Raw genomic sequence first — 144,179 nt, forward strand, 5'->3', positions numbered from 1 at the left:
TTCTGCTCCATTCTGGAGCTCTCCAATAAAAACTAATTTCCCGCCGGGCGGTGGTGGCGCACGCCTTTAATCCCAGCACTCGGGAGGCAGAGCCAGGCAGATCTCTGTGAGTTCGAGGCCAGCCTGGTCTCCAAAGCGAGTTCCAGGAAAGGCGCAAAGCTACATAAGAGAAACCCTGTCTCGAAAAAACCAAAAAAAAAAAAAAAAAAAAAAAAAAAAAAAAAAAAAACTAATTTCCCGGGAACATTTGATCTTTTTCTTTGTCTCCATGCAGAGTATGGCTATAGATAGAAAGATATAGACATATATAGATATATAGATATAAAACATAGCTATTCATATTTACATACAGGCATTAATAAAGTGCAAATGTTATTGGCTGTTGTAAAAATCAATCTCATTTCCTGAGGAGGTGCTAATACAGCTTATGCCATGACAAAGTCCAAGGCATAGAATGCTCTCTGTCACTTAGCCCCTGCTGCTGCTGCTGCTGCTGCTGCTGCTGCTGCTGTTGCTGCGGTTGTTTCTGAACATGGAGCAGCTATCAGGGAAGAAGGGAGCAAGTCCTTGGTTTCCCAGAAGCATCAGTCAGGACAGCATCCCACTGCCTCTGGTCTTTGGTGAGAGGGCAGCTTCTGGAGGGTTGGACCAGCCTGCCCAGAAAAAGCTATTTGGTAGTGTTCAGCGAGCCATCTTCTGGAATCTTCTCCTGGGAGCAGCTCCTCCCAGAGAGTCTATCCGGATGCTCCAGCTCACTAAAGCGCTCTGCCACACACTGGGCTGTGAGGCGAGCCTCAGGATCGTGGTCCCAGCACTCTGTCAGTGTCTCACACACGATCTGGATGCCCTGCAGAGGAAGGGAGGGGTCCCAAGGGCGTCATCAGTGAGTGGTCTCCATGGAATTAGCATCAATACATCATTATCAAATGATGTCCTATCAGAGTAGGACTCAGTCTAAGTGGTCATGCGTTTGCAGATGTGTGTCCAAGGGTAATATCACTCTCCACCTTAGTTTTTGAGGCAGGGTTTCTCAGTGAACCTAGAGCTAGCTGATCTCTGAACCCAGAGCTCACTAATCACAGGGTTTCTCACTGAATCCAGAGCCCACTGACTTGGGATCCTTCTGTTATGTCTTCCTCCACACTTGTCTTATAGGTGCACACCATGGCACCCAGCTCTTTACATGGGTACCAGGGATCCAAACTCAGGTTTGCATGCTCATTTGCAAACCCTTTACTAACTGTGCCATCTCTCCAGTACCTAGGATCCACCCTTGGCGGCACATATTGTATAGATTGTAAGAAATATATCTATTATAGGCTCTAAAAGACCCTTGTTTCCCACCTTAGGCTGGATTCTCTCTTTCCCTTGCCTTTCTTGGCCTTTGGAGTTTTATTCTTTCAGAATGTAACATGGCTAGATCATAGGTACTCTTCTGTTTGAGCAGGGTTGAACACCGAAGCCCAGAGTGGGACAGGCATTAGCCTGGGTTCACTTTGTAAAGTCCATAGCTCATAGAATGACTCAGAAGTTGCTCCCAGGACTGCCAAGGGTGACCCCAAGATGCCCCAGTCATCTCCAGTGACATTAAGCTAGGCCCTTTGACATGGATGTCTTTGTATGCCAAATATACCTGACTGTAAGATATTTTATAGCCTGTCCTCCCCCAGACAGCTCCATCCACTTAGCGTCACTCCCACGTAGGAAAGGTTGTCCAGATAGCAAAGTGCTCTTCCACAGGCTGGATTTCATTTTGCATCAAAATTTCTCTTACTATTTTAAGTGCTTTCAGAAAATCAGAAGGTAAGTAAATAGTCTGAGAGGTGGAAATAAGATCAGCTCCTTCCATGTAGAGGCCAGCATTGCCCCTGGTGACCTCCATACATGCAGGACAGATACATCTAACACTCTTGTGGAGAGTTGGCACTTGCCTGCCAATACCAGCAACTTTTACAACATCTGGGGAGTTCCCCCACCCCCAGTTCTTGATGTGGAATTAATTGCATAATTCACCTAACTGATGGTATTGATTGATGGCCCTGTTAAGAGTAGAGTGTTATTGTTGCTATACCAGAAACATTTATTTTGTTTTGACACAGTAATTACAGGCAGTAAATTAAATTAAATATTAAGCATTACCTTGAAATCAATAGGGCAACAAATCTCATTAAGAGGAAAAAAAATGTATTATGCAAATTCTTTTCAGAATTTTATCATAATGAATAACGGCTTCATTATAAGAACTTCACAGGAGAGACCTCAAGAGATGGTGACTGAGTTTCAGCAGAACACACCATTCCTGCACCTTCTAATTCCTGAGTTTTTTCAAACAGCCTTGCATTTTTAGAACCAAAGACAATTTGTCTGAGAGTCTGGTGAAGACCTTGACCCTGGGAAGCCTGGCTCACCTACTCCTTGATCACAGAGCTGGCTCTGGGCCAGGACTGGTTTCCGAGCAGGCTTCCTGCCCTATTTGTCTTCCTGATTGAGCCTGGCTTGCTGTTTCTGGTTCTCACTTGAATTCCCTGTGCCTTTAGGCAAACCTGTGCACCCATGGCCAGCAAGGATGAAGGACTTCATCCAAGAGAGCGGTAAATGGCTTTGCTGGGTGGAAAAGAATCATTCTTCCAGAGAGACAGAAAAACGCTCTTTCTTCACTGAGGCTCTTCCTTGAGTATATCACACATGTGGTCAACTGTCTCTCATTCACAACCTATTTTTATTTCGCCTCTCTTCCAACCTCTGTTATGAGCAGCCTTAACTTCCAATTGTTTGGAAGGAATGTCAGAGAGTGGTGTGGATGTCTCTCAACAGGCTGGCCTCCTCCTCCTTCACCAGCAAGCTCTTCTTCATTGATTTTCTGGCCTCCCACGCATGCTCATACGGGCTTCCCTCTCATCTCCGTGCACAGCCAGAAGATACAAGCACATCAGATACCCGACAACCATGCTTGTTTCCAACTGCAAAGCATTTCTTTGTGAAGTTGAAGAACCCCAGCAGAATAAAGTCAGAGCCCAGAGGGAATGAGATATAGGCTCCTGATGTGAAGGCACAGGAGTCCACAGCAGACAAGCTAGCAAAGTATCTTAACACTGAAACAAGAGGGCTTGGGAACAGTGGCCAGTGTCTTACAGTAGTCATCTGAAAGCTCTCTGTGTATGCTGTATAAGCCTGGTGAGGGCAACTTACGAGAACAGGGTCATCCACTTATATTGAAATTTTCCTTAGGGACACAAACCTGACAGGGTTACGGAGAACCAGGTACCCTGTACTCAGAGTTAAGCTCCATCTCCCAGAATCTCTATGGCCCACAAGCAGACTTCTCTGCATGTGCCTTCTGACCTTTCACAGCCAGCACTCCTTACCTGGTGGTTGAGCCAGAAGCTGGGGATTTCAGGCCGCCCTCGGTCTCTCAGGACATTGTCCTTCATGCTCTCCACACAGGGGTGCTCCCTCACCTTGGAACCAAACGGGGGTTCATAATCTTTCACTTCTGTGAAGAAAACAGGAAGACACAGGCCAGTTGAGCATAGGGCAGCACACAGCTGAGAGACATGTGCTTGGTGAGTGCCTGGCTGGATAATGTGAGGAAATAATGGCAGGATGAATCTGTCATTGCTAAAATACTTTTAACAATAGTGGATAAAATGAGAAGGAAGGGGTGGTGGTGGAAGAATGCTGGGAAATATTCCACTGGTGATGGTTCAGTCCTTCTAGGCATCATGCTAATAGCTGATACCTAGGGAATAAGGCAGACAGGGACCCAGCTTTCCCATCAATGCAGGCATGCTCAATGAGGGGATACTATTTCTAAGGAAGGAAACAGGTTCTTTGGTGGTGGGAAAACCTTACATATTGTGGGATGGAAAGAGAGCTCAGCAGTAAGCATGTGCACCTCTAGGAGACCAGAGTTTGGCTCCCAGCACCCAAGTTGGGGGGGGGTCTCACTTACTTCAGCTCCAGGGGATCTGATGCCCTCTTCTGGCCTTTATAGGCACTGCATTCATGTGCATACCTTTATAGGCACACATTCATATACAGTTATACATAATTAAAAAATAAAAAATAAAATCTTTTTTAAAAGCCACATGTATTACAAATCTTCTGGTCCTCCATAGGCCCATGGTATACAAACAGATTCAACAAAATGTGTTCAATTTCATGGGAACATCAGCCCTACAGAGTCAAAATTCTGAAAGAAGCTACAACCTGTATGGTTCCTGAAGACATTGCTAAAGGAAGTAAGTCAGATACTAAAGGGCAAATATTATGTGGTTCCACATAATGTCTCCCCAGAACTCACTGGAGATTCAGCACCATCATGAGGTACTAATAGGGAGGGCCAGGTGGGACCTTCCTAGTTGGCTGAGGGAAGTTCTTCCCTAATAAATCTCCTCATGGATTTTAACAGGCTGATGCCTCCACGGGTTATTTGGAGAGTGCATCTTTTATTATAGCCAGTTTAAAGCTGCTGTGGCAGTACAAGGTCTCATCCAGCACTTGGGATGCTGAGGCATGAGGGTCATGAGTTCAGGGCTAGCCTGGGATACATAGGGAGAACCCATCTAGACGAAACCAGCCAGTCGCCTCACCCTGTGGTGGGGAGCAGAGCGGCACCAGGCTACATTGCTGGATTTCCTTGTCTCCAGAATCCTGAGTCGAAAGAAAGCTTTTTCCTTTATCAATACTGACTCAGCGGCAAGTATCGCATTATGGCAGTAAGAAGGGGCTAAATCTCCTTAGAGACAAATTCACAGAGATGAATTTGTGTCTATCTAGGGGTTAGGAGATGAACATCAGGGAGAGGGGATAGAAATGTGGGGTTAGTCCTTATAGTCAGTATACAACTTCAGAGGGGGAAGATGAGAAAGTTCTGGGGCTGGGATGTAGCTCAGTGGTAGAGTACTTGCCTAGCATGCACAAGGTCCTGGGTTCAAGTTCAATCACCAATACCATTGAAGGAAAGTGTGTGTGTGTGTGTGTGTGTGTGTGTGTGTGAGAGAGAGAGAGAGAGAGAGAGAGAGAGAGAGAGAGAGAGAGAGAGAGAATGAAGGAATGAAGAGTACTGAAGGGCAAGGCTGGGCTACATTCCACATTTTCCCCAAAAGTATGCAGGATCTTTGGCCTTTAACTTCAAGATAATTTTCCTTAATGAGTAAAAATGTCAGTACTTTGCCTTCTGTGCTAAGAATGGAAGATGCTTCCACGATCAAATGGAATTGAAAGAGCACTAGCCTGTTTTATTTTTCTCCTTCTTTTTCCCAGGAGTTGTGTCTGCCTTTTTCAGCCTCACCCCGGTAGAAAAGCTGTCAGGATCTTATTTTATCATTCTATTTGCTGGCTGATTTTTAAAAATAGTATTCTTATTTATTCTTTGAGGTTTTCATAGATTTATGCATTATATTTTGATTATATCCATCCACCACCACCTCTCTAACTCTCCCCAGTGACCCCTCCCCTGTTCCTAACTTTATGTTCTCCTTCTTTGTTATCAATACCCACAGGGTATTTTTAGTAGCTTATTTTTCATAGATTTTTAATTTTCTCTTATTATACTTTAGAATGCAATTGCATTTATGACATTGAGATGAACACAAACCCTCTTTGTCCCCTTTTGATTTCAAACTTCCCAAGAAATTCATCTACACTGGTCTTAGGGTAAATTCTGAAATCTGACTTGTGGGGTACGTAAATACCACTTCTTCTCCCATTCCCTATCCGCCATCAGACTGTTGATCCTGAGGCTGAAGACTGAGGTGGGATTTTGTGTCTTTCTCTGCTTGGTCCTTTCAACTTTGCTTTATACACAGACAGCACCCAGTAAATACAAACTGGGATGATTTCAAGCAAGAGGGCAAGCTAGGGGGGTCAGAGCCGGCTCCAGAGGAGACACCATGCTCATCACCTTCTTCTTCCTCTGGAGTGAATGGAGTGACCCAAGGGACCACCATCGTCCCTTCCAGATCATCTCGTGGTCCAATCCAACCCAACAGCACGTTTTCTTGTTGCACTATACCTGGACAGAAAAGTCAAGATGGCATGGGGTTTGTGTGACATAAAAATTGCTCGTTCTATGCTGCATTGGGCCACAGACCCTCCGTTTCTAACTCTCTCGCTGCTGTTGCGGCTGTGTTTCTTGCCTGACTAGACACCCTTTACCAAGCCAAGTCCTCTAGAGCAGAGCAGGTGTTTGCCACGGGCCTCAAGCCTTCCCTTCTCTGCAGAATTGCACTGGGCTGATGGAAATACCCCAGCCTGGGGATGCCTGGACATGACACCCACCCGCCATCGGCAGCCATATCTCAAGGTGACATGTGTGTTGACTAGGCCAATCTTCTTCTTGCCTCTGCAAGCCATTCTAAGAGCTTCTGTGAGACAAGGCTGAGGCCAGGCTCTCTGAATGGTGTAGAAATCACAGCTCAGCTCCTTCTCCCTGACTGTCCCTGCTTCCCATGAGACCTGCTCCTCAATAAACAATGGCCCGCAATCTTCACTTGGGTCCTACTTCTGGCAATGCTGGTCCATGAAGAGCTTCCTTGTTTCTTTTTTGGTTTCTGTCTGCTTAGCTTCCTATATGAAGATAACTCTGCCACTCCACCATGAGGGAGCTTGCAAAGCCCTTCCTTGAGTAGTAGAAAGGATGCTCAGAACCACACAGCATTATGGGGGTCTGATGAGGTGCCTTTGCCTGTCCAGAAGGCTTCCTTGCTTTCTTCTTCCCAGGGAACACTTTAGAGAGTGTTCCAGAAGCCACAGTCTCATGCCCATGCTCAGAAATGACAGGCAGGCCATTGCAACAAACGAGAGGAAAGTATCAGGATGACACTCTGGCCCGCTGTCCACCTCATGGCCGACAGGCCCAAAGAGCAAAGCAAACACTTCCATGATTGAATCATTGACTCGGGCTGGCTTATTCCACTCCAAGTTCTAACCCTCAAAGTCATTCGCGATAGCTCCTCTTCATTGTCACCTTGACTGACTTGGAATCATCTTGGAGAATCACCTCTGGGTGTGTCCCTGAGGTTCAGGGAGGAGAGAGGACCCTGCTCTTATGTGTGCAACACCATCCAATGGGCTCCATTCCTAAACTAAATCAAAAGGCACAAAGGAGAAATCCAGTTGAATCCATACATTCCCTCCCTGCTTCATGACGATGGACACACAACGCAACCACCAGTCACCTCATGTTCCTGTGTCCATGATGGACTGGCCCCTCAAGCTATGAGTCTACATAAACCTTTCGCTTCTTAAGTTGCTTTGGCCACAGCTGTCAATCACAGCACTTATTTTAATGTTTAAGTTCAGTGTGGGCCAAAGGAGGCTTCTGTGGAGCGTGGGAGAAGGTGGCTGCAGAGATGATGTAATAGATGCTCAGGCAGAAACAGAGATAAGGCATACATTTTTTTCCCAAAGCAAGGGGAAGCTTAACCGAGTTTCCCCTATTTTTCCTGAGATCTGGGGAACTGTGAGACTTCCTGTGCTCTAAAGTCCTACTTCCTCTCTTCGGCTAAAATGGGGAAGGGAGGTCAGGGGTCATTCATCTGCAAGGCGCTGGCAGAGACAACTGTCTGTGCCACACTGGGAGGATCTGAAGGTGATGCTGCCTTCTAAGTTTAAAATGGAAAAATGGAGCGGGGTTAGTGTGTGTGTGTGTGTGTGTGTGTGTGTGTGTGTGTGTGTCAAAGAAGATCATATGCCCCAAACTGGTGGGTGCCTGTCCTTTGAAAGCGACCTTTCAGAGGCTACAGTGGTGCACGCCTGTCATCTCAGCACTGGGGAGGCTGAGGCAGAGGGATATTGTAAATCTGAAGCCAGCTAGGGCTACACAGTGACCTCTAGGCAAACAGTCTGGGCTACAAGTGAGACCCTTTCAAAAATTAGTCAATCAATCATCACGCAGTAATGGCTCAGGTTAGGAGTGGGGGCAGGATTTGAAGTGAGCACATCACATTTGTTTATTTATTCATCTGCGCACAAGCTCTGGTGCACTTCTTGAGGTCAGAGGTCAGAGGACAACTTGTGGGAGTTGTTCGTTCTCTCCTTCCACCACATGAGTCCTGGGACTTGAACTCAAGAGCTCAGGCGTGGCGGCTGGTGCCTCCACTGTTGGAGCCATGTTGTATCGTTGTGCACACATTTCAAACTGACCTTTTTTTTAACCCCTGAAATGCCAACTTTGCACACTGTATGCTTCCCTGGCAGATAACAACACATGCTAGACTTTTTTTTCTTATCATGGGTTTTGTTGATTCTTCTTTCTGGGGTCTTTCCCCTCATTTTGAACACCCTAGTGCTGATCTTGCTTTCTTCTCTCGTGTCCCACAAGTGTGCCGAGATGACTCGAATCTGGCTGTGTGGATACCTGCCACCAGCCGATGTCTCTAGCATCGGCTCTGGGCACCAAAGCAGAGGTTCTGCTTACTACTTTTGTGGCTATTCAGGCAATCCCGTCTGCTGTTCTCTGAACCTGGGGACATGAATGGTGCATGGAAGGCCATTCCCTCCTGGGGAGATTTTCTAAATGCTCCTTGGTTCTAAATTTGCTTCAAGTTTTGTCAGAGGTCCACCCTTGGCTCTGAACAAGGAAGCAGATCCCTGAGTTAAAATCTGAACTCTGAGAAACAAGGTCAGAGGTCAGACCTCTGAGGGAGAAGTTTTTCAGGCAGGGATCCTGTGCTTGGTGCGTGGGCACTGACGTCATCGGCGGACTCTCATACTCTGTACCATACATGAAATAGTCCTAGGAACGGAGCAGCATGGAGGACTGACAGCATACTGGTGGCCTGAACTGCTTTAGCTCCTGGTATCTCCAGCCTGGAAGACTGCAGTCCACCCGTTCAGTGAAAGCTAAACCCACATGGACTCTGCCCATCTACTTATCTTTCATATCGGTGCTTAAAATATTTTAGAAAAAGCACTTGTTTAAACCCATAAAATCACTAAATGAAAGTTTCTAGAAAAACCCAATCTCCTCTCATCACTTTCACAAGGGTGGCTTTGGTGAGATTAGAGGGTGTTTAAACCATTGCTCATTGGTTATAAGTGAGCACTTCTCAATTTACTTTTCATAAAAGATCAGGTGAGTTACCCTCAGTTCAATGGAGAGAGGCTTCAGCAAAGCGCAGCAGAAATGAATTGTAGGACAAATGAGGCCAGCTGGACATCTCTAGCTATACCGCGTTGCTATTGAGGTCGCCTGGTCCAGCCGTGAGATGGCTCGGTGTGTAAGGGCCTCTGCTGCCAAGCCTGAAGACCCGAGATTCATCCCGAGAGCCGCATGGTGGAAGGCGAGAGCCAACTCCTACAACCTGTCCTCTGATCTGTACAAGCACCCCATGGCACACGTGTGCCTCCTCGATAAATAATTTCATAAAAATGTAAAGTCACTTAGACCCATTCTGAGTTCCTTCCTTATCCTATAGCAGGTCTGAAACAAGCACTTTTGGCACATTGGCTTTAAATGTGCCAGGGGAGTGGGAGCTGGGTCATGGTAAAGGAAAATGAATGGAGGTGACTGAGCATGTTTTAAGAGTGTCAAAGAGCCAGGCGGAGGATGCTGAGGAGCAGTCTGGAGAGATGTGACCCCACACCTGCACTTCACTGTTAAGAAAAGGGAGGCTCAGCTGGGCTGCGGTGGGGCAGGCCTTTAGTCCTAGCACTCCTGGGGGGGGTGGGGAGGCAGGGACAGGGGCAGTACTCTGTAAGTTCGAGGCCAGCCTGGTCTACAGATCTAGTACCAGGGCTACACAGAGAAACCCTGTCTTGAAAACAAAACACAGAGAGAGAGAGAGACAGAGACAGAGAAAGTGACAGAGAAAGACAGAGAGAGACAGAAAGAGAGAGAGAGACAGAGGCAGAGACAAAGAAAGTGACAGAGAAAGACAGAGAGAGAAACAGAAAGAGAGAGAGAGACAGAGAGAGAGAGAGAGACAGAGACAGAGAAAGACAGAGAGAGACAGAAAGAGAGAGAGACAGAGACAGAGACAAAGAAAGTGACAGAGAAAGACAGAGAGAGAAACAGAGAGAGAGAGAGAGACAGAGAGAGAGAGACAGAGACAGAGAGAGACAGAGAAGAAAAGAAAAGTGAGGCTGGAAAACAAAAGATTCCAAGCTGCTCCTGGAGTCTCAGGGACCCTGCAGACTGGCTTTGTCTTGCTAAGAAGTTGTTATACTTTCTTCTCTCCTCCTAGCATTTCAGAAAGTGCTCCTCCAATCCTGCCCAGAGCAAGCACCAGGGAATACCCCACCCACTGAGAACCTGACAAATGTCTCCCTCCCTGCCAACCTTGGTGAGGTCCTCTCTGGCATAGGCCCTCAGGAAGGGCTCTTTAGGGTCTGCGAGATGGAGACAGTTGGTAATTTCTAAACAAGCTATGTAAAAACTACTAATTAAAACGAAATCCCCTTACCTGGTATGACTTCCCTGCAGTGCACCCAAACACTTGTGTGTTCTGGCTTTGGGGAAGGTGGGGCAGTGGTAGGGCTGGGGGTGGAGAAAGAACAAGACAGTCCCATTCTTTAACCACAGACAGCAGGGGAGGATGGGGTTGGCATGGCACCAGTGCAGTGTTTACTCAGGTTCCTCTTTGCGGGATCCAGGGTGCTCAGACTACAGCAGATGTCTCCACCACAGCTAAACCAGCCCATCCCGAGAGTTCTCGGACTGAATGCCCCGTGTCCCCACACTGTTCAAAACACACCTTCTCTAACAGACCTTTGTTTTACTGCTGCCTGGAACTTTCTCTTCCTCCCCTTCCCCCACTGCCGAGGCTGAGGACCTGCCGCTGCTGCTCTTCCTTGCTCTCAGGAAGTCCCCCAGCTCCTCTGAAAGGAAACAGCCTGCCCTTCTCTGCATCACCACAGACCTGTCCCCCGAGACAGCACTGGTACGGCTTTGGCCATCAGCATCTGTCCCACAGCTGTTGTGGCTGTACTTGGACAGTGTCCCCTAAGGCAGCGCTCCTCTGATTTTATATTTTCTTTCCAAATGGTGCTGCCTTGGAGTCCAGTCAAAGCAAATGGTTTCCATCCCGGTCTTCCTGAAGCTTCTCCAAGCCTCCTTCCCTTTTCCTTTCAGCTTGGCCCATTGTTCTTTCGATACTTCTTCAAGAAGGAGCTGTCTGTGTCAAACCCTTGCTCACTGACCACTGTGTGTCAGCTTCTGTGCTGAGGTCCAGGTGGCCAGGGTTTGGGTCGGTCTGCATGTGGGCCAGTGCTGGCTGGGGATGAATACACGCGGTGCCTGCTGTATTCCCCAGAGGGGGCCTTAGACACCTCCCTCATCCGCCTCCCACACACTACTGTGCAAACGCTTGCCCAGACCCCAGGCCAACCGCCTGGCCTGGGACAGAGGTTCTTTGTAGAAGAAAGCCAGTCTCAGTTCTCCCCTTGCCCAGTTGAGATCTCCTGTCTTCTCTCCATTAGAAAGCAGAGGCACACCAACCACCCTTCCATCTTGTTCTCCTTGAACAACTCAGTTTGCTCTCTTATGCATCTTTTGAGATGCTCAAAGTGTCTGAAGTCTGCTGTAATTTCCTTCCTAAAATGATCACATCCACCCATCCCTTGCTGGACACCAGATCTGCTGCTGACCTATCCCAGCTTCACTCCTCACTAGACCTGCTCGCCTGGGGAGAGGGAGCCTTTGGACCTCTGCTCTTGCCAGGTGTAGTGCTCTTCCCCACATTCCAGTACCAGGAGGCTGAGCTGAGGCAGTTGTGAGGGTGACGCCTCTGTGAGCTTCCTAGAAAGACCATGCCTCAAAAACAAAAACGGACTCCTGTTCCTCAGCAGGGAGCAGAGTGCCTGGACACAGAGTCATTCATTAGATGTCACCTGAGTGAGTGAACGAATGGATGAGTGGAGGAATGTATGAAGGACTACATCCTTGGAGAAAGCAGGAGAAAACAGTCAGATTTTAAGGCATCCATGCACAGAGGCTAAGAGTCTTGGCTCTGGTAACTGGGATCTGGGGGCTGGGAAGAGGACTGTCGTTAAAATGCTTGCCTAGCAAATACCGGGGCCTGGATTTCATCAGAAGAAACCAAAATTAAAAATCCCAGGTGTGGCAGCACATGCCTATCATTCCAGAGGAGGTAGAGGCAGGTGCATACCTGGGGCTGGCTGACCAGTCAGTCTGGCCTACTTGGCAAGTTCTAAGGAAATGAGACATTCTGTCTCAAAAAAAAAAAAAAAAAAAAAAAAGTGGGCATTGCCTGAGAACAATACCAGAGGTTGACCTCTGGTCTTCCCTCTCTCTCTCTCTCTCTCTCTCTCTCTCTCTCTCTCTCTCTCTCCCTCCCTCTCTCTCTCTCTCTCTCTCTCTCTCTCTCTCTCTCTCTCTCTCACACACACACACACACACACACACACACATACACACACACACACAAACACACTCTCACACACACACACACACACGTATGCATACACAGATACGAATGCACACAAGCTCACACACACAGACATAGACGCGCATGCACACACACGTACACAGACACACATGCATACAAGATCTCTCACACACAGAGAGACCCAGACATGAATTCATCAAGGGAGACAGGAAAATTCAGGGATGCAGAGTTTCAGAAATGGGGTCCCTAAGGAGTACCGCCTCATCCAGTACTTCTCAAGAGCTATGTCTCCAGTGCAGGATGCACAGAGGGGCTCTGACCCCCACACACCACTCTGGGTATTCATTCTCCCTGTTCTCCACCAATCAGGCTGACTCTGTCCCAGGAAGGGAAGGCCTGTGGCTACAGGGCTCCTGGCTCCGTGGTTGTCCCACCCCTGGACACTGGTTTTCTCATCTGCGTCAGGAGGCTGACTGCGCATGCCCCAAGTGCGGTTCTGGCGGATTCAGTTCACTGATGAAGTGATTGCCTTGGCGATGGTGTCTGTGATTCCCCGGGGGCTTTCTTAACCTGGACCAAACCTTCCTCCTCTTCACACCACTCTCCCCTTACTGTGATCGTCTGTGCAGCTTTGTGGTGAACTGCACGCAAAAGGAAGCTTAGATTCGGCTTCAGACTTAACTCTTTATCATCTGTTTACACTGTCTTCCTGGTAATGCTGAGGGGAACACCCCCAGGGCTGTGCTGTGCACTTCTCCCTCCCTTGGGCTGCTCTGCACGGAGTCCAGGCTGACACCTGAGCCACACTGCTCCTCGCAGGCCTTCCTACCTGGGCATCCACTGATTTAGGCTGGCCTGGACGCTAGCTCCCTGTCTCCTTCTGCTGTACCTTTAACAGCTGTTGTATAACTGACAGCCCCTAACTGCAGGGAAGTTCATGCCACAGTGTTAGTCCCAGGAAACTGCTTGAAACAGAGTCAAGAGACAGGTCCTGAAAGGAGTTGATGGTAAGATCCTCAGTGAGGAGGAAGCATGGGGCAGGGGCCAGAGAAGGGAGGAGGAGCCTAAGGTGATGAAGGGGCTGGGCTTGGCATTCACAGGAAAGTCACACTCACCATCACCACAGAATCCTAAAGTAAGGCAGGAAGGACTTAATTGTCCTGAGACATCTGTCACATAATGCCAAATGTCCTGCTTCATGTAGATGGGATATTAGCTGACCCAATTGTGGGGTAAAATAGAAATCTTTGATTGCCATACTAAGGAAATATATTCTGCATTGTTATTTTAATTAATTAATTAATTATTATTGTGGGAGGGTGTGGGTGCATGAGCCACGGCTTGTATGTAGAGGTCAGAACTCTGTAATGTCAGTTCCCTCCTCCCACCTTTACATAGGCTCCAAGGATTGAACTCAGATCATCAGTAAGCACCTCTGCCCTGAGCCATCTCAAAGGGCCTGCATTTACTACTGCTACTACTGCTTACTATTATTGTAATTATATTATTATTATTATTATTATTATTATTATTATTATTACCCTTTCTCTTTGGAATTCAACAGCTGATGAAAAGAATAATCATACATCATCATGTCAGTAAAGGTCACACTTTAGAAGGATCAGCTACAGTTCCCCTCTTACACTTACACATCAAAGTCCCCTAGCAAATAGAGTAACTTGTTATCTATTGTATTAGAAAGGTGATAAATATAACATATATGTGTACATGTTTAAAAAGCATGTGCTTTTTTTTTTTTTAAAGTGCAAGTCTTTCTAGCAGACTCCAAGCTTCTGGGGTGACAATTGGACTTGCCTGTCCACTTGTGATTCTGGAGAGACAAGGATGCAGAAGCCTGTGCCTGTAGGGGACACATTTCATGTTTCATGTGCTTTCCATGTATAAAAATCACATGAAAATAAATGTTTCTGACATAAATTCTGGGTTAACCAAGTTATCTTTAAGGTCTTTAAATTGTCTTAAAAGACATTTTAAAAATGACGTAAGGGTCTGAGGAGATACCTCAGTTGCCGTGAGTACTTGAGTTTGGATTCCCAGCACCAAAGTTAAAAAAGCTGGACGTGGTGGCATGCACTTGTAATCTCAGTCCTGGGAAGGCAGGGCCAGGTGGGTCCCTGGAGCTCACTGGCCACCCAGCCTAGCCAAATCAGACAGGCCCAAGTTCAGTGAGACTCTCTCTCAAAAAACAAAGTGGAGAAGTACCATGGAAGACACTAGAGGTTGGCTTCCTGCCTCCACGGGTGCGCACACACACATGCACACATACACACACAAATCTGATACTTTTAGAAGAGGCTGATGTGTTCTCAGGGACGTGCCACATGATGTCACATGCTTCAATCTAGGGATGTCCATGAGGGTGGATGTGGTCAGAGTGGAGACTGGAGAATCAGGGGTGGGGAGTTACCAACAAACAAAGGAACGCCAGGAGGGTTTCCATTCAATTCCTGCCTGTTTTTTACCACAGAAGGTTGTAAAGGGTTTTTCTGAGATGAACTAAAGAAAATAGATCCTGGTTCCTTCCACAGGGAAACTTGTTTATCCCATAGCTTTTTTTTTAGAAACCATCAAAGCTGGCGAGCTTGGCTCTACCTCATGTGTGCCTCATTTCTTCCTCACTCAGCAAATATCAACAGGAAAGGGCTCTTGTCAGTGACAACAATGAACGCAGAATGCACCAGAGCCTTGGGCTGACTACCTTGTTAGAACTGGAGACCAGACATGATCTCAGGGGCTGTTTACAGAAGCACGGCGGCTCCCAGAGCACGGGAGAAGATACTGCTAGCCAGGTAAATTGATTCTGTCGGGGACAGCGTTATCTTTGACTCCACTCCTATCAGTCTACAGAGTCATTTTGGAGCTGTCAAAGCTTCCAAGCAGAAAATCATTTACGATGGCTAGTAGTTGATTAAACAAATTTAACTATGAGGAAAACACACACACACACACACACACACACACACACACACACACACACAGAGCTACTTTTAGGAGTGTAGAAGAAGACCTCTTAGGAAGGAAACCAGGAGAGAATTGTGAATTGTGCCAGCCAGATAGGAATCACCATCTCCACAGAAGCCAGAGATATAGAGGACAGTGGTTCAATAAGGGATGAGGAAAAGGTGACCTAGATCCTCCTTGGGGTTATGGAGAGCCAAACATATTCTGCAAGGGATGAGGACTCAGAACCAGTAATGGGTCCAGTTGGAATGGCAAGTTTGGGTTAGTAACCAGAGAGACCACTATTTAAGCAAGAAAATAAGTAATAACATTATTGGACATCTATAGAATGAAAGAAATACCCATTGCTCCCAGATGACAGAACTGCACAAATAATGGATAAGTACCAAGGGATAGTGAGAGGAAGAGCAGAGATTCCCTCAGAGTAATACACCTACTAATTAAGAAGGGGTAAAAAATAAACAAAAACATTTTCATGAGGAAACACCACAGTGATAATCCTTTAAAGTGGGAATTCTCAGTAGACCCCCAAATTTACAGGTGAGGCCAGAGACAAGCCAGAGTCTTCCCTTGTGTGGCAGTCAGACCTCTTAGCTGACACCAGCAGCCCTGGCCTGGGTTCCATGTGCAGAGAAGTCACCACAGTGTCTGTGGTGTACTTGTTCCAGACATGTCATCTCCATCTAATGAGAAAACACCAGCAGAACCCAAAGTAGGTGCAGGCTCTGAGGTGCTGGTTCCAATTTCACAAGTATTAAGGTCATAGAAGACTCCAGAAACAGCTGAGTGAGATCCATGCGAATCCTAACCTGAGTCCTCTTCCTGGAAAGCACATTCCTGGTGATTCTGGAGTGTAAGCGAGGTCTAGGGGTCAGCACAGAGCACTGCACCAATGTTAATGTCATGGCTTTAATGCAGTTAGACCGTCTCTTCTCTTTTGAATGTAGGCTAAGTTTTAAACTGGACTAAAGGTGGGTGGGTGGGCTGGAGTGTCTGCATTGTTGTTGTTGTTACAGTTGTTTATTGGTTTGTGTGTTTAGGACAGGATCTTCTCTGCAGTCCAGGCTGGCCTGTAAGTTACGATATAGCCTAGGCTGACCCACAACTTGCTTCAATCCTCCTGCCTTAGTATCTTGAGTGCTGGAATTACACACCTAGATCTCTGTTAAAATTTTTTGTTTGATTGTTTAATTGTGAGTATATGTATGTGGACATGTTTGTGAGGGGATGTGTGTGTGTAGTCTAGAGGCTGACACTGTTCTTCATGTTTTTAGACAGGGTTTCTCTCACTCGTCCCGAAGCAAACTGATTTGGGTCAATTGCCTAGCCATCCTGAATCTGCCTCTCTAGCACTAGGAGTACAGGTACCCTCCACAAAACCCTCCTTTTACATGGGTGCTAAGGATCTGAACCCATGTCCTCAAGCTTGTGTGGTAAGACTTTAGTGATTGAGCCACCTCCTTAGCTCTCTGTGTTCTTCTTGATGCTGTTTTGTAAGTCTAATATTATTATAAAACAAAAAGTCAACAAGAATGATGGCCAAGCTTGACTTCATCTGGACAAGGCTGGATGCACTCATTCTCCAGGTGAGACCTGATGGAAACCATTGAGTGGAGAATGGGTGATGGAGACAGAATGTAGAGAACCACCAGTCTTTCTTTCTGGTCATCTGAGAACAATACCCCCAAGACAAAGTATGAGTAGAACACTCAAAGAATGTCCATTGTTATCTATAATCAAGACAATGGCAGCCTCTGTGCTGGCTAGTTTTATGTTGACTTGACACAAGCTGAAGTCCTTTTGGAAAAGGGGACCTCACTTGAGAAAATTCCCCCAGCAGACTGATTTGTGGAGTCATCTTTTTGATTGATGATTCATCTGGGAGGGTCCAGATCTCTGGGGGCAGTACCACTCCTGGGCAGGTGGTCCTTGGAGCTCTAAGAATGCAGGCTAAGTGAGCCATGAAGAGCAAGCCAGTAAGCAGCATTGCTCCACGGTCTTCACATCAGCACCCACCTCAGGTTCCTGCCCTGTTTGAGGAGCTGCCTGACTTCCCTGGACAATGGACTGTTCACTGAACAATGGACTGAACCTGTAAGATGAAATAAAGCCTTTCCTCCCCAGTTTGCTTCTGGTCAGTACCTTCTCATAGTGATGGAAACCCTAAGGCAGTCTGTCACAGTGGGAAGGACTTGATGGACAGCATGCAGAGATGAGAACTAGGGAACCTGGGAGAGCTGTGGTACTCTACTTGGGGAGAATGCTCAAAGAAAGAGAAGGAAAGGTGATAGTTGACTGTGGGGTTTCCAGAGGAAAGGGAAAGGAGTCTTAGGGGCTAGCCATCATCTTCAATAAATGTTCCCAGAGTTTTAAAATCCAAATAGACATATCCTGTTTAGTTTTGAGGAAAAGAAGTCATATCTACAAGAGTAAATGTTTAGTCAAGTATTTTTTCAGTCCTTTAAATCCAAATGAGAAGAAACCAAAGGCAGATGCTCCTCTGACTATTATCTTTTAGGTAAATAGAAATCGTTCTTATTCCTGCTGCTAGTGACCACCTCCTGCAAGATATTAAGATATCTGGGGAGAGAAAAGTAATTCTAAATAGCTGTATGAAAGGAGATATAAAGCCTTATGTTCCCAATGTGGGTTTTCACTTAGAAACCTTGGCTGTTCAGAGTAATCCTGGAAGAGCTATGCAGTACACGGTCTCAACTGCCTCCCAGCGTGGCGTTCACTGCTCTGTGCCGAACCCTGGAACCATGCCTGAGACAGACACCTTTACATCATCTGGAGTGGGGACCCACCTCTGACTGCACTGTCACCAAGTACGTACCTCCCACCGCATTGCAACGGGATGTCATTTCCCAGAGTACCAGAGCCATGGAGTAGACATCTGTCTGCTTGAAGGACTCCACGTTCTCCAAATTCATCCTGGATTCTAGAACTTCGGGGGCCATGTATCTTGCAGTTCCCACCTTAAAACAAAACAAAACAAAACACAGAATGAAGCGCATAATTTAATTCTGAGGGAACTTGTTAAAGGGACTTAAGCTTGAGGTTTCTCATACATGGAGGATGTTTTGTTTATTTCTGGGAGTTTCTTCTTTTATTCCTAGGTAAGTTCATACATGTATATGATTTACTTTGATCATATTCACCCTCACTCTCCTCTCTTATTTCCTGCCTGTTTCTTGAACCTTTTCTTGCTAACAAGTCCCCTACCTACTTCCTTGTCTTTTTAAAATGATCCATTGCATTTGATTAGTGTTGCTCATAAAAGCGTTGGTGGGTCCTTTCCAGGACCAGGGTAACTAACAGTGGCTATACCACTGAAGGAGCGTGAGTCCTCTCCCTTCTCCCCCAGCAGCCAGCAACTGGTAGCAGCTCTTCAGCCTGAGATGTGATACTTTGTATCTTCTTAACCCGCCCTTTCTTCCTTCCTTTCCCTCCCTCCTTCCCTCCCTCCCTTCCTTCCTTCCTTCTTTTTTTTTTTTGACACAGTTTCATGTATCCCGAGCTGGCCTCATACTCTGTAGCTAGTGATTACCTTGAACCACTGATCCTCCCACCTCCGTTTCCAGAGTGCTGGAACTATAGGCGTGTACTACCACGCCCACTTTATATGATAGGAGGAGTCAAACTCAGGGCTTCATGCACACTAAGCAAGCACTCTGCTGACTGAGCTACATCCGCAGCCCTGTGCAGATGCTCTCTTAAAAAATCATAGTGCTGTTTTAAATGATGAGAATTACACAGGCAGACACAACACATACTGTTATTTCCTCTCTTTGAGAACTCTTCAAAGACTCTAAAAACACGCTCAAACAAGGGTCCCAGTCCAGAGCCACTAATCTGGCTGCATATGCCATCCTATTATTCAATATTCTTATAGATAACCTCAAGGGCCACATCTATGATATTTTAGATGCTTATATTTTTTAATAATTTATTTAGTTTTATTTCATGTGATGAGTATTTTGCATGCACCACATGTGTGACTGGTGCCTGCAGAGGCCAGAAGAGGGCATCAGAGCCCCTGGAACTGGAGTTATAGACAATCGTGAGCTGCCATGTGGGTGCTGGGAACAAAACCCAGGTCCTCTGGAGGGACTAACAATCAGACAGACTCCATGAAAGACAGACAGACGGTGAGAGGGGCCATGGCTCAGTGACAAAGATGGCGAACTTCCAAAATGACTGCCTTCTTCCTCAACCCGTTGACCTGATACAAGATCCTGGCAGCTTAAAACAAAGGCCTCATAACTTTTCTTCTCCCAACAGTAGGCCTCCGAATGGAGAGGGTCACCAAGTTCAAGGCCCAGTCAGGACATGTTATGTAACAGTTGAGCCTATCAGCCCTTCTATCATTCTTCAAACTGACCAACCCTAAATTAGGGGAGGAAGACCCTTCAGAGAAGACAAACCCCAGCCCTCAAGAAAAGCCTTGATTTTTAGTTTCCACATCCCCTCTATGCTCTGCAGGCCTTTTTGCTGTGTGTCTGCTACAGGTCTGTGTCTTTTCAGTCCAATAAACACCTTTCTTCAACTGTTGATTCTTCCCATTCCTGTTTGTTGTTGTTCAATTTCTCCACTCCTATCCTTCACCCTCAAGGCTTTTTCCTATCTTTTCATTCTTTAACTGGCAGAGAAAAGGAACCTGGTCAAAACCCCTAGTCTAACACTCTGTAAGAGCGGCAAGTGCCCTTAGCTGCTAAGTCATCTCCCCATCCCCTTGCCTGTTTATTTTTGGTTTTGCAAATCAGATTTTTTTTTCTTCATTCATGAAACTCTAAGACTCATGATGAAAATAATTGCCACCCATCTGGGTCACTTAACGACCATTTAATTTTAATTTACCCTGTGACCCATATGACATAATTTCATAAATCTCTGCTAAATTAAAGTCATATGAAAAGACCAAATCATATAATGGATTCCATGAATGTGATGTGTGGCTGTATTCTGGTTATTTAGGCTTGTGATCAATTTTATGATTGACATTAAACAAACACAAGGCCCGCAGGGAAAAGGGAAAGCTATTTCTAAGGGAAGTTTTTCAAACGGAAATGTCTGATACTGCAGCATAGATGAGTTCATCCAGTGTCAATCACTGTTCTGTCATACAGAGGTCAAATAATTTGATGCCATTGTTCCAAAGAATAGTTCTTATTGGCATGTCTTAGAAGACATTTTTCCTTTTAACAGAGCACTCTGTGAGTCACTGACCTGACATATTAACTTGTTTGTGTCTCTGCAAGATGACCTCCACACTGCGTGTGCTGCTATGGGCAGAGTGCTGACAAGGCAGAAACTTCACAAATTCAGTTCATTTCCAGGAGGGTTTTAGAGTGTGCCCTGTTTGCCAGCTATGGAAAATAGCAACGCTCCTGATGGGCCTGCTGTGACAGTCATCAGCTGTCACCTGGGAAGGAAATCCTCCAGTGCACCTTAGTCAAAGGGTTTCCATGTGGATCTTGGACAATGCTTCAAAAATGGAATCACTGGAGTAGGAAGATGGCTGAGCCAGCAAAGAGCTTACCACACAAGCAAGAAGATAGCACTTCAGTTCCCAGGATCTATGCTAAAGGTGGTTGTGGTGGCACACCCTTCTAATTCCACCACTGTGTAGAGAGGGGCAGAGACAGGAGGATCCCTGGAGCTATCTATCCAGCCAGCCTAGCCAAATTGGCGAGCTCCGGTTTAAGCAAGTGGCCTTGTCTCACAAAACAAGGTGAGTAGCAATGGAGGAATATATTTGGGCTCCAAACATATACATCCAAATACACACACACACACACACACACACACACACACACACACACACACGTCTCTAATTGAAAATTTTCAGAAAGAAAATAAAAGAAAGGAGTAGAGGTGAGGCCAGGTGTGAGGTCAGGGTCAGGAGCACCAGCTCTCACTTACCTGTCCACTGTTGGCCAAGTCATCCACAGACAGAGTAGGGTCCAGGCGCAAGGACAGCCCGAAGTCACACAGGCAGCAGGTCAAATCATTCTTCACGAGGATGTTAGAGCTCTTGAGGTCCCTGTGAACGATGGGCATCTTGGGTCTTCCACAAGGCGTGTGGTCACTGTGGAGATGAGCGATGCCCCTGGCCAGGGAGCTGCCCAGCTTCCGCAGGTCCTCCCAGCTGATGACATGCCTTGTGAGGTATTCCTGCAGATTACCCTTGGCGTGGAAAGCTGTGATCAGCCAGTACTGCTTGCCCAGCTCTGTCTTCCGCTCCTCAGCAGTGAGGAACTGCAGGATATTCTCATGTTTCAGGTTGATGTCTGAGAAGATGTCCTTCTCCGTTTTCCATGATGTGTACTCCTCATAGGGGAAGATCTTGACGGCCACAGTCTCAAACTGCTCTGAAGTGTTCTGCTTCAGCTTAGCCTTGTAGACCTCAGCAAAGCGGCCCTTTCCCACCAGGGTGTCCAGCTCAATGGGCAGCAGTTCCGTATTGTGGTTGATGTTGTTGGCGCACGTAGAGCTGATATCTGAACGATCATCCTCCAGGATGATGGCACAGTTGTCACTGAACTCCATGAGTTTCCGGGGCTTGCTGCTTTCCCAGGATGGGCTCAGCTTCTGCTGCCGATGGACACGATAGCAGTAGAAAATGATGATCACAGCTATGGCAATCCCCAGAGGAGGCAGGAGGCTGACACCGGTCACTTGGATAATGACCAGAAACAGGTCAGGACTGCTGGTGGTGTATTCTGATGTGGAGATAAAGCAGGAGAGAAGGATTAGGTTTGGGAGGTGTGAGCCACCAGGAAGCAAGTCTACAATCACACATTTACACACGGTAGCATCTGAACTGTGTCCATGGACACTAGATAGTGATTTTTTCCAGGGATGCTACACACTAGCACACCATCCATGTCCTTCACAAGGTAAAACCAAATCAGATACGACCAAGGATAACGTATCAACCAAAGTTCGATACATAGGACGTTGTTAGATACTGGTTCTAAGTCTCTTCCTCATCAGCCATCACGTACATGAAGGGGGAGCTGGGGAGACAGCTAAGTTAGTAAGGCACATGCCTTGCAAGCATGAGGACTTGTGCGAAACCTCCAGAACCCATGTCAAAATGCACACATTTGTAATTCCAGGTTCGGGGAAATGGAGGCAGGTGGCTCTCTGAGGCTCACTTGTCAGCCAGTCCAGCCAAATCAGTGAGTCTCAGGTCAAATGAGAGACCTTGTCCTAAAAAGGGTCATTCCTAAGAAATCCACTAGCATCCACATGCATACATGTGCACACTTGTGTACCTTGCAGACACAAACACATATATATGGCCTGGATGTGCAACAGAGCAGGTACCTGGGAACGTGGGAAGGAGCGCAGATAATCCTGGTCTGAGATCATCCACTCAAGTATCTCCTACTCTTCAAAGTTTACTTAAACGCAACTCTCTAAGAAAAGCCGAGAAAACTTAGTAAAATGCCTCGTGTTATATTATCTCACGGTTTCTATGCTTTTCCTGTGTGGCTGTGTTTTCGTGCCTGTCGGCAGAGTCAGCACTGAGTAACTACAATGTTCTGAACAATGACTAAGGTTGAGGATCGGGGATAGAGATTAAGTGACATGACTCCTGCTTTTAAATGGTTGCTTACATAGCCATGTGATTTAGCGTTAAATGGCCCCCTTCTGAGCCTTGCCAGGGTCACGTGCTTGAAAACTTGATTCTCAACTGCTGGTGATGCTCTGGAAGCTTATAGAAACTTCACCAAGTGGAACCTCACTCCCTAGAGGAAGTGGGTCTTTTAGAGCGCGTCTTGAGATGTGTAACCTCGTTTTCAGTGTGCTCTCTGTTTCCTATGAATGCACTGTGGTCAGGTCCTGCCAGCCCGCTTTCACCCCGTGACTGACTGTATCCATTCAAACTGCAAGACGGTATAATCTCTTCCTTCCTTAATTCTTGTCGAGTCATTTGGTCGTAGCAATACAAAAGTAATCTAACCAGATAGAACCTGATAAAACTGTAGAGCAGTGGTTCTCAACCTGTGGGTCTCAACTGCTTCAAGGGTTGAATGACCCCTTCACAGGGTTTCCCTAAGACCATCAGAAAACACAGATATTTACATTACAATTCATAACAGTAGTAAAATTGCAGTTATGAAGTAGCAACAAAAATAATTTTGTGGTTGGGGGTCACCACAACATGAGGAACTGTATTAAAGGGTCACAGCATTAGGGTGGTTGGGAACTACTGCTGCAGAGACTGCCACGGTCCTGTTGTTTCTATTGACCCTAACCTCCAATTCCCTCTGCTCACTCTGACTCCCTCTCAGACTACTCTGAAACACCAGCTCTGGGCCTGGAAGTAGTCTCTGGAAGTCTCCTGGCCACTCAATGTCCCTCTTTTTGCCATGCATTTGGTTGCTTGTGGTGGAGACAACACACCCGAGACCTAACAATGTCTTTATATGCAACTTTAGTTCATCTGCCAGCTTTGATCATGTGTTATTAGTTCTCTTGGGAAAAGGACATGATTAGTTATCTATAATGGGCAGAGGATAGTTGAAGACATCCACATGAATGCCAGTATTCTAGGCATGTGTTGTTCACCTGGACTTGAGGTACTCCTTAATGAGCAGGCCTTAGGTTCTGACTCTATAGTCACAGCATTCCTGAATGTCTACTATTTGCATGCCACTGTCCTCACACTACCCAGTGGAAGAGTTAGGGCATGCACACAAATGCTGAGCAAAATATATGACATTCCAGAAGGGAGCCAAGTACATGGTACAATGTGTGAGTTGATGGGGCATGAGGAAGCTCAGAGAAACATGGGAGGTACAGGTGCACGGACCATCTTTGAGTTGTTCTCTGACAGATGAGAACCACCCATGAGGCACAGAAAGAATGCCATGGGAGGGAGAAAGAATACATGATATCTGAGGACCCTTTCCAGAATGTCTCTGTAAGGGGACAGAGAGGGAAGCAGTTGGTAGAGGGTATTGAGATAGATTTGATGTCAGACATAGGATTTGTAATTATTCAATTGATAATACTCAGCTACTTCAGTTATTGGGGTTAGGGGAGTGGTGAGTATTCAAACCAGATGGCTAGGAAGATGACTAAGGTGTCTAGAGGGAACTTGGTCCCTAACTGGCATGTGACACAGTCACTCCAGAGACATTGAACGAAGCAAAAGGAGGAGAATGTGGAGACATGAAATGATCAGCTCCCGTGTGACTCCAGTTTTCAAGTGAAATGTTTGTGCATCCACTGACTGAACTCCAAGGCCAGAATTCTGCCACTCAAAATCAAATCAACTCTGAAACTTTAGAATTCCAGGAACTGGGTGGGAAAAGCATAGTTCTCTGAAGAGATACATCAATGCACTTTAGAAACAGGAAAAAGAGGGCTGGAGAGATGGTTCCGAAGTTAAGAGCATCTGCTGTTCTTGCAGAGGACCTGGATTCAATTCCCAACACCCACATGGTAATTTACAATTTAACTCTAGTTTTAGGGGGTCTAGCACCCTCTTCTGTCCTTCATGGGCACCATGCAGTGCACATATATACATGCAAGCAAAACACTCACATACACAAAAGAAAAGTAAAATAAATCTCTAAAAAAATAGGAAAAGATATATAATTGGGTAATGGAGCCTTCAAAACATAAATCCTTTAAGATTTATTTTATCTTTTTATTATGTGCAAGTGTGTGTGTGTGTGTGTGTGTGTGTGTGTGTGTGTGTGTGTGTGTGTGTGTAGGTGCCCTCAGAGGCCAAAGAAGCTATCAGATCTCTTGGAGCTGGAGTTATAGGGTAATTCTGAGCTACCCAATGTGGGTGTTGGGACAGGGATTGAGGGGCAGTGGTAACTACATGACAGTTAGCACACATAATCCTAGATGGCAAAATTAAAGTCACAGATGAAATACTATTTAGGTGCCACAGCAAATGACAGCCTGTATGTATCCCTACTGCCTGTGGACCTGTCCACAAGGGAAGGCTTGCTTCTCTCAGCTCTCCAGAGACACCTTGCATAAAACTGGTTTGGTTAACTGACTGAACATTCCTCTCAGGACAATGGGAGCTCTGTAGGGGCAATGGTCAGGTCATCTGGTACCACGAAGATATCCTGGCCACTGGCACAGGCTAGACCACTTCCATGATTTCCTGTTTGTGCTGCCAGATGAACATTGCCTTATATTCTAAAGCAGGCAGATTTAGTCAGTTTTCATACAGCCTTGTGATGAAGACACCCCCACACTTTCAACGGTTGTTAAACAGAGGGACTGGGGGAGGGAGAGAGAGACCGTCTGTGGATTCTCTTAATAGAGACCTTCCTGCTATAAAGATCAGCTCTGCTCCGTAAAACCAAAAGGATTTACTATCTGGTACTGTTTTTATAGAAAAAAAACAGCACCCCCATCCCATAAATGTTATTTTCAATACCCTGTAATACACTGGAAGAATTTGGAGAGACTACTTTTGGTCCATTGTGAATATTCCTTTCCACATATAAGGAAATACAATTCAGACTTTCAATTATTACCTGCCTCTCCAATGCATTAAAACATCTGCACCAACTGTTCATTTGCTACTGATCAGTGTCTAATTCCTAGCTACTTACAGAAAAGGTTTCCTCACTCATTTCCATTTCTTCTAAGTCACAGGCAAGCACCCAACCTGTAATTAACATGTGACATTGACTGCAGAAGTTTCTATAAACCCCCTGGTTTAAGGTCAGAAACCAAGCATCACTTTCCCCTCCAATTTCCTGTGACCTTTTTCTTTTCTTTTTTAAACCTACATGTAAAGCTGCACATGTGTGGAGTGACTGAGTAGCATCTGTCAATCTAGAAACTCCAAAGAGGAGGCGAAGGGAGTCACAATAACAACTCAGGCCGGAAGGAAGCTTGCAATGTGGCTGGACCTAAACAAGGGCCACCCAGGCATGCCCCGTGTTGGCCTCTGGGCTTCTCTGTCAGACACAGAGCTGTAGATGTGGCCACACAGGGGTCTCCTGGGCCCAGAAGTCACAGAAAGTGTTTCTTCCTGCCAACCCCCAAAGAAGAGAGACTCCCAAACTGAGCACATACCATGTGTTGGCTGGGTTCACAGAACTTACATAATTCTTGTATTTAATTGCTGAGGAAACTCCGCGGGGTAGAAACTGTTAGTATTTTAAGACCCATGTCCCAGAGAGGAAAGCTGAAGTTCAGACTGTTTAATTTCCCAAGACTGACTCAGGCGATAAGCAATGTTTGCCACAAGCTCTATTGGAACAGAGCTTAGCCGTATGGCATAGTGTCTGAATGTCCCACCGGTGACACTGGTGGGAGCTGATGAAGACTGGCTTTAAGTAACCTTTCAATTGAATACAGTGTGTGTCTTTATTGGAGGCTACACCAAGATTTTCGGTGGCCATCTGCTCAGTGATACGATCAATTATTTTTCTCTGTATGTGTATGAGTGTTTGCCTGCATGAATATATGTGCATCCACATTCATGCCTGCTACCCATGGAAGCCAGAAGGGGGTGTTAGATCCCCTGGAACTGGAGTTTAGATAGTTGTGAGCCCTCATGTGGGTGCTGGGAATTGAACCCGGGTCCTCTGTCAGAGCAGCCAGTGCTCTAAACAGCTGAGCCATACTGTTCGTTCTCGGGTGGGGCAACTAAAGGGCCATGCCACAGGCACAGAGACCATTTCTCATTTTCAATTCTGAACCACAGTGGGGTACTGCCCTTATGTAGGCATTTTTTTCCTGCGAGGAGAAAAAGCTCTAACATGAGAGAGGAACTCAGGAGCCTGCTACAGGGCCTCATACATACAGGGCCTCAAGTCACACTGTGGAACTAGTAGGACTAGTTCCCATGCAAAGTTTTTATGTAACATAAAATTAGGGAGAGATCTGAGGGGAATTTTTTGAAGGTTCATTTTTGTTTTGTTTTTGTTTTTGTTTTTTTGTTTTGTTTTGTTTTTAAATGAGGCTCTATGTTTATAACAGCAAATGTTCTTAGCCTGGGTTTTATGAGTGGAATCCAGTGGTTCTGTGAACTTAATGAGCCAAAGGCCTCAGCTTCCCTCACCTTCAACTAAAATGTGTCATTTATTATTTTTAAAGATGAGTATTATTTCATGTGTATGTGTGTGCGTGAATATACATACACTGTGTGTGTACAGTGCCCTCAGAGGTCAGAAAAAAGCACTGAATACCCTGGAATTGGAGTTACAAATGGTTGTGAGCTGCTGTGTGGGTGCTGAGAAATGAACCTAGGTCCTCTGCAAGAGCAGTAAGTGCTCTTAGCTGCTGAGCCATCACTCCTGGCCCCAAAAGTACTTTGAATCATTTCTAAGTGTTTGGTGTACTCACGATTATGTACTCACCAGTAGAAATCATAGACATGTTCATATCACAGTATATCTGAAGAGACGCCTTGACAAATGTATGCTTTACTTATCACTTAGACACCTCGGCTTTTCTTTCTTTTCAGATCTGGTGTTAGAGCCTGCCCATGTATTATTATAGAAATACATACTCATCTATAAAAATATGAGATCATTGCATTTGAGTATGGTAATATTTCACACGTGTTTACAAGTCTCTCTGAGCAATTCTACAGGCTTCATCTGACTTCAATTATTCCAGAGTGCACATGCACAAAAAACAAAGTGCCCTTGGAAAAGGGAAGGTATCCGAGTGCTGGCCTTTCTGACAGCGTTCCCACAGCAGGTTTAAGGCTGATCCGTCACCCTGGCATGTGGGTAGCACATGCCACAGGTAGATCTGCCTGGGTGGTGCATGGCTTTCCACATAAGCAACTGGGGTTTCTGCTCATAGCTTTCTTAGTCTGGGAGGAGCTCCATGCTGCAGTGGGAAGCCCTCTGTGATTCTCTTCTCAGGAAAGACAGGCAGCATACAGTGAGCTTTGGCAGGTGGGTACTAAATGACTCATCCACAAACATCGTATGCTTTACTTACGGCAGTCCTGAGTCAGGTTGTTTCCTACAATATGGAGGTAGGTATTGGCCTGCTCATGACATGCTTACTTAGCAAAGATCCCTACAGCGCTTTCCTCCAGTAGGTGCTGGTGAATAAATGAACGTTGTCAATTTTAAAGTCCTAATTAAGGTAGTGACTTGGGACAGGATGCCCTTCCTTCCCACAGTGTATCTCATTCTAGCTCCACTTCCTTCCTGGACAGTTGCATACATATCCTGTGGCTCCAGATGATCATGGTGACATGTGGACATCTTTGCACTTAGAGACTCAGGGACATCTCTCTAAGGATCTCTCTAGATGTCATGTAATTTCCATTAACATACACACCAGATCACCAAGGTGAGCAGAAAACTGCCACCCACATCCCTTCCTAGTGTACAGTTACACCAATGAATTTACACTCCAAATGCCTTTCTTAGAATTGCTCAACGACTTTAAATATTAACATAGGAGCCCATCTCTTAAATTCATCTATGTTCACCAGGTTTTTATCAAGACGTAATCCATTTAGAATTTTTGTTTGTTTTAGTTTTTGCTTTAGTTTTTGAGACAGAATCTCACATAGCTCAGGTTAGCCTCAAATTCTATATATAGCTGGAGATGACCTTGAACTTCTGATCCTCCGGCCTCACCTCCAGAGTGCATTACAGGCGTGAACCACAATACCCAATTTTGGGGGTGCTAGAGGTTGAACCTAGGGCCTTAGGACATGCTAAACAAGCCCTATACGAACTGAGCAACACCCCCAGGCCTCCGTTCAGAGTGTTCTTGTCACCGTGGTGACCTCCTTATTTGTTTGTACTAAGTCATTTTGACTCAAAACAATCAGAGTTTCAGTTTTAAGTTCTTTTTCGCCATTAGCACCAGATGTAGGCATGACAGAGGACATAAGGAGCCTGGGAGTCACTTGTTTCTATCGTGTGTGTGTGTGTGTGTGTGTGTGTGTGTGTGTGTGTGTATGTGTGTGTGTGTGTGTGTGTGTGTGTGTGTGTGTGTGTGTGTGTACACAAGGCTTTATTTGGAAAATAAGTTGTTTACTTTTCAATCATTATACATAAGAGTATACCATGGCATTCTCCCCTGACTTTTTCTGTCAGTTTGAGTAATTTTATGGCATATTAATCTTTGTCTTTTAAGGCAAAAACCAAAGAAAATGAAAAAAAAATCTTTCAAAACTATTTAATTTTTTGGACTCTGAAATTGGCAAATTATTTCTCATTTTCAGCTAGATCTGGCCTTTCTTGTGGGACACATACAGAGCAAATATTTATAGATGATCTCGAAGGTTCAGTGCTAGGTACGCTGAGAGGTGGGACAGAGGAACAAAGACTGTGCAGCCATTCAGACCCGGAGTCGCTTATCCCAGACACATCACCCATATCTTAATTTCTTATCCCTAAAATGAGACAATAGCGTGAAAAGAGGGCTCAGAGTGTCAAGTTGAATTTCCTATTAGACACTTCCTAGCAAGTAATAGGGGCCAAAAAACGAAACCAAACCGAATTTAAAATGTTCCATCTCAAGGTGTGAAGGTCAGCATTCACTGTCAACTTGACGGAAACTACAATTACCTGGGAAGTGATTTCAATGAGGGATCGTCTACAGAGGCTTGATCTGCAAGCATGCCTGTAGCGGATTGTCTTAACTAAGCTAACTGTTGTGGGAAGACCCAGCCCTCTATGGGTGGCATCATTCCCTAGGCAGGTGGTCCTGAACTGTATGAGAGTGGAGGGAGGGAGCTGAGCACAAGTAACCGAGCAATGGGCACACAGGCATTCATTCCTCTCCCTCTTGACTGTAGACATGATGCGGCCAGCTGTCTCAAGCTCCTTAGCTGATTCCCCTCCATGATTGGCTGTAACCTGGAATTATGAGCTAAATAAAAGGTTTCTCCCACAAACTGCCTTTTGTTAGGCATTTTATCACTGCCACAGAAATGAAACTAGAACATAAGGGTGGCCCAAACAACACTCTTAGCCCAGGAATGAGACTTGTCCTCTGAAAATTACTATTCTGATTGTTCTCTGTCCCCTCATTTCAGTCCAATGAGACACAAATGCAAAAAAGCACATAAAACAGGTGTCAGGATCAGCGAACTACTGTAAGGCAAACGATCTTCAAACCACCAGTCTGATAATAAAGTATGTTTTCCAGGCACCCCACAAGCCTCTTAATGATCCCCAACTTGCCTTTAGACAGCTGCCTCCCTTTTCTCTCAAAAAGCAACTCTTCTTCCTCATGCTTAGAGCTAGAACTCGTTTGAGGTTTTTGTTTGTTTGTTTGTTATTTTGTTTTGTTTTATGATTTCACCATCAAAGTGTGCATGTACAGTTCTCACAGTGCTAACAGGACTGAGTGAATGTTGCAGAATTTCTATTCTTCAGGAATTCTAAAAACGCTCCTACAATTTTAGAAAAAACCTGTCCGAGCCTTACAGAACATCTGATCACATATAATTGAGAAGAAACTATAAGATAAATTCTGAAAGTATCTTTATTTTTTAAATTTTCACTTATTTATATATTTATTTTGAGACAGAGTTGCTCTGTATAGTCCTGACTGTCCTGGAACTAGCTCTGTAGACCAGGCTGGCCTCGAACTCACAGAGATCCACTTGTCTCTGCCTCCCGAGTACTGGGATTAGAGGTGTGCACCACCATGCCCGGCTGACAGTGTCTTTACAAAAGAAATGCTCTGGCCTTGTCTTGGTCAGTTTTATTGTCAATTTGACACAATCTATTATCACCTGGGAAGAAGAAACTCAATCGAGGAACTTCCCAGATCAGTTTGCCCTGTGGCAATGTCTGTAAGCCATTGTCTTGGTTGATGATAGATGTGGGAGGGTCCAGCCCACTGTGGGCAGCACCATCCCTAGGCAGGTGGGGCTGGCTGCATGAGACAGCTAGATAAGCATGACCCAGAGAACTAGCAAGTAAGCAACACCACTCCATGGTCTCTGCTTAGTTCCTGCTTGGGCTCCTGCACTGACTTCTCTTAGTGGTGAACCATGACCTGGAAGTATAAGCCAAATAAAGCCTTTCCTCCCCAAGTTGCTTCAGCTATGGTATTTATCATACATTAGAAATCAAACCAGAACAGTTCTGCTCAATTTACTAATGTATCTCTGTCTAAGTATCTCTATGTATATATATCCATGTATGTATGTATATATATACTCATACTCATAGATGTGTTTTGCCCATGTGTATACATTTGTGTGAGGGTGTGTGTGTAAGTAGGTAGCTAAGTAGGCAGGTAGGTAGGTAGATAGAAAGACAGATAGACAGACAAGGAGAGAGATAGGTAGAGGGAAAGAGAGAGCGAGTTCAGCAATGGTGCTGTATATATTTGACAGTTCTAGAGTTCATATATCTTGCTGCCATCACCTGGATCTTTAAGCATCTTGTTGTCATGGTGCCGAATCTTTTGGTACCTTACCATTCAAAGTGAGGTCCCCAGACCAGCAGCATGAGCGCACATCACCTAAGAGCTCACTGGGAAGCAGAGTCTTTGCCCCAGTTCTAAATTTTCATTACATCAGAGTGTGTATTGGAATATTCCCTGGGTGGCTCATTCATGCCTTAAAGTTTCAGAAGTATGTCTCACAAAGCTAGAGCAGGTTTTCTGGCATTCTGCCAGAGACGATGCATTCCTAAAACTAAGTCTCCTAGTAGCATCACTGGCAGAGTGCTGGCACAATTGTGTTCAGACTGGCCAACAAGAAAACAATCCACAAGCCCATTCCAGTCAATTAACCAGCAGAGGAGTGTGGAGTGAGATAGGATTCCCCATTCATCGTCTCCAGGAAAAGCAAACAAATGCAAGCAAGCAATTAAAGATGATTTTAATTAAACAACAGGAGAGTAAGCTGGCTGGAGATACAGGACAACTTTAACTGGCACCATGGTGACAATGCTGCTAAGCACTCTGGGTAGATTTTGAGAATATTTCTTTTCCTGTAATGAGGGAAGAGGATATCTCTCTGTGTGCTTTGTTTTAATTCCTACTGCGAATTTCTCAAAGCTAAGCCATCCCCCCAGCTCCCCTCACTACCCAACAGTCTCCTCTGCATGGGTTTCTTCTTGACTTTACTTTGAATAAAGTTCAGTTCAATGCAACCGCCTCTTCTGGTTTACTCCTGAGAGGTGAGGGTAAAACCTCAAGTTGAGAGCTACAATAGAGAGGTCCACCATTTTAGCCCCAATTGGCACAAAGTTCAAATACTGGGATTGTGGGAGCCCATTTTCAGGTTCCTCGTGGCTTTACCCAGCAGGTCCTCATAGAGAGGATGATTAGGACCATGGGCCTGAGTGCAGGTGTCTGAGATGGTCTGCACTTGGCTGTGCTGAGGGGGGGAGGTCTTTTGCTCCACCCCCTTGGTGTCTCTATAAATACCCTGGGACAGAGACAGTCGGGGGCTGTTGGAAAAGGTTCCAGGCCCTCTCGAGGCTATCCTTTATTTTCTATCTGTTTATCTCCACAATATAAATCCTTCTATCTAATATTTCCTGCTGCTCACACTCAAAGAAACTCTGGGGAGCTATGGGGTTGGTGGGTAAACGCCCCACATGGGATATTTCAAAGTCACTATGGGTGCTGGGGAGGTACCTTACTCGGTAAAGTGCTCGCCTTATAAGCTGGAAGACCTGACTTCAACCTTCAGAACCCACGTTTAAAAAGCTGGGAATGGTGGTCTGTGCTTCCAATCCCGGCACTAGGGAGACAGCAGCACTCGGGCCCCTGGGGTTCACTGACCAGCCAGCCTAGTTTACTTGGTGAGCTGCAGGCCAGTAAGAGAGCTGAGTTCAAAAAGAAAAGATGGACAATGTATGAAAATATCTGATATTGTCCTTTGACCTCCATTCATACATGCAGCAATGCATGTACGTGCACGTGCACACACACACACACATACACTCACATTCACACACCATTCTTTACGTTGAGTTCAATATGGCCTCTGCTCTGCAGCATGATCTTTGGTGTTGGAGGAGCAAGAAGTTAGGAAATTGAGAAAAGAGGCAGATTCTCCAGGGCACAGCTTAAAACTTTGAACTGTTAGCCTTTCGGCCAGAGAACCTCAAACAGCTTGTCACTGTGAAGTTAAAATCTGAGCAAGAACAGCTTGAGGACCAGAGCCATAAGGTTTAAGCTGACCCCATGGAAGGGCAGCTGATCACTGGCTTGAAGCTAAAAGGCTACCTGAAAACAAGAGCTGTTCCCCACTACCTACAGCACACACGCCCAGGTTAGGAGTCACACAGAAAATCCTTGAACTAACCACACAGTTAATTCCAACAGGGATAGAGTATGGCTACTTCTTCACTGGCTAGTCCACGGTATTTATGCCAAGAAGCCTGCACTATCCTGTCTCTATGGGACCCCTTGTGATGGTTAATGCTGTCAGCTTGGCAGGCTCTACTACTACCTGCTGTGGGATGGTCTGTATGTCAAGTGTGTTGCTGATTGGTCAATAAATAAATCACTGGTTGGCCAGTGGCTAGGCAGGAAGTATAGGCGGGACAAGGAGGAGAATAAAGCTGGGAAGTGGAAGGCTGAGGCAGAGAGACACTGCCAGCCGCCACGATGACAAACAGCATGTGAAGATGCCGGTAAGCCACAAGCCATGTGGCAAGGTATAGATTAATAATAGAAATGGATTAATTTAAGCTGTAAGAAAAGTTAGCAAGAAGCCTGCTACAGCCATACAGTTTGTAACCAATATAAGTCTCTGTGTTTACTTGGTCGGGTCTGAGCGGCTGTGGGACTGGCAGGTGAGAGAGATTTGTCCTGACTGTGGGCCAGGCAGGAAAACTCTAGCTACAACTACCTACAAGACAAACCACTGGGCATATCTGTGAGGTGGTTTCTGGACTGGATTAACTGAGGTGGGCAGAACCATCTTGACTGTAGGAGCCATGCTCTACGGGCTAATGGAAAGGAGAAAGTGAGCTGAGAACTGGTGGTCATCTCCCTCTGCTTCCTGACCCACGATGTACTGTGACCCAGCTGCCTTGAGCTCTGGCCCTTCTGTTATTTTCCCTGCCTGTGCTCGGGAATCCTAAAAGCAGAGATGCACTGGCCTAATGCATCATGCTGTAAACCAGTGGTTCTCAACATGGGGGTCAAATGACTCTTTCACAGAGGTCACATATCAGATATTCTACATATCAGATATTTACGTTATGATTCATAACAGTAGAAGAACTACAGTTATGAAGTAGCAATGAAAATGATTTTATGGTTGGAGGTCGCCACAACATGAGGAACTGTATTAAAGGATGGCAGTGTTAGGAAGGTTGAGAACCACCACCATAAACTGTGCACCCTGCCTCCTGGGTCCTCGTCATCCTACCTCTCATTTACACTCTTAAGGTTTGTTCTAATGCCACAGATGCGTGTTTTCCACAGACCCAGAGGCCTCAATGAACTAACTTTTTACAGCTAATTGAAAACATCATCCTGTTCCTCTCGAGATTATGAGGCTTGTTTTCTTTCTCCTTAGTCTCCGCTGTGGGGATGCTCTTGGTCCACCAATGTCTCTATCCAGGCAACGCAGGGAGCGCAAAGAGAGACACAGAGTCTAGCAGAACAACCGTTCTGGAGTCCAGTGGTTCCTGGTGTTGGCTACACACTGGGCTGTCTCGGGGGATTAGAAAACATTCCTGCTACCTGGTCCTGGAGCAGTTAAGCCAGACCCTGAAGGAAGGAAGCGCAGCTAAGGCAGAACTTAGAGAGCACCTGGGAGCTGTGCATGGCTGCCGAGGCAGTTATGTCAGCCTGGCCTGGAAAAACAGGAGAAATTTAACACCTAAATTTGACATCCACGGTGTATGAAATGATATGTTAGATTTGTCTGGAGTTGGAGTTACAGGCAGGTGTGAGCCACTTGATATGGATTCTGGGAACCGAACCTGAAACCTCTCCAAGAGCAGCAAGTGTTCAGAATCACTGAGCCATCCTTCCAGCCCCATATATAGCTTTCCTTAAATCAGAAGGACAAACACAAATTGTTTCATTAAAAGTCAACATTTCTGGAGTATGTATATGAGTGTGGGCAGTATGTGCGTATTTGTGTGGGGGCCAGGATCATGCATAAATGTCCATGTGTGTGTGGATGTAAGAACCCATCTCAGGTGTTCACTGAGAGCTGCCCACCTTGTTTTTGAGACAGTGTCTCTCCCTGGCCTGAGCTTGGGAAATAAGCTGGGCTAGCTGGTAAGTGAGCCTCAGGGACCTTCCTGTCTCTGCTCCCCAGTGCTGGGATTGCAAGAAAATGCTACCATACTCGGCTTTTGAAGGTGGATTCCAGGGTCCCAACCAACTCAGGTCCTTACGTTTGCAAGGCAAGCACTCGACTGACCCAGCTACCTTCCCCAGCCTGTTATCATCATTTATAACAGACACAATGAACGACATGACAAGGAAAGAAGGGGGTTATACAACAGTAGGCAGGAGTAGCGGCTCACTCTCAGAAAAGACTTTCAAGAGCCAGGTGGCTGTATGGAGAGAAGTTCGGATGTACAGTCTCTGGAAGTTAGCCTGGTTAGAAACAAACGTCAGCCCACAAAGTTTGCCAGCTTCTTGGAGTATTTTTTTTAAGCCTATTATACAATGGGACTCTCTGAAAGTAGCAAACATGGTCTTACACCAACCATTTGCTATCGCCTGTGTGTGTGGAGTTTGTGAAACACACATGGGCAAGTTGGGTGGGACATAGATCTGCAGCCAGTGCTGTACCAGCCCCAGGGTCCGGTTGTTGCAGGAACCACTCATATCCAGCGTATGAATCCAGGGCAGGCGGTGCACACACTAGACACCCTCTGCAGTTATTCATTGAGAATGGGGTTCTACAAGTACACGCTAGCAACCTCCCACCATGTCTAGCTTCAGAACACCTGCTAAGGGAAAAGATAATTTACAAAAGAGAGCTGCTTTACCTTAAGTTACTTCAAATACTTCCTATGCTAGGCCTGACTGAGTTGAAACGCAGTTCAGATTCTTCTTTGTCCAGACTCAGGTTGTGCTGAAGGATTTGGAATATGCTCTCAAGTCAAAGTTTATATAGAACCAGAGGCTCCTTCAGTGCTGAGTCACCACTCAGATGACGGAGTGGTCTTCTGGGAGACAGCTCTACCAATTTTAATCCATAATCTTCTTATTGTAACAATTTTTCTCAACCATATTTCTACACCTATTTCTTTTCTTTTTTTAAAATTCTATATTTAGTCTAGAAAGCAAACCTGCCTTGTTTCCTCTCAAAACAGATATGCACAGCTGGAAAGCAGCTATTCTGAGGGCTGAGTGCACAATCCGCAGGCAACATGTGAGCAGGGTCTTCAGGGTTGCTGCGGGGCCACTTGTTCTTCTCATTGCTGGCATGCAAGATCTAGAAGGACCAGGATGCAGCTCAGGTGCTTGCTTGTCCTGCATGCAGGAAGCCCTGAGTTGATCCCCAGAACCCCAACACTGGGCTTAGTGGAGCACATCAGTTGTCTCTGCACTTGAGAAGCAGAGGCAGGAGAAGCAGAAAGGTCAAGGTCAGGACTGGGAGGACTTGCCTAGCATTCGTGAGGCTCTGGGCTGGCTCCTGAGCAGGTCATAAACTGGGCATGGTGGTGCAGGCCTGCAATCTAAGCATGCATGAAGCAGAGGCAAGAGGATAAGGGCTTCAAGGTCATCCTCAACCGTGTAAAAGACTCAAAGCCAGCCTGGGTTATATGAGAATCTGTCTCAAAAGAAAACAAACAAAACAAAACTCAAACACAAAACCCTGAATTTCTTCTAAGAAGCCAGTTGCCCAGTGCTGGGGTTGGAGAGCCTCAGCATGAGCTTGGTGTTCCGGAGGGTGAGGGGGGCAGGACTTCTAAACCTTTCTCACTGGAAAGGCACTGGAACACAGTCAAGTGTGCAAGGCATCTGGTACACTCAGAACAGACTGACTGGATGGCGGGCAGCACCACCGTTAAGGGTGCAAAGGGCCCAGAGGGAACCAGCTGGCTGAGATGTACTGCTAGCAAAGTTAAACATAGACAGGAAACCACATGTCTGATACTGTTTAAAAAAAAAGAAAGAAAAGAAAAAAAATCATTTGTCTTCCTGCTAGAGCAAGGCTCACAAACCAAAAGGCTGTTTTAGTTTAAAAAGAAATTCTACCACGAGAGAGGAAGGAATGAAGCATTGTGGTTAGGAGTCCTTGCTCTCCACCCTTCTCTCAGCATCTCAGGTTAGCCCATGTGTGTCTCCCTGCTAACTACTAAAGCCTGCAGGCAGCTTGAGGTCAGCAGTACACAGAGCTGGGTCACGAAATGGTCCGCTTCTCTACAGAGTCGTGAAAGGCTGTACTTGGAGTCAGAAGTGGTTTGGAAAGTCCTGGTTTCTTTCTTTAAAAATAATTATTTATTTTGTATGTCCATGTGCCCCTGTGTGTGCACATGCTCCAGTAAGAACAACAATTAAATTAAAGAAGAGGAATTTGAAATTTGAGCAAGAGAGCAAGAGGGTACATAGGAGATTTTGGAGAGTAGAAAGAGAAAGGAAGAAATGATGTAATTATATTGTAATTTCAAAAAATAAATTATTATTTAAAAAGAGGAACAATTATTCCTAGGTAGAGAGTATGTGGAACTTCTCCTGGCTTCCGTCAGGAGAAGCATCCAGCCTTCAGTCGTGCCCTGGGTATGACCACATGCAGCCAAGAGGAGCCATTACAAGCATCCCAACACTGAATTATACACTTACAGTTTTTTTGAGACAAAGTCTCATGTAGCCCAAGCTGGTGTTGAACTCTGATTCTGATCCTCCCGTCTCTACCTCCTGAGTGTTGGGATTACAGGTGAGTGCCAGCATCCTTGAGTTTAGGTCATGTTGGGGATTGAACTCAGGGCCTCATGCATGCTGGATAAGCACTCTCCAAATTGAGTTATGTCCCCAGCCCCCATCACAAAATTTTATTTTTTGAAATTTAATTTTGTAACTCCACAGTAATGTTCTCATCCATGAACTCTATAAATGGCAATGCCATTCTGCAATGTCAAAACAAACAAACAAACAAACAAACAAACAAACAAAAAGACAAAAAACAAACCAAAACTGACATTAACAGAAGTAAGTATCTTGCAGGGAACAGCATCCTCTACAGCCTTCTCTGGAACATCAAACCATTGCTAAGACTATCTGTGATGCCCGCCCTGCTTTTCACCTTAGCACAGCTTAGATGGGAAAACATCAGGGCTGGGGAGAACATATGACCTGTGATGGCCTGCAGTCACCTGCTAGCACCCCCAAGTGCCCCAATGGGAACCGTACATAGCTCCAGGTACGCTTGTTCTGCTGTGGGACATTCTCAAAGTCCACAGCTTATTTATCCTCACAGCACCCCGTTCAAGCTCACCATTCTTGTCTCTCTGTGTGTGTGCGCGCGCGTGCATGTGTGTGTGTGCATGTATGTATCCATGTTTGCATGTGAGGTGGGGCATGTGTGAGGGTGTCCGTGCATGTGAAGGTCCAAGGTAGATGTTTGCAAGTATGTGGAGGGGTACATATGTGTGAATGCCTGCACATGTGAAGGCCCAAGGTGGATGTCAGGAACCATCCTCCATCACTTGTCTACCTTATGCGGTAGGGTCTCTCAATCTAATCCAGAGTTTGCCAACATAGCTAGTCTCAAATGGCTGATTCATTAGAGAATTAAAGAGAAAGGATTATTTTTCCAGTAATGGCGCTTTTAAAACATGCTTTTGATTTCAGCACTCTAGAAACAAAGGCAAATGGATCTCTGTGATTTTTCAGACCAGCCTGGCCTACATGGTGAGTTCCAGACCAGCCAGGGCTACATAAGGAGACCTTGTCTCCAAAAGAAGAGTCACTACTGGAAAACAAGGTAAGTCTGAAAGGATCTGGCCCCCTGAACACCTGAATGGGAGGCTCCAACCTGGCAAAGCCCTCATCACCATGATGGTCCTGCACATTCTTAGTCTGGGCCTTGGGAATGGTTCCGTCCTGTCTGCACAGAGGAGCTCACCTTATACCCAGTCTGTTGGATGTCTAGGATTCACCTCCAATGTTAACCCCCTTTCCTACATGCCCACAGTGCCTCTAACGTTTCAGAATAATGAGCTGTTTTTCTCCATGTGGGAAGCAAATGTAGGATGATCAGGAATAGTCACTGGGATCTGGAAGCTTCTAGAAGCCACCTCATTTTCTTCCTTGTGGTTCATTTTCTTGCTCTCCACATTCCAAGCCCCAGCAGCATACATCACAAACCACTGGAAAGCCACACAATTCAGGCAAACTCAATTCAGTGCCACAGTGTCATCCCCAGAGATTCCTGGGCCAACGAACATCTCTCTTGCAGACCCAAGTGTGCAGAGCAGCTTGTAAAAGGCAACCCAAAAACATGCCTAGATGTCCTCTGTTATTAGAAAATAGAAGAAGCATTCTCACAGGTAAAGGAACACAAACAAGGACTCAAAAGTTGCTTTTGCTGAATTTGAAAATGCTCATTATCACTCATCATTGGAGAAATGAAAATCGAAAGCACAGGAAAATACCATCTCATCCCACACAAGCACTGGGAGCTGTACTTGCTGCCAAGCCGAACAACCTGAGTTCCATCCCCAGGGCTCTCCTGGTAGAAGGGGAGAAGCTACTCCTGAAAACTGTCCTCTGATTTCCACATGCATACAGTGGCAGTGAACATCTCGCCACACAAATACATAACTGTCATTTAAAAAGAAACAAAACTAGTATTTGCTAAACTGGGAGAAAGGAGAATTGTCATACACTTCTGGTAGGAAAGGAAATTGGTATAGGCATCATGAAAAGCAGCATGGTGGTCATCATAAAACTAGAAATAGAATTTCCGTATGTTCCATTAGTCCGGAGGTAGCAAAACCAATATATCTAGAGAGACTTTGAGAGCATGCATGCCCATCTTCATTGCAACATCATGGACAATGCCCAAGACACAGAAACTAAGAGTCTCTTGATGGATGAATGGATGAGCAAAATGTGAATGTGTATATTCCTATGTTGTGGAATGCTAGCCTTTAAGCCCATCAGTCATCCCTACATTCAACAGACAAGCTGTGATGACCTAAGAGGCTCTCAAGATGGAGCCTGTTGACTTCCATCATAGAAGGAGGAAATGGGAATGGTCCTTGAACCCTCGAATGAGGTCTCAGCCACTTCTTTCTATATGTCCTTCCACTCCAATTGCACAGGGTCTCAGTGTTTGGAGTCACTAAAGTCTATGCTATATATAAAATGTGGTTGGGGATGTGGTGATATTGTGTTCCCCAAAATATTGTGTACCCTAATAAACTTATCTGGGGTCAGAGAACAGAACAGCCACTAGATATAGAGGCCAGAAAATGGTGGTACACATGCCTTTAATCCTAGCATTCCAGAGGCAGAAATCCATTTGGATGTCTGTGAGTTCAAGGCCACATTGGAAACAGCCAGGCATGGTGACACACGCCTTTAATCCCAGAAAGTGAGCCTTTAATCCCAGGAAGTGAGAGCAGAAAGCAGAAAGGTATATAAGGAGTGAAAATCAGGAACTAGGCTGGTTAAGCATTCAGGCTTTCGAGAAGCAGTTCAGCTGAGATTCATTTGGATGAGGACTCAGAGGCTTCCAGTCTGAGGAAACATGATCGGCTGAGGAACTGGCAAGATGAGGTGGCTGTGGCTTGTTCTGCTTCTCTGATCTTCCAGCATTCACCCTAATAACTGGCCTCAGGTTTGATTTTTATTAATAAGACCATTTAAGATTCCTGCTACATGGGGGTGTCCATCTTTTCCCATCTTGGGAAGTTGTCATCCATGCTGGGGAGAGATTTGGGGGTTACACTTTTGTTTTGGAGGTCACCCTTGATCCTGTAAGTTCCTCCTCACTAGTGCTCTGTAGGCAAGCCTGATACACTCATGACTTTGCCAAAATGGACTTTGGTAGAATCATACTTTGGTCTGTAGTTGATGCCTTTTCCTCTTATCGGGAAAAGTTATGCAACAATATGCACACACACACACTCTGGGCGGAACATCATTCAGTGATTAAAAATGAAATTTTCCCATTTTCAGTAGTGTGCATGGTGCTAAAAATATGGTAAGTGAAATAAGGCAGACACAGAAGGACAAATGTGTGCATTCTTCCACCTGGAAACTAAAAGGTTAACTTCTCAGCAGTAGAGAACGGAGTAGTAGATTCTGGAGCTTGGGAAGGGTATGGTGAGAGACCAGCCAATTGCACAGGAGAGCAGTGGGTGGGAAGAATGGTATCTAATGTTCTATACACAGTAGAGGCACTGGGTTGAAAAAAGGAATTGAATATTTCAAAATAGTTACTAAAGAGGGCTTTGGAAGTTTTCACACAATGAAATGGTAAATGTTTGTAGTAAGTGACACACCAATTGTACTGAAGATGGTTATACATGTACTTAAGTTATATATTGTAATCTAAATGTCACATCGTACACAAAGCATCACATTGCTCCCCAAATATATATAATTCCCATGTCTATTAAAATATTTTAAGGTAGGGTTGAGAAAATGGATGAGTGGGTAAACTGCTTGCTATGTAATCATGAGGACCCAAGTTTGGATCTACACAGAACCTAGGTGTGGAGGTGTGCATCTATGACCCCAGAATGGGGGGGAGTGGATCTACACAGAACCTAGGTGTGGAGGAGTGAGTGCATCTATGACCCCAGCGTTGGGGCGGGGGTACAGGTTGAAGCTGAGTGTGGAGGTGTGCACTTATGACCCCAGCACAGGGTCATGGGATCAGAGCACTCCTTGAACTTGCTGGCTGACAAGCCTCACTGAGACAGTGAGCCCCAGGTTCAATATCAGAGACCTTGTCTCAAAAATAAGGAGGGAAGTGACAGAGGAAGACATCGAACATTAACCTCCAGGTTCCACGTGTACACACACAATGCCTATCCCTCCACACACATGGTCCACATGCATATATCACACACATCATACATGCCATAAACACATACATTTTCTAGGAAATACTGAAGTGCTTGTGGAAACGCTTACTGCAAAGACATCCCAATTTCTTCACATGTTTACAGTTGAAGAGTTTATCCACAGGATGCTCCCTTTAGTCTATTACCAGACTGGACCAAATAAATGGGTATTTTTTGTTCTGTTTTTGGCCAAAATGACTGCTCTGGGTCCTGCTACCTTAGTGAGCATGAAGTTAGTAAAGCCCTCTCTGGTTCTACCTTCCGGGGCGAGTCCCCCTACTGCTTCTTTTATCTTAAGATCTTGTTTTCATTTATGTGTGTATGTGTATGTGCACATGGCTGTAGGTATTTCAGAGGCCAGAGGTGGCCGCTCCCTCCCCCAGAACTGTAATTACAGATGGTTGTGAGCCACCAGGGCTGGGGACTGGGAACAGAACTCCAGTCCTCTGGATCAGCAGCACTCTTAACCGCTGAGTTATCATTTCAGTGACCACCCTCACCCCTACCTCTAGGTGTTTCTGACATTTCAGTGTCCCCGAGGCCCTGTGACGCTGCAGATGCTGGAGGCACACAGCTTGTCTGTCCTATTTAGAAGCATGCTCTTACCAAGCATGGGTAAGGCCGGCATGTTAGCTGGAGTTTTCTTTTTCTTTTTTCTTTTTTGGTTTTTCGAGACAGTGTTTCTCTGTGTAGCTTTGGTGCCTTTCCTGGAACTCACTCTGTAGCCCAGGCTGGCCTCAAAGTCATGGAGATCCGCCTGCCTCTGCTTCCCATGTGCTGGGATTAAAGATGTGTGCCACCACTGCCCAGCTAAGTTGGAGTTTTCTAGAAAAGCTACCCTTGTGCTGCAGATCAGAAGGGCCACTGACTGGTCCATCAGATCTTGCTCATGGTGGAGTTAAAATGCTGCAGATGCAAACTGACAATTATCTCGGGCTATCTTTACTCCCCTTTAATCACTGTTTGCCACCCACCTGAGAGTCTGACCCAGCATCTTTTGAGGATCAGGTGAAGCCTTTGGAATGAGCTCAGCAGCTAGCAGGCCCCTGGGTTCCGCTAGGCCAGAAGGTAAGAATGGCATCACATAGAGCATGAAATAACCTGGAGAGGTTTCTCTGCTGTGTCAGAACCAGCCAGCTTGGTGTCCCCCAACAATGTATTTACTAAGTCTCGATATTTAACTACCTTTTGTACTACCACTATAAAAGGCTAATGTAACCATTTCCACCATGGAGCATTTTCTCCAGGCCGACCTGAATCTGGTTCCAGATCATGCCCATTCCTACTTGCCTCAGAACAAACAGTCTCATTCCCCTTGGACCAAGAGATGTTATGTTGTGTAGTTTTTTTTTGTTTGTTTGTTTGTTTTTTTTTTTTGTTTTTTTGTCAGCTTAACACATGCAAGAGGCATCTGGGAAGAAGAGACTTTAACTGAGGAATTACCTCCATCAGACTGACCTGTGGGCATGTCTTGATTAATTATTGATGTGCAGTATATATAAAAAGCAGGCTGAGTATAAAGAACAAGCCAAACAGAAGCATTCCTTCATGGCTTCTACTTCAGTTCCTGCCTTGAGGTTCCTGCCATGAGTTCCTGCCCTGGCTTCCCTCAGTGATGAATTAGTGATGAGAAATGTATGACAAACAAAACCCTTTCCTCCGTAAGTTGCTTTTGGTCATGGTCCTTGTCACAGCAACAGAAACCTAACTAGGACAGCTATGTTTTACACAAATGGGCTCTGTGGCAGCTGCTGGGGACTCTGGAGATGCCATCACAACACTAATTCAAAAGCATGGCATGGCCACACTGAGAGAAGGCCATGGAGCTCTGAGCAAGCTTTTTGTGGCAGTAAGGAAGCAGGAAGGCCTGGTCCAGAGCATGATTGCTCCAGTCACTGATCTGAAAGGCCCTGCAAGCCCTTCCACTCTTATTTAACAGTTTCCTGCTGTGATCCTGAGTCAAACCGGGGAACAGCGTGCCTAGTTTGTAATATTATCCAGCAACATAAGGGCTGTGGTTAGCTTTGATTAGAAACCCTAGACTCAGCATGCTCCCTTTGACTGGGGAAGGTATGTGGGGAGAAAAGAGAAGACTGAGAGAAGCACATATTAAAACAAAGCAAGCCTTCCCAGTGTGCTGTGGTGTGGTACCCAGACATCTGGATGCTCTGTTGGCAGGGCCTGGCCAGAACTTAGCTGTAGAACCAGATGCCAGAATAGACCTGAAGCCAGACAACACTCTTAGAATTCTAGCATCAGGGAAGCAAAGACAGAAGGATCCCTGGGGCTCACTGCAGCCTAACCTCCTTGGCAAGTTCTGGGCCATCAAGAGACCTTGTCTCAAATAGCAAGGCTGGCCTGGGGGGTGGCTTGGCAGATAAAGTGCTTAAACTTAAGGACTGGAGTTCAGGTCACGAATAGACTCATAAAAGCTGGGTAGGTTTGGTGCCCACCTGTAATCCTGGCACTTGAGAGGTGGAGCAAGGGGACCAGGAGTTCAAAGTCATTTTCTGCTATATAGTGAGTTCAAAACCAGCCTGGGATACATAAGATTTTATCTAGATAGAAAGGAAGGAAGGAAGAGAGGGATGGGATAAGAAAGGAACTAACAAACTCAACCAAGAGATGATCAGTAGGTGTCTTGCAGGGGGCATGGAGAGATGTCTCAGCAGGCTAAGTGCTTGCTGCACTCAAAGCATGAGGATCCGAGTTTAGATCCCCGAACCCACACAAAAGTCCGCTGCTGTGGCTGTGCCAACCCTCTTGGAATCCTAGTGCTCTAGAAGCGAAGATAGAAGTCCTCAGAGTGAGATGGCTAGCCAGATGAGCCCAGAGGTGAGTTCTGAGTTCAGGGAGAGTCTGCCTGAACATACACAGTAGAAAGTGATAGAGGAAAACAACCAGTGTAAACCTTGGGCCTCTGAATGCAGGTGCACACACAAGTGCACACACGTGTGTAGATATGCATAAACACACACACACACACACACACACACACACGTACCACATACACACATAGAAAAAAACAAAAAAATGAAATAGATAAATGTCTTGCAAAGTTGGCATGCCATCTCCCAGGCACCAGGCCGCTGCTCTTGAAAACATTTTCCTTTCCTACACCGTAGTCAGCACTTCTGTCCCGACACCCACCACATCTTGCCTGATGGATGGCTGTCACCTGGCCATCATAACGCTCCCTCTTCTAATTTGCATTCTGAAGTTAGATGAGTATTGGGTAGGTTCTCAGATCTTGCAGCTAAAGAGATCTTCCGAGCTGGGAAGGAGATGTGCTGAGCGGCAGCTGTGAGAACTGGGCAGTTTCAGGGTATTGCTCCCTATGCTTTAAAGACTTTCTCATCCTCCTCCTCCTTGGCCAGTGCGGAATGCACTGAAGCCCCCAGGCATCTCACAAAGCCTGGCCTTATGGCTGATGGCAGCGTAAGCAAAGATATTAGCTTTTCAACATTTCCAGGCATACCTAGCCTTTTGACATGCTGTCATCTACACAACAAAGCTCACACTGGAGAGCCACACGATCAATCACACACAAAGTAAAATACTAAACAAATTGCAAAAAAAAACCACATTGCACAAAGTTTTATGTAAGTTTATGATATTGCTTTGGTCTGTATTCATAGCTGGATGGATTTCTGACTAGATGACAAAGTCTCTCTGTAATCTGTCCCTTCTTCTGGAGGGTCCAGCATGCATCAGGTAGACAGGTGAAAAGGACCTGCCAATCTTTCTGTCTGTCTGTCTGTCCATTCATCATCCATCCATCCATCCAACCAACCATCCATCCAGAGGTTGGGGCATCTGGAGGTTGAATAATGCAGTAACACCATGCCCTCAGACACTGAAGGCACCCAATATCTATTCTTTAAAGGATTTGTGTCAAGGCCATGGCTATTGATCTTAACCAGAAGACAGAAAACACAAGAGGAAAATAAAAACATTTTAAAAAGCAAAAATAAGAGCCCCAGCAGGAACTCAGTGCCAAAGGCCATGAGGGACTTACTGGGAGTTGCAGAGAGGTACTTTCTGGACTGTGGAGCTGCCGATCCATGGTACACAGTCATCAGGCTCCAGCAACTGGGCTTTTTAAAGGGAGTTTTATTTTATAGAAATAGTAAATGAATAAAAGGAATGTTTTGAAACATCTTGATGTCAAGAGTAATCATTCCTGTAGTCTTGACACTCAGGAGGCTAAGGCAGGAGGATTCCGTATTTGAGGCCAACCTGGGTTGTACATAGTGAATTACAGGCTGACTTGAGCAGCATAGTGACTGTCTAAAGTGAATAAAAGTGAATATAAGTGAATAAATATTCAGATTAATTAATTCATTAATTAAAAATATCTCAGTAGCATACTTGGCTACACTCATTATTTATCTATAATTCCATATAGAACAATATCTTTGTCCAGTCAGCCCAGCCTAATCATGCCCCAAGTAAAAGACCCTGCTTCAAACAGCAAGGTGGATAGCTGCTGAGGAACAATGTCCAAGGTTGGCTTCTGGCACACACACACACACACACACACACACACACACACACACACACTGTGCATATACTTACATGTCTATGCACACACAGAGAGAAAATAAATTTTAAATAATAATAATAATTTGCATTTCTAACAAATGCTCAGTTGCTGTTGCTGCTGCTCTGAGAACAGACCTGGGGAGCCATTGCTCTAGGAGAAAGAAACTACTCTTTCTTTCTCCTAGAGCAGATATCGAGATGAAGCCCAGGGAATTAAATTTGAGAGCTCTATCCCCCGGAGGAAAGGACACACCTCCCAGCATGCTCCAGAGCTCTGCAGCAGGCTCTCCTGGAGGACTCAACCTGAGAGGAGAGCTCACCTTCTGAAAAGATGATGTGGTCATTGCACTCCTCCACGTTGCAGGCACACATGAAGAAAGTCTCACCGGGCCTTTTCTTCTCCTTCATGATACACTTGGGAGAAGCGGAGTCTTCCACCACAAACCCGTGGTAGGTGAGCTTGGGGTCGTGACAAACGGTCTCCAGTGTAATGTTTTCATCATTCTTCCTCCTGGGGTGCAGAGGGTCATTGGGGGAAGAGAGAAGAACAGAAAGAGAGAACGAATGGAGAATCTCTGGATAGAACAGTCAAGTCTGTCCATTCCTCAGGAAGTAGTTTCCACTAACAGCAGTCACTTCCTGTTCTTCAATGTTCTTAAACTGTCCCATACTCTCCTGCATCAACTTTGCTTATCTCCCTTCACGTTTTGCTCATCTCAGAGCCTACTTATGATTATAAATGAGATAGCTCTCCTTGGGGTATCTCTACCTGAAAACTTAAGCATTATCCTTACTGGAATCTTTACACAAAAAAGGTGTGGAAAAGTGGGTTCCTGAGGGCCTGGTTCATTTAAATCTCCCACTCCTGGGGTACTACAGGCTCACATTGTGCCTTCTGCCTCTAGCATATGTGGCAGAGTTGGTGTCCTGTCTAACCAGAGAGTTCGTAAAGAGGAACATGGTGGTAGATTTTTTTTTAATCTTTAGTGTGCATGTGTGTGTGCATATATGTGTATCTGTACACATGTACACATGGGGCCAGAGGTCAACCTCAAGTGCTGTTCTTCAGGAGATGTCCACCTTGATTATTAAGACAGCATCTCTCTGGCCTGGGACTTGCCAATTCAGGGAGGCTGGCTGGCCAGCAAGCCCCGGGCATGCTCTTGTCTCTGCCTCCAGAGTACTGGGATTACAAGTGCATGTCACCACATCTGGCTGTTTCAGGGAATCAAACTTAGATCTTCATGCTTGTATAGCAGGCGCTTTATTGACTAAGCCATTTCTAAAGCCCATGATCTGTTTTCATGTGCTTGCTGGCCACAAGTCACTCTGTGGGGGGGGGGGGGGGACTGGGGGGAGGAGGAGGGGGAGAGAAACAGGGGCACTTCATGCCAATAGCTGGTTCCAAAAACAACATGGGAAGAAAGATCTTAATTGAAATGTAAGTTCCTGAAATTTGAGAAAGGGGCAGGGACAGAAAACAAATAATTAAAATAGTTGAGAGAATGACCTTTCCAGAACAGAAAAGTAGAAATAATTTATGGTATTGGAAACGGATTATCTTTTTGCCATGTATATGTTTGGAGACTAATTTGGCCTAGAGATCAAATGATAAATGGCATGGTGTACATTTTGAGAAATGCACAGGTGATTGGCTCTCCATGTGCATTGTATTTGTTTAAAAATGAATTGATTTAATTTTGTGTGTACCTGTGGGTGTCTGTATGTGCACCATGTGTGTGCTTACTGCAGAGGCCAGAAGAGGGCATCAGAATCCTTAGAAGTGGAATTACAGGAGGTTATGAGCTGCCATGTGGGTGCTGAGAAGTGAACTGAACCACCTGGGAGTTAAGTATTCAAATGCACCAGCCTCTGTGGGGTGGGGGAGCACTTCATATTCAAACCATAATAATAAGGTAAGTATTCTAGAAATCAGATGGGGGGGCATAAATATTGGTATCCACATTTGAGGGACACAAACAGTGACTCTTGCCACGAGCATACATGACTTACAAAGATGGAAAACAAAGTTTATGATTGGAATGTGAAATGTGCCCAATAGGCTCAGGTGTCTGAACACTCGATTTCCAGCTGGTTCATTCTCTGCTCCCTAAATGCTGACACCATGTGACTGTCAGCCATGGCTTCTCTGCCACGATGGACTAGCTCCCCCTTGAGCTGTTAGCCAGAACGGACCCTTCATCCCAAAGCCGCTTTGGTCAGGTGTTTGGTCACAGGGTCATGTAAAGTAATACAAAAGCAAGACTCCCTCTCCCCGAAGGCCCTCTTACCACACAGCCACGCAGACTTCGTGTGGCTTCTCACAGATGGCCGTGATGCTGCAGTTGCTCATGCAGGACTTCTGGTTGTCACAAGTGGATGATCTCACGTCACAAAACTTACACAGTTGCGGAAGCTTGACTGCTCCCCCGTTGTCACTGGTCATCACGTCACTGTTAACTGAGGACAGAGAAAGGAAGAGCAAAGGGTTATCCCTCTCCACACACACCTGATGGCCCGAGCTAGGTCCCAGGGTCCCATGTGAGAAAGCGCAAAGCAACTCCTGAACTGTGCCCTCTGACCTCCACACAAGGGACATGCCATGTGTATGCACCCTCCATAATAAATAAGTAAAAGAAAGAATGTGGAGGAAGGTAATAAAAAAGAAATCCCGTATCAGAATAAAATTCTAAGATTCATACAAGAAGTAATGTGCATTGCATGGGAATGGTGCTAGGGATGCATAGTGGCTTCGGGCTTTGCCCATGATGGACATAAAGCACAAATTCTACAAAAACCTTATCAATGAAGACACAGATTGGCCCACTGCCCTGGTATTCCAAGTTCTTCTGAAGAAAGTTTGTTCTACTGAGATTGGATATGTTGCTCAGTTCCTGGAGTATTTACCTGACTATCAAGAAACTCAGAGTTCCATCCTCAGCACTGTGTAAGCTGGGCATGGAGGTGCTCACCCATGATCAAAGCACTTAGGAAGTAGAGGACAGAAGGTCATAAGTTCAAGGTTATCCTCTGCTGTATAGTGAGGTTGAAGCCAGTCCAGGCTACATGAGACCCTGTCTAAACTAACTAACTAACTAACTAACTAACTAAATAAATAAATAAATAAATAAATAAATAAATAAATACATAAATACATAAAACAGACCAGGGTGAGGGGAACAAAATGGAGGTGGGCATAAGACAGAGGCACTAGAAAAGGGTCATCACCCCAGTGGGCAGAGAGGTCACCACCAAAGTGAAACACCAAGTGGTAGAAGCTGAAGGAAGGATTGAACTGATGGCTCCCATCCTGCCACATCCTCCAAGGTGAGGAATGAAGGGTGAGTGAACTGGGGTGACTGCAGTGGGGGCCTGTGGTCACAGAGGTGGCAGGCCACTAGCAGGTCCTTGAGGTGGAGTCAGTTGTCCACCTAGAGGCAGTGGAGCAGGGGCGGAAGGCACTGGTGGACCCATCCCTTGTGCAAAGGCCCTGACAGTTCTCGAGGTGTAGGCTAGGAACAAGATGGACGGGCTTATGTCTTCCCAGATTCTCACTCCCCACACTTGGCCCGCTCTCTCATGTTCCACCACTGCCCTCTGCCCCTCTCCACTGCCCCTACCCTACGTGGAAAACTGATTGCACCTTAAGGATCCACTAGTGGCCCAGCACCTCTCTGACCACATCTCCTCACACTGTCGCTTGCTCATCCCTTACTCCTTACATTGGAGGCTATGGTAGCCTGTAGGAAAACATTAGTTTAACTTTTAGTCTCTATTTCTACATCTTTGTCACCCTTTTTGGTCTCTGATTAAATGACACCCTTCATCCTAAAATGACCACTAGTGACTACCACAGGATTCTGTTTTACTGTTGGCCAAGCTCTTGGGTCACACACTTCCCTCTAACCTGTCCACCAACGCGGAAGTTCCAGGAGTCTCAGTCTGCCTTGTTTAAACACAGCGTCTCCAGTGCATGATGAGGCACCTGCCGTATAGACAGCATCTACTTCAGTTCCTTTTCTCGCTGCTGGCCAGACACCTGGCAAGCAGCAACTTAAGGAAGGAGGGTTTATTCGGGCTCACATTTTGAGGGGACAGTCCACCACGGTGAGGAAGCACGGCAGCAGACATGGGAGGCGGCTGGTCAGGTTTGTATGCAGTCGGTAAGCAGAGAGGAATGGAGCTTATTAGAAACATGGCTCAGAGTTGATGGAGTAAGACAAACCTGTTACGGATTCAACCAAACAGAGGAGAATCGACTAGTGTTCTCTGTTGCACTGAGATTAGACCCTTGGATTGCAAGTGGCTGTAGGACAGATGCTAGCCCCAGGAACTGGGAAGGGCTTCTCCAAGAGGTCCTCTGGGAGAGGCCTGAGAAGGGCGCCGTGTACTCTCCCTGTGCTCGCTTGTCCTGCCCAGAGGGTACCAGCTTCAGTGCCCCCCAGTCACTCTCCCTGATGTGAGTTTTAGATTTCTGTCCTCAACGTTTCACCCTGTGACCTTTTTTGTTGCTTGGGCACAACACCTGCTTCCTGGGTCTCTAAAAATACAAGCTTATGTTGTTAAGATCTGCTTTCTTGTGGTGACAGTAAACACAGAAGGGAAGAAAGCGAGCCCATTCATCCCTCTCGGTCTCTAGTTCATTTCAGGAAGTATATTTTTAGGTAAGCAGCTATTTTGAAATCCTCAATGTCTCCCAGCCTGTTCTGCTTAGCTAAAAATATAGGCATCAAGAGCCCGGAGCCTTGTTTAAATTTGGTACCAACACAACAATGGATATACTTTTTTCAGCAATGGTTATGTTTGGATCCACTTGTGAAACAATTCATTTGATCCTTTAGATTTCCCTATAAGATAATAAAATAAAGAAACAGAAGACTGAATTTTCTACAGTCAGGTTTATTTTTTTTTTCTTTTCTTGGTATTGGCTCTGTTCTAAAAACACATTATTTGCTGGTTAGGGGGCTCTGGTGGTCTCCTCAACAGATAATCAAATCTTTAGGAGACGGAATCCAGCCTAGCATTTTAAGATCTTAGGGTGTTATCAGCTTTCTCTTTGTGGACAGGGCAGTGTCAACACAGATGGAGAAACAGCAAAGACTTGAGTGGCTTTCGGGTGTCCTGACTGAATGGCTCTGGAGGCTAGCCTGGCCACTGGGTTTCAGATTTTTAGGTTTTTTTTTTCTTGAAGATTGATTTTATTTTTGTGTTAGGTGTGGTGGGCTGAATGAGAATGACCCCCACAGGGTTTTATACTGAAATCCTTGGTTTCCACTGGGTGAAACTGGACCAGTTAGGAGGTTCAGTTCAGTCTGGAGAAACTGGATTAGGAGGTTCACTTCAGTCTGGAGAAACTGGATTAGGAGGTTCACTTCAGTCTGGAGAAACGGGGGGCAGTGGAGGTTTGAAAACTAGCTCATTCCCAGTGTGCTTTCTGGGCCTCCTACTTGTGGATCAAGATGTGAGCTCTCTGCTGTTCCTGCACCATGTCTTTGTTCACCGCCGTGGACTCCGACCCTCTAAAACCATAAGCCGGATTAAACTCTTTCTTTTATAAGTTGCCATGGTCATGTTTTGTCACAGCAACAGAAAAGTCTCTGTGCTCATGTGGCTGTGGGTTACCTTTGGGAGAGTGAGTTGGAGCCCCTCTGGGAATGGAGTTACAGGTGGTTGTGAGATCCCAGGTATGAGTTCTGGGAACTGAACTCCAGCCCTTGCAATTGAACTGTGCACTCCTGACCACTAACCATCTCTCTAGCCCTAGGTCTTGGGAGATTTTGAAGCTACCCAGTTGATTCTGATGAGCAGCGGAGACTAAGATCACCGAGACAGAATTAATGGAAATGGGGGAGTGCACAACAAATGCCGAACAAGCGACTGAGTCTGTGACTCGACCCGGCTGGTAGCCAGCTCAAGTTCTGCTTCCCCCAACACCACATAAACAGAACACATGGGTACATGCCTTTCATCCCAGCACCCTGGAGGTGGAGGCAGGAGGGTCAGAAGTTCAGGATCATCCTTGGTCACACAGGGAGGTTAAGACCAGCATGGGCTCCATTGAGACCCTGTCTCAAAACCAAACCAAAAGCAAAACCTACAAACAGTTACACAATGTATGTGGTGCTGAAGGAAAGCCTCTCAACAACACTGGGAAGAGTTCCCCTGGGAAAACAGCCTGCAAAGACAGGGTTAGCTCATGCTCATCTCCTTTCCCAGGTTGGCCAGTTCTTGGCTAGCAAAGCCTACATGTGGGAGAGAAGTGACAAAAGTCGGGAGTGACACAGTGGCAAGAAAAGCAGATGAGAATGAGGACAGCAGCCCTGCCAGGCGGGTGTGTTGACGGGGGAAGTGCCTGGGTCTGGGGCCTGGAAAACATACCTAACAGGGAAGAAACAGAAGGGGCCATGGAAATACAGAAAAGAATGAAAAGGAAGAAAGAAGGAAGGGAGAGAGGGGAGGAAAATGGGAAGGGAAGGGGAAAGGAGGAGAGAGAGAGAAGGACAGGGAAGGGGAGGGAGAGGAGGGCAAAGAAGGAGAGGGAGAGGAGGATAGAGAAGGGGAGGGAGAGTAAGGCAGGGGAGGGGAGGGGAGGGAGAGGAAGGCAGAGAAGGGGAGGAGCCTAGGACAGCAATGCACACCACTCTTGGTGTATCCCTCTCTCTGCAGCAGTCTGAGCTGACAAGGGCCTAGACATGCACAGATGCAGAATGCATGCTGCCCTCCGAGGAGGCCCAAGGGACAGTATCTCAGTTGAATTTGGGGGGAAGGCAAACAGCACCCCACACCTCACATTTGGAAGCACGGGCATTTGGAGGAGGAGGGCAGTGGGTAAGGGGAATGTGTGCTTGCTCAGTGCACTGTGTGTACTAAAAAATAGGCTGGAGTTACAGCACACCATCTCAATATCTGGCTGGGGGCATGCTTTTTTTTTTTTTTTTTTTTTTTTTACTTTATCCCACCATTACAACAAAGCAAAAGCTACCACTGTCAAGGTTTGCCCAGGATATTTTCTTTCCTCCTCCTTCTCCTTTACTACCTCCTTGGCTTCCTTTTGTAAACTTAACTTGAGGCACGTCTGCTACAACTCACCCCACCCAGTAATAGCTGTTATAGCTGAGAGAGGACATGCCCACTTTAACAATAACATCAGTCCCCAGAAGCCCATAAACCTCAGACTTTTCTTTAGGCCAACATCCTCTTTCCTCTATGTGACAGCAGCCCTCGGGGCCTTTGTGAAACTGTGTAGTCAGACAGATATGTTCAGACTACAACACTGTTCACCATCTGTGTGGGGCTCAAGTTCTGATAAAAGCTTTATGAACTCACTCTGGGATAGGGAGCAGAGAAACATCAGCTTTGACTCATGTTTCAAGAGGTCCACAGATGCCTGGCAGCCTGTAAGCAACAAGTGAAGCATCCCAAGCCTCTCTCTGTGTCCTCAAGTATCCCGAAAGACCTGGTAAGCTCATGAGGATGGGTGGAGACAGTCATACTGGCCATCTCAGTCCATAGGAAGAAACTACACCAGCCACGCCCTTTAGCATCAGGCAGTAATTCCTTATGTTTAATCTGTGATATGTCAGGAGCCAAATGGATTATAATGCAAGGAAATGCATCTAGAGAAACAGCTCAGAACAAAGATATAATTCTAAAACCCCCAAGAAACTTCTGGCCTGAGGAGATCAAATGTCAGTCCCCAGGCCCTGTGTAAAAACACAAAACAATACAACAACAACAAAAACTATGCATGGTGGCATACAGCTGTCATTCTGGTGCTGGAAGGCAGTGACAGGTGGAATCCTGGGGCTCCCTGGCCAACCAACTTAGCCTAATTGGCGAGATCCAGAAAGATGAGAGACCTCACTTCTTAAATAAAGCAAACTGGGCCTGAATAACAATACTCAGGGTTATCCTCTGGCCTGAACACGCGCGCACACACACACACACACACACAAACACACACTACATGTGTCTACCTACATATGCCTATATACCTCCTATGTGCACACACTAAAAAAAAAAAAAAAAAAACCACCATCACCAAGACAACGTAACTTACTCTTCAACAACCTCTAACCAAAATTCAAAATGCCTTCCAATCCGATAGCTGAATTACTCTCCGGTGTTTAGTTAAACAGTCTAATATTAAGGCAACACATTTTAATTGCTACAGATCCACTTATTAGCAGCTGGCCATCCTTAGGGAGTTTTCTACCCTTAGCAGTCAAATTAATTATTCAAAATTTTCTCGAAAAAAGAAGTTCCAGTAAGAGGCTCTCTCACCTAGAAAGCCTCACTCTGGCCTGCAAACAGGGACAGCTGTCACAGCATGTGACAGACTCACAAGGCCCACCACATTTCACTTCTCTTCCAACAAGCCCTTGAGTAATAGCAAAACCTTCACCCAAGGTTACACCATCATACTCTCATATTTTCCCCAAACTCGTTGCCTGAGGCACTAGGTTCTGACCCTGAATGGCGGCATTGACTTCTAGAATAGTCCTGTTGTCTAAGAGTCTATGGTGAGCAGCCTAAGAAGGAGTCAGATTTTTCAGTTAGGAGTAAGATTTCTTGGTCCATGTCTTTGAAATGGTGTCTACCAGTGGCCTGAAAGGCTGGGGGAAATCAGGATTTCACCAAGACTGCTTAACATTTTGCCAGACATGTGTTCATGTAACTGAACTTGGTTCTCTTTATTTATTATAATTGTGTATGTGAGGGGGGGCACAGCATGTCCTAGCATGGGCACAGGATAACTTTGTAGACTTAGTTCTCTCTTCCAGTTCTTCACGGGTCTCCAGGATCCAGCTATGATCTTCGGGTTTGTACAAGGACTTATATCCGATGATCCATTTCAACAGCCCTATTCATTCATATAACTCTGAATTCATGCACTCCCCTACTATGGGCCCAGTTTGGGGAGAACCTGACAGCTCATTTACTCCAAAGACGCCTGTGATCTCTGGCTCAGTGCTGTATATTTCAGAATATCATTGCCATTGATGCAGTTAAAGAAAGGCGAAGCGTCTCAAAGAATAACTCGCACCAAGCCATGAATAGAATTCACTATGCCTTGAAGCTGTGCTTGTCAAATATTAATATGCATAGGAAGCCCTCCAGGGAAATATTGAATCTGCAGGTGTAGGGAGTGCACCCGCTCACAGAGCTGTAGGAGCTGGTGCATCAGACATTTTTAGGGTAGACTGGAGGGATGGAAACCAGACAGGAGCTCATGCTCAAGTTTCTGGGCAGAGTTCTTCCCCAGGAAACCACAGTGTTCACTCTTCTAGTGTGTAACCGAGTCACATGATGGAGGGCAAGCTCCTGTAGTTAAAACCAACTGACTCCAGCTGCCAATCGCATCTGCAAAATAGCCTCATGACAGCACCAAGACTAAGGTTTCATTTAAAGCTGAATGGGAAATGGGGGACTAAAGCTTGGTCATTAAAGGGCTTGACTAGCAAGCATAGGACTTAAAGTTAGTCCCCAGACCCCATGATTTAAACAAAACAACAACAACAACAAACCCAAAAAAAACAACAAAGAAAGAAAGAAAGAAAGAAAGGAAGGGAGGAAGGGAGGAAGGAAAGAAGAAGGAAAGGGAAGGAAGGAAGGAAGGAAGGAAGGAAGGAAGGAAGGAAGGAAGGAAGGAAGGAAGGAAGAAAAACGTGGGCAGGGCAGTGCACTGGGGAGGTGGAGGCAGGCATATTCATGGAGCCTGCTAGCCAGTCAGTCTGGCTTATTTGGCAAGCTCCAAACTAGTGAGGGGTGAGGGACCCTATCTCAAACAATAATTTTTTTTAATGTCGGTCTGTCATCTGAGGAATGACACCTTAAGTTGTGTTCTGGCTTACACACACACACACACACACACACACAGGAAGTTCTCCTCTGGGGTAGAAGATCATTGTAGGCAGCATGGAGACTCGCCATTTTCCCCTTTCTCTGTGGATTTTAGAGCTGACAAAATGGAAGGCTGATTCCTTGCATTTCACAGGCGTGTCTCCTCTCACAGATCTTTCCATCTGCTTTTCTCTTGAGCTCGGCCTCTTTAAGTGATCCCAGGCCCAGAGGCCAGCTCACCATCTGGCCCCACACTGAAAGACTCACTCTTCGGATGGATTTTAATTGCAGCTGGCACTTCAGAGTCAGACACCCAGGCCACCATCCGGCAGACAGCGATGTGGTTTGCAATGCAGGCAGCTAACACCCACGGCTCAGGAGACCAGGTGGGACCAGGCCACTGGCCAGTCACATGACCTCGCACTCAGAGCAAAGAAGCAAGTCAGTGGGAATCAAAAACTCCCTTTTCTACCCACTATGGTGGCCAGTTACTGCAGTCCATCCAACAAATGCAAAAATGCTTCCTCATTGAGTTTTAGGGTTTTTTTTTGTTTGTTTGTTTTTAAATGTGTTTGACTCCATTTCCCTGTGTAATTAAAATAGTTTGATGTGGGAGAGTGGAGCATGTTTCTTCAGGTGGCAGTGTCCTGTGATTATTAGGCAGCTATTACTTAGCTTACTGGGAAACCATGGAGGCGGCAGGAAGGTACCAGTGGCCAGAGGTATCCGTTCACCTTCTTGCACAACTGATTTGTAGTCATAGTAGTTTATTAAGAAGGCCGGGTCATAGCACTTTATTAAGTAACAGCTCAGTGAGTAAAGTGTTTGCTTTGCAAAACATGGGGACCTGAGTTCAACCTCAAGTCCCATGTAAAAAGGCAGAGCATAACAGCACACTTCTGATCCCAGTGCTGGGAGGCAAAGGCAGGAAGACGCCTGGGACTTGCTGGCAGCCAGCAAAGCCTACTGGGTGATCTGCAGCCAGCAAAGCCTACTGGGTGATCTGCAGCCAGCAAAGCCTACTGGGTGATCTGCAGCCAGCAAAGCCTACTGGGTGATCTGCAGCCAGCATAGCCAGCCTAGTGGGTGATCTGCAGGCCAATGAGAGACCCTGTCTTAAAAAAAGCTGAATGGCGTTCTTTCAGAATGTGGCCCAGAGTTATCTTCTGCTCCCAATATACATACATGAACATGTATGTATACACATGCAAAATACTTTATTAACACTTTGTTAAACCCTTTCAAGGATGACAGTTAATGCTCTAAAATCTATTTGAAATGCTAGTGCCTTATGTTTCCAGCGTTGTAAGTGAAACAATCTCAATGAATAATGCAAGAATCAAGGGTCATTAAAAACGAGTGGCCCAGCCCCCTGGGGCTGCTCCTCTCTCCTGTTGCTGTGAAAGGGAAAGGTTTTAGTAGCAGCTCATGTTCCTGCCATCAGAGAGGAAGGACTTAAAGCCTCGGAACTACATAACTAAGAGAGAAACTCAGGCTACAGTGGGCACTGACCTCACTTGCCCTGTTTTGGCAAAGATCATCCAAGTCTGGCATGGTGTGGCTCATGCTTATGTTACCAACTTAAGAGGTTGAAGTAGGAGGATTGCTGTGAACTTGAAGACAGCCTGAGCTACATAGTAAGTTCCAGGCTAGCCTGGGCTATAGGTTGAGACCTTATTTCAATTTTTTTTTTTTTTTTTAAGGAGAGTGAGAGAAAGAGAGAGGGGAGCAGAAGGAAGGAAATGGAAGATGGGGAGGAAAATTGGAAGGGGGCATTGAAGGAATGGAGGGAGAAAGAAAGAGAGAGAGAGAAAGAGAAAGAGGGAGGGAACGAGGGAGGGAGGGAGGGAGGGAGGGAGACAGAAAGAGAAAGAATAAGCAAGAAAGAGGGAAAGCAAGATGAAGAAAGAAAAGATGAGCAAGTCACATCCCACAATGAGCTGGCCAAGGTGTGGGGCAGAAACACCCTCACAGAGTGGGTGTAGGCCTGTACTCCTGGCGAGTTGACAGTATCTATGAAAAGAGCAAATGCAAATAGCCTCTCACCTGGCTCTTTCACTTCTAGGCATGTGTTCCACTCACTGACAGTTTCAATGCAACATCAGCATGTACAAGGCCCCCACAAACAACACAGTAGAGTGGACCAAAAGCAGGAGACAGCTCTGTCTTTGTAAGTTGGCACTGCCCAAGCTACAGCACTCAGGGAAAGAAGCAAGATGCAGACAGGGGGACAGAGTGGACACCTGGGCTGGACAGCTTCTGCTGCCCTGGGGATGTGCTCTCCACCCCCACTTCCTGCCTCTCTGCTGCAGGAGGCTGCTCTTCATTGGACTATGCTCACTTGTTGGGTATCCTCAAGCTTTCTGGAAGTTTGGCCAATGAGGAGACCCAGTAACTTTACCCAGAGGCAAAGGCAAGTTCTTTTGGAGCATCCTTGCCTAGCTCCATCCCTGGGCAATGGTCCCCAGGTGGCTGAGTCTCTCACCTGAAGGTCATACTGATACTTTAGGGTTGTCCACTACTCACAGTATTGACTGTGGGCAAAAATCAGAGTTACAGAATGCAAGAAGACTGGAAGGGAAAAGGGAAAAGCCCCAATAGAAGTGGACTAACAAAAGCAGACGCCCAGATCGTATCCATCTCAAAAGCACAGTTCATTAGTTGTCTGTAGAGAAATTTGTATAAACTCTATGCCTGGTTTAAAATGTCCAAGTTCAAGGCTGATGAATACATCACTTGTAAACCATCTTCCTGTGGCTCCAGCTAAAATACACTACAATACAGGCTACTGGAAAGGGGCTCAGTAGAGGGGCAGTTGCTTCTGCATGTGCACCCAGGCTTATGGGACTGCTTCTACCAAGAGAATTTGGCTGGGAGGGTTTCAGGAACTTCCATTAATAGCTCATGAATTTAATAGTCTCTGCAGCTCTTTCAAGAAAAGCACATAAACACAAATTTGTATTCACCAAGCAAGTAAATTTAGGGATTAAGGAATAATTATCTGTATTTCAGATGGATTAATCCAATAGGTACTTTAGGGGAAACCCTGGCTGTCCCTGAAGATTTTTAAAAATATATTTGACAAGGACATTTTAAAGAAGCCATTTATAAAATAAAACAAACTAGGTGAACGGAAAAGTGATCATTTTCTTTTAAGTCCCAAACATCAAATAACTGAACTGGAGTTTCATTTCCCTCCTTCCTTGTTTAGAACCCAAGCAACTCCAAGACCTCTGCAGTACAGTTTCCTGGCTTTCCCTTGGTATGGAAAATGAAGGGATTTAGATTATCTGGGCATTTGAGGAGAATCTTTCTCTCTCTCTCTCTTTCTTCTTCTTCTTCTTCTTCTTCTTCTTCTTCTTCTTCTTCTTCTTCTTCTTCTTCTTCCTTCTCTCTCTCTCTCTCTCTCTCTCTCTCTCTCTCTCTCTCTCTCTCTCTCTCCCTCCTTTTGGTGTCATAGGTTCCCAAATCAGGACACCATAATGGGGAAAATACTAAACATTTAAAACAACTCTTAAGGTGGATGATTCCTAAGGTATGACCATCAATACTGACCTTTGGCCTTTATACACACACACACACACACACACACACACACACACACACAGTGAGAGACAGAGAGGCAGAGAGAGACAGAGAGAAGTTTTAAAAAATGACTCTTAGGAGTGTAGCTTGTAGCTTGTTCCGTAGGTGCTAGGGATTTGAATCATGTCCTCATGCTTGCCCACAGCTCTCTTATGTACTAGACTAAATTCCAAGCCTAACGGTGGGATTCTTAGACAAGAGATCGGTCCTTGGTCATCATCTCACTTTCTTTAGAAGACGATTATAGTAGAGCAGCACAGTGAATGAAGCCCAGGCACTCTGAGGACAAAGAGTCGCTCTAATTTTCTTTAGGTTCCCATGCTAAAACATTGAATAAAAGCAACTTAGGGAGGAAAGGGTTTATTTCATCTTATACTTCCAGGCCACAGTCATCACTGAGGGAAGTTGGGAGAGAACTCCAAGCACAAGTGTGAAGGCAGGCCTGTTTGCTATTCCGTGCAGCATTGACTCTGACTGGAGAACTCACTCATATCAGAAACCATGGAGGATGCTGCATGATGTTTTACACAGGCTCATGCCTAGGGATGTTGTCATCCACAGTGGGCTGGGCCCTCCAGCACTAATTAATAGCAAGACAATCTCCCAGAAGCATGCCCACAGACCAACCTGATCTAGGTAGTTACTCAACCAGGCTTTCCTCTCAGATGGCTCTAGTCTGTGTCAACTCCACAAAGTTAACTATACCTAGAGTGATTTCATGCTCAGCCTTGGACTTCCTGTGGGGCCATGGACAGCATCCACTCAATTTCCTGCAGCCTCTATTTCCTGAGCAATGACAAGGCACCTTTCAGGGTTCAGATGGAGAACACACAAGAAGAATGTGTGAGAAGGCTCTAAGCATGCCTCAGCCCTCTCTTTGGGTAAGTAATGCTCCATACAACAGTCCCTCCATGAGGGAAATTATAGGAAAAAAATGACAAGAGGGGGCTGGCTGGAGAGATGGCTCTGTGATTAAGATCATTTGTTCTTGAAGCAGACCCAGGTTCGATTCCTAGCATCTACAAGATGGTTCACAATCATTTGTAACTCCAGTCCAGAAGATCTGATGCCCTCTTCTGACCTTCTCTTACCTCCACAGGCACAAGCATGCACATGTTACACTTACATACATGCTGCAAAATACTCATACTAATGAAAACAAATAAATCAAAAAAGAATTAAAAAAGAATGACAAGATAATGAAGAGCATGGTAAATCTGTCACTGTGTGTTAATGGAAGGCAGCAGTTTAAGGACCCTGACAAATGTTTCTGGAAATTTGAGTGGACAGACAATGGCGGCATAGTATGTTCTATTACTACTGTACTTCAAAACATTCAACAGGTAAAATAAAACCATAAATTATAAAGATTCTTCCCAGGTTCAACAGAGAGATGTGCTCAGATGGATTTCAAATGAATCTCCTTCAGTAAAATTGGCCATCCACCACAGGAGGAGCTGAGACAAGACACCTAGCAACAGCCCAGTGAACCTTGCTGCTGTAGACTGTAGCAGGGTAGAGTGTCTGAGCTTGGAGAGGAAGGGGGCTCTGAGCTTAGAGGGGAGGGGGTGGCTGAGCTTGGAGGGGAGGGGTCTTTGAGGTTAGCAGATTCATGAAAGTTTTAGATAGAATATAAAATCATAATTTAGGAAACTAATCCTGTGGTCCCACCCTGTCTAGGGGCAGCATAGGGGAAGTTCTAGATAGAACGTAAGGCACATCTGGCCCTTCTACAAGGGGCGGCCTCTGTGTTCTAATAAGTATGTGCAAGGGCTTTTAAACAACCCTTCTAGAACCAAAGCAACTGTTTTGAACTGTGCGCAGGTTGTGACACAGCTCAGCAGTGAAGCATCCACCGCACACACACATGAGGTCCTGAGTACAGTCCCTAGATGCATTTGTCGTCTGTTTGTTTAGATTGTTCACAACCAGCTTGGAACTGACAACTTAAGAGCCATGATCGTGAGGTCCTCTACTGACTTCTCGAACACTTACCAGGTGAGAACTGATCTGCTTGGTAACATGCTCATTAGAATGTTGATAATGTAAACAGGACAAGGCAACAATGCACCTTTAAACTGTGGGGTTCTGAAATACTGAAGTGAAGTTATACTGTGTTCAGCTTTCTTAAAGAAAGGCTTAGATTCACAGCCACCGAGAGACTTGGAAAGAATGCAGGTGACAGACGTAGTAGAACATCTTCGGGCATCCAGGTAAGAGGGGTTCTGCTCATCCAGACAGACAGAAAACAACTCCCTATTCTCTCCTCGAGCCATTTCCTTGTATGAAGGCTAACTGAATAATACTGCCTTCTGATTTGCTCTGGAGGAGAGAGGGGCAGCCTGGAACTATAAGCAAGCTAAAGTAGAAAAGGCTCCGAACCGGGCTTTGGGTGCTTGAGCAATCGGCCACTCAACTTTCTGTGTCTTTTCATGAACCAAACAGGTCAGTTGTCTATGAGGATCTTTAAGGTCTATTTATTTTGGACAACATTTTCAATTCAACTCCCAAGAGCTAGGAAAGGTAAGTGTTTCAGCCCCAGCCAAACAGAATAGGATGCTGTGGATTAGCCTGTAAGAAAAGGGAGCTGGGGAGAGGACTCAGTGGGTAATTGTGCCATGCAAATATAAGGACCTGAGTTTGATCGCTAAAACCCACATAAAAAGGGCAAGTGTGGTGGTGCTGGTTTATAATCCCAGTCCTGGGGAAGCAGAGACAGCAGGTCCCCAGGGCTTGCTGGCCAGCCAGCCTACTGAAGCAGTAAGCCCGGGACTCACAAAACGACGTGAAGCAGGCAAGATGGCTCCACAGATAAAGACGTTTGCTACCAGGCCTGACACCTAGAGTTCAGTGGCTGAGACCCATGTGGTACAAGGAGAGAGCGAATTCCCAAAGCTGTCCTCTGCCCTCTACTCAGGAGAGCACATACATGCTCACACTAACTCACGCACGTACATAGAGGAGAAGAAGGGAGGCCATGGAGCCCAAGTGAGTCCTTGTATGTTGTTGTGTTTCCTTTATTCGTTGCATAGACTCCCTCTCTACAACGTCCACACCCCCACCCAAGGCTCACATACAAACTGAATCACTGCAACTGAGCATGCTCTCAAGACTAAACTCACAATGTCATTTGGGTATCATGAGTTCAGAGGAAGGGAAATTCTTCCAAGTGACAAAGGACCACTTTCCACACAGAGGCTGTAGGCATTTCCTCTGGTTTTGTTTTGTTATTTATTTATTTATTTATTTATTTATTTATTTATTTATTTATTTATTTGTGTGTGTGTGTGTGTGTGTGTGTGTGTGTGTGTGTGTGTGTGTGTGTGTGTGTGTTTTGTTTAGTTTTTGTTTTTCCAGGGCAAAGGAGGACGCTCCAGTTTAGAGTCAGTCATTTAGTGAGAATTTCAAACACCCTCAGTCTTAGAAGTGCCAGCGTCCACTTGATGCCGTCTGGCCTCAGCTTGAATGTTAAAGAGTGATGAAGCCAGGGGTGATTGCACATAAACATCTAGTTCATAATCAATGAGTTGATTACGTTTGACGAGCGTCTGCAGAACACTGATGTCTGCTCTCTTGTTTCCCAGAGGCGGGGGTTGTGGTTTAGCAACTTGCTCAAGTTGGCCCAGACAACCAGTTGTAAGCATCCTGAGGAAGGACTGTCCACTCCTGGGAAATGATGGTTATTCCAGCCCTGGTTCTACTATCTGATATGGGCTCGATATATTTTTAGTATTAAATTCTAGATTCTGTTTTTTTTTTTTTTTAATATTTATTTACTGTGTGTGTCCACGTGTGGACCTGCATGCCATAGTGCTAACGCAGCTGTGAGATTTGGTTTTCTTCTTCCATCATGTAGGCTGACTCCAGGAACAGGCTAGGCAGCAAGCAGCTTTACCCACTGAGCCATCTTACCCAGCCATCCCATTTTTGTTGTTATTGTTGTCTTCCTTTGCTTTGTCTGACACAGGGTCTCATGTAGTTCAGGCTGGCCTTGAACACACTATAGAGCAAGGATGACCTTCAACTTCTATTCCTCCTGCCTCCACCCCCAGAGAGCTGGAGTCCCCGGCTGGTGTGCCACTGCTTACACCCAGTTTCCAGCAGTTCTGGACTCTCAGAGCTCTATGTGTGCTGGGGATGCCTTCTAGCCACTGGGCCACATCCCCAGCCCGGCCAACAAATACCAGTGCAAGTACAAGTCAAAACTGCAGGCGGCGGCGCACGCCTTTAATCCCAGCACTCAGAAGGCAGAGGATGGCGGATCTCTGTGAGTTCAAAGCCAGCCTGGTCTACAGAGCGAGATCCAGAACAGCCAGGGCTACACAGAGAAACCCTGTCTCTAAAAACAAAATAAAAACCAAACCAAACCAAACAAACAAAAACCCCCACAGACTCTTGCTCTTTCTGCACAATCGTTCCCATAGGCCCAAGCACATCCTTTCTGTTCCCCTTCCCCTAATAAACTCTTACAGTGGAAAAAAAACAGTCAAAACTGAACGTGAATCCCATTCTTGAATACCACGTAGCCAAGCTGCTCTCCCTCGTCTCAACGCAAATCAAAGTCCAGAGATGCGGTCCTTTCTCAGGAAATGAAAGCAAAATCAGTTCTTTGTGCGGCCCTGGTGTGGTTTTAAGACAATGGCCATTTCCAACAGTCAAATCTGCTTGACAGGCTGGCCTTGGAAGACAGCCTGTGAGTTCAGATCCACCTCGGTTTCTGAGATAACACTGGGCCCTTTGGAACCTTCCCCTGTGTGGTTTCTAAGCAGAGGAAGTGAAAGGAAAAAGAACCAAGTCTCCAGCATTGTTCAGACGTCAAGAAAAGACAACAAAGGGCAGGAAATTTGAAATGAAATCTGAGAATCTGCCCTTAAATTGGGTGATTTTCTTGTTTTCTCACAGAGTGCTTAGATGAGAAAGTGTGAGCTGATGGCTGCCTTCCCTGGGCATTACTCATTGTCCTGACAGGAAGATGATTTGCAGCATACAGCATAAAGGTCTCTCTGAGGGAAGCAAGTGTGACTTGCAGGAGGGTGCCCTCCAACAGGAATACTCAGCTACTCACCCCCACCCACCACAAACAAAACAAAGTAAAACAGCAACGACCCAGGAGGATTCCACTAAAGCTGCTGTTTTAGCTCATTTGAGCTGTGGTGGCAAAGTACCCGAGGCTGGCTCATTTATTAAGAATAGAAACGGTGCCAGGCGGCGGGGGCACACACCTTTAATCCCAGCACTCGGGAGACAGAGCCAGTCGGATCTCTGTGAGTTCCAGGCCAGCCTGGTCTACAGAGGGAGATCCAGCACAGGCACCAAAACTACACAGAGAAACCCTGTCTTGAAAAAACAAAAAACAAAAAACAACAACAAAGAATAGAAATGTTTATGCAGGCGCCTGTGTGCTTATAAATGTGTGTTCACGTGTGTGTAGCCACATGTATGAAGGACAGAGGACAATCCTGGTGGTTGTTCCTCAGATGACACCCCCACACACACTTATTTGTGACAAGGTTTCTCACTGGCCTGAAGCTCACCTATTTGGCTAGGCTGGCTGGATGATGGGCCCCAGAAAGTCACCTGTTTCTGCCTCAATGCTAGAATTCCATCACACCCAGGTTTTTAGTTGTTTTAACATGGGTTCTGAGGATTGAACTCAGGACCTCAGGACCTCATGCTTGCATGTCAAACACTTTATCCATCAACTGAGCTACCACCCCAGCTCTGCTTCAGACCTCTAAAGAAGCCTTTTTATGGAAGCTCTACCATCAACTTAACTTTGACCTTTTCACTTTGACCCTCATTCAGACAACTTGCTCAGGAAACCTACCTCATGCTGGAGAGAGGGCTGCCCTTGGGGCTGGAGGTGACTAAGGAATGTATTTGGGTAGGAAGTGTTCTATCAACTTTAACTTAATCGTGTTCTCATCCAGACCAGTCAGGCCACCTGGATCCCAGTTCTTGAGAAGTCCTTTGTAAAAACACGCACCAATACATGCAAAAGAAGTGACTATCGGAAGCCATAGAGAGTGAGCTGAAGGCAGGAGGTGACAAGCCACAGCTTTGGGGCGCACATCCTGTTTTCCCTTCCACTGCAGTGTTCTCACTTCCAAGACTCCCCTCTTTGTGCCTTGATTCCAACCTCTGCTCAAATATAACCTTACCACATAGGCTGCTTTTACTTTAAATTCTTGTGCTTATGTTGTATGTGTGTACAGATATTCTCCTGTGTATACAGATATTCTCTTGTGTGTAAGATAGTCTCCTGTGTGTAAGATATTCTCTTGTGTGTAAGATATTCTCCTGTGTGTACAGATATTCTCCTGTGTGTACAGATATTCTCCTGTGTGTACAGATATTCTCCTGTGTATACAGATATTCTCTTGTGTGTAAGATATTCTCCTGTGTGTACAGATATTCTCCTGTGTGTACAGATATTCTCCTGTGTGTACAGATATTCTCCTGTGTGTACAGATATTCTCCTGTGTATACAGATATTCTCATGTGTGTACAGATATTCTCCTGTGTACAGATATTCTCATGTGTGTAAGATATTCTCATGTGTGCACAGATATTCTCCTGTGTGTACAGATATTCTCCTGTGTGTACAGATATTCTCCTGTGTGTAAGATATTCTCCTGTGTGTACAGATATTCTCCTGTGTGTACAGATATTCTCCTGTGTGTACAGATATTATCATGTGTGTAAGATATTCTCATGTGTGTTCAGATATTCTCCTGTGTGTACAAATATTCTCCTGAGTGTACAGATATTCTCCTGTGTGTACAGATATTCTCCTGTGTGTACAGATATTCTCCTGTGTGTAAGATATTCTCATGTGTGTAGAGATATTCTCATGTGTGTAAGATATTCTCATGTGTGTACAGATATTCTCATGTGTGTACAGATATTCTCATGTGTGTACAGATATTCTCGTGTGTGTAGATATTCTCATGTGTGTACAGATATTCTCCTGTGTGTAAGATATTCTCCTGTGTGTAAGATATTCTCATGTGTGTACAGATATTCTCCTGTGTGTACAGATATTCTCCTGTGTGTAAAGATATTCTCCTGTGGGTACAGATATTCTCATGTGTGTACAGATATTCTCATGTGTGCACAGATATTCTCCTGTGTGTAAGATATTCTCCTGTGTGTACAGATATTCTCATGTGTGTACAGATATTTTCATGTGTGTACAGATATTCTCCTGTGTGTAAGATATTCTCCTGTGTGCACAGATATTCTCATGTGTATACAGATATTCTCCTGCATGCACTCGCAAGCTGTGTGTCAGTGTCTGGGGCTTTCCTCTATCAACCTCCACCTAACTTTTGAGTCAGAGTCTCTCCCATCCTTAAGCTCACTGATTTGGCTAGACTCTCTGGCCTGCAAGCCCCAGGAATCCTCCTGCACCTGTCTTTCCAGGGCTGGGATTACAGGCTCAGATGCCATGCCCAGTTTTGTGTGTTGGGAAGCAGAAACCAGGTTCCCAAGCGTGAGCATTTACAGGATGAATGGCCCCAGGCTATTCCTGATAACTCCTTCTAAGTGGTCCTTTTCATTAACTTTGCTTCTGACTTATGACCTGAGTCCGTTCTTCAGCTTAAACAGACTTGCTTTAGTTTCCAGCTGTTCCGGGCTTCTCTAACATTGGCTGTCCTGCCCTGGCAGCCTCTTAGTGCACACTTGTTGATCGTTCCCCCAAGTCCAACGAAACCTCCTCCCATATCCCATCTTCAGGTGTCAGGAAAAAAAGTCCTTCTCTTCTGCCAAATTCATCTGCTCTTCAAAATAAATGAAATCGTATTTATAGTTGTTGCCCAAGGAACTGGAGTATGTTCACGGGGGAAATGAGACAATGGTGTGGTGGTGGTGGTGGTGTTAAATCCAGATACAAGAGTGTAAATAATCTGTAAAAGATAAGAAGCTCAAGGTTTAAGCAGTCCAAATTAGCAGTGGAGAGAACATTGGGTTAGAAGTCAAGGAGAGTTTCTTTCCCTCAGGAGCTGGCCATGAGGTGGTCAAGCCCTGGAGCCAGACGGCAGAGAGCCCTCAGAACGGCCTCTGGCAGAGGCACCTTCCTGAAGTCCTGAGGTCAAGGGCAGGATCCCAAGCTGCAAGGCAGTCAGAATCAAACTACACTTAAGATTAAGATAAGTAAAATCAGGCTGGACACAGTAGCTCAGTGGTAGCAATTACCTCTCACCCTTGAGGCCCTCGGTTCAATCCCCAATACTGCCAACGTTAAAAAAATTAAAAAAAATAGGTAAATAAAATCACAAATTCAATTCTGTGTCACACTAGCCACTTGTCACATGTGGTCAATAATAGAGAGATTTTCATCAGGAAAAGATCTCCCAGGGGCTGGGGAGACAGCTCACTGGGTCAAGGGCCAAGTGTTCACTTTGCACGAATATGGACCAAAGTTCAATCCCCACAATCCATGGAAGAAGGAGGAGGAGGGGGGAGGAGGGGGGAGGAGGGGGGAGGGGGGAGGAGGAGGAGGACGAGAAGGAGGAGGAGGAGAAGGAGGAGGAGGGGGAGGAAGAGGAGGAGGAGGGGGAGGAAGAGGAGGAGGAGAAGGACGAAGCGCCTCCTGTTGAATTTTAATCTCTGTGCTAGGGAAGAGATCCAGGCAGATCCCTGGGGCTTGACAGCCAGTCAATCTAGGCCAATGTGGCATGCCTTCCCAAAGCGGACCAGGGTGGTTTAATGTTCCTGGGTTTTAATTCTGACTTCCATACGCTCATGCACATGCATACATGTATATACACAGCTGCCCACGTGTGCATCTACATGTGTACACATTCACAACCACTTACACAATCTCTCAGTCAGTCAAAGAACTGTCAACCTAGCAGCCGCAGTTTTCAGGGAGATCTGAAAAGGAAGACTCTCTGGGGTTAAAAATGGCTCCCGGTAGTCATCCCAGCACTGGGAAGCAGGAGGCAAGAAGTTCCAGGCCAGCCTGGGCTACAGAATGAGACCTTGTCGCAAAACAAACAAGCAAGCAAGCAAATAAAAACAGCAAGAACAAAACAAAACAAAACAAAAAAACAATGATAAACAAAGACGTCGAGAAGAGAGGTCATAGATGTAGGGAAGGGCTGGGAATGGAGCAGAATTCTGGAGAAGGGGGAAGAGATCTGCTCCTGCCTTGGGTGTCATCTATAAAGCACTGCCCCTGGGGAATGTGGCTTAGGTGGCTTGATGGCTCTGGCCTTGGTGTCCCTGGTGGAGCAAAAGCAGAAGACAGTTAAGGACAGGGACTAGCATTCCTTGCTAAACCCAGAAGCCCTGAGTGGCATGGCCAGAAGGGTCTAATAGTGAGAGAAATGGGCCAACAAGGTCTGGGAGGCAACAAGTTGCAACCTGCCAGGGCTGCAGTCAGCTGCCTAACCTCTCCAAATGCAAATCCCTGGCCCCAAGATAAAAGACTGTTTAAAATAAGGAGGCTTGCCAAGGTATCAAGTAATTCTCGTTAAGCCTCATTTCAATGACAGAAACATAATGCAGAGCTGAGGCACTGAGATTAAGTTTCCAGTCAAAGTCCACAGCAGCCTAGAGCAAGGAAATTAATATTTCAGAGAAAACATTGGCTTTTTTTTTTTTTTTTTTTTTTTTTGTAATGCAAGGCTTTTTGTAGGGTTTCAGCCACAGCTTACCAATGCTGCTGAGCTCCCAGGACAGAAAGGGAGGTGAGCAGCTCACAGGGGAAACCCCAAGGCCCCAGGGAAGCCAATTCTCCACAGGACATGTTGATAAAAGTCAAGCCAAGTTAAAAGCAGGCATTCTTCAGCCCTAGATGTCTCCACCTTCCCTCCACAACCTTTTCTCTCCTTTCCTGTGTCTCCAGGACAGGTTTTTAAAGTTACTATACAAAGCTGTGAGTTTCAGCATGGCTTTCTCATGCAATCAGGCCACCATGCCCTGTTCTAACCCACCCCCTCCCACAGCCTTCCCTGTGCTCCTTCTCATCCCAAACTGTTCCAACCTTTTGCTTTTCTGTCCAGGATGAGTCTGAGCTGTTTATAATCCTATAAACCCCACTACTCTAGGCAGATGCTGAGACTGGACACACACTCTACTCCCATGAAACAATGCTGTTTTTTCACCTCCGTGTGTGTGTGTGTGTGTGTGTGTGTGTGTGTGTGTGTGTGTCCAGAAATAAGCATGTGGAGGTCAGGGGACAACTTGGGATGTAGGGCCTGGCCTTCCATCTTGAGGGAAACCAGAAAGCTGCAGAGGATTCTCCTGTCAGACACACGCTGCCGTGACTGGCTTTTTTGTGGGTGCTAGGGAGTCTGAACACAAGTCCTCATGCTTGTACAGCAAGCATGTGAGCCTCTGAGCAACCTCTCGAGCCCACCAACACTATCCTTAAAGCCCTTCTACAAAGGTGTGTGCCTGCGTGTGTGTGTGTGTGTGTGTGTGTGTGTGTGTGTGTGTGTGTGTGTTGTGGGCTGTGTGTGCTTGTGTGCATGTGTGTATACGTGTGTGTCATGATATATGTGTGTGGTGTTATGCATGTGTGTGTGTGTGTGTTTTGTGGTGTGTATGTGTGCATATGTGTGTGAGTGTGTATGTGTGTGTGTGTGTGGTATATATGTGTATATGTGAGTGGGTGGTGTATGTGTGTGTGTGTGTGTGAATGTGTGGTGTATAGATGTATTGTGAGTGTGTTATGTATATGTGTGTGTGGTATGTATGGTATATGTGAGTGTGTGTTGTGGTGTGTGTGTACATGTGTATGTATGTGTGTGTGAGTATGTATGAGTGTATGGTGTATATGTGTATGTGTGAGTGTGTGGTGTATATGTGTGTGTTGTATGTGTGGTGTATGTGTATATGCGTTGTGGTGTGTGTGTGTGTGTTGTCTACTAACAAGCCCCAGTGATCCCCCATTCTCTGCTTCTCACAGCACTGGGGTTACAAACACATGCAGTCACCACCACCCAGACTTTTTACAGGGGTGCTAGAGATTTGAACTCAAGTCTGCAAGCCTACCAGCAAGCACTTGTAACTCACTGAGTCACTGAGCCATCTCCCTGTCCCACAACACTGTTTTTAGAGCCCTTCACAGTGGACAGCTAAAATCCTACATGTCCTGGCTGGACATTCATTCCTCCAACAAAGCAGGATAGTTAGAGTATACTACTCAGCCATGTTACTGTCAGCCTTAGATGACCAGATAGAAGCTGTCTATTATTCTAGGACACAGGAAGAGAGAGGAACAAAGAATTTAATCTGTCCCTCTCATGCCCTCTTAGGATCTAAGAAGAGTGAGATTTGAAAAGATTTCAATAACCAATGGCTACATGTTGTCATTTTCAGAGAATGTTTAAAGGGCTGGAGAGATGGCTCAGCCAGTAAAACCCCAGTCCTGTAACCATGACGGTCCTGAGTTCGATCCCCAGCACCCACCCACTTAAATAAGAGCAGCAGTACATGCCTGTAATCCCAGCACTGGGGGGCAAAAACAGGAAGCTCTTGGGGGTGAGCAGGCCAGCCAGCCTCGCCTAAAGGAACCAGCAGATTCCAGGTTCAGTGAGAGACTCTGCCCCATTTCTACCTCCTGCAGATCTCCCAGGTAGGCATCAAGAGCAGGAAATCGTGGCCTCCAGTTCACTGTATAGCTAAAGATCACCTTCTCATCCTGGAATCCTCACTCTCCAGAAACCTGAGGTTACACGCATTTGCTTTCCCACCCAGTTTATGCCTTACTAAGGATGGAACCCAGGGCTTCACACATGTTAGTCAACTGAGCTACACCCCATCTCCGCGGAAGCTGCCATTCTGTGGATGTCTCCAAAATAAAAGAATCTTTATTCTTGCACAGTTCTGTTCTGAAGCCTTGTTCATGTTTTGTTGGAATGTCAATGAATGGGAGTTGCTGATCCCAGGAAATGGTATTTCTCTACTGCGGGACCCTGCCTAAATACCTTGCCATTCCTGGACACATACTTATTTGTACTCTTACTGGGTTTGGCTGAATCAGTGTTTTTAATCCTGGCTTGCACATCAGAAGCATCTAGGGATTTTTTTTTTTTTTTTTTTTTAAGATTGAGATGCAGCCAAGGCCTTGCTCAGACCAGTGAGCCAGAACTTAGGGGTTGACTCAGGCAGTGCGATTACTTTAAAACTTCTCAGATGATTTAGATGTACAGCCAGGGTTGGAAATTAAATACGGTTCAGCAAAGGACACATTCTTGGGGCTGGGGAGGAGACTGCTCAGTTGGTTACACTCTTACTCTGCCAGCACAAGGACCTGAGTTGGACTCTCAGAACCTATGTAAAGATGCTAGACGTGGTGGGGTGGGCTTGTACTCCGGGCTGGAGAGGTGGGAACAGAAGGCCCCCTGGGTTTACTTCTTAGCCAGTCTACCTTACTCAGTGAGCTCCAGGACAATGAAAGCGCCTGTTTCAAAAAGAAGGTAGAAGGCATTTCTAAGGAAGACACTGGAAGCTGTTCTCTGGCCTGCAGTGGAATGAACACACATGTGCAGGCACACCTACCCTCACACACATGTATATCCAAATGTTCACACACGCATACACACATTAGGAAGTTGGTCTGGAGAGATGGCTCTGCAGTTAAGAGCACTTGCTGTTCTTGCAGAGGACCCAGGTTCTAGTCCCTGCAACAACCACCTGTAACTCCAGATCCACGGGTTCCAATGCCCTCTTCTGACCTCCCTGAGCACCAGCCATGCACATGGTACACATACATGCTTGGAGACACAATGCTCATACACGTAAAATAAAATAGATGATTCTAAAAACAATAGCATTTAAAAACACAGATGGGAGGGAGAGAAAGACAGTCTCTACAGAGTGGTAAATTTAACAGACAGAAGTTCATCAGAGCTGGACAGTGAGCAGCTGCCTACAAGCACTTCTCTGAGTGTCTGGATAGCACCTCCAGAGTTCTACACAGGTGTGGTCTGGCCCAATCCAAACTGTCTTCCTACATGACTCAGCCTCTAATCCTGTTTGGGGATGAGGTAGGTAATATAAGCACATGACTCCAGGGCTGTTTTTCACTGGGAACATTCTTCTTCTCTGAAGACGATAACTCTGGGCAAATTCTTCAGAATGAGTTCTGCTAGTTGTGATCTTTTGAAACGGTGGAACTCCTTAGCCAGTCCTCACAGAGACTGCAGGACACAAACAGATTCATTTGAAGAAAGACTGGCCTGGAGAATGTCCTGATGAAGCTGAACTTCTCTTTTTAGTTGTTTTGTTGTTGTTTGTTTCTTTGTTTGTTTGTTTCCTTTTCTATGCATGTGTCTTGTTTTGGTCAAATTCACCTCTCATGTTCCAACTCTTCTTAAGTCCTTCCCCTATCTTTCTACCTTATGTCCACTTTCAGGTAGATACATAGAATTAGATAGATGATAGATACAGATAGAAAGATAGATATAGATATAGATAGGTAGATAAATAGATGATAGATAGATAGATAGATAGATAGATAGACAGACAGACAGATATGTAGTGGGTAGCCATTCCAGCTTTGATCTGGAAGTTCCAACCCCCATTGAGACTTTGGCAACTGTCATGCCTACAAGGCGGGGCCAAGGGAGGCGCCTGGAGACCCGAGATCTAGCTCAGTCGGTAGAGCATGAGACTCTTAATCTCAGGGTCGTGGGTTCATGCCCCATGTTGGGCGCCAGATATTGGTAAAATTATTAAGGCCACTCCACGTAGTTAAAAGGAGATTTATTTAATGATGTAACTTACAAATTAAGGGATAGGTAGGTCGCGGGGTCTGGGGAAGGTGTATCGCAGTCCAGCGGTGTTCTCTGGAGCTCTGCTTGGTCCACCTCCACTGTCCAGGGTCCCAGAACAGAGAGAGAGCGCTGGCCCATCCAGATCTCGGGTCTCCAGGCACCTCCCTTGGCCCTGCCTTGTAGGCGTGACAGTTGCCAAAGTCTCAATGGGGGTTGGAACTTCCAGATCAAAGCTGAAATGGCTACCCACTACATAGATAGATGATAGTGGATCTGAAGGCATGTGGATGTTGGGCTATGCACTGTAGCCTGAGAAACACACCATGGTTTTCAGACCTAAAGAAAGCAACTTCATCACCCCAGCAGTCATCAACTGCCTCTAGCTTCTCCATAGACATGCAGCCCTATGAGTCCCTTCCCATCCATGAGAAAGATGAACTTCTGTAATATCTCTTAGGCCAGTGAGATGGCTCTGTGGGTCAAGGTAGTTATCTCCAAGCCTGATGACCTGAGTTCAAGCACCAGGAAAGATAGGAAAAGGAGAGAAAAAACTAACTTCCAAAAGTTTTGCATTTGTCTTCTGACCTACACATGCATGTGGACACATGTGTACCAGCCACATACATAAATAAATAAATTAAATACAAATAATTTTTAAAATGAAAATGTGTCTTGAGGTCTGGGGATGTGGTTCAGCTGGTAGAGTTCTTGCCTACCATGTACAAAGCTCTGAGTTTGATCCTCAGCATCCAAGAAACTGGTTGTGGGGGCAAGACTGTAATCCTAGCACCCAGTAGGCAGAGGCAGGAGGAACAGTTGTTCAGGTCATTCTTACCTACACAGAGAGTTCAAGGCCTACCTGGGCTTCTTGGAACCCTATGGTAATTTGAATGAACATGGTGCCCATAGGGTCTGAATGTTTGGTTCCCAGTTGGTAGAACTATTTGGGAAAGATTAAGAGGTGTGGCCTTGTTGGAGGGGGTTTCAGGGGGTGGGTTAGATCTACTCTGCCTGGTGGTTATCTCAAGACATTAGCTCTCGGCTACTACTCCAGAATCACACCTGCCTTCCTGTTGCCACACTACCTGCCATGATGGCCATGGACTCTACCACCTTCCTATTATTCAACAGAAAATGGTCCTTCAGTTCAGAGGTGACAGCCGTGAATGAACTTGTCATTCAGAAAAGGTGCAAGTTCACACAGATAGAACACAAACACGATGCATTTTAAGGCACTATATCCCTGCAATTTCATTCACTTCTTTAGCCTTTGTGCACTACCTTTATCCCAATCTGAAGAAGGGTCATTCTGAAATGTTCAAATTTAGGGTTTTGTTGTTGTTGTTGTTGTTCTTGTTGTTGTAACAGTGGCTTCTTCCTTAATAAAAGAATCAGTATGTAAAAATAGTTTGTAAGGATTACATAAAAAGGGTTATTCCAGAAGACTTAAAAATATGCAATCTTTTTAAAGAAGGAAGTACATAAAACATAACAGTGAAAAATCCCTAAGAATTTGAGGAAAACGTTGCCAGTTCTAACATAAATCCATTAATCCAGTCATTACTTAATGAAGCCTGACCTTAATGGAAAGTCTGCAGCAGGAAGAAAGATCACGAGGCCCCTCCAGCTCACTCCAACCACAGGAAACTCACCCTGCTGAGGACTAGTGGGACAGGGGAGAATGAAGCCACTGTCATCAGAGCTCGTTTAATTCATATTTTGACCCAAATTAAACAAAATGTCATGACTCAACTTCTCCTTTTTTATAATAACGCTTCAGCCAAGCAATCTGTGGAAAATTGGGAGTGCCAATTAGCTTGGTAAACTGGCAGGCCACGCGCTGTCTGCTAGCCAAAGTCATTCTTTTTCAAAAGGGATTTGTTTCATTATTATGGATGTGTGTGTGCAAGCACACAGGGAGGTCAGAAGATGCCATGAGATCCCCGAGAGCTGGTGGTTGTGAGCCACTGGGCTTGGTGCTGGGAACTGAACTCAGGTCCTTGAGAACAGCAAGTGCTCTTAACCACTGAGCCATCTCCCCAGTCTCTCGGGTCATTCTTTATCCCATGTCCTTTGGAAATGTCACAGCTGTACAGAAGCTGTGCTACCTTTCCAACTCCATCTTGTTTTCTATCCAAGCAATCTGATGACACATTGGGTGTCTCTCTTACTCCTGTCCTGACTCTGAAGCACCTTTCTTCTTCTTCAGGCCTTTATTCAGAGACGCATGATTAAGCAGCTATGGGAAGGGCACGCAAAGTTAATAAATGCCTTCTAGGTCCCCAGGGTGAAGACCTGCCCTTCTTATATAGAGATGCTTGTGTTCACTGATGTGTGGGCACCTGAAGCTCCGGGAAAGGGGGGGAATCACAGAATGACAGCAACTAGCTGTCTGTTATGCTTTCATTTATTTATTTATTTATTTTGAGGCAGAGCTCCTGTAACTCAGGCTGCCCAGGTATTTGAACTTGAACCCTTGACCCTTCTTTTCTCCATGACTCAAGTGCTGGGATTCTAGGATTGTCCCACTATTGCCAGCATGGCACACACAGCCATTTGTAAATGGCAACATGTGTTTCCTAGGAATGGTGATATAGCCTGAAGAGGGCAGACTATGGGAGCCTGTTACATTTTAAGTTTTAATTACTATGCCTTAGGGATCCATGAAACAAAAATGCCTTTTATCTGCAAGCCCCTTGCCCAAGGACAGATAGTTCCTGAATGCTGGAGGCTCTTGCTGATAGGCAATAACAAGCCACATGTTTTCACTCCCCTAAACAACTTTGTTTGACCCATCTGCACTGGCTGTGCTTAATTACATGTGGGTGGGAGGTTCACAGGCAGGAAATACATCAGGATGTACACTTGCCCCTGATTGGACCTGATGGGAAATACTTAAGCCCCTACAAACCGTGACTCGGGGCCATTTTCCTGGGAAACTGGGTATGGACCTGGCCAGAGCCCATCCACCTGGCCAGTATTTAATTAAAGCTTGCCTCCATTTGGCTTTAAATTGTGGTGATGGTCTTATTCTCGGCCAGTAGGATTAACAAGACCACAAGCCCAGAAGAGAGGTTGCTCCCACTAGCAACAGAGGAAAAGCGGACACGGTGCACAGTGAATTCCATTGAGATGGGGTGGAGAGGCAAAACCCTCAAAGAAGTGTGATCTGAAAGAAGAAATTCTCCAACGTTCTAACTTTCAAAGTGAGGACTAGGCTTTCCCCCACCTCATCCACAGTTTAGCTACTAGTATGTGAAAATATGATAGACATAGACATCTTTAAATTATGTGCACATGTGTATGTCTGTGAATTGGTTTGTGCACATCAGTACAGTGCCCAAGGAGGCCAGAAGAGGGTGTTGAATCCTCTGGAGCTGGAATTATGTGTGACTGTGAGCTTCCCTATGTGCATGCTGGGAACTGAACTCAGGTCCTCTGTAAGAGCAACATGTGCTCTCAGTTGCTGAGCCAGCTCTCCAGCCCTAGATCACAGATTTTTATCTTAGACTTAGTATGCAGTAAGCAGTGAAAGAGCATAATAACTACAAACACTAGAAAGATGAGAAGATAAATTCGCAATACGTTACAGCGGTTCAGTGGATGGATGGTCCTATTACAGCTTAGGTGGATGGGTGCATCTTTCTGGGCCTCCATTTCCACATCTGTAAAATGGGATGGAGAGTTATACCCTTTCAGGGGGCAGTTTTGAGATTTAAAATGGCATGCAAGCAAACACATTTTTTAATTAACCAAGTGTTGTACTCATGCAGAAGATTAAGTATAGAATATCACAGCCAGGTATGGTCAATAGGGTGTCTTCAAACCTATCAGACTATAGTCCCCAAGCCTGGCTGCTGTTCTTTGCCCATTTCACTGAGAAAAAATTCAAGTTGGTTATCTGCCCTGCCTTCCTGGTACTGGTTTCCCACCACTAGAGAGGTGGGTAAATAACCACTTTGGCAATTTTTGTGTGTTTGGTGTTGAGAATTAAAGCTCAGGCCTCACAGACACTAGGCTGGCGTTCCATTACTGAGCTATATTCCCACTCCTCACAAGGGTTTTGTTTTTAATATTTATCATTTCATTTTAATGTTCATTTTAATATTCATTTCTACCTATTCTACAGTGAAAGACATTTGATGTGTTCCTAGATTATATGGAACAAAGGGGAACACGGGCACTGAGACTACTCTTCTTGACAGTCAGCTTGGTTGGATTTAGACTAGTCAGGGAAACACAGCTCTGGATGTGTGTGTGAGGGTGTGTGCAGAGAGATTTAACTGAAGAGGGAAGACCCACCTTGAACGTGTAAGGTCCCATCTCACAGGCTGGGTCCTTGAACTGAATGAGAAAAGACAAGCAAAGAGCAGCATGCATGTGTCTGCTTCCTGACTGTGGGTCAGTGAGACCAGCCGCCTTAGCTCTGGCCGGCCGCCATGTCTTCTCCATCACCATCGAGTGCTGTGGGATGGTCTGTATGTCAAGTGTGTTGCTGATTGGTCAGTAAATAAATCACTGATTGGCCATTGGCTAGGCAGGAAGTATAGGCGGGACAAGGAAAAGAATTCTGGGAAGTGGAAGGCTGAGAGAGAGACACTGCCAGCCGCCATCAGGACAAGGAAGATGTAAGGTACCAGTAAGCCATGAGCCATGTGGCAAAGTAAAGATTAATAGAAATGGGCTAAACATAAGAGTAAGAGCTAGACAATAACAGGCCTGAGCTAATGGCCAAGCAGTTTAAATAATGTAAGAGTCTGTGTGTTTATTTTATAAGTGGGCTCTGGGACTGGCGGGACTTGGTGGCGGGAGCTGGAGAGAAATTCTCCAGCCTGAGAGAGATTTGCCCTGACCGTGGGCCAGGCAGGAAAACTCTAGCAACAATCGATGGTAAACCCAACTGTATGTCAAAATTAGCCTTCCTTCCTTGAGTTGCTTCTGTCTCCAACATTTGTCACAGCAATGAGAAGAACTTCAACACAGGTGTGAAGTTCACTAGAGTGGCCCGGTTACTCCAATGGAGTGCACACTGACCTCAGGGAATTTGGTCTAAGTTCAGCTTGGAACCAGTGTATGTCACCTGACCCTCTAATCTCTCCATTTTCTTCTGACTTTAGAACCCTGCCATTCAGAGAGCACAAGAGCCAAGTAGCACAAGACACCCTGGCGATATCATAGTGAGGATTTACTAGAAATGACATTGTTAATGACTGGTGCCCAAGCTTTCCAGGGCTGCCTGCAAAGCCCCTCCTGCAGCCTGCTACTACACTGGTCATAACAACTAAACTTGTATCAGAGGCTGCATATTGTTTTTCATTTCCCTTCCCAGAACTTGTAAAAGATGAACATCTGAAGAAATATTCAGAGAACAGAGATGTTTTGATTGGCAAAGCATGACTCACATAGATACTGGATACCTAGGCCAGTTGTTTTTTATATACAAAGAGTTGCAAGGGATGGGAAGATGACCCAGTTAATAAAGTGTTGTCTGCATGTCAGCAAGATGACCTGAGCTCAGATTCACAGCAGTCAAATAAAAAGGCTGGGCATGGCAGTGCTTCTTTATAATCCCATCACTGGGAGGGTAGAGATATGAGGATCCCTGGGGTTTGCTGACCAGCAAGTCTAACCTAATTGATGAGTTCCAAGTTCAGAGAGAGACTCTTTCTATAATAATAATAGTAATAGAGAGAGAGTGAGCAATAGAAAGAGACATTCAACATTGACTTCTGGTCTCCTCGTGCATTCTCTCTCTCTCTCTCTCTCTCTCTCTCTCTCTCTCTCTCTCTCACACACACACACACACACACACACACACTCATATACACACTCACTCTCTCACACACATAGATGAACAACATACACATACATGCAATACATACATATGTAAACCAAAAGAAAAAGAAAAAGAGGAGGTGGAAAGGGAAGTTGTTATTAAACATTGGCAGAGACAAAACCAATGGACTTGGTTTATGGGAGCTAAAGTTATAGCTGTGATTCAAGAAGATAACATTGAACTGTTAAGAAACTGGATGCCACCAACTCAACTGTCACACGGGTGGCCCTGCTTATCTGAATGGGTCACAAAACCAAGTCATGTACTGGTGGGATAGGGAAGGGTGACGGAGGTGGGGTGGGGTGGGTGGGAGATTAGAGAGAGACAGAAAGAGGAAGTAGTCAGAACACATTATATGCATTGTGAAATTGTAAAGTAACAAAAGTAATCATTATTAAAAAGAAACTGGGTGTCCTTTTGTGCCCTGGGGACTCTCCAGGCATCTCATTAGTAAGTGAGTGAGAGGTGACACTCTTAGTTCGTGAAAATGCCTAGTAATGTCTGGAACAGTGTAAGTGATTATATGATGGCCACAAGCACCCTCGCCAAAACCATCATTAAAATCTTGAAAGACAAATGTTTTCAGCAGTTTAAAAAGCTAACCAATGGAGTGTCAAATTAAGAGTCTTGTCTCTCTGAAAAGTGTCTTGTCTTTCTGAAAAGTGTCAGACTATTAAGACTAAGGATACAAACTTTTCTTTCCTTTCCTCTGACTCCACAGAGTGGGTAAAAGCTAGGGTGGTGCATACCTGCTGCTGTAGGATGGTCTTTCTGTGTGCTGTGAATATGTGTTGCTCTCATTGGTTGATAAATAAAGCTGCTTTGGCCAATAGTCAGGCAGAATAAGGTTAGGCAATATATTCAAACTAAAGAGGTAGATGAAGAAGGGCAGAGTCAGGGCAGATGCTGTGAATCGCCCAAGAAACAAGATGTGAAAGAACAGGTAAGCCATGGGCCATGTGATGAAACAAGGATTAATAAAAATGGGTTAATGTAAATGTAAGAGCTAGCTAGTAATGAGCCTGAGCTATCGGCCAAACATCTATAAGTAATATTAAGTCTCTGAGTCAATTATTTGGGAAGTGGCTGCTGGGTATTTGGGAGTTGCTGGCTGGACAGAGAAACCTCCACCTATACACCTGCTGTTTGCTCTGAATGTGGAGCGTCCCCCATAGGCTCATGTTTGAACACTGTATCTCCAGATGGTGGCGCTATTTGGGAAGGTTGTGAAATCTTCCAGACCATAGCCACCTTAGCAGAATAAGTCACAAGGGGAGAGCCTTGCAGGTGGCAGCTGCTTTTGGCTCTGGCTTGAGCAGTCTGCCCCCTTGTCCTTTTGTCCATATCTTTTCAAGATGTGAACAAGTCCTGCTATAGGCTCCCTGCCAGAGTGGCCATGGCCTCTGTTCCGTGCCTTCCTAATTACAATGGACCCAAACTAAAGGATCTATTTACTTTCAAGTTGCTTCTGTGTAGTCCTTTTGTCACAGTGGTGAGAAAAACTAACTCACACAAAGCCTGAGGGATGTAATGATGTCAGTGGCTACTCCAGGCCTTCCTCAGAGAGGGAGCATCACAGGGATGATCCAGATGGAACTGGGTGGTGATCTGCCTGCAGGCAGAGCAGGAAACACACAGGTCCTGGTGCGCAGTCTGTGTGTGCATGGGTGTTGCCTTATGGAGCTGAGAACACCGTGGTGGAAGAGAGGGATAAGGGCTTTCCAAAACACCCTCCCGGCTTGTTCCTGTTAAGCATGCATATGACTAGGAGGCTTCATACGCAGTTGTTCTGAATGTGTCATTCTAACAGGGCTTTCCAGAAAGAGTCAGTCGCCTTTGTGACAAGGACACTTGCACACTTTCAGACAGGAAGTCTTCTAACTCTCTCTTCTTCCTCAACAGTCTCCCATCCCTTCCTCAACAATTCCAGTGGCAGAAGACAACACACAGTCCATACAAAGGAAGGTAGCAGGGGCCAGTATTTGTCCTAAACAATATGGCTATTGACTTTATGAGTTCCGTGAGCATCCAGAATCATATTGTCTGAAGCGATGGACAAGAGAATAAATATATCAAAGACAAATGCAATGTATGAAAGAATAACAAGCCTTAACCCCCCCCCCTTCCACTCAGTGCAGCACCCTCAGACTCACAGAATGAAAGACTGGAGGTCACACTGTAGACAGCAACAGGGTGGATCATTCCAGACTCGCTCCAAGCCCGGAATGCTATGAAGCACACCTGTAGCTATAGGTAGCAGAGCTCTGGCAGTAATGCTTGATAGCAAGAAGGCACGTATTCTAGGCTCCCAAGCCTGCCCCTTTGCTTTTGTAAGCAGTGAATTGAGAGTAGCAAGTAACACAGCACAAAAATGAGCATGTATACTGAGAACACTTGCTACGGAGTGGGGAGACTCAGATGTGGATAGCGGCTCCCTTGGAGAGTTTTCAGTCTAATCGTGAAGTGAGAAGGCATACACCAAAGGTTGGTGAGTGGCCATATGAATGAGCTTCCAAGAGAGGCAGTGAGCGAGAGGAAGATGGGGCATTTAAATGAGCTCACAAGAGTTAAAATGTGGCCCAGGGGCTGGAGAGGTGGCTCAATGGTTAAGAGCACTTTTTGCTCCTGCAGAGGGTCTGGGTTGGATTCCCAGCACCCACATGGTGGCTCACAACCATTAGTGACCTCCATGGACAACCCCCTGCGAGGATATGGAGACAGGCAGATATGTGAGACTCTGGCCAGGCAGGCCCTAGAGAAGAGATCTACAGAAGTTCAGTGAGATGCATAAACTTTGGGTCTGACTAATCTCACTGAGTAATGCTTTTCATTTGAAAGTTCTTTTCAATAAAGTTTTAGTTATTTAAAAAAAGAGTTGATAGCATCTAAGAAATGATACCCAAAGTTGTCTAGTTGTTCTCTAGTGTGCCTAAGCGAAACACACACACACACACCCTCACACATACCAGAAAAACCCATGCGCACACACATACATGTGTACCCTCACATATACCATAGACACATCCCCAATCCCACACATGTACCCTCACACATACCGTGAATATACACACAAATGTATATCCTCATAGATATCATAAACGCACACCAAAAAATAATTAATTAGTTAAATAGGAGCCAGGGCATGAAGTATGCAATAGTAGAATGGGCTATGAGAGAGACCCGGTCCGATCCATGCATGTTCTCATGAAATGGATCTGCAAGGCACTGTCTAGTGTGTGCACCAGGCACACAGAAGAAGTGTCTGATCTCAATGGGGAAGGGAAGTCCTGTGGTCACCTCACACATGTGTGAGGACTCAGGGAGAGAACCCACAGAAGGCTCGGCCAAGGGAGATTCAATTGACACAAATATGTGTGGACTGATTAGAGACAATCAAGGGTGACCAAGAAGCCCATGAGAAGAGTCTTCGATGACAGACAGTTGGTGCTGTGGCCGCTCAGCTGGAGAGTAAAACTGAAAGCAAGCAGCCCTGCGTTCACACCACCAGGTTTCTGCTGTAAACAAACGTCTCGCTAAAGGGGTCCAGGCACTAAGGACCGCAAGTCGGTCTGATGAAGAAGTTGCGCTTTGATGCAACAGGAAGCAGCATGAGACACAGAAGGCAGTGGAAATGTTTTCTTCTTTTTTCCTCTATGCCAAGTTCAGATGGCAAAGGGCTGAAAAAACGTGAGAAAACAATTGGAAAGGTCAGAAACTTAGTCTAGAGAACTGTGTGTTGTTACAGTATTACTTAGGGGTGTTAATCACTAACAGGAACTGAGAATTCTAGAAGATGAAAGTAGCCAGGGTTTAAAAACTGCCTTAGGATTCAGTAAACTGCAGAAGCCAGTCCGAGAGGGCACACTCAGAGCAGCTTAAAGTCAATGCCCAGCGTTGGGCAAAGTCTAGTGAGTCCTTTCTGAGCTTCAGCAAATTGAGTTCCTCAAAACAAAAGAGGAAGATTGGACAAGGATGGGGGATGGGCTGCTGAGAGGGCTCAGTGGGTGAAGGTGCTCGCTCACCCACCACGCCACCAAGCCTGAAGACCTGAGTTTGGTCCCTGGGGCCCACACAGTAGGAGAGAACTCACTCTCATGAGTGTTCTCTCCCCTCCACATGCTCTCCATGACAGGCCTCTTCTCTCCCCCATGTGCAAGCAAAATAAATAAATAATAAACATGTAAAGAGAAGATATTTATTATACTAATTGTGTGAATAAAAAATTTCAAAAGTAACAACATTGAGAGATTGAGGAGAACTCCCCAAATAACTGTCATGAATGTGTTAATTTGTTGGGCATGCACATACTTGGCACTGAGCATGGAGGACGAAGCCACACATTTTAAGGGATGCTGTGGTACAAAGAGCCCAGCAGGGATTAAAGCCTGCATGTGTCAAGGCAGACTTTGATGGAGACGTGACTAATGGTGTGTGTTTCACAGAGAATCAGATCCTTGGGTGAGATGGGCAATGGTGGCTGAAAAGCTTAGGGAGGTTGCCCTGACGGAAACTGCCTCGGTTGACTGGCGGCTAGCCAGAGCACAGTCCCCCGCCAAGCTTAGTGTGCTGGGTACAAGCTTTGTGACACAAGATGTTGGTGACACTGGGGCAGCTCCCCTGAGAATCCTCCCATTCCTGAGTGGCGGATCCAGCCTGTAGGGACCTACTGAAATCATAGCAGAGAAGTAGACCCTTCTTGGTAAATGCTTTTTGGGGGTCCTGACAAATGCAAACTCCGAGGCTGTAGGTGTGGGGAAGGGCTCAAGGTTCCCAGGGACGCCACTTTGCTGGACTGCAAGAAACAGTGAGTATCAGAAAAATCTTTAGTTGTCACCAGCAATAAGAAACAGACACCTACTATGTTCAATGCCGAAGCCCCGGGGCTCGAGATTGGGGCTCTTGACCCATGAACTCATGAGAGGGAGGAGGCTGTGGGAGGGTGGAGAACAAGCAAGGCCACAGCTGGAGGGGACAGGGAAATGGGACGATGGCACACAGACTGGCCCCTGCCCTCCAGAAGGGAAAAACAGGTAGACAGAGGGGACAGGGAAACGGGACGGCACACAGACTGGCCCTGCCCTCCAGAAGAGAAAAACAGGTAGACAGAGGGGACAGGGAAACGGGACGGCACACAGACTGGCCCCTTGCCCTCCAGAAGGGAAGAGCAGGTCGTGAGAATGGCCCTGTGAATGATGACCACAGAAGTTTTTCTAACAATGGTCCTGATAAAAATAAGAGTGCCCAGCATGGGCTGAGAGATTGGCCCTCCATCTAGAACCACATAACTTTCGAGATTCCTGACTGCCAGTCAAAGGTTGTGGTTCACTTTTCCTTTGTATGTATTTTTGCATTATGATATCAAAATGACCATTTCCTCCAAGCATTATATAGGTTCTAGAGAATAAAATATGAACATGATATGTGGTCACGTGAGAGTCCTATATTTGGAGGCGAAAGATGGCTATATGGATAAAGTACTTCCCTCAAAAATGTGAGGACCTGTGTATCTCAGCTCCATATAAAACACTGGACATGGTGGTATGCATTTATGTTTCTTTTGTTATTTGTTCATTTTTCAATGCTTCCTTCTTTTATCAAATAAATATTTTGATTAATTTGTTGACAATGTATTCTGATCACATTGATCCCAACTCTTCTCAACTCCTCCCATATCTACCCCTTCTCCTTATCCCCCCCAACTTCACGCTCTCCTTTTAACAAAATTATTTTCATAACCCATCAACTCCAATTGGTGTTGTCCATATACATCTGGGCATGGGGACATCCACTGGAGTGTGCCTGAACTACCAGGAGCCACACCCTTAAAGAAAATGGACCCTCTCTACCCCCAGAAGCCTTTAGATGGCACACATTTATAATACAACACTGCAGAGGTAGAGACTGGGGGATGCCTGGCACTCACTGGCCAACCAGGCTTGTGAGAGACCCTGTCTCAAAAACACAAGGTAGATGGATGGTCCCTGCAGAATGAAAGCCAAGGTTGTCCCCTGCCTTCACAGACATGTACATGTGCACCTGCACATGGATTCTTTCCCTCTCCCTCTTCCTCTCCCTCTCCCTCTCCCTCTCCCTCTCCCTCTCCCTCTCCTCTCTCTCTCTCTCTCTCTCTCTCTCTCTCTCTCTCTCTCTCTCTCTCTCTCTCACACACACACACACACACACACACACACACACACACACACACACACATGCACCCATACCCTGTGCCTAACAAGTGTCTGCAAACTAAACAGAAACACAATTACAGGTCTCAGCAGCTCCTCCCTGCCTAAAACAGCAATCTAGAAGCTGCCAGGCCATGGCACTGTCTGTCTTCTCTAAGAGTACATTAAGAAAAGTGATGGACCAGTCTCTGAAGGGCAACAGAACACTAATTATACCCACACACATTCCCTTTCCTACCCAAGGCACATAGACACTCCTTGGGTCTTCTTCTTCAGGATAAAGTGAAGTCCTTGACTTTTCTACCATGGGAAAAACCTTCTTGGACATTTTATCCACTCAAGGGAAGATCAGAAGCAAACACTGTAGCTCACCAAAGAGAATGACATTCCCACCAAACCAAGTGAGGCTGCCTTGAGTCAGGCCTGAGTTCCAGCTGAAGCGAACCCAGTTTCCACAGTCTGTCACTCACACACCCGCAGCAGGGGTTCTTAAAATAACCCTGGTAATACATTTTTACATTTTCCCTTAATAATGGCACATTTAAAACTGCAGGGAAATGGTGGGTCTGACCTGTGAGGATCTGGGTAGTTTTATATTTGGATTAGTTCAGGATTTAATACATGGTTTCTAAATCAGCTTTGTTAAATTTCTCCATTAGCATAAAGAATTACGTGTTTCAGAGGGCTGGGGAGGTAGCCCGGTGGGTGATGCACACAGGCAGAAGGACCTGAGTTTGGGTCCCCAGAAGCAGTATAGAAAGGCAGGCATGGGGGATGGAGAGATGGCTCAGCAATTAAGAGCCTGTACCATTTTTGGAGAGGACCTGAGTTTGATTCTCAGCACCGTTGTTGGGCAGATCACAGTCGTCTGTAATACGAACCCCATGGGGATCTGATGCTTCTGGCTTCATGGGTACCCGCACTCACATGCACACACCCACACACCTACATGTAACTAGAAATAATAAAAATGAATCTTTTTTTAAAAAGCCAGGCATAGTGAAGACTTGTAATTTCAGTACAGGGGAGGTAGAGAGAGGCTCCCTGGACCTAAGCCAAATTGGCAATTTCCAAGTCAATTAAAGAGTTTGTCTAAAAAAACTGTTGGGCAGGGAGATGGCTCAGCAGATGAAAAGCATTTACCTAGCAAGCCTGGGGCTTGAGTTCCAGGAACCTCTGTGGTGCAGCAGTAAAAGCAAGAGAGGCTGCCCCACAGCACAGGTGGAAGGAAAGAACTGACTCCTAGGTTTCCTCTGACCGCCACATACGCACTGTGATAGGCGTGCACCTGTTCCCCACTCCCTGGTACGTGTGTGCACATGCGCACACTCCACACACACACATACACACACACACACACACACACACACATACACACACACACACACACATGAAAAGAAAGGGAAAGAAAAGAAAAAAAAGCAGAAAATCTCTTCTAGTCCAATTCTCACCACAAATAATTAAAAACAAGCCTCAGTGAAGCCAACACTTAGCGGGTCCGCCTGCACACCTTCCTGGGCCTGGTGCCTCAGTCCCCACCTGCTGTTTGTCCCTCTGATCTCAAAATAAGGGTCAGTTCTGGGTTGCCTCTCATTTAAGATTAAGGTCTTGTGGTAATTACACATTTCCAACTTGGCTTCTCCTTGGCCCAGGACTGGAGAGTGAGGCAAGTGATGAAGGGTTTTAGCTGAACCGAGGGGGAGGCGAGGAGAAGGCCTTTGTTTGCTGACGCCATAGTGCAGACTTCAGTATGTGTGCAGCAGGGGATGGAGGGGCATTCTTAACTATATCTCCTAAGCCAGTGAGTGAACAATACCATTAGGCACAGCTTCAAGTCTTGAGGAAGGTGATATTTTTACATTTTAGAGACACTCTGTTGAGAAACTAATACATGATGAAGAATAGAAATTTGGCTGTGAGAGTGAATATTTATTTAGAATTATTAGCATAGTGTTATACAAATTACAAGTGCCACAAATAGAAATCTTCATAAGAATATTTTTGTACACTAGTGACTCAACAGACTTCTCAATATTTTTCCTACATTTTGTGCATGTTTTTTGATCATCTTACCCAATGATCTTGTAATATCTTCTATTGTAAGAAAAAATAAGTCTTCCATCCTTCCTCTAAGACCCAAATGAGAATTTACCATTTATTATCTTTTCAGAATTAATTTTACTTTATGTGCATGCGTGTGTGTCTGTGTGGGTATGCTCATGTGAATGAAGAACCTGTGGAGGCCAGAAGAGGGCGTCAGGTTTCCCTGGAGCTGGAGTTACTTGTTAGCTGTCAAAAGTGTGTACTGGGAACTCTTCCTTTGGAAGAGCAGTCCTGGAGCCATGTCTCTAACCCCTTGATTATTTATTCCTTAATAATTTATAAAATTGTCTTTCCATTTCATCATTCATTGTAGGTAATACCATATAAATATTTTGGTTTGCCTCCAGACTTGGGAAAACAAAACCTCTGCAAGGTTTCTTAATTATTGTTTGCATTGATGATACTTGTTAACCACAGTGCCAGACCAGGAGCTGGGCTTCTACCAGGCAAGAGACATGAATTTAACGTTAAAATGCTTCATGGCAAATCCTGCTGGGTTTACCTTGTGTACCCTCAACTACTCACTACAGCCTTGCCCTTCCCCAGTCCTTCCCAATCCAGCACCCGTCGTACTAAAGCTACCCAGTGTTCCTGGTGTGTAACTCCTCCAGGATCCAGCTAGAGCTCAGCATTTACAGTGCCGGGTGCATGTTCGCCTTAAGGCCATCTGTCAGGCGTGACACACATGGTACATGGATCAGGCATTATTTTATTTCACTAAGGAAATGAAACAAGATACTATATTTTAAATGCTGATGCAGTAGAAACATATTGAAGACATAGTTATTTCTCTTAATTCTTACAGGTAGAAAACTGCTAGTATCGACTGAGTCCATCTAGAGTCAGTATGCCATAAGAACTGTGGGTTCAGATCCCCAAACCAAATCCTCTAACAGACTTACTACATGTGCTGGCTAGTTTTTACGTCAATGAAACACAAGCAAAAGTCATTTGGAAAGAGGTGGCCTCAATTGAGAAAATGCCTCTACCAGACTGTCCTGCGGCAAACCTGGGGTGCGTTTTCTTGATTGGGGATTGATATGGGAGGGTCCAGTTCACTGTGGGGGTGCCATCCCTGGGCAAGAAGTCCTGGGTTCTATAAGGAAGAAGGCTGAGCAGTTATGAGGAACAAGGTAATGAGCAGCACTCCTCCATGGCCTCTGCATCAGCTTCTGTCTCCAGGTTCTTAAGAGCCTTGAGTTCCTGCCCTGACTTCCCTCAGTGATGAACTGTGACAGGAAGGTATTAGCAAAATAAACCTTTTCCTCTGCACATTGCTTATGGTCACGGTGTTTATCACAGCAATGGAAACCTAACTAAGAGACTATAATTGCAAAGTGCCTTGAGTATTCCCTAACACACAGGGAGATCTCAGCATGTTCCAGTCCATAGGATGAGCTCAGAGAGCTCCTGCCATAGTTAGTAACTGTGTCCACAAGATTCCAGATCCTTCTATTACCAGGTGCACAGAACAACTGCATCTCTCTGTGTGGAAGAAGGCCACAGAGCTTGGGGGTGAAGGAAGGCATTAGTGAGTGACCCTCCTCAGAAGGAGTCCATCTTTCTAAACAGTTTAGGTCTTTACTCAATGAAGAGCCACTGTGGCATCTGTTGAAAATACGGACCACCCCTTGCTTTCCTCCGGACATGTGTGTGTTCAGCAGCCGTTCTTCAAGCAGCCTGCTTTTATCAGTCCTGTGGCTTGGAGCAGCTGAAAGGGTTTTACTTTTCTAAACTGTCCTAAGATCCCCAGTTTTAAAGAATGCTTGAGAAGCAATGGATTGCTCAAATGAAATACTCATAATACAGAAAAACACATTTGCCCTGTGCTAATAATCTCCGTATGGGGGGAGATGAAACCAAGACGCTGCAAACTCTAGAAGCTGCTGCAGCAGAAGAAGCCCAGTGGACAAGCCCTCATTCCCGCCACAACACTGTGACTGTGTGAGCCCAGTTTTCCTCACCCTAGAAGATGGCCAGGGTCCTGGATTTCATTAACAGGCATGTTCTCTTCTCAAGGAAAACAGGATGCAGCGAGCAGATGTAACTTTTGCCCAATTCTTCTGCAGAGGAATGTGGCCCATGCCAAGCCCACCCAGACACTGGAAGGCCCAGGATTAGAATGCCATGGACCAAAATGGGTAAAATCATACACCAAACCAATGCACTGCTGAACCAAACGAATCATAACCTTGTACCTTGACTGACAAATAGAACTCCCCAATGTTTGGATGGCATGGGTGAACTTTAGAAGCGCTTCCTTGCTCAAAGACTTTCCCTGGAAATGGGAGCCCTGGTTGACATCTTGTCTTCCTCTCCGTGGCCTGCTCCATCATGAGGAGATGGAGACATGGCTCAATAGTTATAACATGGGCTGTTCCTGCACAGGACCCAAGTATATGGTTCTCAGAACCCACATCAGGCAGCTCACAACCACTCATGACTCCAGCTCCAGGGCATCTGACACCCTCTTCTGGCCTTTGCAGGCACCCGCATGCACACATGCATACTAGCATGCAGATGTACACATAAATAAAAATAAATTTTTAAAAGCAAGACATTGAGATAAACAACTATGTCTTCTAATGAGTTCTCTCCCTCCTCCTTCTCCCCCCTCCACCCCCACTTCATTTCTTACCCCTCTAAAGTATAAGATGTCCAAACAGAGGCCAGGACGGCCTTCACAAAATGACCCAAGCATTCTTGCAGGGTGCAGATGTAGGTTTGGGGAAAAGAAGTTTGGCAATCCAGATAACCCAAAACATGATCCTAAAGGAGCAGAGCAAGGGTCTGAAATCTGAAGAGTGTCCCTCTCCCAGGGTTGGCCTGAGGAGATGGGTTCTTTTTGCTCATACATCAAGCTCATATTTTAGTTGCAATGCTGAAAGAATTTGAAAGAAAATACTCCGTCAGATAAGAGAGGGCGAGCCTGCATGCCTGACCTTCCCAGGTAGTAAGTATCTCACCAATCACAAGTTCTTGCCTTGCAGCTAATTCCTTCTGATGGTTTACAGCTCCAGCACTTGGAACAGCACACACAGATGCCAGGTCCCCCTCAAGAACCTAGGCAGGAGGCAGAGGCTGACTCAGTCAACAGCAGCCCAGGGGACAGTTGCTCTATGGGGGGCATCTGGATGCTCACTTGGTAGAGTGCTAGCTTAGAGTCACAAAGCCCTGGATTCTATCCCAAGACCACATAAACCAGGAGTATAATATACAGCATGACTGTAGTCTCAGTTATTAGAGGTAGGACAATTAGGAGTTCAAGGTCAACCTTAGCTACATAGTGAATTGGAGGACAGTCTGGGCTTCAAGAGACCCTGACTCAAGAGAAGGAGGAGGAGAAGGGGGCGAAGGAGGACCTAGGTCAAACAAGTCACATCAAGCTACTATGTAAATGAGAATCTTACCCAGCTACAGGCTTTCAGTGAGCTGGACCTCCAAAGTCAATGTTGCCATCTTCATTAAGCCAGGTCAAATCTATTCTGCTTTTGATCAGCAGCAGCTGTTTGAGCCCTGGGCCTATCTGATGGTCCTATATGCTTGGAACTTGAATTTTACAATTAACTTTATTGAACATGATGCAGCTGAGTTGCTATGGATATCAAAGCCCAGGTTATCCTGGTTCTCATTACCATGTTGCCACCATCATGCCAGGAACAGTAAAGTATCCATATGCCAAACACTGTTCCTGTTTTGATTTTCTGTGGTTCAAAGACCATCAAGAGGAACAATGCATATTTCCATGAAAAACGTCCTTCTACCAACAGTATTATGTACAATGGATATGCATAAGGAGAAATACAAAATGAAATTTAAAAAAAAAAAAAGATGGCAGGTCACAAAAGCATGTGAACCAATCAGGAGCGACACACTGAAGGTATCTGAGGTGGGAAGGTTCCCCTGCTCTCAAATATGACATCTCTTTGGTCCTACCATTTTCTCTATCAAGACCCACTTACACAAACACACACACACACACACACACACACACACACACACACACACACACCCATTAAATGAATATGAGTAGCCTTCATTTATAAAATGGAGAATTCTAAGAATTATCTTTGATCTCTTCCTATGATTAAACGAAATAAGTAATGTCACCCATCTTTCTAACTGTTCTTCAAGGTGAGCCCAGGTGTCTATGTAGCTTTCTAAATGCCTCAGAGCACCCCACACAGAAACACAGTGATCAATCACCCTCTGCCCCGTCAGAGGCCGCCAGCGCCTGTGGGAGGAAGGAGGAAGGACAAAATAGACCACGGACACTGTGCTACTACTGCTCATCTATCTGCTTGGCTGGTTCCGAAAACCATGAATCAGCCATCCAAAGATCCATAAGAGCTGGAGCAGGGAACCCAGCCAGGTGTTAGGGTAAACTTTTATGCAGCACTTGGCTGAATATGCCGAGGTGGAGCCAGGAAGTACCGTCCCATGCAGCCTATTTTGAAGTGCCTTAGTAGTTTACATCTGACCTAAATAATCCCGAGGATGCTCTGTGATAGACAGCTGGTGTTGGGAGGTAATACTTCCCTTACATACAGTGCTCAGACACCAAAACACGAAGACTGGGTGGAAAAGTAAATGTAAATGTTCAATTCAAGATGGGCTCACGCCTGTAATGGCAGCATGTGAGAGGCTGAGACAGGAGGATTGCTATGAGTGTGAGACCAGCCTAGGCTATAAAGCAAATTCCAAGCCAACCTAGGCCACAGTTTAACCTTGTCTCAAAAACAAACCAATGATATAGCAAAGAAACATCCTTTTCTCTCTTTGGTCAGAATATAGGAACCAATGATATAGCAAAGAAGCAGCCAGGCTGAGCCTGGAGGCCCGGTCGGGGCCTGGCAGTTAAGGGCTGAGGGGAAAGCAATGTGTGCCAAGGGCTGCTTTGCCCCAGGGGACTTCAGGCTGATTGGGGCCACTTCGTGAGACCCTGCTACAAAACACAGACTCTAGAGAGGGATGGGGTCTGCACAAAGCTCTGGGTTCAGTCGCAGGTGCTGCAAAACCAGACCCAGAGCCTCATTGATCAGATGCTCTCACCATTCAAGATCAAACCCAACACACAGGGACTGCCTGGGTGGTAAAGTCTTTGCCCCAGTCACACTTCCCCAGTAGGATGAAGGAGGGCTCAGCTCAGCCCTTCCTGAAATCAGCCAGTGATGTGTCAGCCTGGGGCGGGGGGCTGGAAATAGGTCTCTCAGTGACAGACTTTGCTTGCCTTTGAGGGGCTGCAAGGCTCAATAGACTAGGAGATCACACAAAGATGACTGTTAGGAGCAGAGAGAGAGAGTGGAGGAGGGGGCAACTCGACCAACTGGCACATTCAAAGCAGGTTTCCTTATGAGGCCCAAGCTAGGTCTTCAACGAGGAGAAAAAGTAGTCAGTAGAGAGACATAGCACAGAGTGAATGGAGGAACAGCCGCCTAAATTGAGGCCTGGCATGTTCTAGGCTTTGGTAGGATGCAAAGTCAGATGGAAAGGGGTCAGTGAAGCCTTTGCCAAGAGTAACTGAAGAGTTAATAATGACCAGAGCCATCTGTAGGGCACGAACATGGGGCTGAGCACTTGAAAGTACTATTTTATTCCATCCTACCTCAAGTCTACCATCCGAGTTTTACAAGGTGAGTGCCAGGGACTCACAGGCTGCATAGCCAGTGAGGGAGAGGCAGGATTGGAACTCCAGACAACCTGATCGGCAGTGTGTGGCCCTCACTCTACTGCCTCCAGCCCTCCAACGGAAAGTCAGGCTAGACACACTTGGTCCAGCTTGTGTAAGAGGAATGAGTGAGGACTGCAGTTCTTCTAGGGTTGGTCTGTACCCGGACAGACAGTGAAGTAAGAACACGGCAATGAAAACCACATGCAGAGGCGGCTCCGAGAAGCAATAATCCAATGTGCACACCCTCCCGGTGCATTCAGCAGAACATGAGGGATTTGGGGTATGGGGACCAGAAAGCCAAACAGGACATGACCATGCTTTAAGTCCTTGGTGTGTCCCGTGCTGTCTGTGACATAATGCTGGTATGAGCTCAAAGAAAGAAAGTGAGTAAGAATGGGTCTGTCTCACTCATTTGTGGTAGAGTCCTCTGGGCCTTAACATCCCTCTAGAAGCGTGGTTCTCAACCTTCCTAATGCTGAGACCACTTAATACAGTTCCGCATGTTGTGGTGACCCCCAACCATAAAATTATTTCCTTGCTGCTTCATAACTGTAATTTTGCTACTGTTATGAACAGTAATGTAAATCTCTGTGTTTTCTGATGGCCGTAGGCAACCCTGTGAAAGGGTTGGTCACAACCCACTGCTTGAGAACTGCTGCCTTAGAAGGAGATATTCAATAAATACTGCGGAGAAGGAAAAATAATAAGGCACTTTGGAAGATAACAGTAAGGAAGTGCCATTAATGTTAAGGAAATAGAGCCTTTCCCAAGGGCTGGAGAGCTTGTTCAGGTGTTAAAAGCACGTACTGGTGTTGCAGAGAATCTGAATTCCATTCCCAACATCTACATTGGAAGGCTCACAACCACCTGTAACTCCAGCTCCAGGGGATCCAACACCTTCTGGTCGTCATGGGCACTTGCATTAAGTGCACTCTCACGTCTATACCCACAGCTGCCTCACAGTCACATATGATCAGATAAAGAAAACCAAATTTTAAAATAAAAATTCACAAACGTAAAGAAAACTGTAAAGAAGGCAGGTTGACGACAGGAGAAAAAATGGACATGGATGTCCCAGAAGACTACAGAGGGTGGGCATTTAATGAGGAGTCCTCAGTGTGGGGCACTAAGTCAAAACAGAGGCACCACATTAAAGCCACTTGGTAAAAATAAGATGCCATTAAAGGAAGTGCCCTGGAGGTGAAAATGCACCTTATGGGATGTGGGGGGCTGCGTGGGGTAGGGGTGCGGGGTAGCTGTGGAGTAGGCCCAAAGATTAAATTCCATGACTAAAAGATTTCTGGTCCCTGGCCTGGACAAGGTGAGTTAGTCCTTAAAGAGCCAGCAGGGACCAGTGATCCTTGGGACACTGGGACCAAGGTTTAGTCCTCTGTGAGGACCCTTCTGTAGACACCTAAAAAATAAAAATCATATTTTTTGAGGTCTGAAGCTTCCCAGGTCTGACGTGTCCAGAGTTCGTTTTCCTCTAAAAGTCATTTCTGATTTTTGAGCATTTACAAGTGTGAATGTAATACATCAAAAACAAACATTTTAATTTTTTGAGGCCTGCAGGAGGGCTCAGCCAGTAAAGGTTTTGCAGCCAAGCTCCAAGATCTGAGTTTTTGGGTCTCACATGGTAGAGGTGGAGAACCAACTCCTGAAGTTGTCCTCTGACTTCTCTAACACAAGAGCAGTCACACACACACACACACACACACACACACACACACACACACACACACTAATATTTTTAAATTAAAATTTGTCTGTTTCGTGGCTCATAAAGCCCTTGTCAGGCAAGTGTGGGGACCTTAGTTCAGATCCCCAGCACCTACATAAATAGCCAGGAGGATGGTCAGCTGCAGTGCCAGCACCCAAGAGGCAGAAACAGAGGGTCCCCAAGGCAAGCTGGTTAGCAGCACAAACCAACACAGTGCACTCTGGGTTCAGCTAGAGGCCCTGCACCATCACAGAAACCTGCCTCGGTGAATGAAGTGGAGCCGTTGAAGCACCTGATGTCAACCCTTGGCCCCCCAACACCCATGAGCACCCAAGTGCATGCATGCTCAGTCAATTCCAGTACTCATGTAGCACCCACAGATACACACAAGAAAAAGAAAAAAAAAAAAGATTATATATACCTTGTGCTGAAATCGCTTGCTCACATGGCAGGCTGGTAAGCATAAGGTGGGTTTTATTTAATTTTCTCTTTTAATGACTTACTAAGACTTTGTAAACTATTTCTCATTCCTTCACATATTATTTTGCATCAAGTTATCTTGAAAATGGTTCTCACAATTCACCACTTATGTCAGAGAAATCCCGACACCCTTCCCTTGTGTGGAAAATGAAAAGACAAGTGGAATTCCATGCAGCCGTTCTCTGGGAGCTGGGTGTCCTCCAACTCTAAACCATCTCTGAAAACTTTGACCACATGGGTACAACTCAAAATGAATTGTCCAAACATTCTGGAATGGCGATTCCGTAGAAATGTGATAAGTCTCAGTTTTATAAAACTACTTTAAAGCCCAAATTAAAAAGACCCAGCAGGCCCGTCAGCTAATTGTTTAAAACTGTGTGTGTAAATGACTCATGAGCTACAGAGCCTGGAATTCGAAAATCACAAACCTTAATCTTGTAAACAAAACTTAAATTGGGGCCTCTTGAGTTTTGTCCTTTCCCAGTCTAAAGCAAATGTTTCACGTACACAGAAAAAGTGGGTTGTCATGTCTGATGGTCATCAGCTAAATCCAGCAGGTTTTCTTTTCATTTCTTTTTAAAATTTTTCGTATTTATGTGTGTTGGGGAGGGTCTATGTGCATGTGTGGGTGGGGGCAGGGGAGGATACGAGGTGTTCCTCTTTGTCGCTCTCCCCATGATTCCCTTGAGTCAGGGTTTCTCACCCAACCTAGAGCCAGATTGGCATCCATCAATTTCCGAAGGGCCTCCAGGCTTCTCCCACTACCACTGGGTTAGCAAGGAACCACGCCCAACTTCGTATATGGATGCTGGGGATTTGAACTCAGCTCCTCAAGCTTGCACAGCAAATGTTCTTATCCAGGGAGCCGAGTCTCCAATCACCCATGTCAGTTTTTAAGAGGCTAGGGTAACATCAGAGGCTGCAGCTTAGTGGAGACTGAGCAAAACTCAAGCAGAGTTGAGGAAACTGTAGTGTAGAGTTAAAACCCTGTTAGGATGTTTGCTGCTGTGCTTTGTCTGAACCGCTCCACTGCTGTGATCCTTAACTCTTAGAATCGCCTCACCTGTGACCCTGGCCATCTCCTAGTCACCCAAAACACCAGAGAAGGGCATGGAAAGCCAATGACGAAGAGAGTGCAAACTTAAACAAACGGAACCACAGAGATATACAAAGGTACAGAGGCCCAGAGTCACGTGACTTACTCAAATAGTGGCACTGACCACAAATAGCTGCAACAACTCTAACTTTTGAGTTAAAATGTCAGCGATTCTGCACTTCCCAGGCAAGTCCTTAGGAAGGAGTCCTGGTTCCTGCTTTTCTGCCTCAACTGCCACCCTGCTATGGGACCTGGTGGACATCCTAAGTTGGGTGTTTCTACTGAATCGCAACTGCTGAGATCTTTAAGTCCAGGCACTACTCTGGAGTCCAGCACTAAGTAGGCACGCAGTAAATTATTCTCAGCCGTCAAGCTGACCACCCTCATTGGGTCCCCATCCTGGCAGGCCAGCAGGGATAGACGACAGCCTTTGGAGAGCAGTTCTTTTCTCAAACTTGTATCCAGTGAGTCGGGGCCCAGAATCTCTCCCGAGGTGGTAGAATTGGGGACCGAGAGTCTGGTTCAGTCGGGGTGTCTAGGACAGTACGCGGCCCAGGTGTGTGTGCAACAGCTGGGCGGCCAGTCCCCTGCCGCGACTCCTCCAAGCCCCAACTTCTTAAACTTCCCTTTCCGGGGGGTGCAGGCCCCTCGCGGCCGCCCTAGCTTTTCTTGCGCGCACAAAGGGGTCAAGAGCGTCCCCAAGTCTCCCGCAAGTGAACTGTCCTCCTTCGCGAGAGATCTTCCCCGGATCCCCGCGGCTGGGACGACTCGGGCCGCTACAAACTTCCCGTTTCCGCCTTCTCGCCAGACCCGCGGCCGACTGTCAATCCCTGCCTTGGGGGTTGGAGGAAGAGCGGGGAGCCCTAGTGGACCCCCAGCGTCGCGCCACGGTCACTCACTCACCCGACTTGGGAACGTGCGGCGGGATCGTGCTGGCGATGCGCGTCCACAGGACGATGTGCAGCGGCCACAGGCCCCGGAGCAGCCCCCGACCCATGGTAGCCCCCGTCGCTCGTCATAGACCGGCCCCTGGGGCGCCGCGAACCGAGCCTCGGGGACCCCGGGCTGCGCCTTTACTCCTCGTCTTCTCAGGGTGCCTGGGCCGCCCTGAGCGCTCCGGGCAGAGGTGCGGGCCAGATGTGGCCGGCGATCAAGGGAGCTTGGAGGCCCGGAGGAGGCCCCCGGCGGCCGAGGAGAGCTGCGCAGAAGGCTGGGGCTCCGTCCCCCAGGCGAGCGTGTGCGCGCGCGGGGGGTGTCGTCGGTCGGTGCGCGCGAGTGACTCACTCATCAACTTTACCCGGGCGCCGGGAGGGAAACAGGAAACTCCTCGCCAACAGCTGGGCAGGACCTCTCTCCGCCGGAGAGCCTTCCAGCTCCAGCCCTCTCTAGCTTCCAGCCCTTGCCTTCCTCCTGCCGCCAATCAACGCCCCTAAGAGGACTCAGCAAACTTTCAGCTGCCCCATTGCAGCTCTCCCACTACACCCCCACCCCCTCGCCCCGAAGTCCCGGCTCCAAGTTCAAACTCAGAAGTGACTAAGCGCACGTTTCGCAAAGCCAGCTAGAAAGTGCTTTTACATACCACTTTCCTTGATATCCCACCAAGCACCCCCCACACCTTCTAGGCATTGCTCCCAGGGCCTTCATAATTTCGTTGAGAACAAGGAGGGAGTTCGGAAATGTAGCTCCAGACCCCCAAACACATTGTTTTCCCTAATAAAATAACGGTAAGCACTGCTTCACGAGAGCTTGGTTTCAGTTTTATGTGCAAGCAGGCGTGATCACGTTGTAAAGGACTGTATTCTCACTGTGAGGCAAAAATCCAGGGGTTTGTCTCAGACTTTTATGTGCATATTAGTCACTTTGGGCTGTGAATTCAGCTAAAATGCAGCAGGTTCTGGTTCAGTAGGTCTGGGCCGGGAGTGTCTGCATTTTTAATGAGCACCTGGGTAGAGCCTCCCATTGGAAGGACCATTTCCTGGGCGTGGTCTGCTGGATGAAGCCAAATAGTCACCCATGTGATCGCGGTGGGGATATTTTCAGGACGTTGCCTGTAAGGCCAGAACCGTAAGCGTCTTTGGTGGTGGGGTCTGCTTCCTGCTTTGCAGTGATTGTTCTTTGATCATCTGAGCGAGGGAAGAAAATATCCTACTGAAGGTAGAAAGGTTGTGGGGAAGACATCCTTCAACATCCTTCAAGTTTCCCTTCTTCCTGGGGTGACCACGTTTTCCACAGACAACCCCTGCTTCACCTGGGCTCTGCGTGTGCACTGTGTGCATATGTGTGTGGGGCACGTGGAGGCCAGAGGTCCACCCACATCCGGTGTCTGTTTCAATCACGTCACCTGGTTTATTTTTAAAGGCTTATTTTATGTGTGAGCATTTTGCCTTCACTTCTGTATGTGCATGGTGTGCGTGCCTGTTGCAGAAGAGGTTATAAAAGGACACCAGATCTCCAGGAACTAGAGTTGCCCAAGGCTGTGAGCCAAAAGGTCCAGGAGGTGACCACGTAAGAGCTGGGACCTGAATCCAGGTCTCTAAGAACTAGTGCTCTTAATCACAGAGCTTTCTCTCCAGCCCCTTGCCTTATGTGAGTCTCCCACTGACCCTGGAGATGGAAGATTGGCTAGGCTGGCTGGCCAGCAAGTTGAGACATCCATCCTCTAGTCCTTGCTTCCCCAGCACCGGGATTTCAGATGCACCTATACCAGTCTCTCTCTCTCTCCTTTCTCTCTCTCTCTCTCTCTCTCTCTCTCTCTCTCTCTCTCTCTCTCTCTCTCTCTTTCTCTCTCTCTCCCTCTCTAAATTTGTGTGTATATGTGTGTGAATGTGGTGTATATATATATGTAGTGTATGTGTACAAGTGAGTGTGGGTGCATGTACATAGGCACATACATGGAGGCCAGAGAGTATCAGGTGTCCTACTCTGTCACTCTCCACCTTATTTCTTTGAGCCTAAAGCTAGGCTGGTGGCCAGTTAGCCCCACTAACCCTCATGTCTCCACTCTACAAAACTGGGGTTACAGGCACATGCAAGGCAATGCCAGGCTTTTTATGTTGGTGCTGGGACCTGAACTCAGGTCTTCATGATTGTGCAGCAAGTACTTTACACACGGAGCTCTCTCCTGCCCCAGCACCCAGCTTTCTACACAGGTGTTGGAGGTGGGTCTCAGCTTGTCTGGTGATCACTCTATGGACAGAACCATCTCCCCAGCCCCTCTTTTGCAGTTTATTAATAGAACCTCCATCCTCTGTCAGATATCTGACTAGATAATGAAGTACCCGATCAACCTACTTCCAGCTCTCAAAGATAGGGACTCAGGATAGCTCATTGTTTGGGTTAGTGTTTTTGTTGCTGAGATGAAACACCATGGCCAAAGGCCATGCAAGGCAAGGGTTTATTTCTTCTTATAGCTTATAGACCATCATCCATGGAAGTCAGGGCAGGAACTGGAGGCAGGAACTGAAGCAGAAGCCGTGGAGGAGTGCTGCTTACAGGCTTGTTTCCCATTGCTTACTCAACCTGCTTTCTTATATAACCCAGGACCACCTGCCCAGAGATGCTCCCACCTACAGTGAGCTGGGCCCTCCCACATCAATCACCAGTTGACCTACTGGCCAATCTGATGGAGGCGTTTTCTCAACCGTGGTTCCCTCTTCTCAGATAACTCTAGCTTGTGTTGAGTTGAGAACAACCAAATGACCAGGACAGAGGTTTTAGGGACACGATCTGTTCATACAATGAATTGTTCCTGAGACAGGCCCTCTTCCAGGTTCACTCGGACAGCCCTTCCCCAAACCCAATGCCTGTGGGTAACTTGGGCAGGCTAAGGGTGAATTTGTTAAAACTGGAATTCTAAGTCTTGATTCAGCACCCAAAACTACTGGGTGTATCTTCTAGGAAGAGGGCACTTCCTGTCTCTCACACATCTGGTGAGGGCCATGCAGGACAGACACTAGGCGGGTGAGGGCTGGTCACCCTCAGGCACATCAGCACACAGGCAACCTTGCAACCGTCATGCCATGTTAGTGAGGGAGGCAGGCTGAATTCAGAATCTGACTCCTCACCTTCTCTTTTGGAAGACCTCTTCCCAGGCCTCTGCCATCCCTTAAGCATTTGTCTTGCGGGCCAGCCACCCTCCGGCAGGGCCACTCTGGGCCCTTCCACAGTGTCTCAGATCTGAGCTGCAGATGTTTTTAAAGTGCAAGCTCTGCCATTAACTCCTTTAATAGCTTCACAGAGCTCTGTGAGCTTGAAAAGGTAGAAACAAAATCCTTATGCCTGCTCTAGAGTCCAGTCTCCACACAGCCCTGCAGTGGCCACATCTCCTGCTCTGCCCAGAGCCTGTTCTGCAGTCCTGGAGCCTACCTCTGTAGACCCCTGACTTCCCAGTGATGCCGTCTCTGTCCCGGTTGACGCAACCCCGAGGTGGGCGAGCTTTCCTCTCCTCTCTGCGTAGATCTCTGTAGAGTAGATTTTGTGTCTCCCTCTGGTCCTAGAGATGGAAGATTCCCTGGTCTGGCTGGCCAGCAAAAGCCAGATATCCTCCTGTCTCTGCCTCCCCAGTACTGGGGTTTCAGATACATCTGCACCAGCTTTTTTTTTTTTCAGTTTGTGTGTATATATGTACGTATGAGTGTGGTACCTGTGTGTATAGTGCATGCACACATGTGACTGTAGTTCCACATGCCTGTCCCCCAGTGCTTATTTCAGTTTATGTATGGTTTTCATTATTTGTGTGTTTGTTTGAGATGCAATGGCATATAGTTCACTGACCTCAGCTTGCTAGGTAGCTAAGGCTGACTATGAACTCTCCATCCTCTTGGCTCCACCTCCCAACTGCTGAGGTTACAGGCGTGCGTCCACCATGCCTGATACGTTTTACAGCACTCACCATGGCTGGATTCCATAATGATTTCTCATTTATTAATTCCCCATCACATTCCTCCCTCAACTCCAAATGTCTTGAGGGCAGGCACTACACATGTTTCTTTTCTTACTACTGTATTTCCACACTAAACACATCATAGGTGTGTGGTTGGGCATGTGTTGGCTAAGTGAACACATGAGGTCACAAGGACTCAAGTGACAAGTGACCTCAGGGACCTGGTTATTTCATAACCCCGAAGAAAGCGTTATGTAACCTGACAGTTGGAGGTCTGCACAGATGAGCTTTCAGCAGGGCCATGCCAATGCCACTTCCCTTTCCTGAGAAAGGAGAAGTGAACCTGCTCCTTTCTGTCTTCTTAATTTTCTCTAAGTTTGTCTAAGTTTTCCTGTTTGTGACAGATGTACTGTCTCCTCCAAGTGCTAAAACAAGTAAAGGTCGAACTATCCCAAGGAGCCTGGGGAGACACGGCACAGTTGACCAAGCCTTAACCTTACAAGCTGGAAAGCCTGAGCTGGATCCCAGAAACCACAAGAGTGAAGCCAGGCCTGGTGGCACAGGCTTGTAATCTCAGCTCTAGGAGGAGGAGGGAGATGGATCCTTGGGGGCTTGCTGGCTCTCCAAGCTAGTCCTCTTGGTAAGATGGAAGAACTTGTCAAAAAAAGAAAAAAAGAAAGAAAGACAGAAAGGAAGGAAGGAAGGCAGAAAGGAAGGAAAGAATAAAGGAAAGAAGGAAGGAAGGAAGGAAGGAAGGAAGGAAGGAAGGAAGGAAGGAATGCAAAAGCAAAACCACAAACAAGACAAGTGAAACTATTAACCAGAAAAACTAGAAAAAAAAAAAAAAAGAACTATCCCTTTCCCTTAATTAGAGGAGGCTAAGGCTCCCACTCCTTCAAGACTCGGCCTCACCTGTGACCCTCAGCCATGGCCAAGGAAAGCATTGCCGCTGGAGGCATGAGGGAATGTAATGCTGCTTTCCAAGAGGACCACTCCTGGCCACAGTGGCTTAGCCAGTGGAGCCCAGGAAGCCTCTAAAGCCTTAGACGGCGACAAGCCATCTTCATGTGCTTGCACCCAATCTCCACGTGCCCGTGTGTCAAGTCGGTGGAGGTCTTTGCTGAGTACCACCACATCAACCTCGTTAAGGTTGAAGACAAGAATCCAAGGGTGGGCAGGTGTCTGCACAGTTGATTTAGAGAGGAAATTCATTAAAGTGTCTGTTTGCAGTTGTGTAGTAGTTAAGGACTATAGCAAAAAAAAAAAAAAAAATGGAACCGGGGATGTTTTCAAGAGTCCTTTACATGCAAAAATATGAACTAATAAAAATTCACCCAAAATTCAAAACTAAAATAATAACAGCAACAAAAATGAGAATTCAGATGCCACCTGAGGACTAACAGCCAAGGGTCTTCTCTGCCCTCCGCACAGACGTAATTACGCGCGCGCGCGCACACACACACACACACACACACACACACACACACACACACAGAGACCACAGTTTTACGTTGTTATTAGAGGGTGAGTTCCAGCATTTAGTTGGTGGAGCACTGAGCGGTTAGTCTTTGTATTACACACTGCTAAATTGACTTCCCTTGTGTTTCCCACTTGTGGTCTAACCCAGTCACCTGTGGGCTAGAAGAGAGCTGTATCAGGCATCACAGAGTGCAAACCCTTCCTCTAGAAATCATGGCAAAGTCACAGCACCATAAGCCCACGCACGTCGCAAGCACATGATCTGACACAACTTTCGATATGGAAAATACTTAAACTCTCAAAGACTCTGCCCTTCCTCTGGGGATGCTTGCAAAAGAAGTCCAGTGGCCTTGACTAAGAGATTTTATTTGAGCTGGTTCGTGTCAGTAGTCCCAGAACTGGAGACACTAAGATGTCAGGACTATGGCACATCTGAGGCCAGCCTGATCTACATAATGGGCTGCAGGCCAGCCTGGCTTACAGAATGAGCCCTTATCTCAAAATACCAAAAAGAGAAATGGGGGAGCATTGTTTTATTTTCACACACCATTTTTAACTTGGGTTATCATAATTTTCTGTGTATTTATATAAGGACTTCAGAGATCTAACCATTTACAAAGGGAACCAAAATACTACGTGTAGATGATGGAGCTGGTGAGAATAGAGGGGCCTGCTGCTAAGCCTGAAGACCTGAGTTCAATCCCATGGTGGTGGGAGACACTGACTCTGCAGGTTGTCCTTTGATTTCCCCATGTGCACTAGGAGACAGGTGCATGGGCTCCTTAAGAAAGAGGAAGAATAACAGCGTGAGTTAGAGTTTTAAAAAAGAAGAGTCGTCTCTGCTTCGGCCAGCTGAGCGTATTTTTTTAGTTTTGAGATGTACCCCAGAAAAGCCACATGTGCAAAGTTCTCAAGCACCACATCCTTGTACAGGGCCTTCTGATCAAGTGTCAAGCTGGCTAGTTCCTGCTCTGTGAAGTACATAGCCACATCTTCAAAAATCTGAGGCTCTGCTTTTACAGAGATATTTTCCATCATAAAATCTTAGTCCTGTAGTCAATTCAGGTTTAAAAATTTCAGGACCAAAGGTCAGACGGAAGACACCACACTGCCCCTCCCAACCACACCCTCGGCTTTTAAAGGGTGAAGGCGTTCCTCTAAGTCAGGTGTGCGGGAGACAGGGATAAAGGAAGGGGATGTCAGAGCCATGTCACTGCTGTCAAGTGCAGGTTTTTCTGTAGCCATGCACATTTCCATCCAAGTAGATGCAATGCTTTTAATTCATTAAAGTTGTTCATTATGAAGTGCAAAAAAAAAAAAGAAGAAGAAGAGTCGTTTTGGCTCTGCTTTTATTGTGTAATTTATTTATTAATTTAGAGTGTGTGTGTGTGTGTGTGTGTGTGTGTGTGTGTGTGTGTGTGTAGGAAACAGCTGCCCAAGGCATTGAACTCAAGTCACCAGCCTCGGCAGCAAGCCCCCCAGTCTCTGAAGCACCTCTCTTGTATTGCACTTGCTGTCCACTGTTGGCTCCATCCTGACAAGTGTATATTAAGGTCTTCATTTACTCTTTAGAAATCACAAAATATTCTTCTTCCACTTAGATTTCCACTCTGTGTCCCCAGTATGTGCATCTAGTTTTTACAGGAGGGGAAATGGCTGCATCGATTTTCCCAATCCATCTTCTTGTTTGCCCTTCATGCAGCTGCTAACAGGCTGCGGTTCTGCATGTTTACGTAAAGTATTAGCATATTCTTTTGGAAAAGCCTAACAGTCTACAAATACAGTGTATGTTAATTGTAGGAAAATAGGAACTGCAGACGAGCCCTCCAGGAAAATGAAAGAGGAGCCTAACCCTAACCTCACAGATAACCATGGCTGACGTTTTCAAGCCAGCCACTGCAGTACTAGCCTACTCTTCCCTTTACAGATGAAGAAGTCGAGGATTAGTGGGATTAAGTACTTGGCAAAGGTCACAGAGCCAGTAGGAGACAGAGTCAGGTCTATACCGGCTCTGGAGGCTGTGTTCTGTAAAACTTTAGTCAGAAAGTTCAGGAAAGGCCACCCCAAAGTAACTCCCTTTGGTTTACCCCTGACTGAGTTGAAGATACTCCCAAACACAAATGCAGATGAGGCTTTCCTGAGTTCCCCTTCTCTGCCTTTAGACAGAGCCTTGAGAAAGAGCCCTCCCTGGTGTCTCATCTACCCAGAAAGGTTAACTGCATCTCAAGAGGAGAGACTAGAGTTTGACCCCAACCCCTGCCATGTTATACAAATGATGATGTGTCCTGAGGCTTCATTCATCTTTTTCCAGTACTGTGGACTCTCCTCCAGATGCCACGCCCTCCTCCCCCTCAGGAGGCTGCCAGGCTCCTGTCCCATCATCCCACCTGGGTTCTGAGTCCTCAGGTTTCTTTCCTTTGTTGCCTTGATGTACCTAGTAAGTTCCCCTGTCACTAGCTTGCCTGTTATTTGGTAGAGGGGGCCATGGCATTCTCAAGAGGGAAGAAGGAATGCCTTCCCTCCCTGATGGTGAACGTACCTGTGTGATTTTAAGACAACTTTAGAATGGCCAAAGCCGTCCTCTCCTATTGCTGCTTCCTGTCTGTTGCTGGTTATGCAGGTTTGAATGAGAAATGCCCTCCACGGTGGTCTCTGGCATTTGATCACTTGGTGATTTAAGTTGGGTGGTTTAAGGAGGGTTAGGAAGTGCATCACTGGAGCTAGGTATTGAGGCTAAAGGCTCAAACCATGTCCAGTTTCCTCTCTCGTCTTCATGTTCATGGTTGAAATGAGTGCTCTCAGCTTCCTGCTTCTACAACCATGTCCTTGAGCTTGTCTCCTTGTTTCCCTGCCATGGTGGATTCTGAACCCTCTGGATCTGTAAGCCCACATAAACTTCTTCGGTAAGTTGCCTTGGTCATGGTATTTTATCTCAGCAGCAGGGAAGACCCCCATTGATCAGCCAATGGCATCGCTCTTCATTGGGAAATTCCTTTGTTTAGCTCAACTCTCCTCTTCAACAAACATAACCTGTGGGCCACTTGGAGTCAAGAACTGTTTCACTCTATTCCCCTGACTTCCATGTGGCTGCTATTGCTCCACATTGAATGGTCAATCTTCATTGTCAACTTGATGGGAATTGGAATAACCTAGGAGACACACTTCTGGGTATGTCTGTGAGGATGTCGCTAGATCATTTCACTGAAGGGACCTTGAATGTGAGTGAGCTGGAGACTTGGATTAAATAAAAGGAGAAGATGAGCTGAGCACCAGCCTCCTCTTTTTCTGCTTCCTGACTTCAGATGCAACACGACCAGCTGCCTCACACCCATGCCTCTGCCTTCCCTCCATCTGGCCTATGTCATGGCCTTAGGATGTAATCCCAGCACCTGGGAAACAAAGGCAGAAAGATAATGAGCTTGAAGCTAGCCTGAGACACACAGTGAGACCATCTCAAAACAAAACAAAAAGTGTCATTGGCTTCGTAGCCCTTCTGTCACCAACCTTGAAACAGTCAGAGGAGGAGAAGACAGTTAGAGATGCTGTAATCTTTCCCTTCAACAATGAAACCCCAGAAGGTCACATTTAACAACACTCTGTGGAAGCCAACGGATTTTTTTAAGATTTATTTTTATATATGTGTGATGTATGCATGTGGAGGGTCTTGCCATGTGAGTCAAAAGTGGAAACACTGAAGATTGTGGATTTGGGAAATTAAACCTGTCTTGCCAACAATGCCTGGCTACCAATGAAAGTGGTAATATCTGGCCTGGGAATTACAGAGCATCAGGAAGTTACTATCAAAATATCGAAGCTTAAGATGCTGATTGAAAGCAAGGATGATACAAACTGATTTCATCTGTTTGTAGAGAATGAGTTTCATCCTGTCAATACACTCAGCTCCTAGTCTTAACTTTAGAAAAATTACAAGAAAAACAACTTAATCATATTTTCTAACTCAGGGAAATATTGGATTCTATTCTCCTTTGAATACTAGGAGCATTTATCAGCCAAACTATATTATAAAATCAGAAGTCAAATATGTAATCAAACATCAGTTATCAATTTAACACAGCAAACTAATTTAACTTTTCATTTCACAAAATACAAAGCCACTTGATAATCCAAGTTCATTTATTTAATGTCCTTATTAAGACAGATAAATAGTAATAGTCGCTGTGTTAATTTCTGTTTTCTTTGCTGTGATGGAAGACTTGATGAGCAACTCGAGGAAGCAAGAGTTTAGCTTGCTTAACGGTCTGAAGATACGGCTCATCGCGGCAGAGAGGAGCTGGCAGGGGGATCTTGACGCGGCTGGTCACGTTGCTGCTGCGATCAGGAAGTAGACAGTGAGGGAGCTGCTGCTCGGTTAGCCATCTCCACTTTTACACAGTCCAGGGCCCCAGCACAAAGAATGCTGCCACCTACGTCTCCGTCAACCTAGTCAAGACAATCCTCACGGACACACCCAGAGATCTGTCTCCAGGCTGATTCTAGGCCTTGCCAATTGACAATTGATATAAGCTATCATCGTAATCGTTTAAAGCATCGTATTTAATGTGTACTTGAAATAAAAAGTGTTACTCATTAGATATTAGGACAAATCAAATCACAATGAACCTTTGAGGTTTTCTGGGGAGGATGCTATAACCTGGTAAAGGATAACTGTTTTGAGAACAGTGTTAGGCTTTAGACAGCTCTGACCAGAAAGCTGCATCCTCAGACAGCTTCTGTCATGAGTCAGCCATTTTTATTCTCAACTTAAAAGCATCTGTAAATTGGCATAATGGAGGTCTGAAATAAATCTCTATTGGTGAAATGGTTAGTACTCAAGATATGGAGATTGGCTGAAGGCACAGTAAGAGAATAATCTTGCTGTGGCATGACCAGGGCATGAAAAACCATGTTCTCTGGAGTAGAGTCCAGACTTCAAGCACCCAACCCTATGTTTGGTCAATTTTGGAATCTAACACTCATTCCAAATGAACTGCTCTATGCTGCTAGCGAGACTGCTACCCAGAGCATGTACAACAGTGGCCAGAGCGGGTCTTCGTTTTGTTTATAGCAGGCTTTCCCTGCTGGTTTGTTAATAAACACTGGCACATGTGGCCAGGTTCCACCCAAGCCCTTCCCCTCTACATGTTGCCTGGCAGCAGGATTTGAGGAGACTTTCAATCTTTCATTTTTAGTATCTCCACCCACCACACCCAATCATACACCCTTGTGACAAGCTGGTCTTGCTCAGTGCAGCATAGTTCTCTGTAAGCCTTGAGCAACCGCAAAGGTAAAGACTCTTTGGAAATGAAACACTGGGGCATTGGTGTGTCAGAGGTGAAGGATGCACAGTGTGATTCCTGTTTCTTACAGAATGACTTGTGCAAGGACACTAATGATTAACCTGCCGACTCACTGACAAGCTTGTGACACTCAGGCCTTCGGCATTTCAAAGGCTGCCTCTTTCCTGAAGCTGACAATGAAACCATTCCTTAATGCTTAGAATTGCCGCTGTAAATACTTATGTCCAAGTTATAATACAATCAAAGCAACCTCTCCCAGTTAAGTTTTTCTGCACCTAACGGGCTATCAGACAACTCTCCTTATCATTTTGCCTCCACACATCAAACAATGTCCTGAAAGACAATTACAATATTATATTCTTTGCACTTAATATGTAATGTATTATGTGACTTGTTTCATGAATGCCTTTATTATACCATTCTTTCCTTTTTTTTTTAAAATCTCTGCCACCTGCCCCTAATGAAATGTGTTCATTTCTTTCATGGTAACATTCATGTGCTTCAAGATATTTTCCTTGGAGCTGGGGAGATGGGTAAAAGAACCAGAGCTTGAACCCTTAGCACCATGTAAGAAGATGGATGTGGGTGTAGGGGTTCCTGAGGAGTGGGTGAGGCATGGGGGCAAGAGGTTCTCTAGGACTCCTGCTTAGCTCCAGTGAGAGACCAAGTCTCAAGGGAATTATGTGGAGACTGTAGAGTAGCACATCTGATGTCCTCCTCTGGCCTCTACACATGCATGGAATCATGCATCATCCTTCCTTACCCCTCTTACATACAACACACACACACACACACACACACACACACACACACACACCAGGACACACCAGGTATTTATCTCCAATTATGGAATCACTTTCTGAGAGGTGATCCTGATCAGCACCATCTTTATATGATTCCCCAATGGGAGGTCTGTGCAGAGGGAAATGGTTTCCACCACCCATCTCTGCCTCAGATACTTACTCAATAGGATTTGGAGATGGCTGTGTGAGAGGGACATCATTGCTTTTGATGGACACATGAACATCTTAGAGGATGCAGAAGAAATTTGTTCAAAAACAGCACCAGGAAAGAACCAGGAAGAGCCACTCAGAAAGGAGACAACCTCACTTAGCTATAAAGGGCCTCCTGGGTAGTTCTCATATTTGAGCCTTTACAGAACTATGTCACAAACAACAATGCAGAGCCTTCAACACCATATCACACATTCATCCCAGATTTCTTTGCAGATTCTGTTTAAGGGTTTCCTTTCTGGAGATCCACATAATCCTCAGGTAGGAAAGCATTGTCCTTGCACAATCAAGAGAATGAACATTCATTCATCTGTGTCGAGCATACAATTTTACTAGTTTGCCATCTAGAGTTCAAGACATTGGCATGTGGTACAGTTCTAGCCAAACAGGAAATTTGCTGGTGTTGGGAGGTGGATAGGCAGATAGGACAAAAGCAGTCTGTGACAATCTCATTGCTCTTAGTGGCTTCCTGTTGTTGGTTGTTTTATTACTCTTTACTCTTTTGAGGGGTCCACCACCCAGTCCCCAAATAATCACACACAGAGACCTATTCTTACTTATAAATGCCCAGCCTTGGTTTGGCTTGTTTCTTGCCAGCTTTTCTTAAATTATCCCATCTATCTTTTGCCTCTGGGACTTTACCTTTCTCTACTTCTGTATACATTATCTTTCCTTCTTATTCTGTGTCTGGCTGTGTTGCTGGGTGAGTGGTCCCTGATGTCCTCCTCTCCTTCTCCTTTCTTGCTCCTTCATCCTCTTTCTCTCTTTTTCTCCTTCTATGTATTCTCTCAACCTGCCAGCCCCACCTATCCTTTCTCCTGCCTTGCTATTGGCCATTCAGCTCTTTATCAGACCAATCAGGTGTTTCAGATAGGCAAAGTAACACAGCTTCACAGAGTTAAGCAAATGCAACATAAAAGAGTGCAACACATCTTTGCATCATTAAACAAATGTTCCTCAGCATAAACAAATGCAACACATCTTAAAAGAATATTCTACAACAGCTTTCTTTTGGGAGTTCTGAGCATGTCTGTGTATAGAGATTATGATGCTATAACCAGCTAGCAAACACGAAGAAGTAGTACTGAAAAAACACACCAGCAACAAGAATGGTCTTGGTTTTAATGATGTCACTCATACCTTTACTTATGCACTCTGATTTTCTTGAACATGAGGTAAATGACTATCTCATAGTCAGAATAATTCCAGTCTGGCTTTGTTTTATGTGTAGCTGAGCTGCCCATGATTATGAAGTGCCTTTATATACATTCACTGCCAAGGAATGGTATCCCAGGTCTCACAGCTAGTGTGTAGCAGAACTTGGATGTAAGCCCAGGTACTTCCAAGCCCACATTTCTGTTTTTCACGATACTGATTTATCACACTATATTAGTTTTATTGGTCTTACTGAGTTCCAGTCCCAGACTATAATTATCTTGTAAGTAAATTCATTCAACTCAACCTGTGAGTTCTTCCTATCTACACTCTGTTATTTTCAAAGTTTCATATAACTGTACATAATAGAGTTATTTGGAAGTTGGGTGGTGGGAAAGTAGGCAATACAACTTAGACAGACTGCTCCCTCTTTTATGGCTGCAAAATTCTGGAGGCTCTCAATCATTTGCTTTACCCTTCCTCTATGGATGTGGGATATAATGTTTAAATAGATGTAGCTACTCCTCAGGCACTAGGCATAGCAGTTGGCTCATGATAACTAGGATACCCCATCTTTCTTTGGAATTTCAAGGTGCTAACATGATGAATGCTAACAATCAGAGTGGAACTTGGGGTTTTCGTTGATATTTGGTATAAAAGTAATCTCCCTTACCTTGAAGTTAAGAAGGAGATACAGACCCCCAGAAACCCTGCCTACCTTTATTAGGGAAGCCAGACTGGGGAGGAGGAACCATACAAAGGAGAGAAAAAGAGAGATCTATAAGAAAATGAGAATTGAGGATGGCAGGGACGTTGGGATCAAACCTAAGGACTGCCCAGCTTCTGATCACTTCAGCTGCATGAATCAGTCTATTCTTATGACATTAACCCAGCTGGGTTTTCCATCTCATACAGTGGCTAGACTATTTAACTACACAATAAAGTCCATTCCATCTGAACGCTCACACTGCACCTCTACCATGGTAAATTCAACACCAGTCTACATTAACAGAATACAGAAATATTGTGTCTAAATGATTAGTTCTCTCTTAATTATCAATCAGACACAAATACAAATCTCTCAGATTGCAGGGAAATGAGACAAGTATCTCTTATAAGCAAAGGTCTGGATTTTGGCATCATGACCCTCAAGTCGAATGAGGGAACTTGAATCATACAACTTTTGAGATTCCATTATAATTAAAAGCACGCCTACCTCTGCCTCCTGTGTGCTGGGATTAAAAATGCAGGCTACCACGCCTGGCTGGAAGGTTGAATTCTTAAGATCTTGATACTGTATTTGTCAAATGAATGGGTGGATTAATGAGTGAATGAATCCAGGGAAGCTTTCTGTCAGGGTTCTGAAAAGATCTCAAGAATGAAGGAGACCTTAAACTCAGTCTAAGAGGTGGCTGCTGGTTTGGAGAACGGGATTCTCTGGAGATGACGAGGTGGAGATGTAAGTGCTATAGTCTGGCTGAAATTTGAGTCCACATTTCACCTGGTGTTCAAAGGCAAAGGCTAGAGAGACAAAGGTGAAAAGCAAGCACTCTGTGATGTTGGAAGTGAGTCAATAGCCATGAGATTTCGATAGAAGATCTGTACTGCGCAGGGATAGCCCCGGCCTCTCCAGCCCTCGTGAAACCTTGACTGGACTCTTCCTGTAGCTAAACAGCCTTTTGGAATCAAAGCGTCATCCTAGGCTTGGTCTTACTGACATACAGTAGGTAAATAACTTCATTACAACTTATGTACTTTGATCTGTGATTTTTCCACTTTATTTTGGCCTTATCAGAAAGAATGGATGACTGCATAAGTCTTCAAAAACAATGGTAGGTTTGACAGAGCGTGGTGGCACACCCCTTTAATCACAGCTTTCGGTAGTCTGAGGCAGGAGGATCTCTGTGAGTTTCAGGCCAGAATGGACTACACAGTGAGTTCCAGGGCAGTCCAGACTATAAAGAGGAGACCCTGTCTCAAAACACAAAAACAAAGCAAACAACACACACACACACACACACACACACACACACACACACACACACACCACAAAGCAATGGCAGAGCAAGAGAAAGCAGGGAGCATGAGAGAAAACAAGACCAGAGTGGAATGGGAGGCCTGCTCATAAAGGAAATTTGTCTCCTCTGGAATCTCCAGGGTGTTGGCTATCATTTACATCCTGAAGGTCACCCAAAGGTCATGTGTTACAAAGGGTTGATGTGTTGCTGTGACAAACACAGGACTAAAAGCTACCTGGGGAAGAAAGGAATTCTTTGGCTTTCATGTCCTGATCATACTCCATCACTGAGGAAGTAGGACAGGAACCTGGAGGTTGGAACTGAGTCAGAGGCCAAGAAGGAATGCTGACGACTGGCTTACTCCTCACAGCTTGCTCAGTTTGCTTTCTTATATAACGCAGGACCACCCGCCAAGGGGAGACATTGCCCACAGTGAGCTGGACCCTCCCACATTAGAGATTAAGCAGGCCAATGTCCCACAGACTTGCAGCCTACAGGCCAATCAGATGGAGACATTTTCTCCAGTGGGGTCCCCTCTTCCCAGCTGTGTCACTTTGACAAAAAGAAAAAGAAAAAAAAAAAGAAATTTGATCCAGCACACTTGGTCTCCAGAGGACTACTATTGGGAGGAACCTGTGAGGAGCGAGGTCATTGCATATGAGCCCTTGAAGGGGTTGCAGCCTCTTCCTTCTCCTTCGCATCCTGGCCAGGAGATGAGCACGTTTGCTGGCCACGTACTTCCATTGTGATGTGTTGTGCTGCCTCGGGCCCAAACAAGGAGCTTAACTGACCATGAACTTTCAAAACCTTGAGAAACAAACCAACCAAGCAGCTTGTTTTCTATTCATAGTGATCCTTAGTATTTGTTACAGGGATGGAAAATGACTGATACAGGCCTCTGAAGGACCTACCGCGCAGGAGAGCAGTGGATGTCAGGCCGGCTTGCTCCTCTGTGGATGTTGGGACAGGTGTTGAAGAGATGGCTCTTCCTGACCTCCAGCTCACTCTCTTTCAACTCTGTTCCCTTTGTTTTGGCATCTCTCATCACTAATCATGGAATTCCACCCTTGTCATAGATCCAGGATCTTCAAGGGTTTGGTTGTTTTCCTTCATTAGTTAAGGAAATAGGAAGGCGAAACAAATTTTCTCTCATATGAAACAAACTTAGTGTTTCACCTGCCAGAAGTCAGTCTGGCTGCTCAATGTCACAAGCTCCTGTCATTCTGAGTCCTATCTCGTCTGGGCCTAGGAGGGAAGAAAAGGAAGAGGTCATTGAATGTGAAATTTCCCTCATAGTCCGGGGTTTGAAGGCCTGGCGACCAGCTGATGGAGCTGATACAGAAGGATGTAACTCTTATAGTGATTTATTTTTATTTTTTATTTATTTGCATGTTCACATGTGTGTCATACATGTGCTGAGGCTGATGGAGGCAGGCTGGAAGATGGGGTGGGGTCAGATCCCTCCAGAGCTAGAGTGACTGGTGGTTGTGAGCTTACCAATGTGGATGCTTGGAATCAAACTCAGGTCCTCTGGAGGAGTAGCAAGGTAGTTCAGTAGCCCAGCCCACTTCCTGTCTTCTGTTTCCTGACTGCAGATGCTGCCACACCTTCCTGGCTATGATGGACTGTACCATCTTTAACTGTGAGCCAAAACAAACCCTCCCTTTTTCAAGTTGGTTTTGGTCAGGAAGTTGGTCACAGCAAAGAGAAAAGTACTACAGAAGAACAAGGTCAAAAGGTCACTAACTCCCTGTTTACAATCTAATAGCCACGTTTAAAACAAGACTGATTTAAGTAGTATTATCTCACTTAAAATATTCAACTACCATTTTAGTACATAATCAGTATAAAATTATCATTTTACATTTTCTTTGTAGTAAGTCTTTGAATTATTTTGTTTGTTTAGTTTTGTGTTTTTAAACTTTTAAATTTTATTTTGTGTGCATGTATGAATGTGTAGCATGTATGTGCAGGAGCCTGCAGAGGTCAGAAAAAGCATTGGATCCCATGGAACAGGACTTACAGATGGTTATAAGCCACCATGTGGGTGCTGGAAACTGAACCCAGGTCCTCTGCAAAAGCAGTAGCACCCATAACCAGTGAGTCATCTCTTTAGTCATCTGTTTGTTTTTGAGACAGGGTCTTGCTGTGCAGCCTTGACTAGCCTGGAATTCAACTTTGTAATCCAAGCTGACCTTGAACTCTCAGACACCTACCTACCTGTCTTGAATGGGTACAAAATTCAGTCAGATGCAGGATCCTTGAAAACCTACCATACCTGGAGTTGGGGTACAGCCTAATGACAGAGCCTTGGTCTAACACATGTGATGTGCAGTATTTGGCCCACAGCCCTGTGATGAGAGAATGTGGAAAGAAAACTTGCTTCTAGATTTGCAAAATCATGGGATCTAATGTGGGGTTCAAGTACTATTTTATAATAGGGAAGATCTAGCAAAGTTGATATCCAGAGCCAATGGCAACATCTCTTTGTGTATGTGTGCATGTGTCTATGTATATTCACATGTGTATAGGTGCACATGTGTGAATATGCATGAGAAGACTTGAGGTTAATATCTGGAGTCTTTCTCAACTTCTCTCCATCTTATTCATTGAGGCAGGGTCTCAGGCTAGTCTCGCTGGCCAGCTTGCTCCAGGTCTCAGCTTCCAAGTATTAGAAATACAGGCAGGCTGCCATAGCCACCCAGCATTTACATGGGTTCCGGGGATCAGAACTCAGGTCCTCATGCTTGCACAGCACGTGTTTTAGCCTCTGAGACATCTTCCCAGCCCCACGGAGTAGAACTATATATACTTTTTTAAAGAATAAAGTGGTTTGGTACGAACTTACAGTGAAGCTGTTAATAGTAAAAATGGTTAGAAGGAAAATATGAAATAGATTCAGGCATAGTGACATAACACCTGTAATCCTAGCACTTGGGAGATGGAAGCAGAAGGATTAGGGGTTCAGGGTCATCCTTGGCTATGTAAACACTGTGTATGTCTTATTAACTGTATCTTGGGTCCCATTCTTATGATCTAATCTTGATAGCCTAGGACACGTTGGTTTGTCTGGAAACCACCACCACCACCACCACCACCACAAACAGACAGACAGACAGCAACAAAATAGCTTAGAAGAACAATGCTTTGAACAAAGAGCTGACATCAGCCTGTCAGTTGCCCTCACTTACAGCTCTAGCTTGTTTTCAAGACAACTTATCTGCTAGCCAATGACTTCAAAAAGGGTTTTATTCACATATTCTGAATAAGCACTGGTATTTAGTTAAAGAATATACTTTATTCATTGTAATTATAGAAAGCTTCATTCACTAGAAGCAACAGTAATAATTATGAAATACCTCAAAAATAAGAATGTTCAGCAAAGATTTAAAAATTCTACTTTTTTTTTTTTTTTTTTTTTGGTTTTTCGAGACAGGGTTTCTCTGTGTAGCTTTGCACCTTTCCTGGATCTTGCTCTGTAGACCAGGCTGGCCTCGAACTCACAAAGATCCTCTTGCCTCTGCCTCCCCAGTGCTGGGATTAAAGGCGTGCGCCACCACCGCCCAGCTAAAAATTCTACTTTTAATAACTCAGAAAATGCAACTACTCATAGCTTTGTTTCTCCAAGATATGGTCCTTTCTGGTACCTTTAAATGCCTTGCATTTGAAGAAATATAAACAGACATGAGAACACTATGGGATATCTCAGCAGTTAAGAGCACTGGCTGCTCTTCTAGCGGATCTGAGTTCAATTTCCAGCACCCACATGTTGGCTCAAAATCATCTGTAACTCCAGTCCTAGGGGAATCCGATGCACTCTTCTGGCCTCTGAGGGCACTCCATGCATGTGGTACACATACAAACACAAGCAAATCACCCATATGCATAAAATGAAATTGAACAAAACAGCTATGGATTAGCAGACTGAGGTCATTGGAGTTTTGCGTCTTCTCTTCACAGTCATGCATTTTCATTGTTTATTTTGAACCTAGGAAAGCACATTCAGCAGGACTTAGGGACAGGGATTTCCTGAGTTTCCATGGGTCACTGACTTCTCAAAAATGAGTAGAGGGAGCTAAGTTCAGATGTTTTGGGTCAGGTTGTCTACATGGGAATTTTCTTAACTTGCACAGAGAATATGAAATGTAATTAAGTAGAGAAGTTACTCTAATTTGCAGTGTATCCATTGCTGTGGTTTGACTGGGCCCTCCTCCCACACACGAAAACTGTATATATAATCACAAGAGGAACTCAGGGTTAGAGATGGTGTGAAGGTCAGTGCTACTGCAGATCTGGTCATCAGATTTGTTTTTCAAAAGGGAAAGGCAGCTCAGGCCCGGGCGTCAGCTCGGTAGGTAAAGGGGTTACAAGGCCACAGTCACGTGCCCAGAATCAAAGTTTAAAAAGCCAGACCTGGAGGCACCCATGGTGTTGTTATGCCAGAGCTGGTGATGGGGAGAAGGGACGGTCTGTGTGGCTCTCTAGCCAGCCAGCCTAAACTTGGTGAGTTCCAGGCCAGCGGACTCTTGGACCTCAGTCCTCCACCCCTGCGTGCTGGGATGACAGGTGTGCAGCATCAGGCCTGGCTAATTTTTAGGTGTCCTAAGTGATTTGATCCTTGTAAAAAAAGAAAAGAAAAGAAAGAAAAAAAGAGAAAGTCTGACTGTCTTCCTCAGGCAGCAGAGGTTCCAGAGTGTTTTCTGCCCTGATGCCAAGCTCACAGCTTGGCCTTTCATAAACCATTGTTGGTTTGGTTCAAATCTGCTTAATCCACTCAGCATTCATCCACCAGGCCGGGAGAAAAGGGGATTATCTTTATCAACTGTCTCCACTCCCCATTGTGACTTTGAGGCCCACTTAGGATTAGCTCCATTTTTTTCTGTTAAGACATAAACAGGAATTACAAGTGGAAATGAAACACATGGAAATCCCCAAACTGGACAGAACAAATGGACAGACACAGAGTAACAAAAATAATACAGAATGTTTACAAGTAAAGCGGTCTTTTCATTTCTGCAGTCCAAGAGGAATTGATGTGCAAATGGTCACTATTGTGGACGTTTTTGGTTTCTGATGCTCAGGCTTCCAGTGTAATTAGTTTGGTTACTTGTTAATACTTCATCGTTTTTTTGCACACTGCTCCCCTCTGAGCTCGCTTTAGTTCCTCCCTTATTGCCTTGATATTCCTTTGAGACACTCGAAACAGTATCTGATGGGGACTTTAGAAAGAAATTTTAAGTATTAATAAGAAGTTAAAAGTAATTACATTAAGAAGGAGGAGAAGAAAGTGAGGAACTAAGAGAAGGTGAAGTTGAGAGCTTGGGAGCTGGAAGAGAAGTCTTATTTTTGTTCATCATTGAAACTGTTCCTCTTGGGCCAGGGAGACGGGTCAGTGCAAAGGCATTTGCTGCTAAGCCTGGTGACCTGAACTGCATCCGGAACCCTCAGGGTGCATAGCGAGAACAATTCCAGCAAGCTGTAATCTGATTTCTTCATGCATGCCGTGGTCACATGTGTACTTGCACACATAAATGAATGTAATCAAAATTTTAATACATCCTTCTTGGTTACCATGCTGGGTCCTAGGGAATGCCCTCTGTGAAGGGTCTTATTCTATGGGTCTGTGTTCACATCATAGTGGAGAGGGGACTTGGTCACATATAGTGAAGTCTCAGGAGAAATTACAAAAATAAAAACAAAAACATGCTGAAAGTCCATTGGCTCTAGTTCCACTCTGCCAATCACGACAAAACATTTGCTTTTGTTTGTTAAGAACAATTAAAGCAATGAATTAAACCCTTCCAGAAGAGGGTCTCAAACTGGCTCACAAGCTTTCTTCTGTGATAGGTGTGTTTGAATTCTGAACTGAAATCAATACTGTATATCGACAAATGCACGTGTGCTTAATTAGTCTGCAGGTTTCTTCCTATTATGACGATCAATGAAAAAGAGCTATAATTTTCAAAAGAACTTCCAGGATTAATTTCTAGAAACACTCTCATTACCTGAGAGGGAGATTATTACCACAAAAGAATGTCCCCAGACACTTTGCAGTCACAAGAACTATGATGAAAATCCCCACCCTGGGAAGTCAGTCTGTCTCACAGTGTCACAATCTGATCAAGGTAAACCTGAATTCCAACTGTGTGCAAAGCCCTGGCCTTCTCTGCTTGCCTGTTTTTATTTAATTCCTCGTTGGATGGGAGCCTGCATCAGGCAGTTAGAACAATTATACAATATTGCCTCATTGACGGAAGGAAGAAAATCTTCCTGGCAGGGACCACGAGGTAATTTATATGTAACACTTTCAGTGCATATCTGGACTTTTACTTTACACACATGGACATGAGCCAAGAGAAACCAGAAATACTGCTTCAGAGACAGAATGGAACTTTCAGAGGCAACTGTGAAGTCCAAAGGCTTAGGGAAGGAGAAAAGCATAGCTTTAGAGAACCAGGAAAACATCATCTTTGGATATTCAAAATATTCCTTCTTTTTTATTAGGAGCTGGAGAGCTGGCTCAGCAGTTATGAGCACTTACTTCTCTTAACTCAGCTGAGTTCTATTCCCAGCACCCACATGACAGCTCACAATTCCTGTAACTCTAACTCCAGGGCATCCAATGCTTCTGGAGACACCTGCACTCACATACACATACCCACATGCAGGCACACAAAAATAATTTTAAATAATAAATATTTTAATTTTTATTGAGCTAATTTTCTTTATGGGGGGCACCCATACCCTGGTGCATGTGTGTGGAGGTAAGAGGAAGACTTGACAGAAGTCATTTTTTCCCCTTTCATCAAATGGGACCCAAGAATCGAACTCTGGTCATCAGGTGTGGAGTCATGTGCCTTTAGCCACTGAGCCATCTCCCTGCTCCTCATTCTCTTATCTTGAACTTTGCTCAGATCCCTGACTATTATAGGTTATAAGAAAATGGTGGCCAGCCATAGATCCAGGCATTCAGGGAGACTGATATGTGAGAAGCCTTTCGGAGTCTATTGGAAGGAGTTTTCCTCTCTGGTAGAAGCAACAAGGATTGAAAGAGAGCTATCGTCATGTGAACTGCCTGCCCCTACTTTCTGCAGCTGACAGCAGCCCATAAGGGTGTGACAGTCACCTGGCCATCCATCCAGGCAAAGAACAGGAGAGCGCCATACACCCCTTGCCTATGCCATGGTGCAGCTGAGGAATGATTTGTGTCTTTGAATTTTAGGTTTCCTTACATCAGTGTTCTGCCTTGTTCACTTAAGCAAATACTAACTGATTCTGTTTTTAAAACAATTTTTCTTCTTCCAAACCACCCTCTCTTAATGCGATATTTTCACAGGAATTTTCCTCTTCTTCTGGTTTTGGGGTAGCATGTCATGTAGCCCCAGCTGGTTTAGGAGTCACTGAGCAACCTAGATGACCTGGAACTCCTGGTCCCCACTGCCCCCACCTGCCTAGCGCTGAGATTATGAGTGTGTACTCCCACACATAGCTATGAATTTTTAAAAATACTATACAATTCTGAAACTTGACTTATTTTCTAAGTGGACATCATTTTGTAACTATGATATGATTTGTACACACACACACACACACACACACACACACACACACAAACAATTTGACACATACACAGAGAGATTCAACATAATAATACCTAAAAAAAAAAGCTATGCGTAGTCTGTACAAGTACTCAGAACTAGCTTTTATTCTTCTATACTATGGGATAAAACCCAGAGCCTAGCACATAATGTACAGGTGCTCTACCACTGAGGCACATCCTCAGCCTTTGATTTTTTTTTTCTTAATCTTTCTCTAAACTTAGGTGGCTCTGACCTTATGATCCTTTTGTCTCTGCCTCCCGACTGCCAGGATTATTTACTGGCTTACAGCACCTTTAAAATAGTCTTGTTAGTAGGTGTGCTTTTGTTCTGTCTATTTCAGGGCTTCAAAATGAACTCGGGGCTTCCTTTGCAGATCTTCAGCAAGAGTTGTAACATTGACATAAGTTCACAGCCTGGGCATCATTTTGCTTTCTTTTACTTTTTAAGAACTGTCTATTTGTTTGTTTATTTATTTATTTATTTATTTATTTATTTATTTATTTATTTACTTGTGTGTGTGTGTGTGTGTGTGTGTGTGTGTGTGTGTGAGAGAGAGAGAGAGAGAGAGAGGGTTCTAAGGGTCAAGCTCAGGTCATCAGTCTTGGCAACAAGCCAAAACAATTTATTAATAGCTTATTATATACCTTGCTTCCTTCTAATGTATATTTTTAAAGTTACAAGATTTCACAAAATGACAGACAAATTACATTAAAATAATTAGAACAAAATCAAACAAAAATGCAAAATTTAGACTATAAAAGGGTTTGGGCAAAGAAAAACAGAAAGCAGGAGCTGAGATGGCAAGGACTGGAGCTGAGTATTTGTCCTTAAACTGAGGGGTGGTAACAGTCACCGCCAAGCACTTCTGAAGGACTGTGACTGATTCTGACCCTGATCTCAGGAAAGAATTGGCTTTTGTTGTCTGTCCCTGAGTGTCCTTACAAAGAGCATCCTGTGGTGTGATCTGAGTTCCCTTCCTCAGACACCTGCAGGAGCTTTGTCGTAGCAGGGCATCTGGTCTGTAAGAATCTCATGCATCACGCCTTTAATCCCAGCACTTGGGAGGCAGAGCCAGGTGGATCTCTGTGAGTTCAAGGCCAGCCTGGTCTCCAAAGCGAGTTCCAGGAAAGGCGCAAAGCTACACAGAGAAACCCTGTCTCGAAAAAAAAAAAAAAAAAAAAAAAAGAATCTCATGCATAATCCCTGGGCAGGGGAGAGCGGATGTCAGCAGCAACAGTCACCTGAATGTGGAGCGCACTGGAGCTACCTTTAAAAGACTGAGTACATAGAATCTGACCCGATTTCGGCTTTTTGAGACAGGATCTCATGTAGGCCAGGCTGACTTCAGATTCACTCCGTAGCCAAGACTAGCGATGAGCTCCGATCCTTCTGTACCCATTGCCACACGCTAGGCTTATGGACGTGCTCCACCACACCAGACTTTGAAACCTGACTTTACCAACAGCTGCTGTGATTATGAATGCAGGGGTTTGGAGCACAGGCTCTGGGTCAGGCCTGGCTTTGGAACACAGCCTTGATTGTTGCCTTTTACCTGGGTGAACATAACCAACTGCACAGATCTGCTGTGACCTCCTCAGAGAGATGACGGTAGTGGGACTCTTGCTTGAAGACTTTCCCAAGAAGCATGCCTGTTACTTAGGATGGTGATGAGCTCACAGAAAGTGCTACAAAGTGTTTGTTCTCCCGAATACAGTCACGTCCGCCAGAGGTTTGAACTAAGAACAAGTAATTTAGGTTTCAATACGTTATGGAACAAATTGGCCTGACTTGGGAGGCTTTGGGAAGTATGGGTTCTTCTCTGGCCAGCTGTGTAGGTCAGAACATGGATAATTTCTGCCACACAGCAATGACAAGGGTTCTCTGGTGGTACTTAGCCAGGGGCCAGTCTGGGCTGAGGAGACCAAGAAAGCTTCGTTTACATGTCTAGTATCTTGGGAGGGCTGACTGTAGATCTAGGCTCATGGAAGACTAAAATGTGAAGCGCCTATTGTTCACCAAGCCAGCGTGCCTCAAGCTTCTCACACAGAAACTCCGATTTCCTGGGGCTTGGACCCGAGAGACTCGGGTGGGAGCAGTGAAGTACCCAAAGGTCTAGCCTTAGAAGTTCTGGAATATATATTTTTTTGAATTCTGCACAGTTTCAAGCTGGAGTGACTTGATTCTACCTCCCAATAGGAAGAAAATGAAGAGTTCACTGTCATCTTCAGTCTAGTATGGCCAAGACAACAGCCACCACATCACCACAAAGATACCCTTCTGCAGTTACATGATGCTGATGGATAATGATATTCAACAAACATGTGCAGGTAATTTTATCTGTCCCTCGGGCTGGTGTCATTATCGCTGGGTCTGAACAGCTGATTGTAATAGCTCTGTTTGCCATAAACTCATCATTTGCTAATAATTATAGGGGGAACCAATCTTCTATAGCCTATTACAATATAATGAGATTGCCCTTATTACTCACCAATCAATCAGCCCCATCAAACTTGCCCTTGTTTTGATAGAACAAATGCACTTAATAAGTGGTGCTATTTTAAAGATGCATTTGTACTTTCTGGATACATACGTGTGTGTGTGTGTGTGTGTGTGTGTGTGTGTGTGTGTGTATCTTTATTAATACTCTCTACATGTATCTTCATCTCTGTTTCTCCTCATTACAGGTTTTGAGAATTTCATGTTAAACAATGGGATGGGATGTTCCTCAAGTCCCACAGTAAGCAAACTGCTGGCTTTTGTTCAGGGAATGACAATTGGAATCTCTCCTTAAGAGGTCATTCTAATCCCCAGTGCCCTGTCCAAACAGCATACAATTGGAGACCTCTGGGTTTTCCATTTCCCCTATACGTTGCTGCCTTTTAGTTCTGTGGCAGGGAGTTACTCTCACTAGAACAATAATAACAAAAACCCTTTGTTCTTTCATAGGTCTCTTGGGTGATTTCAGTGGGATTGAACTCACACAGAGATTTGCTATTTTTTGAGATCGTAAATCCCACATCTCAATGGGGCCATTACAGTCTTGCCACATGAGATAAAACACACTGTACAGTATTCATTTGAGCGATTCCTGAAGAACAAAAGGAATATGGATGGTGGAAGAAAGAGTGAGGGTGCCTTGAATCTATTCCTGCCTCTAGGATCATGGAAAATTCACTCTCTTGAAAACAAGAGTTCTTTGTGGCAGATACTGCTCCCTAAATCCATCCCCACTTCCTTCCTAGCAGGATCCTTGATTTTGTTCAGAATTTCAATGTGTAAAAAAAAAAAACAAAAAAAACAAAAAACCAAAACCAAACAAAACAACAATAACAAAATCTTCTGGAATTATTTTGTGGTAGAAGAGCAATAGAACAATTTCAACCTGAATTTCATGACTCCAGACCTGGGATCAAATACCAGAGGACCTAGGCATGCAGATATAAACATCTGAAAATTAGTCTATGCAAAAACTGGTGAACTCAGGGACTAGAGAGATAGCTCAGGGGTTAAGAGCACTGGCTGAACTTGGGGAGGACCTGAATATGGCTGCCAGCACCTACCTAGGGACTCAACAACTATCATTAACTCTAGTTCCAGGGGGTCAGATACTGACTTAGGCATACACATGCTGTACACACATTCATTCAGGCAAAACACTCACACTTAGAAGATAAAAATAAATAAATGGTTAAACTGGTGAACTCTCAGTGGTTCAGTCCAGCCAACTGTAATCCAGAAAAGTTTCTTAATTTCAATAATTACAGTAGTTATCTAAGATGCTGTCATTGAAGTACATCACACAGATACTAAGTGGGACTTTTGGTATGGTTTTTACAACTTTGCAACTTTTTATAGCTCCTCATTATTAACAACAACAACAACAACAACAAAAAAAAAAACCCTCAAACATAACTAAGAATTTAATCTCAGATTTCTTTGCAGTAAAAATTCAGTGACCCAATTTTGGCCAACAAGAAATGGGCAGAATTTCACAGGTGGTGGTAGAGGGTGAGTTCATTTATCGTATCTGAAGGGATTAGGCTTGTGCATTTGTTCAGTCTTCTTTCACCTTTATATATTCACCTTCATTCTTATATAGAACATACACACTGCTTTGGGATGGAGATGATAACTTACACGTCTAGAGTAGAAGTTGCCTGAGTGGATGATGTAGCACACTAAGGGTAGGCTTTGCTTTTTATTACAATGTCCCAGCTCAACACACTTCTCTTGTGCCATGTGAGGAAAGTGACCCCCTCCCATGATTAAGGCTTTGTCGCGAGGGCTTTGAAGTACTTTGCTTTTCATGAAATCCTAAATAATCCTCCTTTGCTCTGACATAACTTGGATGCCCATGGTCTAGCAGTCAATGGACTTTCATTTCCTCTTCTAGGGTCCATGCTCTAAAGGACACTTAGGATACCTCTGTTCTTGTAAAAAGAGTGGCTCAGAAGTCTCATTTTCTCTTATAGGAAAATGGACTGTGAAACCATGAAGTTCTATACAGGAATTGGCAGTCAACAGTCAGGTGTGGCTGGTGAGAGGACTTGGGGGTCCTACCTCCTCAGTGCTGAACTATCAGCTGCTGATAGATCCAGGGATGGGGGAATCATTCCCTTTAGCTGTGGATCCACTCCAGACCCAAACAAGATCCAAAACAGTTCTAATTCCAACCCACTGCTCACACAGATGGCCCAGTTCAATAAATGGGTCACAAAGTAAAAACAAAGATCAGAAATTTGGGAAAGAAACTGGAAGGAGCATTTAAGGGGATGGAGTGAGGGAAAAGAGAGTGGGGTGTGGGAGAGTAATCCGAATAAATTACATATCTGTATGAAATGTTCAAACGTTAAGATTAATCAATGAAAAAGAACTCAAGGCTCTTGATTTATACACTTCAAGGAAAGTCTGCGGCCAAGGAAGCAATAGAATCCAGAGGTATGCTAAGTCAATGGCCAAGAGTGTTACTAGAGTAAGATGTGTGTGTGTGTGTGTGTGTGTGTGTGTGTGTGTGTGTGTGTGTGTGTCCAGATGGATATTAAAAATATGGCAGGAATGTATCACTTTGGGATCATTCACCCTGTTTCCCATGGAGAGAATGTTTGCTTCCACCCATGCCTAGGTTTCTTTCTGTGCTTCCTGGGAGAAAGGCAAACATCTCACTGATACTGACTTTGAACTTGACCTTATGATATGTATTAGCCAATGGAGTGTGAGTTTCTCAAAGATTACACATTTCCTCAAGGGTTCTTGTTCCTCTCTTGTGCCATGAAGTCCCTCTTCCCATGTGGAGTTGACCCACATCCTGGCTGTGGTGAAGCTTTGATGTAACATGAGCAAAGACTAGACTTTTGTTGTGGTAGCCAGTGAGTTTAGAAGTGTTGTTGCTACAGGAAAACTAACTGTTACAGAGAGACCTACCACCTACTGTTTTGAAGCAGTTCATGCAGGAAATTACAAAAGAGTAAAACTCATCATCCAAGGAGGGAATTATGGCTAGAAGCTGGTAAATAGTGTCAGGTAGCAAAGGGTAGGGATTTGGGTCTGTTCTGAGCAATTCTCCATTCTGTTAATGGTTTTCTTTCATAGGATACAGCAAAGTACATACAAGTCGCAGCTCTAAGGCCAGACCTAGGGGCCTGAATTCCATCTATTAGCTATCTGTCATCTCTAATTATCTATCATTCATCTCAATTATGTATCTACCTATCTGACTATCTCAATCATTTACCATTAATCATCTATCTATCTATCTATCTATCTATCTATCTATCTATCTATCTATCATCTCTCTGTATCCTCTCCGCCATGTGTCATCTATCTGTATGCATACATTTAGGCATTTATCTATCTCTATTTTCTCTTTCTATTCCTTTATGTATTTTCATCCTCTAAAGAATAAATATACTTACTGAGAGCAAAGGCAGAGTCCAAACCAGTTATGCTTTTTGTCTGAATTGTTGTTATTAGTTCTTCTTTTGTTTGTTTGTTTTGTTTTGTTGTGTTGTGTTTTTTTTTTCTGGAAAGATTTGAGTCATGAGCTCCCGGACACCTTAGTTTCACCTCTGCTCCTCCTCCCCTTCCCCACAGGGTTATTAGGAAGAAAAGTGCACACCACATACCATTAGGTTAAATAACTTAGAAAAATAGTTTGCAATTAATCTTTTCCTCATAAAGGACAGGGTGCTTGGAGTCTCAAAGTTTCTTATTATGAGTTACATAGCATCAGAAAATTAGAGTATAATTATTAAGCAGTGGGTGGTATATCTGCTTGTTAAAATACAAAGTGTGGGCTAGGATTGTGGTCCTGAGCCAAAAGTATGCCACACACACCTCTCACATGGCTTTAGGGCACTGCTTTCTTGGCATGTACTAGTGTGAGTGAGATTTTTTTTAAGTGGCACCCCATAAAACCCAGAAAAAAATGAGTTCCCAAAAGAAATCAATTTATTTTATTTTAATGTGTGCTTAAAGACCATCAAGAATGCAATCTATTTTATTGTTTGAGTAAAACAGGCAAGATGCCTACATGGTTTGTGAGAGGGCAGAAAACTTGGGTATGGTTAATTATAACTGGAGACAGGAGGATGCATGGTTGTGTGGAATCTGAAATCAAAGATTCCCTCATCACAGAGGATGAGTCCTTTCCTACTGAGGGGTGTGAAGACAACAGCCGACTGTTTTATACAGGAAGCAAGTTTTTCATTTGGCTTTTAGGCCAGACCTCATAGTGCACAGCTGTAATCCCAGCACACAGGCCACTGAGGCAGGAAGACTGAGAGTTCAAAACCAGCTTGGACTACATAATGAGAACTGTCTCAGAACGAAAAAGGCAAACAATAAAAAATTAGCCCTCCCTTAAAACCCCATTCTCTCCTTCTCTTGGACCTTTTTCTAGTCTCCTGGCCTCTCCAAAGCAGCTTTAATGAATAACACTTTGGACAAGCAGTCTAGAAACTGAGTTGGGGAGATTAGAGGGACAATGAGAAGGTTTGAATAGATAAGCATGGCTTATTGAAGATAAAGTGATGTTTAAAACCCCAGTGCTGGAGCATCCTTTGCAGTGTTCTACACGTCTAACTGGTATTTTCTATATTATTTGGTCCATGTTTTGAGGTGGGGGCAGGTGTGTAGAGAAGCCAGGAAACTGGAAAGAGGCTCAAGAGGAGAAAAGGAAGCTTTATGGTGTGGGGTGGGGGGAGGGAAGAGGGCTCCTGGCTAGCTTTCTGTCAACTGGCATAAGCTAGAACATGTAGGAAGAGGTTCTCACAGTTGACAGGATGCCTCCATAAGATTGGCTTGTAGGCAAGTTTGTGAGGCACTTTCCCAATTAGTGATTGATATGCGAGGGCTCAGCCAACTGTGGGTGGGGCTGCCCCTGGAAAGGCAGTCCTGGGTGCTATAGGAAAACAGGCTGAGCAAGCCAATAAGCAGCGCCCCTTCATGGCCTCTGCATCAGCTCCTGCCTCCGGTATCTTCCCAACTTCCCCCAGTGATGGAGTGTGACCTGAGGGTTGGAAGACAAAATCAGCTCTTTCCTACCCCTAGTTGCTTTTGCTCACGGAGTTTTATCACAGCACTAGAAACCTAATGAAGATAGAGTATTAGTTCACATGTGATATAAAGGGGATGGGAATTACAGGAGTGGAAACAGCGGAGCACAGAGATGCGGGGAGGAGGTAGGAAGGGACTTTGCCTCAGCTGCAAGTGCTCAGGCATCCTTCTTGTCATTATTTCCTCAAAATTGTATTTGCATGGCCTTTATATTATGTTAGATAGTAAATAATAAAAAATGTGCTTAAAAGTAAAATACAAATAAAAGAGAAGAAACATAATTATAAAATCTCAATCTGTATACAGACTGGTGACAATCCGATACTAAAACATTCACATTCATTTTATATATCTCCCAAATCTGGGGTCAACAGATATGTAGCCCTTTAGGCAAATATGGCCCCTTAGCTGCTTCTCTAAATAAAGTTTTATTAGAATCCAGGCACATAGGCACCTCCTATTGTGTCTGCTGTTTTCGGTGTTTCTGGAGCTAAGCTGGGAGGTTGTAATAGACCATGGAGCCTGTGGAGCATGAAGTGTTTGTTCACAGTTAGGATAGTATAAGTAAATAATTTAATTCTTCCTCTCCTCTACTGTGTATCATAAAATGAAATCTCCAGGTTTCACAGCATGTGTTCTTCTTCTCTCTACCCTGCGCCCACATGAGTCGTGTGAAGCATTCATAACACGATGCTGTCAAGTAATACTACTTGAAATCTTTTAGTTGGTTGCTGATATTGCAAAACATAACTGAGTCAGCAGGATGGCTCAGTGGATAAATGTACTTGCTGCCAAGCCCAATGACCCGAGTTCAATACCCAGGACCCACATGGTGGAAAGAGTTGACTCCCACAAGTTGTCCTTGGACTTCCACATTATGGCCCTGGCATATGCTGCATACCCCTGTGCTCCCTTCCCACACAAATGCACACAAAATAAATAAAAATGTAAAAACAAAAATGTCTCTCTCACCTCAAAGGGCCTAAGAAATAGCTAATTCTGAGTCAAATGTGAGAGACTGGTGCCAATGTCTCAGGAACACAGACAGACTGAGGCTGCCCAACTCAGTTTCTAGACTGCTTGTCCAAAGTGTTATTTGTTAAAGCTGCTTTGGAGAGGCCAGGAGACTAGAAAAAGGTCCAAGAGAAGGAGAGATGGGGGCTTTAAGGGAGGGCTAATTTTTTATTGTTTGCCTTTTTCGTTCTGAGACAGTTCTCATTATGTAGTCCAAGCTGGTTTTGAACTCTCAGTCTTCCTGCCTCAGTGGCCTGTGTGCTGGGATTACAGCTGTGCACTATGAGGTCTGGCCTAAAAGCCAAATGAAAAACTTGCTTCCTGTATAAAACAGTCGGCTGTTGTCTCCACACCCCTCAGTAGGAAAGGACTCATCCTCTGTGATGAGGGAATCTTTGATTTCAGATTCCACACTAGCACGCATCCTCCTCTCAGGTGTAGCTAACTAGACATGAGTAGAAGCAGCAACTTGAACTTTTGTGGTCCCAGAGTGAAAGCAAGTCTCGAATCCAGGCACTTACCAAACACAACAGTGGAGAAGGAGTCAGGGAGGAAGGTTCAGTCAGAGAACCTCTCAGATGATATCTGATGATACAGCTTGTGGGCTACTAGAAACTAGAGTCTGCTGTGTTAATACCTGCCAGTTGACAGAATATTAGATCAGACCCAAAGGTGGGCAACAGATGGTTACAGAGAAAACTGAAGATAGACCAAGATTATTTTGGTTCTTGATTTGCAACATTCCAGCTCTCTGCACCCACATTGTTCTCAAACAATCAGACATCTAGGAGGGGCGGGTGAGATCTCAGTGGGTAAAATCCCTTGCTGTGCAGGCCTGATGAGTGATGCTGCTGTGAGCTTCTGTAGTCCTGTGGTAGGTGGGAGGCAAGGACAGGAGAAGCCCCTGGGCTATCCACTCAGTACACAGCCCAGCAGGCACAGCAGGGGAGACCCTGCCTCAAAGAGGTGGAAAAAATGCAACTCTTCTCCAGAAAGTAGTTATTTGACCTCCACACATGTGCTGCGGTATGGTCACATCTCCACACATCCGTCACACACACACTATACATACATACATACTTCTAAAATAGATAATGGTGCCTGTGCATGAGTGTGTGTGTGTGTGTGTGTGTGTGTGTGTGTGTGATCTCTATTCATAGCCTACTTTACACAGCTCAGAAGTCCTGCTCACAAGGCTTTCCAGAAGTCCAAATTGAAGGGACAAAAGGCTGGCTATTGTTTACACATCCCATATGTTTCAGGAAGAAAGCCACCCTTCCCACACTCCCCAAAGCCCCCCAGCTCTATAGTCCAGCAAGTGGCACACAATAGGGTGCTCTTGTGGTGTTCAGCCCTTCCTCAAAAGCCTCCGAAGGGGACAGGATATCAGAATAAATGGGCCATTGTTCTACTGCCTTAGCAGCCACTCCGCTGTTCCTGTCCCTGGACAAAGACACAGATGCTGGGAGGTGGGGCCACTGGTTCAGAGGGCACATGCCAAAGCCTTCTTCAGTGGCCTTTTTGCAGAGTGGCTCTTCTGGTAGGCACCAGCTGGGAAGAAGGCCCAGAACATGCCACGAGGAGACAGTTTTTGGTTCATTTCATGGCCACCCTTCACTAGAGGCTATTAATCAATAGTTCTGCCCACTCAGCATATAAAAACATCTTTTTAAAAATTATATTTTTATTTATTCTTTGAAAGTATCATAAATGCACATGAAGTGTCTTTGTCATACCCACCCCCTCTTAGCTCCAAAGCTCCCCTGCATTCCTTTCTGTCACATCTCCCTCTCAACTTCATGTTATCCATTTAAAATTATTCATTAATTAATTTGTTAACCTACTGAGTGCAATTAGTGTTGTCCATATGTGCATAGGTATGAGGTCATCCACTGGGACACAAGCAGTCCACCAGTGGCCACAACATCAAAGAATAGTGCCTCCCCCACTCCCACCCACAGATGTCAACTGCCCTAGCTTCTCAGCTAGGGGTGGGACCTCAGGAGTTCTCTCTCTCTTGCTGGAATTTTTGACTGGTTTGATCTTGTATAGGTAAGCACAGCTGCTGTGGGGTCCTGTGTGCACTGGCCATGTCATGTCCACAAGATGGCCTGTTATGTATCATTTCAATTGTGTTCTGACAAATAAAGCTTGCTTGGAGTCCAAGGGCAGAGCTAGCCATTAGCTGATCAAATTTAACCATAGAGGTTTGGAAGACTGTAGACAGAGAGGAGACAGAAAGTGGTAAGGCGGGGCTGAGAGAGGATCTTGGCCCTTTTGGACAGAGAAACGGAAGAGATAGGAGATACCTGGTGGCTGCTCCCCTGCCTCTCTGATCTTTCAGGTTCTTACCCCGATATCTGACTGCCAGTTTTTTGTTGATGAAAAATAATTAGTTAAGGCTTCAATGGTCTTTCACAGCATTCCTCTCCATCCTCCAGCTCTTAAATTCTTTCTGGCTCCTGTGCTGAGATGTTTGGGTCTGTGTGGAAGTCCCAGTGGCCTTTCCTCAGATGCTCTTCTGTAAGGTCTTTTCCTAGCTTCCTCAGAAAGGATGGAGGACTGGAGAAGTGGTTAAGAGCACTTGCTCTTCCAGAGGACCTGTGTTGGATTCTCAGAACCCGCATGGCAGCCCACAACTATCTCTAACTCCCATTCAGGGGACCCAGCACTCTCTTCTGGTCAGCTAGAGCACTGCATACATGTGGTACACAGACATACATACAGGCAAAACATTTACACATGTAAAATAAAGGAAGTAAATCTAAGTCTATAAAGGAGGATTAGTGGAGAGCCGAGGAGGGGTCCTTTTCGGGCGTCACTGAGGAGAGACATCCTGCCAGAAGCTGAAGATGCTTCGGTGTAATTTACAGGGCTCTGTAGTTTTGGAGGCGCTGTTCTCTGTTTCCTCCTTTCTGGGTAACTTTCACGGCTTCCGTTGCCACTTGGAAGGAATCGTGCTTCCTCTTTTCTGTGTTTCCTCAAAGAGTCTATCAGAGTGTGAATCGCTTTGAAAGCCTCAGTTTTTGCCAGATTGCATTTCTCTGTTATAGCAAGTGTGTCAAATCTTACCTTTAGTGGCTTTCTCTCTTGAGACCTCTCTATTGACGCCTTGGGTGTGGACTGACCCTTTGGTAAGCCTGCCTGCTGGCTGGTTCCCTGTCTCCTGGGTCCTCCTGACTCCACACCCAGCTGTGTGATTGCCAGCATGACTCCACACCTGGACTTCACATGGTGCTGGGACTGAACTCAGATTTCCAGTTTCTCAGGAAGTGCTGTACTCACTGAGCCATCTCCTCAGCCCCTTCACCTCACCCTTGTCCCTGGAGTACTAAAAATGATCTAAAACATCACTTTCACATGTATGTATCAAATGCCAATTTAATTTTTTATTTTTCCTATGAATTCCATTTTTAAAAATCTGAGACTAATAAAACAGCTTGGGGGCAGGGGATGGTAAAGGCAAATATCAGCAAGTTTGGCAACCTGAATTCAATCCCCTGGCCCCATACAGTAGAAGAAGAGAGCCAAATCCTGAGAGTTGTCCTCTCTGACTCACACACTGTGACACATGTACACACACACACACACACACACACACACACCTGAATTAATAGCCACAAAAGGGTAAAAGAGCCCATGGCTTAGATTTTTCAAGTCAGTGCAATAGGATCCTCCTTACTCTTACAAAGGCATGCAGTTTTCTCTCCCGAGGTTGGGCCTAGTGGCTACAGAAGTCACTTTCTAGTCTTTTGTGAAGACTGCCAACCTCGGTCTGTCAGGTGTGGTCCAGAGACAGGTATCCATGCTACCGTCTGCGGCAGCCCGGTATGCTCTTATCAGAGGTCTCTCTACTCTGGTGAATCCTGGGCTCTTGACATCTCTGCAGAAAAGACCTTCAGTAAGACCCATAATGAAGCAGAGATAGTTTACTGGGAAGACCTTTAAACACAGATTCAAGCAAGGCCGTTGATAGAGGCACCAGAGAAAGGATGAGATATGCCCAAGATTGGTATGCTTGCTACCTTTGTTTTCCAACAGTCAGTAGACTGTGTTGGGGGATTCTGGAGTTGTATCTTCCAAGGGCTGAAGGAGATCATAGGGTATTTTCTGAGGTACTGGGTATGACTGCAGCTGATAAGCACCGTAGCCTAAGGAATTCCACAGGAAGATTCTCACTTGTGCTCCACATCACATATACCTGGGTGATAAGCTGTCCTATTGCTGTTTTAATGTTCTTTTTGGAAAATAATGCTCCTTATAAAGGAACTGTTGTCTCTTTATTAGCAGTCTACACAGTTAACTGTATTGGGGTTCTTTTTTATTCAAAGATTTATTTTAAGAGTGTGTGTGTGTACATGTGCACACACATGCATCGCTAGAGGTCAAAAGAGAGTCTGATCCCTTAAAAGTGGAACTATAGACAGTTGTGAGCTGCCCCACGTGTGTGCTGGGAACTGAACTGGGGTAACAAGAGTAGCAAATGTTATTAACCCCCAAGCCACCTCTCGGGCCCCATGGAGTTCTTGCTTTTCAGTTGGTGAGAGGCTTCAACCAGATGCTGGAATGAGATGTTCCTTTCCCTTCCTGTGTCTCCTTCGTGGTTCCCATCTCTCTATCCTGACTTAAGACACATATATGTAGGAGCAACTCTACAGAAAAGCAGGATACAGTTAACGAATGAGCAGAGGAGGATGGGCCATAGTCATTAATCAGTGGCTTCACTCAACATGGCAATCTCTCTAAAATATGGACGTGATGGCTGGGTAAGAATCAGTGTGCTGTAGTACAAAACACCTTGTAATCTTTAACACCTCTTTTTTTTCTTTCTTTCTTTAACACCTCTTAAAGGCACACTTCCTTCCTGCTCACAGCCGCCTGGTAAAGGCCACAGCATGCCTACCTCAGTCATGGGGCTATCAGTCACTCAGGTGTTTGGTCTGCCTATTTGAAATGGGGAACCAAAACTCAGAAGAAGAAAACAATATCCTAGTCTAATTGTCAGGAAGCTTAGTGAAAAGACACTAACAGCAGCAGATTTGAGGAACCTGGTTACATCAGCCACGGATGGTATTGACAGGACTTTTTAATTGCTTCACCATGTAGACAAACTGAACGGTCAATAGACCTAGGCTGTAAGTCTTCCTACCACTTTAAATTTTTTTTCTGGAAAGTTCTTCTATTACAGAGCCAGTTTTATGTACTTTTATAAAATTCTAACACTGACCATATTGAAAATTGTGGACCTCCAAATATACATGCACATAAATCTAAATATTGAATGGTCCACATCACATTCAACTTTACTGTATACAGCTGTCCTTACAAATGTCTGATTTTGAGGGTTTCTCACAACTTCTAAACAAGTTTTCTTTTTCAGCTTTATCCTGACTGCTGTACTAATTTGCCTTTATTAGACACTGGGTTTCTGCAACAAGTCCAAGTTTGTAGTAAACTTAGGAGGGATCTACAGAGGCTAACCATGCATCTACAGTCGCCCCTCCTTTCAGGTTTAGATGGATCAAAGTAACAAAAAACAGTCAAAATGAAGAGAGTCTCTTGAGGTTTAATGCTCTCGGTGGCTCCTTCACTGAGTGAATAGTAGAGTGATTGGCTAGAAAGAACATAGAGACCTTCAGAAATGAGACACAGTAGTTGCCATGTGAAGACTGAGAGAGTAATCAAAGGTACGGTGGCCTGGGTCAAATTTCAATGCTTATACAGCGAGGGAAGCCCTTCAACCAAGAGGCAGGGTTAGGGCTGGGGAAATGACTCAATAGTGAAGAACACTGAACATTCTTACAGAGGGCCCAGGTTCAGTTCCCAGCATCCACATGGTGGCTCACAACTGTCTTTAACTTCAGTTCTAGGAGATTCAACACCCTCTTCTGTCCTCTCTCTGCACCATGTAAACAGGTGGTGCACAGACACACATGCAGGCAAGACAGCCATACACATAGCATAAAAATGGAAACTTCATTAAAAAAAAGAGTCAATGTCATAGTGAGGGCATATACTGTTTGTGGTGGTATTGTGTTCCCCAAAATATTGTGCACCCTAATAAACTTATCTGGGGTCAGAGACAGAACAGCCTCTAGATACAAAGGCTAGAAAATGGTGGCACACACACCTTTAATCCTAGCATTCCAGAGGCAGAAATCCAGGTGTTCAAGGATACAGCCAAGCATGGTGACTCACGCTTTTAATCCCAGAAAGCGAACTTTTTATTCCAGGGAGTGATGGTAGAAGGCAGAAAGGTATATAAGGCATGAGGGCCAGAAGCTAGAAGCATTTGGCTGGTTAAGCTTTCAGGCTTTTGAGAAGCAGTTCAGCTGAGATTCATTTGGATAAGGACTCAAGCTTCCAATCTGAGGAAACAGGATCAGCTGAGGAACTGGCAAGGTGAAGTAGCTGTGGCTTGTTCTGCTTCTCTGATCTTCCAGCATTGACCCCAATACCTGGCTTAGGTTTGATATTATTAATAAGACCGTTTAAGATTCATGCTACAACTGTTCATGTAGAAGACCTGTGTTCAGCTTCCAGCACCCACATAAGGTGGCTCATAACTACCTATAACTCCAGCTCCAGGGAATCTGAAGCCCTCTTCTAGCCTCCCTGGTACCTGCACACATATGCATGTGTGTGCCCACACATACACACACACACACACACACACACACACACACACACACACATACACACATGCATACACAGTCATTTTTTTTAAAAGTCAGTGTTATTTGTGAAAAACAAACTTTCACATTTTCTTTTGCTGTAAGATAATCCTAAGAACATCACAGCGATGCTCACCTGGGATCCTAGCACTCTGGAGGCAGAGGCAGGAGCATCCCAAGTTGGAATCCAGACTCAGCTACTTTGTGAGTTGAAGGCAAGCTGAGGCTGCATAGCTAGATCCTGTCTCACAAAAAACATTAATGATAATCAAATAATTAAATAATACAGATATTCTAAAACCAGCGCAGTTGGAGCCTGTGATGTATGTCCTATATGGTAAATCCTTGTCTTATCTGGCTACTTAATTTTTTGCTCATTTGTTTTTGAATCACAGTCTCGTACTGCATCCCAGGCTTGCCTCAGTGTCACAGGTGCTGAGATGATAAGCATGACCCACCACGCCCTGCTTGCGTTCCGTTTTAATAACTAAACCAAACAATTTAAAATTCACTTCCTCAGTTGCATGAGCCAAATTTCCCAGGCTCTGCCAACACCTGTGCCTGGGGGCTGTCACTGTGGGTCATGCAGGTATAGAACCAGCATCCTCATAAACCTGACCTTGGCAGGAAGGGAAAAGCTTTGTGGGAAGGTAAACATTCTGGGAAAGGAGTTGGCTGGGCTTTGAAAACAATCCGTAAATGCTTCAGATCTGACCTGAGTGAAAAACCCAAGACTTCATGAGGCATGAACATCTGTGGCCTCCAGAGAACGGCAAGGATGGAGCACAATGCACTCAGGGTCTCTGATGAAGTCATTTCCTTCCCATGGATGCCAGAGCTAACAGCTCGATGGTTGTGCTTTCTCACTTTTACTTAATAGCTCACTGTTTGGTTATTTCTTTTGTGTGTGTATATGTGGATATGCTTGCCTGTGTGTGTGTGTGTGTGTGTGTACGCACACGCACATGTGCTCCCAAGTGTAAGCCAGAGGCTCATGTCAGAATGTCTTCCTCAGTCACTCTCTATCTTATTTTTTCCACACGGGTCTCTCACTGAGCCTGAAGCTCCCTGCTTCAGCTACAGCACCTGGCTACCCATCCTCCAAGGACCTACCTGTCTCTGTCCCCAGAACTGGGCTCACAAACGGACATCACTGCTCCTGGTTTTTAGATGGACTCATATCCTCATGCTTATACAGCAAGCTCTTTACCCAGTGAACCATCTCTGCAGCCTACTTTTTGATACTTCCTTTTGAGATGTTTACTCAATCCATTTTATTTATGTATCAGATCCTCACATATTTAATTAAAGTACAGTAAGTTACTCTATTTCTGTATATTCTAGGACCAATCTCTTTTCTCCAAACTCTGAGCATAGTTAGGTTAACACAGTCTACTAACACACCACAGGACTTTAGTTTTAAAACTGAAACATAACCATGTGACTTAAGGGAATGGAAAAACAGGGCACGGAATCCATGAGCCTTGTTTGCGTTTTGCTATTCTAGTACATTCTTAATTTTCATACGTGATAACCATTAATACTGCATTTAATTAAATCTCACTTCTACTTCCCCTTTTATGCTCAATGTTAGTGATTTTAAAACCTGTTTAATTCATGTGTCCTGGCACCCAAAGGCAAGATCTTGCACTCAGAAGAAATGAAATCATCTGTTAGTTTTTAATACATTTAAGTTAAAATAATTTCCACATGGTTAAACTAGGCATGGTCTCCACATACAGAGCTCCATCTGGCTGAAAACACATTTAAGCCTTTAAGTAACGTGGGGAGAGACGTGAAATTTCTGCACATCTCATGTGCAACTTAGGGTTTGCGTGTTGGTTCTTTTAGTTTCTTTCGTATTGTTATTACCACAAGCCTGAGAAGACATCACTTAATACCGTCCACTGTGGTGGGGGAAGGCATGGCAGCTGGCACCTCCATGGAAGCATGTGACTGCTTGTAGACATCTTGCTGGGTCAGGAAGCATGGCAAGGGAAAGACTGTGCTCAACTGACTCTCTTTCCTCTCTTTTCATTTTCTGAAGTCACTAGTCTGCTCAGTTAGTCCTCTCTGGAAACGGCCTCACAAATATCCAACAATATGCGTGCCTCGTCAACTTTTGTTTTTTTATGTGCATTGGTGTTTTGCGTGTATGTATGTCTGTGTGAGGCTGTTAGATCCTCTGGAACTGGAGTTACAGACAATTGTGAGCTGCTTTGTGAGTGTTGGGAATTGAACCTGGGTCCTCTGGAAGAGCAACCAGGGCTCTCGACCATTGAACCATCTCTTCAGTCCCTTGTCATCTTCCTTAATCCAATCAAGTTGAAAGTGGAAATTGACTATCACAGATGGACTACATCCTAAGTGCTCCAAATGAAACTGCCAAGAAGAAAGACATCAGTGACCAAGACTGGCTGGAGAGGCAAAATCAAAACCATGTGTTAGAGTCTGTCATATTTTTTAAGTATTATCATAACTAGGGGCTGGCAAATCTTTTCTCTGGAGGTGTGTGCAGATTATGAGTATCTTAGATTTACAGGCCACCAAGGCTCTTGCAATATGGAAGCTTCCAGACACAAGGCTGAACACATGCTGGAGTCTAAGCTTCCATGACAGACACAGAGCTGGGTATGGCACTTTGGCTGGCAGGTTCACAGTTTGATCTGTATTGATCCTTATGAGGGTTGACATTCACTGCCATCCTGATTGGACATATGAGCTCCTGTGTTAGCAAGGCACATGGCTCTTTCTCCTGTCCCCCTTATGCCCCACATCATGACATCCTCCATCCTCAAAGGCAACAGTGGACATTAGAGTAGTAATGACTTCTCTCTGGCTGTTCTTCTTGTCAAATATGTTATTGAACAATGTGGGTAAAAGGCACAACCTAGAGAGGAATCAAAACCAATATCAGCACGTAGGAAGCTTACATTATTTTCTAGCTCCAAGAATTTTCGAAAGATTACCCCTTGAGTCTCTCAAGAAATTCTTCAACACAAGTGTTCTATAAAAAGAGAGACTGAGGGACTGAAACACTATGATGTGTATGCCCTGCTGCCTCTTAGTAAGTGTTAGAGCCAGGGTTCGACCCCATCCACGCAAGATCAGAGCGTCTTCAATGTCTATGCTCCACATCACCCACTGCTGCTGTGGAAGCCATTTGCCTTGGTTTATGTTTTTATTATATTTATTTATTTGTGTGTTGGGGTGGTATATATATGTCACAGCACATGTGAGGAGGTCAGAGGACAACTTTCTGGAGCTGGTTTTCTCCTTCAATCATGTGGGTCCTGGGCATTCAAGTCAGATTGTCACTCTTAGCAACAAGAGCTGTTATCCACTGAGCCCCATCCAGGTTTTTGAGTCAAGATCTCTAACAGTTCCATTTTTCCAGTTGTTAAAGGCAGTTACCATCCTTGCAGGAGTGTTTCAGTGAGCAGGGTGGGGCTGCTTCACGACTTGCTCATTCACTAGGCCACTAAGTGTGAGCTCATTATGACTAACTCAGATACCATATATAGCACTGGGAAATATCCAATGCCGATTCCCCTCCATTCTCCAAGTTCGCTCCCACTCCAGAATGCACATCCATGCACAGCACAGTAACTCCAAACCTCCGAAGCTTTTCAGTTTAACCTTCCCCAGGTGAATGAAACCGTGACCACATTTGTTAGGAATTTCCTAGTCCCAGAGCAAAAAGCACCACAGGAACTGCCAACTGAGCAAAGGGAACTTGTTCTGTGTAAATGTCTAAAGGACCAGAGAGACTGACATCTAGCCCTGGAGTTTTATAGCCTTTATATTATTTTTTCTGCTGAGCATGCATAAGTAAGCAAGATGAAGGGTAAAGAACAGAGAATTACTCCCTTCCCCCATGCTTTTTGGACAAACACAAGCCTTTTAATGTTTTTATCCCTATGTCCTCTGATATGTGAGGTCACAGTAGGCTGTTGGTTCAGTCTGAAGCCGATGGCTGCCAAGCATTAACCCTGCTGCCAAAAGCTGAGGTTATAGAAGCCAGGTGTAGGGGGCACATGACTACAATCTTAGCCTAGGGGAGGCTGAGGCAGGGGGATGTGGAGTTTGAGGCCAGGCCAGCCTGGGCTGACACAAAAAAAGAAAAGAAAATCAGAAGACTTGACATATCATCCAATTAATTGTTTATAAAGTTACCACACAGAGAGTGTAATGCCACCTGGGATGCCCTGGAAGTAGCTAGTTTTTGTTATTAAAGTATGGCTCTGAGACGCTGGATTTGTCAAACGCCTGCTACTTGTTAACTAAAATACACTTAATCATCTCCTCAGTCTCACTCCAGAAAGAGTTTAAAGCAACTTCGTAAGAGGTGCATGAAAAGGCAAATGAGGAAGAGTGAGTCAGGGGAGCTCAGGAAACGCAGAGGTGTGTAGAACCCAAAAGTCTGGGCAATGAGGTCATGCATATTTGCTAGAGGTGTGCCCGAAGCCAGCCTCTCTGTTTCTTCTGGAAGGAAGGAGGTGATAGGTAAGTGGTTCACATCTTTTCCAATGCTGAAATTGTCTAATCACTCCACAGAGGAGCAATTCCCCGTGGCTAGGAGATGAGAATTTTCTCTCTGAATCCTCAGAGAGAGGATACACTTCGTTGTCTTAAACATCTCAACAATAAACCCAGGGACAAATTGGACAGAGGCATTCACACAGCCAAACTGTAGTTATGGTAAAAACCATAACATAAAAAGAGCTGCTGGTGTACATGTGTGTGCAGAGTCCAGAGGTCAGAAGATAGCCTTGGATGTTGTTCCTCAGGCAACATCCAGCTTTTTTTCTGAGACCAGGCCTCTCACTGGCCTAGAGTTTGTTAGCCTCGAAAACTCTCAGGGTTCAGGGGTCCACCTGTCTCCACTTCTCCAGCCATGACAAGCACAAACCACAACATAGATTTTAGGAACCAAACTCAAGATCCTCACACTTGCAGGGCAAACTTTACAAACAGAGCCCCATAGGGTAGCCAAGAAAGCTTGTGATTGCCCTTCTTCAACATTAATACACACACAGCACACAAGAGACAAGCTTGTGCTTCCTCGGAACTCCTGGTTTTCAAATATCTTTTTCTCTGTAGTCACTCTTCTCTGAAATGAAGCAGCTTTATTTCATATAAAGTAATGAACCATGAGTCTATCAGCGAGACATGGCCATTTTATTCTGAGACTCGATGATCTGTGACAGCATCCCCTGAAGTAATGTGAATGCAAGCTCACCGAGCTGCCTACGAGAGGAAGCCCCATCAGAGGAGGACTTTCCCAAGCAGAAATGGATGCTGCCTCAGGTAATGGATGGGGCTAGGAAATCACTCAGAGTCACGGATTTCCAGATGTAGCATTCTTTAAGTGTCTGAGGGTATGAACAGGTCTTATTGCAGTTACCTCCTTGGGATGCTGGTCACTTCTCTGAAACTAAAGTATTGGACTTGTAATATGGTCTGCCGACTCCCACTTCAGGACCTGGATACTTCATCATCTGGTGTATTCCTCTTGCCATTTATGGATGAGACTATTGGGGAAGGGTCTTCCAAAACCAGCTTATACCAGTGAGACAGTCAACATCCTATGTGCAGAGGGATTAAAGGCATGTGCCACCACACCTGCCCTATTTTTAAGAGTTATTTCCATGCACATGTGAGCATTTCCCATGTGCCTATGAAAGGTGTCAGGTTCACTGGAGCTGAAGTTACAGGCAGTAGTGAGTTGCCTGATGTAGGTGCTAAGAACTGAACTCAGTCCTCTGAAAGAAAGACTATTGAGTGCTAATCACTGATGAGCCATCCCTCAGCCCCCCAAACTGAGACATTCTGAGTTAAACATTTGTGGCACTGAAGTAGTTCCTTGCCTTCCAAACGCTTGAAAGAATTATGAGCCCCTGTATTATACATTATAAAGCCCTTCCCTCTTTGTGTGTGAGTGTATGTGTGTCTATGTGTGTGTGTGTGTGTGTGTGTGTGTGTGTGTGTGTGTGTGTGTGTGTGTTGGACATCCCGCTCTATCATTCTTTGTCTTCTCACCCTGAGACAGACTCCCTTACTAAATCTTGAGTTCACTCTTTCTGCCAGGCTGGCGGCCAGCAAGTCCCACAGATCTCATGTCTCTTCCTTCCACAGTGCTGAGCTTACAGACTCCCACCAGCATGGCCACATCCAGCTTTTTACATAGATGATAGGGATTGAACTCAGGTCCTCATGCTTGCACGTTGAGTTGTTTAAGTCTGTTCTGGTGACACAGTCTGAGTCACACAAGGCCCAGCTGAGCGTGAAGCAACTCTTCTGATGGGGAGAATGTAGCTAGAAGTAGAGTTATGTATAAAGGTAAGACTGGTATTTCCCAATGTCAGTTGCAACAGGTAGATGCACAGAACATGAAAGTTTGCTATGCATTGATTTGGCTGCATATCTAACTCCCCTTCGTCACGGAGAAAGAAGGTCAGAGTGTTGTGGGCCCCGGGGCTGCTTCTTCCTTTGCCTGGGTGCAATGCGGTGCCCCCTTGTTCCCAAGGTCTTAATGGCTAGACATCCAGTATTCCTAGACAACAGCTATTCCCTACAAATAAGAATCCCTGCTCCAAGCATGAACGAAGCTACTTTCCCAGCAACGTTTCAGGACTGCGCAGACCTTTCAGTGGAAAAGTCTGGGGCCTGAAATAGAAACACTCTCTTCAACCCCAGCAGTGCTCCAGCCTAGACTCTTGTTGGATAGTGTTAGCACTAGGTGGACCCAAGAAGACAGTGTCCTGGTAAAATGTCCCCAATTATGGTTACTCCATGAGTATGGAGAAATGTGCCTTCTTGTAGGGGAAAACTTGGAGGAGGCCCAAGTTCAGCATGTAGGAAAGCATGGAAAGGGACAATACGTGCATACTGCAGAAATACCATGCACTTGCTGCTTATAGGGAAAAAATGGTGTGGGGTTGAGAAGTTGGCTCAGCAGTTAAAGTACTTGCTGTACATGCTGGGAGCATGAAGTCTAGAGTTTGGCTCCCCAGAACCCATGTCAGTGTCAGGTGGGTAGGGCATCCCCAGAGCAAGCTGCTTAGCTAGGTCAGCCATAAGGGTGAGCTTTGGGTTCAAGTGAGAGACTCTGCCTCAATGAATAAGGTAGGGAGTAATTAAGGAAGATTCCCAACCATAACCTCCGTCCTACACAAACACACACACACACACACACAAATAATAATAATAATAATAATAATAATAATAATAATAATAAAGTTAATTTTTTAAAGAAAGTTGTAGCAGATTATAGAGAGCAAAGAAGCAGGATTAGTGACTGAATATCTTCTTAGAGGAAGTGAACCTTAGCCCAAAACTTAAGGAATGATAAGAATATAACTATGGAATCAGCTACAGGAAGAACTTTTTGAAAGGAAAAATGACTCATGCGAAGACTCCAAAGCAGAAAGTACTTGTGTGTGCAGGGCAGCAGGCATGAGTGTGTGCAGAGCAGAGCCAATGGTGCACTATTAGCAGCTGACACCTGAGAGTGAGGCAAGCATGAGGTGATGTGGATGTTTGCAGGCCATGGTGTGGGCTTTGGATTTTCTGCTAAGAGGTGCCACATGATCTGATTTAGATTTTCAAACATTAACCTTGTCACCTAGAGACAAGTTGGGAATTTGCAGCAATACACATGAGAAACTGGGAAGCTAATGAGAAGCAATTGGTTTGGAATGTGTTGTGAATGAAGAGGGGGAAGAATTCACAAGTGGACTAAAGTAAAAGGTTAGGGAATTGGAGGCATCCAGGATGATTCCTTGGATTGTGAGCTGAACCATTGCAGAGTGGTGCACCTCTTGCTGAGATGGATGAAGTCTTGCGTCTTGCGATGGAGAGAGTCTGGGGCAGGAGCAATGAAGAGCAAGCTTTTTTCCTCAGCATGCTGTGTGTAATGAGACCATAGGATAGGTGAGGGTCAGTGATGTAATTTTGGGAGTCCCATGATAGGCTCAAAACATGAATTGGGTAAAATTGTTGGGGTCCGAGAAAGAAAGCAGAGGCAGAGTGAGTTCTCAGTAGCCGAGCATAGAACCAACCCATGCGTCCAACAAGGTGGACGGAGAGAATGTGGTGTTTGTACTCGATGGGATTGTTTCCATCATGAAGAACAAGGCAAGAGCATTTTCAGGAGAATGGATGCAACTGGAGACTGTCATAGTGAATTGGGCCAGCCTTGGGCAGACAGATCATGTTTTAACTCCTCTGTGGTTCCTGGACTTTACATGGGTACACAAATTATCCAGGTAAGCATGATGTGAAAGGAGAGGTGGAGCGGTCTGGGGGAGACAAGGGACTGATGGAGGCAGGAAGAAGGGAGAGCAGTACCTGTGGGGATGGGGAGAACACACTCAACAGTTAATCTACACTTGTACGAAAACGGCC

General features: G+C 45.3%; 1 protein-coding gene across 2 annotated transcripts; it reads right to left on the reverse strand.

The window, feature by feature from the left end:
- Positions 1–227: 227 nt before the first annotated feature.
- Positions 228–98,356, reverse strand: Tgfbr2 (transforming growth factor beta receptor 2). 2 transcript variants are annotated; one of them, XM_059268829.1, is made up of 8 exons: positions 97,987–98,356; positions 77,583–77,657; positions 49,123–49,291; positions 47,152–47,342; positions 21,261–22,060; positions 18,172–18,313; positions 3,366–3,493; positions 228–847 (listed from the first exon to the last, which is right to left on the reverse strand). In XM_059268829.1, the coding sequence occupies exons 1-8, from the start codon at positions 98,078–98,080 to the stop codon at positions 668–670; spliced, it is 1,779 nt and encodes a 592-aa protein (XP_059124812.1). In that variant the 5' UTR covers positions 98,081–98,356; the 3' UTR covers positions 228–667. The 2 variants fall into 2 exon arrangements, with proteins under 2 accessions (XP_059124812.1, XP_059124813.1); XM_059268830.1 differs by lacking the exon at positions 77,583–77,657 and having other exon boundaries at positions 97,987–98,354.
- Between the last annotated feature and the right edge of the window lie 45,823 nt (positions 98,357–144,179).

Source organism: Peromyscus eremicus, chromosome 7 (genome assembly GCF_949786415.1).
Source record: "Peromyscus eremicus chromosome 7, PerEre_H2_v1, whole genome shotgun sequence".
NCBI lineage: Eukaryota > Metazoa > Chordata > Mammalia > Rodentia > Cricetidae > Peromyscus > Peromyscus eremicus.

Coding starts and splice junctions, on each gene's coding strand:
- Tgfbr2 (XM_059268829.1), bottom strand. CDS start 98,080: ATGGGTCGGGGGCTGCTCCGGGGCCTGTGGCCGCTGCACATCGTCCTG. Junction 77,658..97,986: donor GCCGCACGTTCCCAAGTCGG/GTGAGTGAGTGA, acceptor CCCATTTTACAG/ATGTGGAAATGGAGGCCCAG. Junction 47,343..49,122: donor GAAGTCTGCGTGGCTGTGTG/GTAAGAGGGCCT, acceptor TCTGCACCCCAG/GAGGAAGAATGATGAAAACA.